The sequence below is a fragment of the Gymnoscopelus microlampas genome, assembly GCF_963454915.1.
Source record: "Gymnoscopelus microlampas genome assembly, chromosome: 12".
Lineage (NCBI taxonomy): Eukaryota > Metazoa > Chordata > Actinopteri > Myctophiformes > Myctophidae > Gymnoscopelus > Gymnoscopelus microlampas.
The window spans coordinates 14,462,039-14,604,621 of record NC_139949.1 but is presented as its reverse complement, the minus strand read 5'-3'; the positions used below and the strand labels follow the sequence as shown (position 1 = coordinate 14,604,621).

Genomic DNA, 142,583 nt, shown 5'->3' with positions numbered 1-142,583 from the left:
GGGGGGGGAAAGAGGAAGAGAGAGAGCCCTATTTCACCCACGAAACTTCCGGTTCAGGGCTTTGTCGCTATGGGTACATACACACATGAGCGACAACTTGACGCCCGGAAGTCGGAAGTCCCGTCCACTCCCATGTTATAGGAAAAACCGGACCGGAACTTCCGGTTTTTAACTTAACATGAGAGTGGACGGGGCTAGCGTAGCGTTTGCCGTCAGCATACGCTCATGTGTGTATGTACCCTATGGGTGCATCCACACATGTACGTCAAGTTGACGCTAGGGTTGCAAGCCTGTGTTCCGGTTCCGGACATTTTTGGCCGTTACTCAATGAAAACCGGAACCCGGATATGCTTTTCAGACGGACGTCGGGACGGAACTTACGTTTTTTAACTTAACATGGGAGTGGATGGGACTTGTGTGGATGCACCCTATTCGGCTCCTCATACTGGCCCGATGAAGTGAACGGAGCTGACGCAACTCTCCTTATATGGCTCTGGGTAGGCCTACAGTAGATTGTGATCTCCCTGTTGGGAACCCTATTGTAGCTGTATGCACGCACAGAGTCACAGATACTGTACAAGTGAACACCATGGTGTTTCCAAAGTTCAACACAGAACAGCAAATAAAATTCACCCAAAATAAAATAATTTTACTCCGCTGCGCCCTTTACAGTACTTGTCAATAGAAAAATTCCATTGACCGGATCTGTAGAGAGCGCAGCGGAGTAACTAAATAATGTTTTCCTTCTGGTAAAATATCTATCATTTTTGCCAAAAAGTTTATTTTAGACGTGAGGTGGGGGGCTCAGAGTTTTCCCAATTAGTAGAGTTGGCTTTCAACTCCATAAAACAGTCTTTGTTTTGGTGAGTAGCGAAAGTTTTTTTTTTTACTGCAGACGAGAGGTTGTGCAGCCTGTGGTGCGGGCGCAAAGGCTCGAAAGTCCCATAGCCTTAAGGAGAACTCCTTCAAGCCTATGGACCAGAGCTAAGTTAATTCCTGTTTTATTCCGATATTTTGTCCCTATTTAATCTGGTTTAATCTTTGAACTAGATAAAACTAAAATGTACGTACGCACACGCACACACACACACACACACACACACACACACACACACACACACACACACACACACACACACACACACACACACACACACACACACACACACACACACACACACACACAATGATGATAATCTGTTATAGCAAAGAACTAACGACAGTTAGGAACCCCAAATCTAGATTTGAGAACCAATTAAAACTTTGTAGCACAGAAAACCACAGTAATCAAGTCTCCAGGGCTGAAGCTGTGGATCAGGATTTTTTTTCAACGGTCAGCGGTTTAACCCACCACCACTCTCAGTCTGTGAGAAGGCTTTATCCTCTGTCTACATTTCACATGTCACTTTCTCTTTCTTTTTGCAGTCAAATGTTGTCTACAGAAGAACAGGCAAGATGGAAATCGATATATCTGATAACAAATCACAAAGGTACTGTACATGGACCCCCAAAAGCATCCGTGTGAAAGTGTGCTTTTGGCCCGAGATAAAATTCAGCAGGAACAAAATGGTACACAGCGATAGAATAAATTGTAAAGCTGTGAAAAAATAATGAGAGACAATCCCCATGCTCCCATCCACATGCACACCACACACACATCAAGAAGAAATGAGGTTCGGAGTCTAACTTTTCCTGAATGAGGACTAGGACATCTAGTTATTTCCCTCCTTTAGATGCTTCCACTGCCAACCCCAATTAAAGTCCTTATCTCTCTCTCTCTCTCTCTCTCTCTTTCTCTCTCTCTCTGTCTCTGTTTCTCCTTCTCGCTGTCCCGATTAAAATTCCCTGTTTTTGTGCCCCCCTCCAGTCCTCCCTCAGTCAGAGCCTGGAATGTAATTCTCTATTTTATGCGCTCAGCTCTCTTGCTCCCCATTGTTCAGATTTTCTGGATCTGGCCACAGCAGGGATGACTAACAACCAGTGGCACCTGCAGAAAATATTTAGTCAAATAGATACGGCGTATACAGAGGTGCCAACATTGAAAAATTGAAAACCATATTCCAACCAGTGAAAAAAACAATAGTGTCTTAATGTATCATATTTTATTCATCTGATCTTCGGAATAACACATTCTGTAGCCAGGGCCTTTGTTTCTGTTTCTAGTTTTTAGAGTTTTAGAATTTTATTGTGTGGGTAGACTTACCACCATGCAGCTCAGTGGCCTTGTCGTTAGAGTGTCCGCCCTGAGATTGGATAGGAGATAGCTTGGCACACAAGGGTTGAATTGGGAGTAAGTTCCTGCGACATACTAGCATCGTGTCCAGGGGGTGTACTTGTACATCATGGCTGGGGGATGTACATGTACTTGTACACCAAGCTGCCTCACGCTGCAGAAACAGGAGATGGACTCCTGCCCTGTGGGCCACATACATGGCTCTGCAAGACTTACTTACTGAGCTATGTGGTTGTAAAGCAATGCTTTATGCTCAATAGAAACCACAAGTCCGTACTGTATGTAATCAATCTAGTTTTAAGAAAGAATTAAGTGTCATTCGTGCCAGTTTCTGTAATCACGTGACTATAGATCGTTTGACCTTGCCAAAATTGTCACTTAGAAATATCTTTAAAACCCCAGTCTTAAGACTGGTGTTTTAAAGATATTAAGACTGCACATTTCTACAAATACAGTAGAGTTAACAATGTCTATAAATTATGTCTTAATCATTGATTAATCATCTTATTCATCATTCAATCATCATGTCAATTCTTACACTGAGCCCAAAAGAATAGCCTTTTTTACTCCAACTCACAGTGCTGACTTAAAGGAGAACATGTAAGAAAGAAAGAAAAGAAAAAACGGTGTGCAAACAGTGCTAATACAACAGACAGGGATGCAATACAATACACATTACAGTACAATTATAGAAGATGGGTCAAGTGGAGATAAGTGTGGTGATTACAATAGTGTATTATGGTGGTTAGGTCTTCACGCACACAGGGCAAATCTTAAGATTTTATTTTAGTATGCAAACAAAAAGTGACAAAAAAGTCAGAGATGCAACAAACCATGTATTTATTTAAAACGAGAGTAAACATACCTAATATGTAAAAAATAATAATAATCCAAAACAAAAGATGTAGTACATCCAGGGAAAAAATAACAAAAGATGGGGAAGCTACTTGGCCAAAATTGCAATAGCGATAGTCTTAAATAGAATCTAAACTATACTTTACCAAAAGAAATCCACCCAAAAGTAAAATAACTAAACTCAACATACCAGGGTGTGCTGAGCAAAAGCAATTAGTGGGGGGGAAAAAGGATAAACACAGGGGAAGAAAATGAATCCTCTCTGCTGTATGTGTCTCGCTCTAGCAGTGCTCCCCTGAAGTCACACTGTGTTACTATTCAAATAATAACCTGTAAGTAAACCAGTTGCTTTCTCTTTATCCAGGTTATTTGTCTAGACCTTACTCTCACACGGTTTGTTTACCAGGTATATCGGCTCCATAGTGGTTTCTCAGAGAGCCTTTGCTGGTGAATTGTAATATCTGATATCAAATAGGAGTGAGTGTCAGGGGTTTTTAGAAGGGCCAATGTGCAAGACAGAGGCGACAATAAGGGGATGAACCAAGTAATTACTTCTCCAATTCCAAGACACAGGAAAAAACACAGGCACGGGTACAGGCTGGATAGAAAAGTAGAAATGACAAGAACAAACCATTGTTTAACGTAATTTGACCATACTATGAATCTATGAGACTGAACGATGACCATCACTAGTCTTTAATCATGAATGATGGCATCATTCATGATTAAGATCGTACAGTAGCTGACCACGACATCGAGTCATTGATTATTATCACACATGGCCTACCTGCATTCTACCTACATTCTTTTCCAGATCAATGACTGCAGTAGTGGAATAAGCAACTTGAGCTGTCTATGCATGAGTGGTGCTCTACGAATAACATTATTATTGTTATAATTAGACTGCCAACATTACAAGTCGTCGCCTTGCTAAACTAATGGCCTAAGTCATCTTTTTCAGGAAAAATAAAAAACTGATCCAAAACAATTATATTTTTATATCACAATGATATGATATTTCTTAATAATTTCACCCAAAATGTTATATAAATAACAAATTATGACTATTTAAATAGAAATAACACTGTCTGTCAGTTATGTAACATAAGAGATTTAAATAGGTTTAAATAGGATTAAATCTGACTTAGGTCAAAAATAAAATAAAATAAAAAATCAAAATGGCCTAAATCAGTAAATAATTTGGCTTAAGTCACAAAACCACGTGACTTAGGCCAAAAATGTATTTTGTCCTAAGTCACACTAGGGATTTAGGCCATTATACTAAAAGGGGAGTGAACAGCATGATCCTTTTCAATTAGGAGATCGGCGATTTTACCAGAGGTGGCCAGTGTCATGAGGACTGACTTAGGCAAAAAATATAATTTTCCTCAAAAAATGACTTAGGCCATTAGTTTAGCAGGGTGACGAAGTGATAGTTGCGAGGCGTGCAAATGCCCACCGTAATTGACTCTCTCTGCAGTTGATCCTGGTTCTTGATCTCAGTCAGCTCAGCAAGAGCCTGGTGGACGAACAGAAGGCTCCTGTTCGTCCACCAGGCTCTTGCTGTTCTTCAGTCTGGGCTCTGTGGTCCTAAGGCATAGGACCACAGCGTCATAAGCCTAACCTGGGGGGGGGGGGGGGTGCCAAAGATGGTGAGGCCATGTCTGTTTGGAGGTAGGCCTATGCAGGTCCACATTTTTATATTGCACAAAATTTTAACTTACTTCCATCCGCTCAATGTGATGTCAGTCCTGTCATATAGAAAACATTTGTATTCTTTTTTCAAAACATGTTGAGCATGTAGAGCGACTATTTTTTTTTTTTTTTGCGCTCTTTTTCTCTCTAAGCACCTTAGCATCTATAAGTATATCATGCACAGTATACATACATTGCTGCTATGCTCAGGCACCTTAGTTTGTCTCTTATCTCAGGTACTTTGTAAATATGTAGATAACTTGTTTTTGGCCTTCTATTGTTCTCTGTTGATCTCCTTCCCACCTAACCCCCTACCCCTCTTCTTTTTCTCTCTCCCCACTCTTCTTTCTACGGAATTTAACGTTGCGATGGGAGTGTTGTACAAAAACGAAATTCACCCACTTTTTTACCTTGTAAACCTGTGATGTGACAATAAACCTGATTCTGATTCTGATTCTGATTCTGATTCTATTTTCAGCATACAAGAAGTATAGGTATGTGTGCGTGCGTGCACTTTTGTCAGATGTAAGAGGGTGGGACAACAGAGAAAAAAGGTTGTGAAGCACTGTCTAAGCTCCACGGCACCATCTGCTTCACCGCCATGTCCCTGAAAGCTCTTGACTTGCCCCAACGGCAGTGCCTATGTGCGTCGCTCTGCTTCACACTCCGGCCTCCAGGTCTCGAGGCTCCTCCACGCCAGAACTTAAATTCTGAGAATGGCCTCCCTCAGTCTGTCTTGCCATGCTGTCCCGTCCACCCTCCTCCAGAGCCTGTGAACCGGACATAGTAAGGCACATTTGGTTTCTCTCAGAGCTAATGATCCCTTTTACAGACAAACACAATGCAGTCTAATCTCACCGATTTCTAATGGGTTTCTAAATGGGTTACAAAAATCGTGAAAAGAAAAAAAAAAGCACTAATGTTGTAAATTGAAAATATACAATGATATCTAGGAAAATATGAATGTATCAATTATTGATTAACCAGTGAAATTATTTATTTAGCAGTGGGGATGAAATCCTTTGCAAAGCACTGTATGCATACTTTATTACTTTGTCATGAAAATTCCTGATAAAAAACCTCACAACACGTCGCAGCATAAAATAGTCATTAAGGTCTGACCCTAAAAATGCCCCAGTTTACATGTCACCAATTTAGTATCGTCTCAGCCCGCTTGGAACTTGGAAGCGACAGGCACTAAAAGTAGCTGTTAGTATCTGGTACTAATGGAAAGGCAAAAAAGGAAGAGCAATGGTGTGGTGAGCTGGGTGACAATGGAAAGGCAACATTAGATTTCTTAATCAGGAAACAAGACCAGGAAATCTTGAACATGGTAAATTGTCTCAAGCCTCCGGTTATTTATCTGGTTTGGATCTACGTCACAATTGTTTGGACTGATGAAACACAGCGTCAAAAACTGTACAGTGAAGTTACCCACCATGTTTTTATTAATCTGTTTGTCCATTAAGGGTGATTTATACTTAGTTAAATCAGGCATTACTGAAAGCAAATGGGGTTTGTGTGTGTGTGTGTGTGTGTGTGTGTGTGTGTGTGTGTGTGTGTGTGTGTGTGTGTGTGTGTGTGTGTGTGTGTGTGTGTGTGTGTGTGTGTGTGTGTGTGTGTGTGTGTGTGTGTGTGTGTGTTCTAACTCTGAGGCGTTGGCTGTCTCGGAGGACTTTATATCTGACCCGAGTATTTCTGTCAGAGCATCTATGACTGTGTGTGGAACAGAACACCAACTCCCACTGATTAATGCCCGAGGTCGCCTCTTATGAGCACAACCCAACAGCAAAGGCAGCGGCAACACTGGACCGAGCTAAGACTGCAAGGGAAGGCTGCATGTCTCCCTGCTGCGGACCATTCCGTCTCTCACTCTGTGTTCAAAAATGTATGCATTGTGAGGTTGCAGGTTTTACCATCTAAACTTAACCTCTCCATCTGGTTTCCAGGCAACCACGCTCCTCATTGTATACATCATGGTCATGAACAAATAGCTGAAACCATATCCCACATCCTAAATGGGTGCCATGTATACAGGGGACTCTACATAAGCAGGCATGACAGAATAGTGGATCTGATATCAAAAGATATCTCTTCTATTTTCAGGTCCTCCATTATGCTGTATAAGCATTCTACTGTGAAGCCGAGCATGTTTAGCCTGTGTAATGATGATTCTGTGTTCTCTAACATTTCAGCTAACACCCCTGATGTCATTGTTGTTAATGAAAACCATAGAGAGGTGTTCATTCTCGAGGTCGGCTGTACTTTTGATTACAGCTTAGAGGAAGCCTTCCTAACCAAAGTGCTAAAATATCATCAGCTAGAACAGACCATCTCTCAACTAGGCTACAGATGTAAACTTTTGTTTTTAGCGGCGCTGGCGCCGCTCTATACATAGTATAGAGCGGTCCTGCTCTATACCTGGCTTTTCCGTCAACGTTCTGATTGGTCAGGTCTGTCAACGTTCTGATTGGTCAGGCCCGCCAAGGTTCTGATTGGTCAGGTCCGTCAACGTTCTGATTGGTCAGGCCCGTCGAGGTTCTGATTGGTCAGGTCTGTCAACGTTCTGATTGGTCAGGCCCGTCAAGGTTCTGATTGGTCAGGCCCGTCAAGGTTCTGATTGGTCAGGCCCGTCAAGGTTCTGATTGGTCTGATTGGTTTAGATATTAATATTGAAACACATATCTATGACAAAATGTATCAAAGGCGCCGCTACCTTCACACATGTGATTTTTTATCTTTGGAAGCCTAGGGCACGTGCACAAGTTGGTTGTGAGGGGTCTTCAAATAGCCGGCCTCTCCAAAAGGAGGGCTAAACAATTAGCAAGGTACTGCTCAATATCAGCTATTATAGGAAGCCGCTCAATTTGGAGGAGGCGTTGTTTCCTTTAGCCATGATTGTTGTCCGTTGTGTTCGACAAGTATGCCATCTTTTGTTTTGTATGTAACAATGCTCTGCCTTACATGCACTTTGTAACTGTCTGTTTCCCCATTATCTGCACTGGCAGTGTTTATGTCCTTTGTACATCTTGTACTTCTGTTTATGTGGACATAAATAAATATTTCAAATGTGTGTGTGTGTGTGTGTGTGTGTGTGTGTGTGTGTGTGTGTGTGTGTGTGTGTGTGTGTGTGTGTGTGTGTGTGTGTGTGTGCGTGCGTGCGTGCGTGCCTGCGTGCGTGCCTGCGTGCGTGCCTGCGTGCGTGCCTGCGTGTGTGTGTAAAGTATATTTTGATGACAACACATTTATACTTTTTCTCAAGTACCATTTTGAATGCAGGTTTCTTCAGAGTATTTCCACATAGAGAGGCCTTTATTGATCCTGAGGGAAATTCTGTTTCTGAGCTCTGCGGTAAGGATGAAACAAACATACAGATGAGGGTAAAGAACAAATAAAGAGTAAGTAGTAACAGTAGCAAAATAGTAATATAAAATACAGTATAAAGATTACATCCGACCTGGCCCTCTGCACCGTCTGGTCAGGAGTCCATGATTGATTAATGAATTGAATACTTTTTTAGGAGTTTGCAAAAAAAAAGCACAGCAAAGTAGGCCTACAGTTCAATACAAGGTCTGCTAAGAGGATTTTAAACCCAAGAAAGCACTATGGCTTGTGTCGACTGGGTCCTGTGTACTCAATTCATCGAAAACATTTAATGACAGACAGATATACAATACTATGCAAAAACATCATATAACCAAGTAGGAATCAAAACAAAACCATAGTGTAGAGACCACCGAATAAATGAGAAAAAAATATAGATGCTCCGGGCACTCAGGAGCGAAATGGAGGAAAAGTCTTTATTAATATAAGGCGACTGCCAACATGTTTCGACCTCGAAAGGTCTTAATCAGGGCGAGATATCTCCTGTGTGCACCTGGTTGTTCTGTTTTCTCTAGGTGGAAATAAATGTGTGCATTCTACCCTTCACTCCCCAATCTATTATGCAATCTATAGTAGCACCATTGAAATAGGCAAGTAGATATGAATGAGTATCAACAGAGAAATGGATCCAGATGATGATACATAATCAAGATGAATGTACCATAATCAAAAGGATAATGCAAAAAAAGCGCACAGCTTGTTTCCATTGCGGTCCTTAGTCATAATCAGTCACCAGTAATGGCATTGGCTAGATAATGGCTAGATGAAAGCACCTGTTGGCCATATACAATATAAACTGGGTGATCGAGTACAGCCTGCGCAGGTGTTGCCACGCCTGCATGTTCATAATCCTCAACTCGCCACAGCTCACTACAGACAGATTAGATTCTGGCAGAGAGGAGAGAAGGGAAGCTGAGAGAGAGCGAGAGAGAAAGAAAGAGAGAGAGAGAGAGAGATGGTTGCTGTAATTTCTTCAAACCATTGATTGTCACTTTCTTTTTTACCGCTTAAGTCAAGAGGAATATTTCTTGCCTTTATTTTACCAGAAGGTCCCATTGAGATCAGATTTCTCTTTTCCAATAGAGACCTGACAAGGAAAGATGAAGATAAAACTGTTGATACTAATCATAACAGTGTTTCAGTTAGTGATATTATCTTGTTTATGGCTGCATTCCAGACACATTAATATTCAGATGATGTGGCTCAACAAAACCCAGAAAGCAAACACAACTGAAGTACTAAAGGCTCTGGCATCCTGTCCTGAGACCTCTCCTCGCCTGGTGGGTCCATTTCATGTGGTGTTCAATTGGAACAGGACCATGGAGGCTGTGAGAGCAGAATTGAACTCTTCTCTGCTGGAGGGAGGACGATACAAACCACCAGACTGCATTTCGCCTCATAAGGTTTGTAGATTAATGGACGGATGAAAGGAGGTTATTGGCTTGTTCTCTGTGAAATCAATGCTGTAACAAACCTAATTACAGTTTTCCCCTCAATTGATTTGACACATTTTCTCCAAAGAAAGGTTATGCTCTCAGAGCAATTAACAGACATGTAATTTAGCTAAACAGCTAAATTAAGTCTTTTGGGATTACAAACCAAATATTGACATCAAAACTACAGACACGACAACTGCTGATTACATAATCCATTGAGCCACACATGTGTTGAAGTGCTTTTCTTTACTGAAAGGACTGCTTTGATCGAACTGAGGAAATGATGAAGACGTTGTGATTAAACCTGCAGATAAAAGTGGGGGAGGTGTCCGGGATACAGACAAATGTAGGCTGAATAAGAAAATATTGTATAATACAAATGTTTACAAAAAGCTTAACACTCACCCTACTTTTTTATTCCAATGGAAGGTGTTTGTTTACTTAGGATGATAGACAAAAAGGTTGGATTAAAGCTAAAACAATGTATTGTATTGTCAGCACCCTATTCGTCCTGTACTGTATACAGTACATTACAAGTACAAAATGATTGTCTGATCTTCCAGGCTGCCCAACAGTAGCGCATTATTAGCTCCTTTTTTTTAGAGTTTATGGACTTTTAGAGCAATGTCCTGCAGGGGTGAGCCGTCTAGAAGAGGGTGTGTGTGTGTGTGTGTGTGTGTGTGTGTGTGTGTGTGTGTGTGTGTGTGTGTGTGTGTGTGTGTGTGTGTGTGTGTGAGATGGGCAGTATTTGAAATACATGTATTTGAAATATGTATTTGAAATACTTTTTTGTATTTTGTAATTTGTATTTGGCCGGGATGGAAAAAATGAAATGTAATTTGTATCAAAATACTTTCAAATATTTTTCAAATAGTATTTTCTGTATTTGAAATACATAAAATACTTTATTTTATTTTATGGGCAGTATTTGAAATAGATGTATTTGAAATACGTATTTGAAATACTTTTTTGTATTTTGTAATTTGTATTTGGCTGGGATGGAAAAAATGAAATACTTTCAAATGTAGTATTTTGTATTTTCAAAATACAAAAATACGTATTTTGTATTTTCAAAATACATTTCTCTGACCTGTATTTATATTTTGTATTTTGATACTTTGTTTGACCCAGTATTTGTATTTTGTATCAAAATACATTTCTCTGATCTGTATTTATATTTTGTATTTTGATACTTTGTTTGACCCAGTATTTGTATTTTGTATCAAAATACTTTTCAATGTATTTTCGCCCATCTCTGTGTGTGTGTGTGTGTGTGTGTGTGTGTGTGTGTGTGTGTGTGTGTGTGTGCGTGCGTGCGTGCGTGCGTGCGTGCGTGCGTGCGTGCGTGCGTGCGTGCGTGCGTGCGTGCGTGCGTGCGTGCGTGACTGTCTGTCTGTCTGTCCAGGGACAATCTTGGAAACCACTGGACCAATCAACACCAAATGTTTTATGCATGGTGCCAGTAGGCAGTAACTCCCTGAATATGTTTCACATATTGTGAACTATTTTACTTTTGAAACTTTGGGCAGCGTGCACAAGACATTTAGTAGTAGTTTGCGAGTAGCCTACCATAATGTAACATTAAAGATGGTTGAGATTTATATTTTTTCCAGGTGGCAATCATCATTCCATTCCGCAATCGACATCAGCACCTGATACAGTGGCTTCACTACCTCCATCCCATTCTACAGCGGCAACAGCTGGACTATGGAGTCTATGTCATTAACCAGGACGGTGAGGGGACATTCAATAGGGCCAAATTGATGAATGTAGGGTTTATCAGGGCAATGAAGGAGTACAGTTATACCTGCTTTGTCTTCTCTGATGTGGACTTAATCCCTATGAATGACCGTAACATCTATAGCTGCTTTGGTAACCCCAGACACTTGTCTGTGGCCATTGACAAATTTGAGTTCAAGTTGCCCTCCCAAACCAACTTTGGAGGGGTTGTGTCCATGTCAAAAGAGCAGTACTTGATCATCAATGGCTTCCCAAATGACTACTGGGGCTGGGGCGGTGAGGATGATGATCTCTACGAGAGAACCGTCATCAAATTCAAAAGTATCTCTCGGCCTAACATGGTGACTGGGAGGTTCAAAATGATCAAGCATAAAGGAGACTTGCATAATGAGCCTAATGCCAAAAGATTTGACAAGCTCTCTAGAACATCATTGACCATGGAAGAAGATGGGATCAGCTCCCTCACATACACCATCAACGAGGTTGAGAAGGATACGCTCTACACATTTATCACTGTGGATGTTGGCAGTCCAAATTAGGAAATGAAAACTGGACTTTTTTCTGTTCTTTTTGATAGATGATAATGATAATATATTTTTCTGTTTTATACTTTGTGGTATATTACTTACTTACTTCTATCTTATACTTTGTCATGCGTGAAAATAGCACGAAAATAGCCAATCTTCAAGCTCACAATGTGTCGCATCCCCGACCCCTACAGGGAAGCCAGGTTGAAAGTTTTTAACTTGCCAATATTTACCATCCGTAATCATGTTATTACAGACTAGTTTCTAGGTGTAACCTAGAAAGGGACACTCAGTGGAAAGCAAATCTATCTCTGCCAGGATGCACGCCCCTACCTTCCTCCATTGTTGTCTGTCATTTATTGTCATTGCATGTGTACGAACATTCACAGCCTTTGTACTATGATAAAGGATGCTGATCGTTAATGCCTTATGAGTCAATAATGTTTGTATATTTTGCCACGACACCGGCTCTGCTGGGAAAATGCACAATACAAACTTTGTCTCATTTCCTATCTCACTCCTGACCTGAGATAGTGTGTACACATGCATACACTACACATATACGTACAGTAGGTACTGTATGACAGGGGTCTTCAACGTTTTTCAGCCCAAAGACCCCCTAGCTGACAGATGAAGCAGGGACCCCCACTACATATTGTATAAAATTGTGTTGCAGATTAAACTTTGTCATAGATTTCATATATAATAGCCGATCTACAAGCTCACAGCGCGACAGGTTGTGAGCATGTAGATCTGACTCTTTTGACTCTTTTATGATCCCTGATTGTCAGTTACTTGAATAATTGTTCCCCTTTACTCCCACCACCTGGCCCCACCCTATCCTCTCATTTCATATATGCATACATTTCTCATCTCATCTATGCATAAAGCTGACGTGAATATTAACAGGATTGATTTGCTTAGTAGTAGTAGGGTCCCGCCTAACCTCGCCTGATAGAGTTCTGTAGTGTCTGCATGTGCCAGGTCAAGTTAGGGATCTGGACTTTTGAGCCATTCATTAAAATATCACAAGCTTTGGTTCCTTTTAAAATACTGTTATTTGTTTGACAAATGTATTCTTATCCATAAATGAGGATGACAATTATCCATAAATGAGGAAGACGCAACGCCCAGTTTCATCTCAAAACAGATCAAAGACCCCACTGTTAAAATAAAGACATTACACAGTGTTCTACTGAACTTGTACACACAAAATTACCTTTGTGTTACAACAGCATTGATTAGGCAGATAGTGCATTTCTGATGATTTCAAATCACACCTGAAGTATTACGATGGAATAAATTAGGGTTATTGGACAAAGAAAAAGGGAGTAAAGAACCATGCACTTTTTTAAACATAAATTCTTGAAGAGATCCTGCTCTGTATTAATGTTGAGTATTCTCTGTATTTGTCAGGCGACTTACTGCAGGAGAGATAGTGTTTGCATGGCTATAATTATGCTCACTGAAGCCATGAATGCCATGACTAGCCTGAATTATACTTCATCATACAAGAGTATCTGGCCACACAATCTCTCTTTTGTACAGCAGGTCTCATCAATCACAGAACCAGACCATGATGGAGTTAGAATGACAGCCAAAATTGAATTATTGACCCCAATTACTTGTCATTAGTCAGCTCTTGATTAGTTCAATCACATGTCTAGGTCACTGCAAAGTAACTGAATACTTTACCATAGTCTCGGAAACTTTCAACTGTAATACGAAAACTTTGCCTCAATCTCTTCCCTTTGTCAAAGATATGATCAATAACCCACCTTTTGATTAATTCAATTGAACCTTTTGACAGGTAAACACAGCTGAAGGTAGTAACGTTAATTGTGGGTGTGTTTCATCTACAGTAGGTATAGGTGTCTGTGTTAACTGTACAGAAGCTGTCCATACTGACACACAGTAACACCTAAATGGTTAAGTCTTGTAATGTTTTAGAAGCTCTATCAGAGTAAATGAACGTTTTGGACAGTTCCAATAAAAGGAAAAGTAATGGTTCATTTAAATCTTATGTATGTGACCTGACAGTTTAATCACACTGCACGTAACCATGCCTTCAACTGAAATAAAGCAGCAATGCACACATGAGCTAGTTTGATAAGGTTAAAAAGCCACTCTTAATTTCATGGGGTGCCCAAACAATGTTATGGTAAGCTGGAGGCAATATGAAGTATAGCTATCGTGTGTGACTATTGAGTAGTAGAATCTACCAGATCTCATCACTTCCAATATTAACCCTGAGAAGGCCATGAGGGTGGGTAAAAAAAAGAGACTAATAGACGTTTTGATACTATAAATAAAACGCTACTCTGATCGTCTAATTTTTTGGAAAATCCGGTTTGCAACCATTGCTCCGGCAAATGACAAACAGCTGGTACACCTTCCCACATTCACAAACTCCAGAGATTTTTATAAGGCACAGGAGCACAAATGACATCAAATTCAATGTCAGTAACATGAAACCTATTGATAAAAAAACAAAACAAAAACAAATCTACATTTAAGGCACATCATCAGTCTACAAAACAAAACAAAACATAAAACACTTGAAATGGCATAAGCTGGGCCTTGGAGTAAGATACTGCATCTCTGTCATGCATTATGACACGATGAAGCACAAGAAATGGTGGAGGAACACGCTTGTCTCTCAGTAAAGGTAGTCCTGTGTAGGCTACCAAGCATTCGCAAAGACAAGTTAATTTAAACAAAAGATACAAAATAACAATGGAATACTGAATTTTACACATTTATATGACCTCTAGGGTTTCTGCACATCTGTTTGAATGGATGATTTAAATTTTTTGAGGGTTTTGTTTTGACAAGTGACAATCTTTTTTGTTCTATGGATATGTGACTTAAAAATACGTTGTGCAGATCTGCAATACATTTAACCACTTAAGCCCTATATACTTTGCAGAAACCGTGTCTAGGGCTGATTGTGACAGATATAAGACATGCCGTCTGTACCTGAGAGAGTGGATGCATCTCCCAAGGCTCCAGTCAGAAGTCAATCGTATTCAACTCATGACTCAATATCCCTTAAAACTACAAAAACACTGGCATAAAATTCAAAATTCATTCACACGCCCATTTTCAGCACTAGGTCCTGAAGTAGTGTTAGATGCCTGGCACAAATACATTGTGTTCATAACACATAATAAAAAATAAAGTCTTGAGGAGAAAACCTGTAGTGTAGCAGGAAGTGCAACCTAGTGTGATAGCCTTTTGTGAACAACCTAACTTGATGGTCGTTTGAGGCATGGTGTCATTAAGGATGGATGAGAAGTCTTTCCACAGCACGCCATAAACATGTGTATTGGTGTGTATCATGTGTTTCGTTTCGCCAGGTAAACAATTAAAGTCTCAAGCATATGTGGATGCCTGTCTTGATAGCAAAAAGCAATAAGTCACAACAGCCAGAGTCTCTCTTGTCTCTCCGTTTCACTCTGTGGGGTGGGGGCTGGCTCAAACTTCTTCAAAGAAGGCCATCTGAGACATGTACGCAGAGTTCCGCTGTAAACAAAACAGAAGACGGTATCAGTGGATTAGCTATTTGAATGAGGAAAACACAGTGGAAAGAGCTGCAGGGGTGAGGTGTTGCAGGTCCTGGTTGGAGACAGAATGGAAGATCACTGGTCCGAGAAATCCCAGCACAGATAAACGACAGGGATGAAAGCATAGGTGAGCACAAAACCAACAGAGATAACAAAGGCATTGCAGTCTGTACTTTTCATTATTATAAAAAGAGAAAAAAGCAAAAATGTTTTTGCTATCCTATTTATTTTTTCATCAAAGCCTTGGAATTATTTTCTTTGCAAGTCTGCAGTCCACACCATTTGGGAGTTAGGCAGTACTTTGAAAACTCTTTTGTTCATCATCATTATTATGTTGCACAAGAATTCGAAAATCAGCGCAAAAAATACAAAATGATTGTTTATATTCAATATTTCTTTACCACACTATACTATTTGAGAACCCAATAACTACTGCGCAGTATTAAATATAATAGCAATAAAAAAAATCATTACAAACCATACTGTAGGCCTATATGATAACATCATAAGGTTCCTCATCGGTCCTTAGCTAAAAGTCAGCACCACTAGTATGGCTCTTTCCATGGTGTATATCAATAATTTATGTAAAATCCTAAAAGAGTAGGCCTAAATTATAGAAGTACACCAACAGGTACAGTAGGAGCCAATATTTCCACTTAAACACAGAGTAAAAGGACTGTGTGGACAAGGTGAAAGCTCCTGCTGAATTTGGGGCTCAACACATTTTTTCAAAAGAACGTAGCCCCCCGAAACTCTAGTAACTTATAAAACCGTGAACAGTCTCCAGACATGAGTGTGGGGTGTGCTTACATTGCTGTGAGGCGCATAGAGGGGCTCAGGGACGTATCCCCGGGCCTCTCCACGGAGACTGTAGAGCGAGGCCTGCTGCTGCTGCTGTTCCTCCAACTTCAGAGACTCTATCTCTGTTTTCAGCTCCTTCAACTGGTCCTGCAGATGTTTACTCTTCTCCATGTACTCCAGCCTAGGACAGCCAAGGGAAGGGAGGGAGGGAGGGAAGGAAGGAAGCAATGATGGAAAGAAGGATGGGAGGAAGAAAGGTAGGAAGGAACGTAGGAAGGTAAAATAAAGAAAGAAAATGAGAGCAAGTGCAGCAACAGGGGAGGAATGTCATTTTAAGGTGAAAGCGAAAAGAGAGAAACATTTGTATTAAAGCAATGAGAGATTTGGAAAAGAACATGAGAGTAAAAGGAGAGACGTAAGAAAGGAGATATAAATGCGTGACGACAATGTGATAAAGAAGGAAAGACAGAGTGACCACAAAGAGGATATGGTCTGGTCTAACCTCTCTCTCTCTATCTCCATGGACAGTCTCTTCATGTCAGAGTCCTTGAAGTCCATGCGCATGGACGCAGACTCATAGGCAAAGTCTCCCGCATCGGGGGGAGGAGGGGGTGCTGAGGAGTAGGCCGCTATGAGCTGAAACGCAGCCAAAGTAGAAGATAAGTCACACATAAGTGGGTTACATCACACCAGCTCTGGTCTCCAAACTGTACCTAGAGCAGTGGTTCTCAAAGTGGGGTCCTGGGACCACCATGGTTCCTTGAGGGTGGTTCTAAATGCACCCTTAGAGAGTATACAAATGGAAGCAAATGGACCCGTATAAAGCACTGACCTAGAGTTAGATCTAACTATGGTGAAGGTGTATTTAGTATGATCCTTGGAGGGGCAGACAAGAGAAAAGGGGGATGGGAGTCCTAAACGTTCTATCATTTGCATTGTGGATAGGTGGGGTTTATATGTTTTTTATGTGGGTGGGTGGTGGCTACACTTTGTACAATATTAGATTTTTTTTTTATTTGAAGCGTATCTATTTATTCATCTGGTATGAAATGTGCTGTACAAATAAGAGTAGCTTTAAAATACTCCACCACACTGTTTGACTTATAACAGCTAAAAAGAAGTGCCGTCAGAATCATGCCACACAATGATGCTAGTCTGATCACACAAAAGTGTGTCTACAACTTCTACTACAGTGCAATATTTGGTTATCTTGAAATGGAGCATCTAGCAGTCAGGCGTACCGGATACGTGGTCTTGGTGATCTCCAGTAGCTTCTGTTTGGCTCTACGCTCTGCATCCTTGGCCTCGGTAAGGTCCTGCTTCAGGTGGTCTGCCTCCTTGGTCCTGGAGCCATAAAGAGAGAACACAGCCATTTAACGGTTAACTACGTACATTCACAAATATGTTGTATTTGAATTGATGGTATCGATGGTTTGTTTACACAATGCCAACACAATTTTTAGAGAAGTCATCTGTTGTATATGCAAAGTATGGCCACTCGCTACAACCAGGGCTTCACAACCCATTGCCTGATGGCCCTAGCCACACGACTCCATCTGTGGAAACATCAACCCGCCAGGCAGGGAGAAACATTCTCTCCCTGCCTGTCACCCCCCCTATGCCCAGGCAAAGAGCTTGGCAGCGCGGACACAGCTGGCTACCACTGGACTAGTCACACACCAGACACCACTTGAAATGGACACAAACAAATTGCTGTATGGAGGTAACAAATCTAAAAGTTTTTAACTACTGTAGCATTTGTAAATAAACAGCTAAACAACATGATCTATCACAGTATTTTGGGAGCAGGGACCGGTCTTGGTACTTCTGCCTGCATCTCTGAGGGCAGCTGGGAGCAGACAGGCATGGGGGAGAAATTGAGAAAAGAAAAGCACTGTGCCACTATCATAGCTTATTTGTAAACAAAAACAAGCTATTCATCTTAGCCAATAAATAGGCTATGCAGTTGCTCAATATTTATTAATGCTATGACTTATTTTGGGCCATACATGTCAAGAATACAAGGTCATTATACATGGTCCCCTACCATACTTCCCAATACGTATCTTCTGTTTTCACCCACAGCTGATTACACCTCGCTATTTAAAGACCCGCTACCACAAAAATCTTGTTTTTTCTTTGGTTAATGTCCTTTTGAAGTCTAACCTTGAAAAGCGTTAGGGTTCTAATGATTAACCACACTATTGTAATGTGATGATTTAAACAACACCAAGGGATGTGGGGAATTTTAAATGATGAGACAGCATGTACAAGATCTCCTGTCTCTCTCCATCATGAATCTTTTGCCTACCTTCCATCTGTAAGGTAGGCAAAAGACTTTCATAACATGAGATGCAGCTCAAAGTGCTTCACATTCAATCACTGTGCAAACAGATCTATTTGTTCTCTGGATCTGAGCCCACCTCCTCTCCGACTGCTCCACCAGCTTGACAGCCAGCTGCTCTGCCTCCCTCATCTTCTGCTCCATCAGCCTCTTCTCCTCCTTGGTTTTCATGGCGGTGACCTCCAGCCTCTGTCTTTCCTGTTCGGCATCGGCTGCTTTGTGGGCCAGCAGCTTGGCCTCCTCCTCTGCAATCTGGGCCTTCTCCGCCAGGAGGTCAGCCGTCTCCTCCGACCGCAGCTGGAGAGGAGATATCGGGACATTTAAATCCCTAATTCCACACTATAGTTTCTCTCTGAGATGGATAAAGTTATATCTTTATATTATCTTGACATACATTGCCTAATAAGAACCAACTGCGGGAGCTAACCTTTGTGAATGTCAATGCAAGATAAGGAGTTAGATTTCACATCAGCAAAAAACACACCCACAAATGTCAGTAAATGACATATAATCTACACGACGTATAGTGTGCCAGCCAAACTCCTGGCATTTTTGCTCTTTCATTAAGGCTATTTGGTTTTATAGGGGCAGTATATCTATCTTCTACTGTCTATATCTATAAATCCCCACATCTGTCTGTCTCTCTAGTCAGTCTGTGTCTCTCTCAATTGGCTTTGCTGACTGGTTGAAATACATGCAATATCACTTTTTGACCATATATGGAGATGCATCATACATGACTGCCGTCATAGACTGGCCTCCAAGTATGAGCTGGCAACGGATGCACTAGTAATTATATATTCTTTTTTTAAAAGATGTTTATTTATTTATTTTTGGGGGGCTTTTTATGCATTTATTTAGAGAGGGATAGGGAAAGTAGGCTGACAGGAAATGGGGGGGTGGCACGCAGGAAAGATCGTTGGGAACGGGAGTCGAACCCACGACACGCTGTCAGGCTAGCATTGCAGCCTAGGGTGCCTGGACCGCCACGCTACCGCCCAGGCCTAGTAATTATATATTCTATAAGAGCAGACACAAGTTTATTTAAGAGTATTGAGTCAAACATGTTGGAATTACCGGTAAACACAGACAAAACTAGACATACTATATTGTAATTTACTGTTTTTGCTTAATGTTCAGGACCATTATAAGAGTAGCCCTTGGGCTGAAAGAAAACACGTGCACATGCAGCAACTTGATGTTTTGCAGGTTGAATAGGAACTTGTGATTACTAGTCTACACTACTGGTTCTCAACATGAGGTCCGGGGACCCCCAGGGGTCCTTAAGGAGGTTCAAGGGGGTCCCTTGGCTTGAGCGAAATGTTTGATAGTTAGGACGAGTCAAATGGACCCTTGCGGCTTGCGGGTCTGTAACTCTGGTGTACAAATTGAACCAAATGGACCCATCTTATGGGTCCATCATATCAAATGGGGGTCTGTGGTCTAATAATGTCAAACAGAGGGTCCTTGAACTTCTGATCGAGAATCACTGCTCTAACAGGGGTGTAAATAATACATAGAATAAACATTTACTTTTGGTGTGTGTCCAGTCTGTCCACAGTCACCTCATGGTCAGACCCTAATGCTTTTTCTCATTTTTGTTTGGAAATAGTTAATAATCAGCGGCCGCAAAACAAAAGGTGACTTAATTTGTATGACAGCGTCTGTTCGCTACACGGTGTGGAAGGGGAAATCGTCGTCCTCACCAGCGCCTCGTTGGCCAGTCGCGCCTCGTCCTGCAACTGGAACAGCCTTCTCTCCATCTCCTCCTTGGCTCGTTCTGCTTCCTCCCTCATCTGCTTCTCCCTCGCCAGGATCTGGCGCTCCACCTAGAGGGGGCATTAACACACTCATCAACCACGGTATTTACCTATGTACACTCTCAAAAGAATGGACTCCCAAAAAAGAATGGAGAGCTCCCAAAACTTGGTCCAGAACTGAATTAAACGGCATTAACCCTGACGTCCCTATTTTTGGGCATGACATTTTAGGCAAGGTTATTCTAAGATTTAAAAATTGTTCTAAAACAAATTCATAGCAGATCTACAAGCTCAACGCATCGCGAAACGTTCCCTTATTCTGGTCAATAAGGGAACAAGTGATCTTAAAATGGATAATGATGATTGCTTTGTATATAACTAGAGGGTCGGGGCGCTGCGCGCCCCTCCCCCCTATCCGCTGCGCGGTGCTTTGTGTTTGTTGGTCTCTATAATATATAAAGCCATAATAGGAGATGTTCCCAATGGAGCTATGCCCAAATATGGAGTGTGTTGTCTGACCTCACTTGGGTCTCGTTGGGCGGTGGTCGGCGATGACGCTAAGGAACAACATGGCCGACTGTAATGTTGTGAGTTTGTGTTGGCCGCAATTAATTATGCTGCGAGGGGGCAGATGTGTGCTGAGCAGTATGAAGTGGCCTACAGACTGCGCGTAGTAATTCTGCACGTTGTGGCGTGTCTTGTTAGTGACATTGATATGTTGTTTTTGTGTTTAGTCCCACACAGTGGCAGGGTTTTTTTGGGGGTTTTGGGTTTAGAAATGTATTATAGGTAGGGGTGTGCCGATACACTAATTTCACGAAACGATACGATACGATATTTGGCTCACAACTTCGATACGATTTCGATACGATACGCACTTTTTTTATTATGAAAATATATGGAGGAGAAAAAAAGAAAATGCAAACAAATAATTCTGTTTTTGCATTATTCAGACATGCAAACTTGTAGCTTTTCAGCTACAATAGCCGTTTTGAATCCAAATAGTATGACACCTGACCAGAAAAAAAAACATGTTGTCACTCTTTTCACTTCGGGGCCGTTTGCATGCCTGATTATTATGATTGTTAAAAAAAAAAAAAAAAAAAAATTTTTTTTTTTCCAAAAACGATATTTTTTTTTCCCAAAACGATACATATCGTCGCGAAAACGTATCGCGATATATCGCGGGACGATATATCGGCACACCCCTAATTATAGGATAGACAGATTATACAATCACATTTTTAAGATTTTCTTTTTTCGTTTGAGAGAGGGTGTTAGTACAGACGATATTGTTTGTTGCCTTTTATAAATGTGTGCCTGTAAGGGCCCTTAGTGATTAAGGTCCATAGAAATAAAGTTGAGTAGAGATGGAAAGACATCTTTCTAGTAAGAATCGACCATGGGACATTGCTATTAACTGTATGTGATTTATGTTGATCCATTCATCTACCAGTGCTTGTTATTTAACCATGGCATTTTACCTTGGGACAAAATGGAAGATAAGAGCGAAAATGTTTATGTTTTGAAAAAGCTGACCTTTTTACGGGCTTTCTCCTCCTTGGCCTGAGCCTTCATCTGCTGCACCTCAATAGAGTCCACCTTCCTCCTCCTCATGAACAGGTCATGGTTGCCGATGCACAGCTGCAGAATCTAGTAGACATGAATGCAGTGAGTGCATTGTGGGATCAATTCGTTTTATGTAGCCGCATCAAGCTCAATGGTTATGCTGGATGCGTAACCTGGTAAGGACTTACCAGTTTGTTGACCCGCAGTTGGGATGAGTAGAATTTGAAGACATCTTTCTTCTTGTCCAGAGGTTTTATTGTGAACTGCAAGAGAATAATTCTGTTAAGCTCTTTTGCACTGCTGACACATTGATTACTGTCATCATGGCCATTGACAATCAAAGTATTCTACTATAAATCCTGGACCTGGCCTCGGAGCTATACACACAAAACAAGACTGGGGTGGGCCGGATTCGAACCTGGGTCCTTGCGCTCAACTGAGTGGACTGACAATGGTTTATTTTTAAGATAAGATAAACCATTATTGATATTGATCCCTGGGTGGACATTTTAACAGAGATCACACCATTACCAATGTATGACTTTCAGCAGCCATGTGTTCAGTCAAAGTGACCTTCCAGCCAGCCACTGAAAGTGCCTACTTTCATTCTAAATGGCTCAGAATAAGAGTGTCTATGTATGGAGATGCAACCACTGTGCGTTTCAACATTCATTACCTATAGCCTGGCCTGCACTTACCTCCTTCTCGCTGTAAGAGATATTGCGAATGCCGCTCCACGGAAATGACTTGTTGGGGCTGAGTTTGTTGTTGGGGCTGTAGATGTGGAGACCCTGGGCATCCACTCCCAGTAATAGGTCTGTATCCCTCTTGTTTTGCTGGTCAACATTATTGGGAACAAACAAAGAATGACCATCAGAAGCGTAACCACTTTAACCCTGGTGTCCCCATTTTGGGCATGTCATTATTGGCAAAAGTAGATTGTCCATTTTCTAAATAATTTGGGAAAATGTTGAACATTTTTGAAAATAGGGCTTAAGTGGTTAACTGATCGTGCCACTTCTTCAGTTCACTCACAGTGATGGCAAAGTAGCTGACCCCATACATCTCCAGGTCCTGGGCAATCTTCAGGTAATCCATCTCTGCCTCATCCCTGAATTGGGGGGGAGGGGCAGTGATCAAGGACATATTGCACACACTCAGCCACTCACAACACCAATCAGACATAACTTCAGCCAAAAAGAGAGTATAATATTCACTGAGTTCAAACCACTGAGGCTAGGATTGTTATGCCTTATGTTATCAGTTTACTCGTCCACTTAAACCCTAGCATTTCGGTGAAGAGATTTGGTGTAGAGAGAAAAAAAGACCCCTGGAGGACCTCGGCCAACAAAGTATATAGGGTTAAGAGCCATACTGTACTGTCTGCACCTGTCTTACCTGGCGATGCCTCTGTGTTCAGCATACCATGCTGTGATCTTCTCCTCCCACATGTCGGCTGTCATTTGATACTGCATCAGAACCTGAGGTGCAAAGCAGAAGAACAGAATGTAACAGAAGACACATGCACAACCAAGCAAATGCACAAATTAGTGTTGTACAGAGGACCAGCTATCTGATTTGGTAAAATGGCAGTTATTTTAGTGATTATGTGTATCTTTGTGTGTCTGTGTGTGTCTGCGTGTGCGTGTGCGTGTGTGTGTGTGTGTGTGTGTGTATATACTCCACAGATGGAGTTTATATAAATGTTTTTTTATTATGATATCAATGTAAAGTGATTGGTATCCGACAGCACAAATGTATTTTTAATACAGTCACAGAAATTATTGAAAAACATAGTTGTTCATACTTACGCTTTTTGGTAGAAGCTCATCTTGAGCCAAAAAGCCTCGCTTGTGGAAGTTTGGGTCATAGTCCCCATACTATGTGAGCATGGCAGTGAACGAGGGATAGTGAATGAGAATTGAGAGCAAAACATCATCAAACTTCTAAGTTCAATACATGCATAAAATATCATGAGGCACCAGTAAGACAGTAATGCATTATTGATATGCTGTACTGAAAGTGCGGCAAAAGTCTGAATAAAGCTGAAATTGCTTTGGAACTTTGTTACCTTCGCTTGAACAGCATACGATGCAAGCAGAACAGAGGCTTCGGGTGAACAGAATATCTCTTCATCTAATATCTGCTTCTTCACCTAAAAAGAGTTTAAAAGACACATGTCACATGAACAGGTGTTCTACTAATCATGGTATGGTACCATATGATATTCAGGCTGGTGGTGGGCTACCCAAGCTAAATCACCTGAAGGAAAAAGAGGTGCTGAGTTATTTCCTGGACCAATTCCTCTTCGACTTTCTCTGGGAAGAACTTTGCGAGGAAATGAAATGTTATGGGTGAGTCCTTTGGAACCTCTTGATCCAACACCTTAATGACCAAATAGAAGAAAACAACATCAGACAAGAGCATATTGATTTTCTTTTCAATTCATTCCCTGTGGGCAGTTTCTCTTCACAGACCATGCTCTAATATGGAGGTCAGAGCACTGCAGTCAGCCATTGGGCAGCATGGGGCTTGTTATGCTGGGTGCACAACAGAGGATTTTCAAATCTGAACCTTTTTTTAAAATGTGGGGAACAAATTCACCTTATTTATCACTCATTTCTATTCACTTCACAGACGGAGAACAAAAGGCTCAGTTTTGTTCTAAAACTACGATTGCGATTGCTGTGGTTAATTTATTTTTATTTGAACTTGACATGTCAGAAGCAAGGGATTAATCTTAACATGAATGATCATTATGAAAGATTGTGCAATCATCTGACATGTTTTAATGGATTAGAATCCCAGTGAAATAATGAACAAGAGGAAGTTACCTGACATTATTTCCATATTTAAATGTGGTTTTGACAAGGTGAATGACAGACAAGTACCAGAAGCTTTCCGGTGAACTCACTCTCATTGGCTATTGCAAGCTTCTCTTCAATATGCCATCATTGTTCCTGTCACATTACAGGATTTCAATTCGTAATATCATATGCAACGGAAATGTTCGCACATCCACTTCGTTCAGATGCAGGTGCGTTGGACAGTGAAATTGAAGGTCCAGACTCCAGAGGGACCGAACCGTCTGTCAATTTGAATAAAAACTGATGCTGTTGAGCAAGAGCAGTGTGTGGGAGTTTCTGTTCACAAAACACTTTTTTTCATGATTGCTTCAATTTGAAATATGTTTGATATTTACAATAATCACACTGATGAAGGCTGGATAGCCGAAACTTCTGTCATCTTCTCAATTTGAGGCATATGGAACATAGAAAATTGTTATCTTAAGATAATGGCTGTGCAGCCCTCACACTACAGGAAAATGTGGGCATACAAGAATTATGGATTCAACACAATGCTTAAGTGCACTTCAGCAGGGCAGAAACAGGACATGAATCCAAGTCCTTCTGTTAGAGGGCTGCCTCTCTACTGGCTACTACCCTGCCGCCTGTGCAGCCAAATGTTTTGGAAGACAAAATGTCTCAGTGCAGTGAATCAATGCCCATTTCCAATACATCATACATTTACCTGTGCTAACAATGGAAATGGCATTCCGGTGAAGTCTGCCATAATAGCTGTAATATCTTTCATGGAAAAAAGGTAATTCATTCCATCTGTTTCACTCACCCGTTTCTCCTGCTTCAGCCAAGCATAAGTGTCCTTTACTGTGTATCTGAGGCCAAAGAACCAGGTCTCCCTCAAACCAACTGTGCGACACACTAGGTCAAACAAATCTTTCCCTTTCCATTTCACCTGATAGGAATGGAGAATGAGCACAAGTGAGTTGGTGAGGTCATGTTTTTTTTGCTAGAAGCTGGTACCATCCAGTCCTCCACCGTTCTTAACAGTAGCCAAAAATCTCATGTAAAACCTTCTCAACAACACACAAAGATGACTTTAATGCATCTGGAAATAGGATATCTATATAGCTGCAATAAAGATAAAAATCTAAGAATATTGTAATATAGTGATATGGCATAAGCGTTGTCCTTTGTGATGTAATTTTCTGAACTCGCTTAGCTGTTCTATTATTTGCCTTTACCCACTTCAGTGTTTTCCCTACCACTGCCTTGACGCCCTCCCCCCAAAAGTCACGTCCTGCCAATTAGAAGTTACTTAGAGGCACTTAGAGCAGGTCTAAACCATACTCTTTCATTAATGTATGTGCTTTCAGAAAATTGCATTACCAGCAAGCGTTTTATTCTGTTTCATTTGGGAATCAAATTGAATCTTCCCAAGACTGTGAAAAGCAAAAATCCACATTCTGTAATTCCAGAAATAACTACATACAGCCCAGTAGTGTTATTATGGGGACAATATCATTTTGAGATGTAGGCAATAGTCATGTAGGCTATGCTTACTTGGAGAGTTCGTAGCATAGTTTGTAGAAGTGAGATGGTCAAATTATATTTCACAAAGCAGAATTAGCAAGTTAACCAGGCAGGCAATTATGAAAAAGGTTATGTATCCTGTCAATACTGACAGAAACACCCCTTCACACGCAACCCATCTGCATCCAGTCAACCCAGGTAACCCCCCCAAGCAGTAAACCTGGGGGGAAACCCGCTGCAGTTAAAATACAGTGTAGGCATCTTCACAATAGCATCACAATATCTATATTGGAGGTATTTGGTCAAACATATTGTGATATTGTATTCTAGTTTGTCAATTTTGTCTAGCCCGCCATATCCCTGACCAGTAGTTACAGTACAATAGCATGCACAAAGTGTAGCCTACCTCACAGCTGAATTCCATTTCAGCATCCATGGTGATCACTTTGACTTTGAAAGTCTTTGGCTGTTTCTTCTTTAATCCTAATATAGACATGTTGAATGAATCTGTGAAAGAAATAAAGAAACCTGAACATTTGAAAAACTAAATTTCATAACAACATTGTCCTGTTGCTATGATGGACATGGTCAGCCCTCTGTAAATCACACTGTTTCACTGTATTTAGATTTGGACATGAGCAGCACTCACCAATGGTATCTGAGATGTTACAGTTGATGTGTGTTAGCTGAGAATGTTATTGTTGATGTGTGTTAGCTGAGAATGTTATTGTTGATGTGTGTTAGCTGAGAATGTTATTGTTGATGTGTGTTAGCTGAGAATGTTATTGTTGATGTGTGTTAGCTGAGAATGTTATTGTTGATGTGTGTTAGCTGAGAATGTTATTGTTGATGTGTTAGCTGGGGTGTGATTGTGGATGTGATGTTAGCTGAGATTACATTATAGTTGATGTGATGTTAGCTGGGATTTTATTGTTGATATGATGTTACCTATAGGATGTTATAGTTGAAGTGATGTTAGCTGGGATTTTATTGTTGATATGAGTTTACCTAGGATGTTATAGTTGAAGTGATGTTAGCTGGGATGTTGTAATTGATGTGTTGTTGTCTGACACTGAGAGTCTGTCTGTGTCAGAGGAGCCTCTGTCTGTGAGCAGCTTGTGTTTGACTTGTTCCTATACATATACATATCAAAAGCAACAACAACCTCCACAATAATATTACCTTCCAGAGTCACCAACGGGGAAGACCAGGCCTCCTCGTCCCTGTGAGTCAATGAGCCGGGCTGGGGCTGTTTTCTTATATTGTTGGGACACCAATGCTAAGCTAGCTAACGTTAACTACCCAATTATGCCACGAAGACAGACCAAAACCAGTTGTAGGAAGAGCGAAACTTTGGACAAATCTCCATGGTTTACGTATCGGATCCAAATAGTGTTTCCCCCCGTCTTTGTAGTTATATGTTTGTCCCTAGAAACCCTGAAGAATCGATAGCTAGTAGTATTGATAGCGTTAGTTAGCCTAGCTGGGTAGCTGAGCCTTCAGGACTTTCCAGAAGCTTTTGTTTTGACTCTACAGGTGGGAAGATGAACAGCAGTAGCCATTGATCACACGGTCGTCTGTCTCACCACCGTCATGGATGAACTTCAACCTGGTGTTTGTACTTTCTCCATTTACGGCCCGCCCCGTACATCTACATAATCGTTCAGAATTAAAATATAAAGTGCTTGCCCCATGGCTACGGCTGTTGCAATTATGTACGGGTCCTCAGACGTACCCGTATCTTCCGTATTGTTCAATAAAAAGCATTTTAACCCGATCGGTGGACATTTTCTCCGTTTTTTCGCCATATGCTTTCAACTACGCGACCCTATCGGTTGGTAGGTGTATTGCACTCTGATGCAGTATAACTATGTGAAAATGGCCACTGATCGGATTCAAATGTTTTTTATTGAACAATACGGAAGATACGGGTACTTCTGAGTACCCGTACATAATTGCAACATCTGTGGCCATGGGGCAAGAACTTTATATTGGAAATCTGAACGTTTATGTAGATGTGCGGGCCGTAAATAGAGAAAGTGCAAACACCAGGTTGAAGTTCATCCGATATGACAGTCATGTTTCATGGCTAGAACAGCAGCACACTTTTATTCTTTATTTTTGTTCATCTACTCATGTGATGTGATGTTATTGTTTGGATTGTTATTTATGGACATTTCTGTTTTAAATAAGTACTTATGGGGGGTAAAATGTCCATGGAAATTAAACCATTGAAAACATTTAACAGGACAGATGAAACTATACGCGGTGCGCATGTCACGGAATCCAACACAACAGTGTTACCAGGTTTTGCGAGAGAAACAAGCAACCAAGTCTATGAAAACAAGTCCAAAAGAAGCGCCCTTCGCCCTTAAAACACTTTGGCTGTTAAGCAAGCTCACAACGCGTCGCGATGAGAAGCATTTTAACAACACAAATCTTATGTTGACTTCCTTGACATGAAAATGTTTAACAACCACTGGTTTAAACAACATTAGTACACGTGTACAGGTCAGGACCCCACTGGAAACAATAGTGCTTTCTTGGATTTAAAATCCTAAACAGACCTTGTATTGAACTGTACTTACTGTCTTTACAAACTGTTAATAACGTTTCAATCAAACAAACGCTCAATCAATCAAATAAGCAACTACACTTTAGAAACAAGTCCGCTTATTATAAGTTACTTTGGGCTTGTTTTTCTGTAAAAAATGTCGCTTGAAAATATTAGTTGTGGGTTGCGTTTTTTTGGGCTCGTTTCTAAAGTGTAGTTGCTTATTTGGGGTTTGTTTCCTAAATCAGTGGTTCTCAAACTTTTTTTCATATCAAGAACCCCCGAATTAATATGTATTTGTCCACGGACCCCATCTGAAAAAGATGTGTGCCAGGGACCCCTGTACCAGATTTGTGTTGTGTCCCTTTTTTCACAAATATTCGATGCATACAGCAGGTTTAAAGTGCTCATGTGACTTATTTTGGGCTTGTTTTGATAGACCTAGTTGCTTATATCTCTGGCAAAATCTGGCAACACTGGCAGTGAACTAAAACTACTTGTTTGCCTTGAACTTGCTTCCTACACTTTCAATGATTGCCAGATGGGAGAGTATTGAACGAGGTTCGTAACAACCCATATTTCATTTTCCATGGATGGGGGTTATCTTTGGAAGTGGTGGATGGATGATGATGACAGGCAGGACTGAATGATATAAATCCTGCACAGCATTTCTCTTGGGGAGGTCACACTCACATATGTGTGCAGTTTACAGTACACTTTACCTCACATGGCATGTACTGTACACTGCAGTATAAGGTGATAAGTATAAGAACTGCTGAAAATACAGGTAGCCTACATTCATTATTCTGTATCTGAGATGTAGCCTACTGTATATATACGTTTATTATATATCATGAACATATTTGTCCTGTAAACTAATTCTTATTATGAAACTTAAGATGTCGGTATAATACTGATACCTACATCCAACACTTTAGATTGATTATGTAATGACAAACATCACATTTGACCTCTAGCATGTCACCTCAGTGGATTTCCATGGCTGGGGAATGATGACTGAATGCCCAGGGAAATTATCATAGAGGAATTCAAAGAGGAGGCTATTTTCATCTTTTGATGTTTGTTTCAATGACTTTGTTAAAAGCTATGTGAAAAAAAGCACATTAGATCAACAATCCAAGGCATATGCTACAATGTATTATCAGATATAAGCATTGTGGAATATTTGAACCATATCTCCCCTATTAAGTATTGTGTTTTGGATCACTGATTTTAGTATAAAGTTACCAAGTTTGTTTTGCGAAGACATTCAAATGCTATTCTCCCATTATGTTTCTGTAGATCTGTTAGCCTTTCATTCTTTGCCACCTTAGAAACATTTTGATCAATTGTTTGGAAGGGCACCCTGGGCCTTCTTCACCTGTTATTCAAAGTTGAGTGTTTGTTTACAGTAGAACAGTAAAAATAGGGGGTTGAAAGAACCCGTTTGGCCAGATCATTGTTCTTTCTGAGTTCATTATCATATCAATTATCCTAGTTCCTTTCTTGAGAAGTTGCCAGTCTGTCAATGAAGTTCATCGAACCAAAGTCTACAATCACTAACGTATACAATTCTTGGATTCATTCAAAAGCTAACAACATGTTGAGTAAGATGATTTACAAAGTTTCATGTGGAAATATGGTTTAATGTTTATCCCTGTTAAGGTAATTCTCTGTAAATGCAAATTGGTTCAACCACTGACTGAGAGTGCTGAGTTTTGGGTTGTCCAGCCTCCAGCTTGGTTGAATATGAGTGGTCAAATGAGAACTAGGGGAGGAGTTGAAAAGTTAGGGATGATCTCTTGACTGAAGAGTATAAAAAGTATCTTCAACTCTGGCTCAAGACTCTCTTCCAAGGCAGGTCTGCAACGTTATCACTGATAATCTACGACAGCATCATATAACAAACAACAATAAATTATATAATGTGTAGGTCATATAAAGTGTCAATTATTCATTGAAAAGAGTGGGAACACTGTGTTAGATAATCAATACAGTAACTCACTGCTACTTTTATGTCATTATACAGGTGGATTTTAAAATGTCAGATGACGGTAGAACATTTGAGATCGTAAAGGATGTGATTTTGTCCGCTCACAAGAACACGGGGACAGAAGATAAGATGGCCTTCTACAACAGTTGGGCCCAGAACTATGATCAGGTAATGCAGTAGGAATGTTGCTGATAAGAAATATCACAGCATTTAATAGCTTCACTGTTGGACGTTGGACAGACGCAGAGCTGATAAAAACAGACATGCCAACTAGATGTATTGTAGAATGTGCTATCCCCCTCTGTAGACATATCAGTGTAACTACTACCCACATTATTCGTGTATTGTTTCAGGGTACCAAATACGGGGATATATATTTAATCAGCCACGTTAACTTGCTAAACATTTTTTATATATAATATATTAAAGATTTAAGAAGCCAGGCTTAATAATTATAAACATTATTTGTATAGCACCTTTCATGACATCACATGCAGCCCAAAGTGCTTGACATAAAAAAGGTGATCAACAAAAGAAAAATAAGACAATATTAAACAAGATTAAAAACAATAAGATAAAAGATAATAAGATCAAAAACATGATCAATGGATTGATCATGATTAAAAAGAGGCAATACAATCTGGCTTAAGCATAATGTAAACTTTGTCATATCTTTTGCTTGCCAGAGTATAAATTGAGCATTACTCATTCATCTGCACCATCAGCTTCATTCATGACCTCCGTACACGATGCTGCATAGTGATGTTTTGGCGTTTTTTCCATGTACAGTATATTAAACACTTGTGCTATGTTGTGACTGCTCTGTACAGGACGTTGGTCTCCTGGAATATCGGGCACCGAATCTAGCAGCCAACAACATCTCTTCCCATTTCCATGGTGACCGCGAGGCAGCAGTGGTATTGGATGTGGCCTGTGGTACTGGGCTGGTGGCCATTCAGGTACAGACACAAGACACAGAGAGAAATGATTTGAATGAGAAGTAGTCACCACATTCATAGCATTGATGCAGGGAATATTTCTATAATGTAGAAATACACAAAATATCTTTGCCTGGGGACTGAGAATGGAATACCATTATATTTATGACAGTGGGAAAAACAGCAGGGACCCAACACTGACTCACTTAATATGCATTACATTAAATCCAAAATGATTCTATGCTTATTTTTGTTGACATATCTGGTTGTTTTTGTACTGCATTATTATGCTGCCACATCAGTATTACTGTGATGAGGCTGTAGGTGGGCGCCCACCTCATCAGATTCATATCTGCTTAGGCTTTATCTTGATTTAAATCAGTGTTTTCATTATTATTGTTCTGGCATTTCTCAGATTTCAAATACAAAACTGCATTAACATCTAATGATAATGGTGTTGCCTTTAGTTGTTGGGGTATTTGCTACAGTACATTTGCACATTTATCTTCTGAATTTACCCATCCTAACTATTAGTACTGGAATAGTGGCTGCCATTAACAAAGCAAGTGTCTTGCTCAGGGACTCTTCGATACATAGACGGGCGGACGTGGGGCAAACCGGTGACCTTACAATTCCCAGACAGCCTATCTACCCACTCAGCTACGGCTGTCCCTAATCCTCTATTTAGGAGGTTTTACTTGCACATAACTTGTTGTGTCTCTGTTGTCCAGATGAAAAGCCATGGGTTCAGAAATTTTGTGGGCGTTGATGGCAGCAGGTCTATGCTGGGGAAAGCCAAACACACTGGCCTTTACCAGGACCTCAAAGAATGCATGCTGGGAACAGAGCCACTACCTATCCAGTGGGGTAATTCAGTGCTATACTGCTGATATTTAACTGATCATTGTGCTGATATACTGTATATCAATGTTCTCTCTCTCTCTCTCTCTCTCTCTCTCTCTCTCTCTCTCTCTCTCTCTCTCTCTCTCTCTCTCTCTCTCTCTCTCTCTCTCTCTCTCTCTCTTTCTCTTTCTCTTTCTCTTCTCTCTCTCACTGTCTCACTGTTTGTCCACCTACTGTCCATGTTACTTCCTCCTGCAGGTTCATTTGATGTGGTTGTGATTGTTGGAGCACTGAGTTTTGGCCAAGTTCCCGTTAGTGCGGTCAGAGATCTTTGTAGGGCAGTCAAACCAGGTGAGCTCTACTTCTCTTTTCACTGACTTATGTTTATGTTCCTCCCTAGCCAATACCGAAAAGAAACAAATAAACAAACAGACAGACCCATTAAAATAGGTGCACAGCGGCTCAACTAATAACCTAAATCGCCAGGCAGTGTAAACCTAAAAACAAAAAAGTGTAAAAATAGCGTCAGTGCACTCAGCGCAGTGGCACCTGTCCCCCACTAGGTGGCTATGTTTGCATGACGACCAGGGCTAACCAGGACAATGTGGAGTACAAAGCTGCATTGGAGCGTGAGCTGAGGCTGATGGAAGAAGAGGGGCTGTGGAGTGCAGTGGAGGTCACAGAGGAACAGGAGTGGGAGAGGGCAGTGTCAGAGCACGAGGAGGGATACATACCTGGTCATGTCTACCTCTACAAAACCTCACTTCTGTAGCTGCAAGAAGATTCCATGAACACTCTGATGTTATTTTGTCTGTTTGTATTTTAATTAAAGAATTCAAGCCATTTTACAACAACTCATGAATAATTATCTGTCAGGCTTCATGTGCAGCATGTGCTAAATAATTTCGATAAAAACTCACAAACACAAATAAAACATAAATTAAAAAGGTACTTTACATATAGGAACAAAGGGGTTCCACCGTGCCTCGAGCCAAATTTAGGCTGGTCCGGTGCATCTCAGGAGCGGGACTGGTATGTGTAGAAGAAGGAAGGCACTAGAGGCAAAAAAAATGTCAACGTTTTGATGTCAATACAGCTTCATCAGGTCATGACCTGACCTGATGAAACGTCGACCTAGTCATGTTATTTGCCTGCACCATGTAAAAAAAAAGAAGAGGCTTTCATATAAACCATATGGTTTGCTTAAGCTAAGAGTTAATTCATAAACAGTATGTACTGTAGCTGCAAGGATCTTGTCTTGGTTGTTTGGTTTATAGGCAATACATACATAGAACACATACAGTTCATAGGTGTGTTTAGGCTTGATATATTTGCACACAAAATAACTATTGGCATAATTGTACAGCTTGAGAAATATGTGAAGAGGAGTATGGGAGTATCATAACATGAAAGTTAAAATTAAACCCTTTGAGGGTTGAACATATTGACAAAAAGTCCTCAAATGTTATTATAAAAGGAACCACATAGATTTGGATATATAAATTGAGTAGAGATGCTCAGAGTGGCTGTTGAGAAAGCTTGTTACTGTAGTCTACAGCCTAGTAAGCCTATTGAGTTTATGATATTAAGTGTTTAGTAAACATGTCTCTCAAAGTGTCGCTCTGAGACAATGGGATATGGGAAATGCCAGATGTTTTTTAATTATAGTTTAGAATGCAGTTAATAACAAGTTTCCCAATGTTAATTATTGTCTTATTTATTAATTTATTTCGAGAATTGTTGAAATTGTGTTGCAATGAAAACAAATCTGTTAAACTTGTAAACCACATTTTATATGAAAACTATCTGATAGATTCATCCACATAACACTATAAAGTGTTTGTTCAGTGACAGGAGAGAGTACCCATTTATCATCTTCATTTTGATAGTGATCTAGTTCCAATTTTGTCTGCTAATTTATTTGTGTCATCACTTCCAATTTCTGTATCCTGACTGAGTTCTCTATCCTGATTGGATAAAATTGGTATCCCAACCTGAAAATGCATTTTCTGTTTAATAAAGAGCTGGAGAGACATGGAGACTCCTGTTACTGAACAAACACTCTATAGCAATGAGTAGTATCAGAATATAGAGCTATTTAACACTTATTTTAGCCAAAGAAAATGACCAAAACCAAACACATGTATGTTTCCTTTTCCACCATGGATTAAACAAACCTTTTTAAGTTTATTATATTAAGAGTTTCACAGGGATAATTCTGTACAAATATACATAGTGTATGAGGAAATTATACACAGTATAAAGGGAATAAAAGGTATTCCGGATATTTCACATTCCAGGCCTTTATATACAGAAGAGATGACAGTGGTCTGTCTACAGTATGGAAGAAGGGCTGCAGGGGGCGCTGGTTCCTGGGTGTTTGAACCACAGTCTTTGGTTTGAACCTGTGTTTAGAGCTGAGTAGATCAGAGTACTGTTTCTTATTTACCTATAGTTTGAACAGAGCAGAGCTGTTTTTTATTTATCACTGATTTAACTGCTTCCAGAAGTCCAGATGGAGGTGAATGGAGGGAGGTCATGTGGTGAGTGGGATGGATTCATCAACTTCCTCCCCTCAGTTGTATAACATTTACCTCACACATTTCTTTAGTATGTGTAAATGTCTCAATGGCATGTCTCTACTCCAAATATATTAAACATAGTGTCCAACATATGCATCATGCTGTGTGAGTAGTTAGGTAACTAAAGGAGACACGTTTTGAATGAATAAGCAATATCAGAAACTATCAAATTGAAGCTTGACCTGGACTCAAGTGCTATACAATGTGTGCATTACATGACAATATTTGGATAGAAAGTGCTTGGAACAAGCAACGCCATTTTTGTTTCCTCTGTGCATCATTCACTGAAACTAAATTTGAATCCCTGACAAACACATCACTTTGTCCTCTAGCGTGGTAAACCTATGTCACCGCAGTCTCTGTCAAACCTGTTTGTCCTGTGGATTTCCATGGCTAGGGAATGGAGACTGAATGCCCAGGGAAATGATTATAGAGCAATTTAAAGAGGAGGCTATTTTCAATCACCATGTTAAAAGCTATGTGGGAAAAGCACATTAGATTGCTTAAGTGAGAAAGGTCATGCTTCTCCTTTAAAAGAAGTATAGAAGTTAAAGTTTATAGCCTCAGCATTTTTTCAGTAGCAGGGGTCTCCCCGTCTCTCCAGCTCTTTAGTCAACAGAAAATAAATTACATTTTCATGTGGGTCAACCATTTCATTTCATTTTCGCGTTTCCTGTATATCCTGTATGAGCTCTCTCTCCTGATTGGATGAAATTAGTATCCCAACCTGAAATTTTATTTTCTGTTTATTAAAGAGCTGGAGATATGGGGAGAGACCCATGTTACCAAACAAACTATAGCAATGAAATATGGAGCTATATAACACTTAAGAATATCATAACCCCCTTTAAACACCGGTATGTATTTTTAGTACTTCATGGAATTCTAAAATGCTTCTACATGAAATGAAAAAGCATGTTGGTTTGATTCAAATCTTTTTACTAAAAAAGGTACAGGGAAAAAAAAGTACAAAATGCTTTTGCAACAGCACTGGTCACAATGTGTTAAATACAAATATTCAGAGGTATTTTAAGGTTTACATCATTTCTTTATAGGTAGAATTCATAACCTTTTGCCGATGAACCCCTTTCAGTTCCCATGTTAGTATTAACAACTTTAAAACTTTTTTAGGCAAAACATTTTACAAATGACAAAAAGTTTCAAAAATAGCTAAAGTAGCGGATCTACAGTTCTGTAGATCTGCTAATTTAGGCATGCACACAATGTACAACAAAGTATAAAATAGGACTAAAATAGGGTTTAAAAAAGGGATGTGTGTCAATATAATATCCCTAGCTTGTTGACACTTTTGTTTAGGCGTTATGGAATGACACGCCAGTGCAATATATCCTTCATTTTCAAAACACAAAAAGCAACTTATGAACAATCAAACGCATAACTCCAAATAGTACATTCTAAATGATGTCCATATATTCATTCACAGGGGGGTGTGTGTGTGTGTCTGTGTCTGTGTCTGTGTGTGTGTGTGTGTGTGTGTGTGTGTGTGTGTGTGTGTGTGTGTGTGTGTGTGTGTGTGTGTGTGTGTGTGTGTGTGTGTGTGCGCGTGTGCGTGTGCGTGTGCTCGTGCGTGTGCTCGCGCGTGCGTGCGTACATGTTCATATATATGTCCTGGCTGGGTTTGAAGAAGAGTCCTCCTCATTACCCTCAGACTCCACTAAGCTCTCCTGTGATTGGAGTCGTTTAAGCTGAGACTTGGTAGATGGTGCATGGCTTTGATCCGATTTAGTCGAGCTGGGTCTCTTCATCTGTGACTTTGTGGATGGTGCCATGCTGCCAGAATACTCTGACCCCGACCTCACGTCCGGTTCGCCCTCTGAGGGAGCCATCACGTACAGTGGCTCTTTTGGCTTCGCCGACAGTCCGTCGTAGCTCTGTGACCTCGGCAACGCTCGCCCGCTGGGCTGAGACCTCATTGACGGCGGGCCGGTGTGCCGAGAGCCCGTCTGCCCAGAGCCGTTGGAGGAACGCACCACCAGGTAGCGCACAGAGGGGCTCTTGTCTGCATTATGGCTGTGGAAGGACCGTGCCGAACTGATGAACAAACCCCCGCCGAGGATGAGCAGGATGGACGCGCCCCAGCCGATGTACAGGCACGCACCAATCTCCCGGCGCTGGGCATCGATGGCGGCGCTGTAGAAGTTGCGCACCACTGACCCAGCCGTCCAGGATGTGGGGATCAAACACAGCACCCCTGTGGTGATCAGCACCGCCCCCGCCGCCAAAGCAACGCGGCCTTTACTTCCTCCTCCTTCCTCGTCCAGAAAGCGAGTGCACTTCCCCCCGACGAAGGCCAGTAGAAGCCCCATGCCGCCCATGACGATGCTGAAGACCATGAGAGCCCTGGCAGCCTGCAGGTCGGAGGTCAGCGCCAGGAGGGAGTCGTACGGCTTGCACTGGATCTGGCCCGTGCTCTGGACCACGCAGCTCATCCAGATGCCCTCCCACATGGTCTGCGAGGTGACGATGGTGCTGCCCACGAAGGCCGTGACCCGCCACATGGGCATGATGCAGCTGATGATGACCCCCACCCAGCCTAGTAGACAGAGGGCGCTGCCCAGCATCTGCATCCCCATAGAGACCATGCCGACGAGGAGGAGAGACACACGGCTGCCCCTCTAGCAGTCCACACAGTTCAATAGCTCTTCTCACCGTTCTGCCCCAGCACGGTCCCGGTTCAAGCCTCCTGGCCTCTGTGATCGGTGCACTGCTCAGTCTTCTCCTGCAGGGTGCCTGACAAGTCACTGCTTTCTCTCTCGCATTCTATCTGTTGCTGTTACTTACACAAGCTTATGCTCTGCATTTCCTCTCACTAAAGCAGGTGTTGTCATGAATGGCAGGCCGGGCGAGCTACTTCCTCAGCCTGTCCGGCTAATCCACTTCTATGTCCAGCCTCCAGTAGTTCCTAGTAGTGCCTGACTCCACGTGTATCTGGCTGCCAGATCTGCCACAGCACCTCTGTTTTCCAGCCACACTTCTCTCCTACTGTATCTCTGTCCCTCCCCCTTTCAACCCCTCACTGCCTGCTTCTTTATTCGTCTATGTCCCCTCTGTTATTTCTCTCTCTTCTCTCTCATTCCCTTCCCCCTTTCTGTTGCTACTGCACAGCGTGCCCTGTTGTGACACCTGAAGAGTATCCACCTGTGTGCAGGTAAGGTGAAGACCACACCTACTCTCTGGGGACAGAGAGGAGGAGGCGGTTTAAGACAGAGGGAGGGGGAGGGAGCGAGGCAGGTAGCTGTTAAAACCAAACCATGACATCATATTGTCAGCATCATTGTTGTCTCTTTAGTTTAGAACAGTAAGTGTTAAAGTGTTAAAGTAACTTAAAACACAACAAGCACTGGGTAGCAGTTCATAGACTCGTTAATAAAATAAAACCCCTTTTCATTTCAGAGCACAATTAACATTGACCATATTTGCACAGAGGGCTTCCTATAACTGAGTATGATATAGAACAAAATGGCCACCATGAGAATACGGTCAATTGCTTTTGTCACTTCATCTCATAATGATATTTGATTGACAATAAGAATAAAACATTAGGATAGCGTATTGATGGCATGTAATTCAAAAGGCAAGATTAAACACAACTAGGCAACTCTTGTCCAGTTTAATAAAAATAATTATAATGTAAAAAATTAAAGCAACATACAAGGAGTAAGCGAATAAACAGTACAGCAACATAGTGTTTTATTGAGCTTCTCTCAATTAAAGGAGTGAACTGAAATATTTTCTCTTGGTGTGCAGCCTACCTTACTGTAGGGTTGGTGATGGCTGATATAAGCAGTCACACTAGACCTGAATCAAACTAATTAGACTCTGAGCTGGGTCTGACTACACACCTGTTGTGCACACAGTAAATCAATGGTTCTCAAAGTGGGGTCTGGGTACCCCCAGGGGTCCTCAAAAGGGTTCCAGGGGGTCCCCAACAAAATGAGTTATAGCGTCAAAATCTGTTGAACCACTTTAACCCATTTTTGTAATTCTGGCTATTTGAAAATAGCCTGTCTACAAGCTCACAATGTGTTGTGATGTGATGCATTGTGAGCTTGTAGATCGGCAAACTTTTTATATTGTTTGAAAAAACTTATGGGGTCCCTGGAGAGAGGCACAAAATCTTTTCAAATGCAGGTCCGCGGCCAAATACAATTCGGGGGTCCATGACATGGAAATGTTTTTCGAACCAACGGGATAAATCATCCATCCCCACACACTCAAGAGAGCAAGAGAGAGCCTCAGTCTTGACAGGATGTTTAATCTGACTTTGGGATTATGCTGATATGCATGGCAAGCAGATGAATGTTGTTATCTTCAAGCACAGAAATAAAAGTGGATTTGAAGGAAACCCATTGTCTGTCCTGTCCTATTGAGCCAGCCATGCTTACTCATATATTTCACAGCATATTATTAACACATTTCTGTCTAGAAATGCAAATTTATTTTGTTTAATATATAGGCATGAATTAAAACTTAAACAAACACAAAAGAATAATATTGATACTCTGTAGGGAGAGGAGACATAGTGCATTGTAACATGATCTCCTGGGAGGTAAGCCGTGGTTAGAAATAGGATATTGTTGAAAAAAAACATCCCATCTAATCTCCCTCCCACACATACACACTCAACATCCCTCTAAACATCCCAGGGAGAGAGAGAGAGAGAGAGAGAGAGAGAGAGTGTGTGTGTGTGTGTGTGTGTGTGTGTGTGTGTGTGTGTGTGTGTGTGTGTGCGTGCGTGCGTGCGTGCGCGCGTGCGTGTACAACATTTAAACAAGTTCACTACCATAACCAACTGCACTTACATGTCAAATACATAAACACAGCAACTTGATCTGATTAGAAACATTTTTATTGTTTACACTGTAAACTGCCTCTGCTGGGCACTGACAACAGAGTAACCAGTTTGAGTTCAATTGTCGCTCCACCTCTGTTTAACCAACAAACGTTCAGTAAGGGAGTAGGTACTGTGTCTATATTCATTTAGTTTCCATCACAAACCTTTTTTTAATGTTCTGAAAATTATGAATGCATCTTCATCAATTTAGCCTGATTAAGGGAAGGAATAGTCTCCTTAACCACATGAAGATTTGGTATGTAGAGGGAAAAAAACAAATATAAAAATGCACAAAACCCCTCACTCTATTTCTTAAGTATTATTTATTCAGCATCATTTCTGTTGAGGAAAGCGACATTGTTACAGGACTTGTAACGCAACATGTTTACAAAGATTATTTTGTGTTCAAAATACTTGCAAGACCAGAAGAGCAGCCTGATGCCTTGCCTGCAGCATTATTCTCCACAGTAGTTTACAAAACCCTGTGAAAACACCTCTGTTGTGTTGAGTTTGGAAATGAGACCAGACCTTTGGTCTTATAAAAAAATATATTATACGTTTTGCATTTGATTTAGTTTAGTTTAAGCCAAGTCATACTGAGGAGGGGAAAACTGCAGTAAAGATGCTGATAGAAATGACATTAAAAATTCTGGGAATAGCACAGATGATGATGCTCGCAAAGAAGCAGGCCAAGCCCAGCAGATGTGTGCCTCTTGACACCATGCCCCAGCTCTGTAGGTCCTTCCAAAAAGAGAGAGAGAGAGAGAGAGAGGGGCAAGAAGCAAGTAGAGGGGTGGAATCTGCTGCTATCCAGCCTTATCAAAGGTTTTGTTGTGAGAGAACACAGAGGAGGGTTGTTGCTATCTGCTTTCTCCTGACCCAATTACTTGGGTGGAAGATTGTACACCAACGCTGGCTACATGATGCCACACATGCACATGTGAAATTGCGCATCCCTGTGAGCATTTACACTTTTTTCATAGAGCTCAAACCACTTAATATTGACAGTAGACAAGATTAAACCTAGTGGTAGATTCCATCTTAAATATAAGCCCCTCTGCTCTGCACTGTCAGGTGTCCTAGAGATCACCCTATGAATGACTGGTAAAGGTACATCACTCCATCAGCTGGTGCACCATTATAGGGTTTCTTTTTACACGACCACAAGGGTTCTGATCTCAGTTTGTTCATGGGTGCAGGACTACTCAGCCCAGTACTACTTCTCTGCTACCAGCTGGAAAGCGGTACCATAGCAACAAGTCCATGACCGTTTCTAAGTCCAAAAGTTAGACTGTTAAACTCCCAGAGCACTTTATTCTGATTATTCTCCCCCCCAGCACACACACCTAAACACTTTAACCCATTAAGACCTGCAGGCCAATTCTAAATAAAACATTTCAAACACTACGAAACTTTCAAAAATAGCAGATGTACAAGCTCGCAGCGCGGCACAAAGTGACACGCTGTGAGCTCGTATATCTGCTATTTTTTAATAGCCACCGTAAAAATGTGAAATTCTTTCCCGGTTTTATTGGGTTAATGACTCTGTCAGCCACTAGCGCCCCCCCCCCCCCCCCACCCATACCTGCAGTGATTTGCATAAAATGTACAAAACATAATTTGAATAGATGACGGCAGGAGCAGAGCATAGGCTTTTTTGGCTCTGTGAAATACAGCAGGCATGTTGCATGCTCCATTTCCATTATCACTGACAAAAAAGCATCCTCTTTCTCCACAATAATGTTTATGAGTAGTTGATGAGTCGATGTGTAGATACATTTGCATAGATAGATGTATCTTTATTCAATCTATATCAGTAATAATACAACGTGAATCATAAAATTCATAAAAATCATACATGTACTCAAGTTCTGTACCTACAATCTACAATTTTGAGGTACTTTACTGGAGTTTTTCCAATTTTCAATACTTCTCAGAGGCAATACTCCACTACATCTCAGAGGCAAATATTGTAGATTTAGATTAGTATTACAGAACATACATTAACCACTTCAGGCCTATATACATTTTGGCCATTTGAAAATAGCCGATCTACAAGCTCACAATGCGTATAAAAAATGTTTTTATACATTTTATAGTACATTTGAAAACTTGTGAAATGGGACATTCTGTACATTTTAAAACCAATACTTTTGTACTTTTACTCAAGTACATTTTGAAATCCGGACTTTTACTTGTAACAGAGCATTTCTACATTGCAGTATTGAAAATAGTACTTTTTCCACCACTGCTCTCTGCTTTATTCACATAGCACAGAGGAGAGAGACACATATAGAGGGGTAATGAGATGGAACTGACCTGTGGCATTAGACCCCCAAGCCAGACCCTATTCCAGGAAGTCATAGTCGTGTGGTCATCCACCAAAGCTTAACCCAGTCAGACTGATACCAATCATTAACAAAGTGTGCCAGGCATATTACTTCCGTCCATAACTGGCATATTATAGTAATTTTGTCCAGGTGGGCCTACTGCAAAAGTCCTGCTGGGACTATCACGCACAATCGACCCTCTCGTGTTGTTCAGGCCATAATATGGCCCAGAGTTATGGTCATGCACCTGCTCCACCCTTCTATTGGCTGGATCAGGCGGTCCCCTGGTCGATGCTTGACCATGAGAACTCCTCTTATTGAAAACATCTGACCTCATGGTGCCTGTGGTGTAGGTGGGTGGATGGCTGAGTTGGGGGATGTCGGTGGAGGAGTAGCTGTATGGCGTGTAGGCTTGGTAGGACTCGCTGGCGGGGGGCCGCTTGCCCCCGCAGACGAGGCAGAGTAGGGCCCCTCCGAGAAGGAGCAGAACGGAGGCGACCCAGCCCACGTAGATGGAGCTGCCCACCTCCCTTCTCAGGGACTGCACCACCAGCGGGTCATTGAAGAAGTAGCTGGTGAAGCCTGCAGACCAGCTGACTGACACCAGGCACATGATACCCGACAGCACGCACAGGACCCCACCCAGCAGAGACGCCTGTAGAGCAAACGGTACATTGAAGAGAACAGTGGTAGTAAAAGTACTCAAATGTTTTACTTATCAATACTTACTTCAATAAGTATCAATACTGCAATGTAGAAGTACTCTGTTACAAGTAAAAGTCAGAAATTCAGAATTTACTTGAGTAAACGTACAAAAGTATTGGTATCAAAATGTACTTAAAGTACCAAAGTAGAAAAAACTCATTATGCAGAATGTCCCATTTCACAAGTTTTCAAATGTATAAAATGTTTAAAAATCTTTTGAAAATAGCAGATCTACAAGCTCAAAATTGTACTTAAGTACAGTACTTGAGTAAATGTACTTTACTTTACACCACTGTAAGAGAATAACTAGACTTGTAGGCCTATGCCAGGCACTCTCTCTGTGTGTGAAAAGTTAATTCCAAAATGCCTGTATCCTGTTTGAATTTGAAATAAAAAGTTACTCTCCAAAAGTTAACTGATACCTCTAAAATATAGAGCACGCAGTATGCAAATGGTATCGCTTTGTTAACCACAGGATTAAGTTACCAAGGATTCTTTAGAAAGTGACACTTTGTAACCACTTTAACCCTAGCGTGAGTGGCCTTTCTATCCATGGCTAAGCTACGGACACCTCAAACAGAGCTCACATTTGCATCTTATCCATAAACATTTGTGTGAACTCACACAAAGAACACAGTGTGTCAAGAATAAATTACTACTCCACTCGCACCTTCTTCTTGGAGGATAAAGCAGTCTGAGATTGGTCGGGTGGCGCTCCGCTGCAGTTTGCCACCCCTCCTCCCAGGAGGGCGATAATGAAGCCCAGGATGCCAAGGATAATGGACAGGAGCGTGAGGGCACGTCCGGCCGTGATGTCAGAGGTCAGCGATGGCTGCCTCTTGCACTGCATCTGACCAGTGGCCTGGACCACACAGTGCAACCACAGACCATCCCACACCTGAAAATAGGGGTATCAAATCCATTTAATGTAAATATTATGTATGTATGTATTTTTCAGGAGAGGGTATACAGAGACACGAACCATGGGAGGAGAGAAGAGAGAAGAGAGAATTGCAAGATGAACCGGAACCTATCTCCTGTTTTCGTGGCATTACGCAACTTGAATGCTAACAGGATGTATGATTAGGTCTACTTTTTAATGAAGAATGTAAAGCAGGAAGGCTTTGGATCCCATTTCCAGTCTTTTGTTAAATCCTACTGAGCTCCAAATGAAGAAGGACAGCATAGATACAGTATATGTTAAATTACTGATCTCTGTTCAGTGTAAAATCGCACTCATAAAGCTCTCATCTTACAGAAGAATCGACAATAAACATGCAAAGGGAAAATTAAATAAACTACACATGCACTTTATGCTTAAAACACAATGTGTTCATTTATTTCGATTTTCTTTACTGAGGCTTTGCTTATTTTACACACAAATGTATTAAAAAAAACATTTTAGTTTAAAAATGAAAGAAAACACTTTATATACTGTGCTAATTCCATAACAATTATCAGCCTACTGTATATCTAACTCACACTTTTGTTGTCAAAATGGATAATAAACAAGGCTTCACAGTGACATTGACTAAAGTGTGATATATTCTCCACATCCTAATGGGAGATTAAATGCACAGCATTTGAAGTGAAATCATTGATTGATGCATCTGCATTATTTCAACTCACCGATTGGGCGGTCACAATATTTGCTCCCACATTAGATGTCTCACGCCACATGGGCAGACCACATGCTACACACACCAGCAAAACCCCAAAGATGCACAGCGCCAGCCCCCCGATCTGCCTGCCCTGGCCTTCCATAGGGAACGTCTGTAATCCAGAATGTCAGTCCAGTCCCATAAAAACAATTCTCTATATGGCTCCAAGAAGAAAAAAACATATATACTTCTTTCCAAATCCTTTTTGGTCACACTCTTAAAACCTTTCTCTTCAAGAGGAGAGCAAGCTACAGCATCAGTGTGTTAAACGTCTTCGGAAGATGCATTGATCAACTGATGAGCATTTTGTCAAGGCAGGTACTATTTGTGCGCTCTGTAAATTTACACAGGGTAATTCAGACCTCCTCTGGCCTAGATCCAAATCTAGTTATTCTGGCTGTCAGGTAGGCTACACTGAGCTGGTTTATGCTGATTGTTAAACTCCACAAAACATACAGTATAGTAGTAAGAGCCCTTTTCTGTGCATGCATTTTGTGCGTTGTCTCCACTGAAGGGAAGTTAATCTTGCGGTACTTTTACTTTATTTGGGTATTTCCAATTTTCAATACCCTACTCTTCTACTCCACGCCATCTCAGAGGCAAATATTGTACTTTTACTCCACTACCACTACAATTATTTGAACACTTTAGTTACTAGTTACTTTGTAGATTTAGATTATTATTACAAAACATACATTAACCACTTCAGCCCTATTTAAACTCTGTCTATTTGAAAATAGCCGATCTACAATTTCACAACGCGGCGCAACGCGGCATGTTGTGAGCTTGTAGATATGCTATTTAAAAAATATATAAATACATTTTAGAAATTATGTTAACTTGTGAAACGGGACATTCTGCATAATGAGCACTTTAGTTTTGGTACTTTAAGCACATTTTGATGCCAATACTGTTTTACTTTTACTCAAGTACATTTTGTTTACTGGACTTTTACTTATAGTTGTAACAGAGTATCTCTACATTGCAGTATTGAGACTTTTACTTAAGTACAAAATGGTAGTACTTTTTCCACCACTGATAATTTGGTCATGGCTTTGTGTGAAATCCACTCAAAATAATGTGATGTCTCCCATTTATAATGGTGGAGCAATACGTTTCCAACTAATAGTGAAGGGACAGAAAATGCCATTGTGAATCTACAAGTTCATTTTATTAGTTTCTTTTTTAAGATACTATTAACAATTAGTATATTAAAAATATCTCATTAATAAAATATATCATTTACACTTCATTACTTCAGTCTTCACTGCAGCAAATAACCCTATACAATGAATTCCCATTGTGTGCGATTCTTTATTCTAGTAAAAAAAAAATATTCTAGTAAAAAAAATAAAACTGAAAATAGCATCAAAGGCAAGCATATATTGTAATATACTGTACATAAAACGTCATACAGTTTAGTTCTCTAGTGCAATGCATTATATTGAAATCAATGAACAGGATCTTTTAAAAAGAAAGACATTTTTGAATTCAAAGCCGAGCGCTGGCAGCTCATATGAGAGAAATATAATATAGCATTTTAACTGTCCCACGTCTTCTTCTATGCCTCAGCATCTGTAGGCAGCACTCAGTATCCCTCCTCCGATGATCAGCAGGGCTCCCGACGCCCAACCCACGTAGATGGACGCCCCCAGCTCGCCCCGCCTCTCCTGAGTGGCCATGGGGTTGTAGAAGCCGGTGATGGTGCCGTGTGCTGACCAGCAGACAGGAATCAGACACAAGACGCCCGCCAGTATGAACACCACGCCTCCTGCGATGCCAACATTGTTCTTCGCCAGCCCGTCGTCACGAAGGAAGTTTGTGCAGTGCGCCCCGACCACGGTCAGCCCGATGGCCACCACACTGGCCGCAATAGAGACACAGACGAGGGCCCTGGCAGCCTGCAGGTCCTGGGGTAAGGCCAGCAGAGAGTCATAGGCCTTGCATTGCGAGTGGCCAGTGCTCTGAATCACACAGTTCATCCATATGCCTTGCCAGAATACCTGGCTAGTGATTATGTTTGCCCCTATGAAGGCTGTTACCTTCCACGCAGGTAGGCCGCAGATCACGATGGTGCCCAGGAAGCCCAGGAGTGCTAGACACAAACCAAGTATTTGCCTGCCCATATTTCCTCAACACAAAAGTAGAATGTTGTTTTTTTAAAGTCCAACACTTGGGTCAAAAGATAGCCGTGTGAAAATCCTCGCCTGATCTGTGGCACAACATTTCCTCCCAATAACTACAGGTACATGAAGTCCAAAGGATCCTGGTCAAAGTGAAAACAATTACATGCAGTCTGTAACTGGGTGGTTCAGCGTAGCAGGCATGACAATGAGAACAGGGAGGGGATTGAGGTTGTTGATCATGTTTCCTGCTGGTCCTGATTCCTACAAAGTAGACAGAAAGTGGGAGGGGACACGGTAACCAAGGAGATTTTGTATGAGGAGCCACTTTGTTAAACTAAAACTGTCAGGCAGTGCCAAGTGCTCATTCCTTCACTGGAAGTTAAATGCTAAGGCCAACCAGAAGTGGACAGTAACGGAGTATTACTAAATACATTTTGAGTATCTGTATTTTCGTATACTTGACTTACTGTGCTACATTTCAAAGACATACTTTTGACTCCACTACATTTGTAGGAAGGGTAAAACTACTTGAAGGGCAAGACCACTTGTAGAGGTTTGGGTTGTGTAGTTGCCATGATGTAACGCCAAAGGTGGACAAGAAATAAAAAAAAAAATTCTCCGTTGATTAGAAATACGCTCCTTTTAGTACATTAGGTTGATTCAGACAATATCAAACCCAGCACCGTTTGTTTTTTTAATAAAATGGCTAACTTCCTGCTGATTTTAGCATTTAAAGATCCGGATTTGCGCATCCAGTCCGGGTTTTAAAAAACAGGAAGTTTTTATAAAAAAAAAACACTGGGTTTGGTGATGTTCTATTGTCCGACTCAGCTTTGTGCGCTAAAAGAGTGACTTTAAGAGCCGTTACATTGTACTGAGGAGCATATTTTGAATTCTCAATGTCTAATCAATGGAGCAATTTTAGATTTCTTGTCCACCTTTGGAGTTACATCATGGCAAGGTAAATACACAACCCAAACTTCTGCCAAAGTAGTCTTGCTCTTTAAGCCCCATTTCAAGTAGTGAAAATTAGCCAGTCTACAACACATGAGCTTGTAGATCGGCCCTTTTGACCAGTTTGTTTAATTTGTCAAATCTTGGAAAATTCCAATAAATCAATGCATTGACATAACCCATTAAGACAGGGAAAGGCTATACGTTGTTATACCTTCCAAAATCGGGAAAGCATCCGTGTCATTTTAGATGTTGCCTAGTATAAAACAGGAATCCTTTCAAATTCTTTGAATTAAGTTCTGAAAACGTTAAGATTTAGAACAAGTTTAAAAATCGGCCTCAGGCCTAAAAGGGTTAAGAAAATGTACATTACGCAAAGAACTACAGTACTTCTAATATACAAATTTAAGAGCAACTTTGTAAAGTAATTTGACCAGGCGTGTCAATACTTTCTGCCAACCAGGAACCAAGTAAAAAGAAAATCCCTTCTACAAACCCTGAAGCCAACACTAGATTGTATGCTCACACCAGGGAAAAGATTATACCTGTGACCCAATAACAGTCATTGTCACATGGACACCATGATTCACAAAGGAGAAGGAAACAAGATAAAAGTTGACATTTTATTCCATAAAGCAGACTTTAAAAACAGGCATTTAAAAACAGGCAAGTCATTTCAAGACAGCTTAAAATTAATTTGAGAAGAAAAGTCAAGTGTCATTTTGGCTGAGCCACTCTTGTCTTCAGTTTTCCAGACAGTCAAAAAAGTAGATGCTAGACATAGGCTCCCCCACTAGCTGCTGAGCGTGGGGCAGAATATTTAACAGCATAGCCTCTCTCCTCCTTGCTCTTTGAGCACTGGCAACACAGGAGCCCACCACCCATCAAGAGGAGACCTGCACATCCCCAGCCGATGAAGAGGGCAGCACCCAGCTCTCTGCGCTGTGCATTTACCATGACAGGGTTGTAGAAGTCCCTGATGACCGTGTTGGCAGACCACGAGACGGGGATCAGGACCAGGACACCGGCGATGAGGAAGAACACCCCAGCAGCGATGGCTATCTTGCTCTTGGCTCCCTCATCCTCAACGCAGTTGGTGCACTTTCCCCCAGAGATGGACAGCAGGAGACCCATCATTGCCACCAGGATGGAGATGACAACCAGAGCCCTGGCTGCTTGGAGATCCCGAGGCAGGGCCAGCATGGAGTCGTAGACCTTACACTGCATCTGGCCAGTGCTCTGCTTGACACAGGTCATCCACAGGCCCTCCCAGTAAGTCTGTGCGGTCACTATGTTGCTCCCGATGAAAGCGGACACCTTCCACATGGGCAGAGCACAGACAATGATATCACCGAGGAGCCCGATGATTGCCAGGAGCATACCGCACAACTGAAGACCACCAGATGCCATATTGTTAAGTCAACAGGAACAAAAGGCCACCAAAACGACTGTAAAACTGGTGACACTAACTAAAGTCAAGGACACATTGATTCAACAAGCTGCTTCCCTGTAGCCTTTATACCAACTTGCTGAAACTGTGGCTGATCCTGATTGGATGTTTCAAATTGATTAATTGACAGCACCTGTGTGAGTTAACAGCCCAGTTCCAGCTTGCACACACTGTTCTTGGGGGAGGGGTACCCTATAGTAAAGGAATTGATGTGGTCCTCCTTAGTTTGAAAATATGTTTAAGAAATTATAATAATTAGTGTCATACGATAACGGTTACATGATGAGGGTTATGTGTGGTTGTCTGGAAAACAATATGCAGCGTCAACATAGGTTCCTCTCCCTCTGGGAAGGGTTACATTTGTTAATGGTGCAACTAAATTATGTCAAGTGGCTGAAGTTCACCTCACAGATTAATTTATTTAACACCTTACTTTAACCACTTAAACCCTAAACTTGGTTGACCGGAGTTCCTCAGGGCTCTAGTGTCTTTTCTGTTTTCACTCTACATTAAATAATCTTAGCTGAAAGTAGCTGATCTACAAGCTCACAATGCATCGACTGTGAGCTTGTAGATCAGCTACTTTCAGCAATGGTTTTCCCCAGGATGCAGATGCTGGGGTTTAAGTCGTTAATTTGCTTTCTGTAACTTTCATAATCCTATCCCAGATTCGAACACGCATGTCCCCTAGTGATGTGCCGTCCTGCACAAGCACTGTCATTTTTACCACTGAGCTAATAGAGGCTGCCTGCATTTTGACCTTCAGGTAGTACCAATTGTCAACCAGTCAAATCAAACCAGACAAAAGAGCTCTGTATCCATAGAAGAGCAGGGAGACCAAATACAACCAGTGGTGGAAAGTAACAAAGTACATATACTCAAGTACTGTACTTAAGTACAATTTGTTGGTATTTTTTACTTTACTGGGGTATTTACTTTACTGGAGTATTTCCCATTTTCAATACTTTTACTGCTACTGCTACTGCCACGAAAATATAAAACAAAATATATTTTTTCAAAGGATTTTGTGAAATGTGAAATGGGACATTGTGCATAATGTACTTAATGTAATGAGTACTTATACTTTTAGTATATACTTAATAAGTATATTTTGATGCTAATACTTTTGTACTTTTACTCAAGTAAATTTTGAATACTGGTACTTTTACTTAAAACAAAGTATTTCTACATTGTGTTATTGCTACTTTTACTAATGTGAGTACCCCCCCCCCCATTGTATAAATAGCATTGTATTAATTGTACTTTACCATACAGACAGACAAAATAAGATTGTATTCAGAGACACAAACAACAAGAAATTCTTGAACACAAACAATAGTAGATGCACAAACTTGGTCAAACTCAATGACAAGTATTTCAGGATACAGATCACGGGTACAGGAAGCATCGCCTCCTCCATATATGGCGCCAATTATCACAGACATTGAACAGAATGTTCCTGTCCAATGCCTTAGCTTTTGGCTTGGGCATTCCTGCAATCTGCAGGCCTCTCACAACTGATTTATGGACATTACCGAGGCTTCCAAATATGAACACAAGCAGTTTACAAGTTGTATAACAGTTTAGCTTTAAGTCACTTAAAGTGTAAGACGTTTTCAAGTAACTTTCAACAGTGCTGGCAGGGCATGCAGAGGTAATGAAGACCGATTTGTAACACCTGTGACCGTCACGTCCGTCAGCCAGTCACTGATCCCTCACACAGGCTTCTGGGGAAAAATAAGATCTTGCTTTATAATATTCCTGTTCATTGTGTAGGCTGTTTGCCCTGATAAAGGTCTGCTGACTGAAAGCTTAGCCCTTTTGTAGAATCTGTTTTTGTTAAAAACTTTTTTTGACTCATTGTCAAAGTTCAAAACCTCTTTTAAGCGAATGAAACAGATGAAACAGAGTTATGATGTTTGAGGGCCTCCCCAAACTGCTCATGTGAAGGGGAGGACCATCTGTGATCTCAAGGGCAAATTGATGGATGTGCAGTCAGAGTAGCAGAGCCAAAGCCCACCCAGAGGACGGAGGGGGCCAGGGGGAATCTGTGTTTATAAGATCCCCACGTTGTGAGACGGTGGGTTTCAGAAGAGCACAGAGGGAGAGGAGAAAAGGCAAACGACAATATGGCATCTTTAGGACTTCAGATTCTGGGAGTCGGGCTGGCAGTGCTGGGATGGGTGGGGAACATCACCATCTGCATTCTACCCATGTGGAAAGTGTCGGCATTCATTGGCAACAACATTGTGGTTGCTCAGACCATCTGGGAAGGACTTTGGATGACATGTGTGGTGCAGAGTACAGGCCAGATGCAGTGTAAGGTCTACGACTCTCTGCTGGCGTTACCTCCGGATCTCCAAGCCGCCCGCGCCATGGTAGTCATCGCCATCCTGTTCTCGCTGTTCGGCCTTCTCCTTTCAGTGGTCGGAGGGAAATGCACCACGTGCGTCGACGACCGATCGGCGAAAGCCAGAGTGGCCATTTCTGCGGGTGTTTTCTTTCTCCTGAGTGGAGCACTGTGTCTGGTTACGGTGTGTCTGCCCGCTAATACTATCATAAAAGACTTCTACAACCCCATGGTTAATGACGCACAGAGAAGGGAGCTGGGCGCCTGCTTGTACATCGGATGGGGCGCGTCTGGACTGCTGCTGGTTGGTGGTGCTCTGCTCTGCTGTCAATGCCCATCAAGGGGGGACCGTTACAATGGAGCAAAATACTCCGCGCCAAAATCCACCACACCTGGGAAGGAATTTGTTTGAGTTGTGTTTTAGTGATTTGCTGTGATCAACAAAGACTTTCTCTCTTTCTGTTTTTAAGAAATTATCTCTGACAATAATTTGTTTATTGAACTGTGTTTGAGTCTGTGTATGAGTGAATAACTTTGTTGACTAACAGTGTATGTAGCCTTTTGTTGTTTATAGACAACATGGTTGAGGTTTGTCATAGGATGCAGGATTATAAATTCAGCTTTGACTTGTCTATTTGACATTCTGTTACAATTTTGATGGTCTGTATTTAGCCTATGTTTTTTGTTAATTGTACCACAAAAGCACTTAAGAAAATGTAAGCGGTCTAAGTTGTGCATAGTGCGTACGGTATTGTATGATTTTATGTTCTATTTTTCACGGGAAATAAATAAACAGTATTTTTGACAGAAGGCCTGTTTTATTCAGTAGGCCTGCTCTCTCGTTACAATAATTGAAGAGCCAAGAAGCAAGATGACTCATCATACTTAAAAGTGAGAAAGAAGCTTAATTTATATTCACATTAACTTATCTCACATTAACGTATCTTGTCGGGAAGCGACACGCCATACAGAGCATAAATCAGGCTTAACCTATTCATTTGCTTGTCAGACTGGTCTCAAAAGGATGTCTATGGACACAAAAAGACACCACAATTGGAGGCTTACATCAACCTGACAGACTTGGCAGATGTGCGAGCACAGGGCAGTTTGAGGCTTTGGACATGTAAAACCGTTCCTCGGCAACATGTATCCATGCCCGCACATCATACCATTGTCTCTGGCTGTGGCATCTGTCTCGCTGAAGAAAGCAACTGTAAAATGAATGTCTTTACACGGGGGCTGTTGATTACACCATGGCAAACATCCCAACCTCAGTTGGCCTGAGAAATTCTCATGGGACTCAAGTTACTCCCCTGAATTCCAGAATGCCTTATCATGAGTGTCAGAGAGGAGTGATGTGCATTAAAGGAATACAGCTTACGTTATATGTTTTCACTTTTATTACAACATACAAACTCATTAAGTCAAATAACAGAATCATACTGTATTTTACTGCATAAAAGATAATATGTATTAGAGCAAAGTGAATAATAAAGTCATAGTATATCATGGTGGATATGAACAAAATATGTAAACAAGTATAGTTTCCAATCATGCCTTAGCAAAATGAGGACAATTTGTTCTGTTTAGTCCAAGGTTGACAGTTGGCTTTTCACATAAGCTAATATTTCTGTCACAGTGTATTTAATCAAACAACTATGTTGTAAAATGCTTAAAATATAGCAATTAATGAATTAAAAAAACATACTATCTTAGACCATGGATTTGGAAAAGAAACATTTAACAATGGAAAAGTTGTCTGTACACACATGTGTCCTAGCAGCTTGGAAATTGTAGATGTATGAAACGGTTTTAGTTTCACCTTTGTTCACCAGTGGCCATTTTCTGACAATTCTGACTCAAAATATCAACCATTTTATTATGAACTTAACTTATTTCACAAGGCTTTTCAACTCTGGGAGCCAGTCTATGAAGGGAGAATATTTAGGACTAAGTAAGAATACTTATAGTTATCTTCACATTGAACTGTGGAGTGTAGGCCTACTGACAACCAGTGTCAATAATCGAATATAAGATGAGCAGAAGAACAAATGCTTTTTATGTTAAGTAAATATTCAGCTTTACTGTATTGTTTTAAATTGCAAATGTGGCAATAAAGCTTGTCAAGTATTCAAGGTAATGTGATAATGTGATTAATTCAAATTCTGAAAATGGCGTATGATCAACGTTGTTCAGCAATAGATTACAACCACTTAAGCCCTATATACTTTGTCATACAACGAATAGAGAAAGTACAGTAGCAGATCTTCAAACCACACGTTGTGAGGTTGTAGATCTTCTATTTCCGATTTTATTTTATTTTATTAAAATGTTGTAAATAATGACATGCTCAAAATAGGGACACCAGGGTTGAAGTGGTTAAACCAAACCCCTTGAATCTTAAAACATGATTAAAACAGCTTCATGTATACTGCTGCTCGTCAGCAGCCCTGGTGGTCAACACTCACACATAGTCCATAGCTGAAGATACCGTCCTGACCGGGGCAAACTTAGCAGCGACGTAGGGCCTGTTATCTTTGGGGGGACAGTTGTTGCAGAGCATTCCTCCTCCGAGCAGCAGCAGCCCAGAGGACCCCCAGCCGATATACAGCGCAGCCCCGAGCTCCCTCCTCTGAGCCGCGACCACCAGGGGGTTATAGAAGTCCCTGATGACAGCGTGGGCCGACCATGACACAGGGATCATGATGAGAAGGGCGGCTATGATGAAGATCACCCCGGACACAATGCAGGCTTTGGCCTTGGCCGACTCGTCCTCCATGCAGTTGGTGCACTTCCCTCCGACCACGGCCATCAGGACTCCGAACACCCCCACGATCACGGCGATGATAACCATGGCCCTGGCGGCCTGCAGGTCCTGTGGCAAGGCCAGCATGGAGTCGTAGACCTTGCACTGCATCTGACCGGTACTCTGGACCACGCAGTTCATCCACAGGCCCTCCCAGATGACTTGGGCCGTGACGATGTTGGCTCCGACGAAGGCAGTGACCCTCCACATGGGCATGGCGCAGGTGATGATGGTGCCCAGCCAGCCGATGAAAGCCATGAGCACGCCCATGATCTGGAGGCCCTGAGAAACCATGGTTGACCCGCGGTTGCTGCTGCGTCTGTCGCTTGAACGTCGCTGCCGCTAGAAGGAGAGGAAAGAATTGGTCCTGCACACACGTCGAGCTCTTAAGAGATTTGAATTAGTCAAATTCACCTCTGACAGGTCGAAGCTGGCAGTTTGTGCTCAGTTACGGAAGTCAGCGCGTCTCCTATTCCACCTTTTGGACCTTACAGAGGGAGTGTTTGCTTAGCAGTGATACTCAAAGTTCTGATGCTGTGGAGATCTGGCTGTAAGAGGATAAGAGGATAACAGAATCCTGCTATAGTTCAAACTTTTCAGGGTGGAGTTTCTATGCTGCCGAACAAAAGGGGAAAGCTGACACTGGATATCCCGAGGCCAGTCTATACCCCTTGTCCTCATTGTTCACACACATTTAAGCCTTGGTACCACAAGCTATACTCTCAGTCCTGGGAACAATATGCCCAGCACCTGTCTCCTCCACCTGTGTGTGTGTGTGTGTGTGTGTGTGTGTGTGTGTGTGTGTGTGTGTGTGTGTGTGTGTGTGTGTGTGTGTGTGTGTGTGTGTGTGTGTGTGTGTGTGTGTGTGTGTGTGTGTGTGTGTGTGTGTGTGTGTGTGTGTGTGTGTGTGTGTGTGTGTGTGTGTGTGTGTGATTCATTTGCTTTAAATTCCTTCAATACATATAAAATATATATTCCATTTATTTTAGATGTTTTTCATTTTCCTTTTGTTTATTTGTAGAGGTAAAAATGTCTAAAAGCAGCAAGTCAAATGCACATTCAACTTCTAACACAATACCCAAAACAGTTTAAAAACTGTTTTACAGTTTACGATTCAATTAAACCTTATCCTGGTTGTTGTGATAGAACTCATTTCAGCGACTTTTAAAAAACAGTGCCACAAAAGTACAGCAGATGGCGCCGCAACGCACTCTGTTTTGCTCTCAAGGAAGCGCACCTGTCCATTTCACAGGTGTTACACAGTAAATTCCTGAGTGTTTATTTAATTCTGAGAGCGTAAAAATGGGCCCATGGCCCTCAGATTTAAAGGAACACTCATAACTCATAATTTACAGTGCACAAACCAAGCAAAAATAAATTCAAAGGATATAAAATCAAGGACAATCAAATCCAAAAGAACAAGTTGAATTGCCATTTCTTTCTTTTGCTTTAACATAATAATGTCTGGCTCACCGCATAACTAAGTAAAGTGTCGAAGAAAAGCAATGTGAACATTGCCTGGAATTGAAATATTTGCTCTCTAAACAAATGAAATGAGATCGGTCTCCCAGTCTCAGTTTGAACAAGGGCATGTTTCAAACCACCAGTGATGCTGCTTTGCTCTGCCACACCTATACCTGCTCTACTGGAAAAACACACAATAGATACCTTTCATATGATCTCAAAAGCTGTTTGACTCGAAATGTCTACCGTTGCCGTTTGTCCACAGGGTAACATGTGCATGATGCTATGATATAGTACATTATGCACTGTAAACATTTTAAAACTAAATAATTGTTGAAATATATAAAATGGAAATAGTTACACAAATGTGTGAAAAGAGTGAACTTTTTTTTTAAAGCAGTGAAAAAAAGTTTAATTTTCAGTGTGTAACAAAAGAGATGATATCTCATTTTTAAACAAAATATTTATTTATAGACATGCTGACACTTAATTGAACATATGATGAATTAAAACAGCCTAAACAGACATAGTAAAAAGTAAATATAGTCCAAAATGAATGTGAAAAAGTTGGCAAAAAATGCTGGAGAATATTAGTAAAAAAAAAAAAAAAAAACATAACACAGCTTATACTGCTTAAACATAGAAATCCAATTCCTTCTTTGGGTGTGGTTCATTTCTTGGCCCTTCTGTCTTCATAACCCCCTCCCATGAGCAGTAAAATTAGGAATACTTTGCGCAACAGCATCGAGACATCCTGAGATATCAGGATGTTACACATATCATGTTATCATACACTCAAACCCAGCAGTCTGTCCCAATAAATGGTGCTGTATCTCAGCCATGTAAAAAGATACATCTTTTTACTCCCCGATTCGTTCTCCAGTCTTAGACATAGTCTTTACCAGATGCAGGTGCTGAGACATCAGACCTGGCCTGCTTGTACCGGACTGCAGGGGAGTCGTCGTCTTTAGGGCAGTTGGCGCAGAGCAGGCCCCCGCCGATCAACATGAGTGCAGCTGCCCCCCAGCCAATGTAGAGGGCGGCGCCCAGCTCTCTCTTCTGAGCACCGACCGTGAAAGCGCTGTAGAAGTTTCGGACGATGGTGGAAGCTGTCCAGCACACAGGGATCAGGACAAGGATGCCGGCCACGATGAACATGACGCCAGATGCTACGCCCACCTTGGACTTGGCCCTCTCCTCCTCGACGCAGTTGGTGCACTTCCCCCCGGCCACGGCGAGCAGGATGGCGAAGATGCCCACGATGATGGAGACGATGGTGAGGGCGCGGGCGGCCTGCAGATCAGAGTCGAGGGCCAGCAGAGAGTCGTAGACCTTGCACTGCATCTGGCCCGTGCTCTGGACCACACAGTTCATCCAGATGCCCTCCCAGGTGGTCTGCGCGGTGACGATGTTGGTGCCTATGAAGGCCGAGACCTTCCACATGGGGATGGCGCACACGACAATGGCCCCAATCCAGCCCAACATCCCCAGGGCTGTCCCAACCATTTGCAATCCAGCGGACACCATCGTGGTAAATCTGTTGTTGCTGTTTTTTCTGGCGTTTTCCTTGGTTTGTTTTAAAAACTGGTTCTTCCCAGTTTTAGGCTACCTGTCAAGCTTGACCTGAGATGGTCTCCGTATGCTGTGCCGAATCTCGGATGTTTGTTGTTGTCCTCTCGGAGTGACGTGAGACAGACGTTTCTTTGTCTCCTTCTGTGTAACAATGGGAGGTAGAGGTTGTATGTCACAGTCAGCCAGCAGAATGGTGGAGAGCTCAGAGGAGAACAGGTACATAATGATCTTATCTGCAGGTGGGGAGGAGCCATGGAGTAAAGTACCTAACCATCACCAGCAACCTACTCTTCAGATCCCACCTCTCTCTCTCTCTCTCTCTCTCTCTCTCTCTTTCTCTCTCAGACACACACGTCACACACACACACACACACACACACACACACACACACACACACACACACACACACACACACACACACACACACACACACACACACACACACTGCACACATAATTATGCCAAAATAATTGTTCTCATTTATTTCCGAGCCACAGTTGCTCTCCACCTGCTTCAAAACAGAGGCTCGCCTAGTTTGTTTTGTTTTAGTCTGGTCATGCCACACTAGTTTTGTTTTCCCCTAGTCATCAATCTGGTTTTAGCAAGAACAAAGCGAACTGGCATGCTCAACACAAAAGTCTTCATAGTATGATGGGTGCCAACCTAAAAGACACATACTGTAAAAGCATTTAGTATTTAACACTTTTAATAACACACATCAGCAGAAGGAAACATCCCTGGAAATTCCTCAGCGTTTCTGAGATGTGAACTTACTAGGTTCTGTTGAATGGATGTTTAACGTGTTAATCAGTCAATTATTAATCATTATCATCCATAGTTTAACTAATATAGAGTGCACTTGACCGTGACACACACACACACACACACACACACACACACACACACACACACACACACACACACACACACACACACACACACACACACACACACACACACACACACACACACACACACACACTCAGTTACATTGTTTCCCTCCCCCAACCCCATTGTCATTTTTGTCATTGTTTAACAATTGGAGGTGTGTTTCCTAGTTTGTGACATACAGTAAGACAGTGTTGAACAATAAAACACAACAAATGTACAGTATAATGTATTCATCAATGTATGTGTGTATGAGTCAAGGTTATTATAGTTAAAGGTAGGGAAGAGAGCACTGAATTTGCGTTTTCTGTTTAATAAAGAGCTGAGAGACATGGGAGACTCCTTTTACTGAACAAACAGTCTATACTCTATAGCAATGAGTACTATCAGAATATAGAGCTATTAACACTTATTTTAACCAAAGTAAATCACTTACCCTACCTTTAACTAGAACTAATGAAACAACTGAAACTGGAATTTAAACACTTCAGTTAACAGAATGTGTGTGCTTCAAAAATCTTCACGAATAGCAAAAAAATGCAGATCTACAAGCTCACAATGTGTCACTTTGTGACCCGATGTTAGTTTGTAGATCTGCTAGTTTACTATTTTTTCCTGACCTTGTTGAATCTCGCCCTTGACTAAACCATATAGAATATTTTAAACTAAAACTAACACTAAAACGAATACAAACTCAAACTCCAAAACTAAAACCTGAAATTGAAAACAGAAAGTCAAGAAGAAATAAAAAATAAAAAACGAATACAAAATTCAAAACTATAACCTTGGTATCAGCATGATTCATGTCGTTGAGGATGCAACAACATGAATCATGGTCAGGTGGATAGACAATGTCTGTTGTCTATCCACAAACATCAACCACCCCCGCCGCCTCTCCAGTTTCAGCTCAGGTTGTGGGGTAGGGCAAAATAGACATGACTCACTCATTCACATGCAAATGCCTTCCACCGAAAACCTATGAGTGACCAAATATGGTCATACGTTTAATGATGTCATGCTGTGACAGTGTCGCCAACTATGGATGAAATGTTGATTTACACTGCCCTCTATTATGTAAGAAAATGCTATTGGGAATTTACTAATAGTCCTTTTCATTTGGCGAAACGTGATGGTATTTTTCAGTGAGTGATACCAGGCAACAACAAAGCCCAGAGAGGGACACTATACAGCAGGCAGGGTTGGAGGTACAGTGTGTTGACCTCATATACAGATTAACTCAGACAATGGTGAGGAATTCAGAGTTAAGGGCTAAAACACAACACACACACACACACACACACACACACACACACACACACACACACACACACACACACACACACACACACACACACACACACACACACACACACACACACACACACACACACACACACACACTAAAGAGGAAAAAAATAACAGTGCTGTAATTTATTCTTTGCCCCCGATTGCCAGTGAATTTCTTCTAGGCTACCTCAGCCTACCCTAAAGCAGCTACAGTAGCATCCACTCATTGGTTTCAATGAGACAGGGACATTTTCTGAGAGTGTTAGAATTATATTCAAACATTGTAAATAGTAAAGTGTTTGATCAAATTCCTGTCACTAATTACATGTGGTTTGTATGTGAGCATGCCCAGTATTCATCATCATCACGCTGGTAATGCTAGTAATGATTAGGCTAGTATAATGATTATGGACATTTAAACTTTGATCGGTGTGAAGCAACACTTTTGTAAGTAGTGCTTACTTGTGTGGTCCCAATAATCTATGGCTTTATGGGCATGAGTGAGAAACACCGACGGGCACAACACCAGAGGGAGCTCCACTGATCTCATTCCCCCCAGATTTGGTTATGCCACCAAAATGTGGAATGCCCTACCACCAGCCATCAAAAAGTGCAACTCCCTCTCTTTCAAAACCGCCATAAAAGAGCACCTGTCTGCAATTTGCTACTGGACCTAGACAAGTCTTCTAGCTTGCCAAAAGAAAAGCTGTAAATATACTTTTACTGCTCCTAGTATTGACGATTTCTTGTATAGTATTGTGTGTCTTTATGTCTTGATGAATTTAATACATAATAGGACCACAATGGAAACAAGGCCTCAGGGCTTTTTGTGTTATCCTTTTAGCATTATTGTATAAATTCTCTTTTGGCTCACAGAAGTTCAGAAAGGGATCTCTGATAATGACATGAAAGAAAAGGACCCGCACACTGTCTGGAACTTGCAAAAGAATGTTGCTCTTGGCTCACAGAAGTTAAATAAACATGTTTTATCCTTGTGAGAATTCAAAAATTGCTACAGTAAAAAGGCTTCTGTTTTCCAAGAATTGATACTGATACAAGAGTACAAGATGGTTTAAAACAGAATAAGGAAGCGCTGCCTGCGTTCAGTCACAGTGGCTTTTGCAAACAGGTGCTCTTCAGTGGAACAGGTAGGTAGGCCTACAAAGAAGCAAAGGAACCCAAAGTTCTGCTTATTTGGTGAGGCAGACTGTAGGGGAAAAGGTACTGAGGCACTCCGTCTTCAGGTGAAGAATTGAGCAAGACAAGGTCAGCTGTTGCCTTGCTTAATAAATCTATATTGTTGTGGTATTGTACCCAAGGTATAGTACCCACTACGCAGTCTTATCAGTCTTCCATTGATTGATTGATTGATTGATTGAATACTTTTGTCAAAAATCTAAACAGCACGGAGGTACAGTAAAACATTTGGGCTAAAAGGATAAGACAAAAAAATATATGTTTCCATTGAGGTCCTATGTATTAAATGTATCAACAGAGCATAGAATATTAACACATTGATGCATGTCGTCAACAAATACAAATAGCTATATTTACGGAGGAGAAAAATAATTTATATCTTCACTTGTAATTTTCTGACAGATGCTTTTCAGGACAGTTTTGAAAGAAGCCATGATTCACATCCTTTAATGCAGTTGACCTTTTCAAGTCAAGGTACCTACCCCAAATGTATATGCATTTGGTTGCAAACCTCCATCTGAAAAGAATTTGTGCCAGGGACCCCCAGAAGAGAAGATTTATGTTAAAAATAATGCAAAATTATTAAAAATGTTATCTTTCTAATATTTTCAAAAGTGGAAAATGCACAAGCTCGCAACCGGCAGAAAACGCCACACTGTGAGCTTATACATCTGCTTTTTTATATGCCAATATTATAAATGGATAAAGTAGTTAAAATGGTTGTGATGCTATGTTAACTACTTTAGCTTAGCTGTGGACCCCCTCAAACCCCCCCAAGGACCCCTGGGGGTCCCCGGACCCCACTTTGAGAACCACTGCTTTAATGGATGATATCAGGGCATTCCACATTATGGTGGCAGAGTAGTATGAATATGGCATGAATATTTTCCCATATTTGTGCTAAATTTGGAGGCAACAAGATTGTAGTTCTCCCTCTGGTGTTGTGACTGTATTGTGTGTTTTTATTTTAAACAGAACGGATGTTGTGGAGCTGTCTATCTGCTGTTAAGATTCTACATTATTGTACAACTTCAGTTCAAATGATTGCAGCAATTACAGATTGGGCCTTTTAAGGACTTTAGATGTACGTAATATAATATATATTTTCTAATAGATGTATTTATGTGTGTGCACCATATCTATGTTAATATCATGTCCATATTATCCACACAGGGGTATTGGTGGTACTGTATGTATACTGTCTCCACTATTTAAACCAAACCTACCAAACCACAATAAAAAAAAACATAAAAATGCTCCAAAATGAAGCTCTTTAAAAACAGGCTGTGCTAAGTAGGTGAAGTGGTACTAGGTAAAGGGTATAGAAATTATTTGGAAAGTTTTCATTATCACAGCTCCAAAAGGAATGTTAGCTATCAGAGAACACAATGCCAAATGTCAAAACAAAACACAGTCATGAACCAGGATACCTCCCAAGGACCAAGGACCCCTTGGTGCATGTTTCCTAGAAACAGTTTCCCAGGCAAGATATCCTGTGCATACGTGTGTGTGTGTGTGTGTGTGTGTGTGTGTGTGTGTGTGTGTGTGTGTGTGTGTGTGTGTGTGTGTGTGTGTGTGTGTGTGTGTGCGTGTGTGTGTGTGTGTGTGTGTGTGTGTGTGTGTGTACGTGTGTGTGTGTGTGTGTGTGTGTGTGTGTGTGTGTGTGTGTGTGTGTGTGTGTGTGTGTGTGTGTGTGTGTGTGTGTGGGCGTGCGTGCATGTGTGCGTGTGTGTGTGCGCGCACAATACAGTTAAAAAACTGTCGGGTCTCTGCTCGTAAAGTGTCTTAAGACAACTTGTTGTGACTTCACACTTTAATAACATTGAATTGAATTGAATTGAAGTGGTTAAGAATCATTTCTTTTGTAATTTTATTAGCAATTTATACAAATATTTCAAAAATATTTAGAAAGGAATGTGGTATTTTTTTAAATGCTTTCCACGATGTAGTGGAGAGTTTGTGAGGGAAACCAATTCAGTTTCCATCCTGTATGGCAGGCATTACTAAGCCTAGCGTGTGAAAAGGCCCTTCACATTTGAACGATATGTCACAGAAGAGAAAGGCACCATAGAAGAGAGTTATAAAAGTTATAAAGAGTCTAACCTAATGATTATCTTGTGTAGGCAACCTAACCTAACCTAATTAACTGTTCGATTGAATCAATTATCTGCCCAATCCTAGTTAAGCCTGTGTGTGTTCCCAGTCTGTAGACAGACAGAAGACTGACTGTGAGTGCAGAACACACTGTTCTGGTTGTTGTCCTGGAAAGCTCATCCGGAGGCTTTGATATAGCCAGTATAATGGGAGCTGAGAGTTCAGACAAATAGGGGTCAGTGTAAGTAAAAGCAAGGATGATATATAGCATATCTGACAGCTCTGTGTTTCACAAAGCTTAACCTCCTGCACTCCCACACACCCAGACATGAAAGAAACATCATCAACTCTTTCATGCCCGACCATCTCTGCAGTTCTCTAATATGCCCTAAGGGAGGCAGCAGAGTTTCCTTTTAAAATGCTTGCTTGTGTGTGTGTGTGTGTGTGTGTGTGTGTGTGTGTGTGTGTGCGTGCGTGCGTGCGTGCGTGCGTGCGTGCGTGCGTGCGTGCGTGCGTGCGTGCGTGCGTGCGTGCGTGCGTGCGTGCGTGCGTGCGTGTGTGTGTGTGCCAATGTCATAGAAGGCCACCTCAAATCCTAGCCAACCCATCCCACCTCTTGCACCTGGAGTTCCACCTTCTGCCCGCTGGATGGAGGTCCAGAACTCAAAGCTCATTCATTCCTAAAACAATTCCTTTCATCAACCATCAACTGTAATAGTCCACCTTTTATTGTTGAACATTGTATATTCTACTGCAGTTATGTATTTATCGCACTTTGTAAATTAGATTTTTGCTTTTACAGTTCTTCTTGTCTATAATGTTTTATTTCTGCACCAGAATCGCCCTCCAAGGACAATAAAGATGTATTGATCTGAATTTAACTGAACCTTTTTTTACAGTCCACACTGACCTCTCAAGCACAAGTTCATCTGGATGCCGGTCATTGCAGCATTACAACACACAACTTACGTAGCGTAGTGCATTTGGTTCTTTCAAGGAAGTCTTTGCACAAAGGGAAACAGATAGTGTGGTTGTTCTGACATTGTTTGATCTGTCAGTGTTCAAAGACCTTTGCGAAACGCTCTTTTAATGTGTCCATAAATCTCTTGGGAGCTGCCAAAATCCAAGGGCCCCTGAAAAGGCCTATTACATAATAGCCAAGCATGTGAGGAATCTATTTACAACATGGACAGTGCCAGGACCCTGTGACCTACTAAAGGTTGCTCCTAGTAACCACTGGGTATTACTTGAAACGAGCACCCAATGACAAACTTGGTGTGTGACTGGCTGGGAGAGACCATGACAAATGTAGTTTAACGGAAGATGGGCGGGGTTTAAGACTGGTTCACTGGTGTCTGCAGGTCAGGTTTTCACACACACACACACACACACACACACACACACACACACACACACACACACACACACACACACACACACACACACACACACACACACACACACACACACACACACACACACACACACACACACACACACACACACACACACACACACACACGCACGTTTTTTTGAAGGGCATAAAGTCAAACTGAAGGGGCACAGCAGAAATTGCCATCATGGCCTCCATGAAATGTGTGCCTTGAAAGCTATATTCAATTATATATCTATCTAGTGTGCAATCCAGTATGCCATCTGCTTCAAAAGTTATTTGCTTCAAAGCCAGCTAGGGTTGAAATTTCACAATGGATAAGGAGACATCCACGCACTGCAGATGTGATAGTTATATTGTATTAACATACTCCATACCTGTTATTAGGATTTCCTTTGGACTGGAATTATAAGCACATTTAAATAATTGTAAAATTGGTACAAAATTACTATTAAATATATATTAATTTGGGGCGATTATTCAACTTTTTTTTTTTGTTAGCTGAAATGTATAGTTTCACATTGGAAATTACAAATATACTGTAGGCCTATCACTCTCCAACTTCTTGAAAGGTTGCCAAACTTAGGATGTAATTTTCTGATGGTCAGCAGTGAGGCAGCACCCAGTCACTGCACGTAGTTGGCATCGGCATGGCATTTAATCAGTTGTTATACAGGCATGAGGAGTTCAGCCAATATCCAAACACAACATGTTTTCAATTAAAGAAATGATGATAGATGCTATAAATTGGGTGACAAATCTGAAAACACTGACTCAACATGACTGCCCTTGTGTTATTAGAGGATTTTGTCAAACATGTGTTTCTTTTTTGCCACTGTTCCCCTGCATGGTAAAGAGTTTTGAGATTCATTTTTTGCTCATGAGTCATGATGATGAAGAGTGATGAAGAGTGATCCGGGCAGGTAGATATATGCATTTTCCATTTAAACCAAAGAGCAAGCTCACATAAAAGAGGACTTTGTGCGTGCATTTACATTCACTGGGGTTATACTGTAGGTGCAACTGATTTTCTTTTGTTTGGTTCAATATGAATAAACACTCTTACTCATGTGGCACAATATCTACATGGAAGTCTGTAACTGGTCCTTATCCAAATGCTAAGGTCCTTGTAATCCTGGCATGTGTTCACATATTTAGGATAATTTGAGATTCAGTTGTGTGAGATACAACTGCTTAAAGTTACTGTATGCGTTTTGTTATCCTAAGTATTTTCTATGAATCAGGCGTAAGTTTATTAAGGGAAATGATCTAAGCATAAATCAAACATTTCTTTATGAGTGAGGCCCCAGAACTAGATTGTTTGGAATAAAAAAAGAAAAATAATTGACAGTCGGAAGGTTATCTTAAAAGCTATTCATGTATGGAATCAAACTGCAACGTCACAGAGATGTTGATACATCGATAAGTGGTATTGATAGTGATTGGTAGTGATGTAGGAGCAAGTACTATAATACAATATCTGGTTCAAGTGAACAATTGTCTTACCATATGTTACCACACAAACTGTTTCTCATTCAAAGACTGTGGAACCTTTGTGTACCTTTGGCTACAATGATTAGGCACATACACTAAGAGAGTGGCTGAAATCCCAGGGGATGTTTTTAGAGTGACACCATTGCTTACCTATTAGGCAAGACAGAATTGTTTTTTCATTTTGATATACAGTATATTGTTTGTTTCTAGCTGGAACTAAAATGTGTTGATAGGAAACCCTACTTTAAAAACCTTGGGTGGACTTTTTCACAATCTGCTATAGCATATGATGGCCATGAAACCTACATTTTCCAGTGTCACTATGCACCTAGAATGATAGGTTGTTCAGTCACCTGCCATCTCTCCCCCTGCTAGCACAAAGGCAAACAAGAAGAGAGTAGAGATAATCCTTCTGCCAACTGAAACTTGTTAATCAAACGCTGTGAGAGAGCCAGTTCAGGTGAACATTCACAGTAAAATCCTCAGTGTTCATTTACATTTGTACACTCTCAAAGGTTAAATGAACATTGAGGATTTTACTGTGTTCAGTTCAGTTGATACAACTCACTCGTAATCTACACTTCCTAGTTGTCCTGACTGACACGAAGAGGGCAGTGCTGGTGATATACTGTAGCATTGGACAGTACGGGCATGACTGTTTACAGTTATTGAATGAGTTTTCTTTATCTTAATTTGATCATTTTAATTTATTGTCATGGCACATGATGGAAATTGTTGCATTAGATTAGAATGAATAAAACATGTTATTAGTGTAGAGCTAAAAGGTAAAAGAGATTAAACATAAAATACACATACTTGTCAAATTAGTAGTAATAAAAAGTAAAAAGAAGCAAAAAAGTTAAATACCAGGGATATGGGTCAAACAATGTAGAACAAATAAAAATACGTCAAATATAAGAACTAAGAACAGATTTAAGAGAATAAGTTGATTCTGCTCACATTGAAGTCAAGGTTATGTGTCAAAAATGGCACATACTACAATTCAAAATGTCTAAATATTTCTAAATCCATCGTTTTTTAATTTTTAATACTAATGAAGCACAGCTACTTAGCTAGTAAAGTGATGAGACAGAGAGGAGGTGGAGAAACAGGCCATGTGGTGCAACAACAACAACTTGTCCTTAAATGTGGACACAACGAAGGAGATGGTCATTAGAGGCCCTAGTGTGCACACCCCACTTACCATCAACGGTGCTGCTGTGGAAATAGTTCAAAGCCTACCCGGGGCTACATATTGCTGATGACCATCAAGTGGTCCACTGACACCTCAGCTTCAGCTCTCACCAAGAAAGCCCTTATACTTCCTGCAGAGAGCCAGAGACTGAAAAAAGGGAATTCCCCTTCCTCTATTATGACATAATTCTATAGAGGAACCATTGAGAGCAGCCTGACGTACTGCATCACTGTCTGTTATGGGAACTGTACAAATGCCGACCGCAAGACCCTACAGAGGATAGTGAGTGGAGACGAATAAAGTACAATTTACGAACACCCCTCCCAGGTCCTTCCTAACCCTAATCCTAACCACGCCAAACCCATCCCAGCTTAACTATCTTTCAACTAATGCCAAACAACATGTTTCTGGTTTCACAATGCATCATGGTATTGTTTGTCCCGCAAACTATTCCATTCTTAGTACTATCATCTGCAAAGTGATTTCTTCCTTTGCTCAGAGAAACAACCTGTTGCTCAGAAGCACTCCAATTCAAATATTCTTTGTTATTGGACTGCACCAGCCACAGATTTAATTATATTGGCCATCTGATATGGATTGTGCTATTGGCTTGAGTGTTTACTTCCCCAAAGTCAAATTAATGTAAATGTATCACTATTTATTACGTGTTATCTTATCGCGGTTACATTTTCAGCAGGTTAGCCGTAGGGCAGATGTGTTAGAGTCTAGACTAATATTGAAGTTTGATAAGGTGTGCACAGTACACAAGATTAAAAGTCTTTGTTTACATTTGATAGTGGCAGCAACATTGTTGCAGTCACAATCAGGACAAAATTTAGAAGATTCACACGCACGCACGCATGTACGTACATGGGTAACCGGAACGCTTGCCCCAAAACACACTTGACCCCATTTCTTTCGTGGACCACTCGCCCCCAGCGGTTCTTGTATTCTTGTATTCGTTTTACTGTGGTTTACATTAGGAATAAGTTTAAGGTTAGGCATAGTTTTACTGTGGTTTTACCGGATTTGACCCACACGACCGTGCACGAGTTTTAATTCGTCCCACATTTATTGAGACAGTCTTTTGCCAAGATAAGAAGAGGACCGTTAGTATTCAATAACCATTCTCTCTATAATCTTTCTTTTTCATTTGGCCAGTTTGCCATTAACCAGAAATTATGATTTTATACATTACATATACTCTGGTATATGTCTAGTAGTTGTGTAACCACATCTTACTGACCTGACGACAGAATGGCTGGAATTACTGCTCAGCATTGTTCATGGCTTTGAACAAATCAAATAGTTGTTTATGAGGTCAGGTGCATGTTTGTTTGTTGATGTTAACACTAGGTAAGGTAAGGTAGACCTTTATTAATACTGCAGTTTCAGCTTCAACCAGCTGATGGCTGGTACAGAGTCAACTATATTAACTGTATACATTTTGAGCATTAAATTACCGCTTTCCCTCCAGACAAAAACACACACACACACACACACACACACACACACACACACACACACACACACACACACACACACACACACACGCACACACGCATGCACACACACAGACACACACTCGCAAGCACGCGCGCACGCACGCACACACGCAAGCACGCGCGCAAGCACGCACACACAAGCATATACACGCACACACACACACACACACACACACACACACACACACACACACACACACACACACACACACACACACACACACACACACACACACACACACACACACACACACACACACACACACACACACTGTACACTTCCATTCATTTATCTTCAGTAGACTTGACTACTGAGTGTCTTTACAAGTGTTGATCAGACAGGGTGACTAACCCTAACCCTAACCTCACACTAACCTAATGGTCGGAATAATGGGATGTCGGAATTATGAGCGAACCCCTAAGACAGCTGGAGTTGATTCAGAATGCTGCTGCTCGAGTCCTTACTAAGACCAAGATCACTCCAGTTCTTCTCATATGGCTCTGTGTCTGTCAAATCATTTATTTCATAACTCTACTGTAGGTTTATGAATGGCCAAAATACATTTCTAATCTGCCACAACAATCCAAACCTCTCGGGTCATCTGGGACAGGTCTACTTTCTGAAACCAAAATCAAATTGTGGAGAATTCAGTTTGTATTCACCACCACCGCAAACATGGAGAAAAATGGAGACCTGCTAAAGCACCCAGTTCTTTTTTCTTTCTTTTTTTGACTTTTCCGTCAGTCACTGCCTTTTACTGAGTTTTTTTTCATTCATTTCTTGCGCTGCACTGTAACTTCATTCTCATATTTAAATTGATTTTATTTCATTTATGATTTTAGTCTTGTTTATTCTCTTTTAACACTTTAATAACAGCTTTGCATACAAATATCCTTGTATAATATGTTTCTTTTGCAATTTGTCTTACAGTAATGCTCTTAATGTTTTTTGTAAAGCAATTTGAATTGCCTTGTTGTTGAAATGTGTGTATGAATAAACTTCCTTACCTAAAGTGTAGAGAAGTGGCTGTCTCTCTTATTGCGCCATCTGGTTACCTATCAACCACATTAAAAGAGCTGCCTTGGCCACTCATTACCAGCAATAAAGTATACGTGCACGCCTGCACGGTGCTACTATGGGCAAAGGGTCAAGGGTCATAAAACATACTTTATTGGGAAAAACACACACACATTAGTCCACACACACACCCCAGGTGGTAAACACAGCCTAGAAGACGCTTGATTGGCTTGGTTTGGTGAGCCACGTCATTGGGTGTGCCTGACCCACTGGGTAATAAACGATACAAAGATAAACCTAAGCCATTCTATACTGGACATCTATCAACTGCAGAAGCACCAACACACTAGAGAGACAGAGAGAGTGCGTGTCCAGAGAAAGAGCATGCTGTGACAAATCATTTCTTGGATGTAGCAACAGGAGGAGAGATTGGAGACAAAGAAAGCTTGTGGATAAGGTTGAGAGGGTCAGGCTACCGAGACGGGAGCGACTCTACTATTGTACAGTTGTACTTCATACAAAGGCTACTGTACAGTTTATAAAAAGAAACACTCAAGTTATCAGTAAAAGAGAGGAGGTGCAAAGGAAAACAGGACAACAGCTTGAAAGAGACATTCAGTGAGGACAGAAGCCTTCAAACAGGAGTTTCTCTACAGAGGAGCTAAACGCCTGTTTTGGGGGCGCGCAATGGCATCGTTCGGACTTGAACTGGTCGGTGTGTGTCTTTCGGTACTGGGCTGGGTGCTGAGCGTGGTCAGCTGCGCCCTGCCCATGTGGAGGGTCTCCGCTTTCATCGGGGCCAACATCGTCACGGCTCAGGTGTACTGGGAGGGCCTGTGGATGAGTTGCGTGGTGCAGAGCACAGGCCAGATGCAGTGCAAGGTCTACGACTCCATGCTGGCCTTGCCCCAGGATCTGCAGGCTGCCAGGGCTCTCTCAGTGGTGGCCATCTTGGTGGGGGTGGTGGCCCTCCTCATCTCCGTGGTGGGCGCCAAGTGCACAAACTGCATTGAGCAGGAAGGGGTTAAAGCCAGGGTGATGGCCTCCTCCGGCGGGGCGTTCATCGCGGCCGCCTTGGCCCAGCTGGTTCCCGTTTCCTGGTCGGCACACACCATCGTCATCGAGTTCTACAGCCCAGTAGTCCCCTCCGGACAGAAGATGGAGATCGGCGCCGCGCTCTACCTGGGATGGGCCGCGGCATTCCTGCTTCTGGTCGGGGGGTCCATTCTTTGCTGTAGCTGTCCTCCCCAGGAGGAGAAACCCACCAGGTACTCTATGCCCGTCCAGAGCCACATGGCGTACTCTGCCGCTCCATTAAGGTCAACAGCACCGAGCTCCTACAACAGGAGAGACTATGTGTGAGGACAAGGGAAATGGAAGCGGCATTTGAGGAAGGATATAGAAAATGTCCTTCCTCTTGCATGCATTCACCTGAATATGGTTGGATTCCGGGGAGATTGTAGTATGTAGAAACAATGATTTAACTGCTCATTATCCTGGTTTCTGTACCCAACTAGAGGAGGGTAAAAGAAAGAGAAGGAGGTGTCCTTTATGTCTGTTTGATCAGAATGCATATACCAGTAATATGAATATGACGGTAGGGTACTTCACGTGAACAAATACCATATGAACATGACTGCATCACATTTTGAAAGAGAGGCGTTAAAAAGATCGCATTCTGCTGAGGAAAGGACTAAATCACTTTTACTATTATTTCCTTGTCCTTGGGGCTGAAGAAAAAAACTTTTTTCACACTGTTTACAGTTTACTTTGGTCTACAGTCACAGTGATGTAAGTAATAATACAAATGGGTATATGTCAGCAAAAAAATATTCATCCATGAGATTTGTGTAGGCCAAAGTAAAAGTTCATATATTTATTGTGTTTTGTAATTATGGGTAACTTTATTTTATGTTCTGCTGTAGTATATCAAACAAAACATTTTCATAGATTTTATGCTATTGTCTTGCCACTGTTAGAAGCAATTAGAAGTCACTGTAGTCATTGTCAAAGCCCAATTAACATTGTATCTTTCAGTTTAACCATAAGTAACGCTTTCATGCGACAGATAAAATATACTGTATACTGTGCTGTAGGAAAGGCACAGCATTATATAGCATCGTTCAGAGCTATAATGGCCCATCATAGAAAGGTCAAAAGTGGTAGGCCTACTGTTTGTACAATATGAAATGTGAGAGCAAAGTTAAACATTCTTTTATATTATGATAAAGTAGTGCTGTAAAACCCAAGTCAATATGTACATGTTTGGGTGTCCTGTCCAGTCTGAGAGTTAAATTAACACTGAAGTTTTCTCTGTTCAGGCATACAGTACTGTTTTTGTTGTTGTATTAACAGTGTATCTATGTCGATCTTGTATTTTCAGTGCAAAGGTTTAATGAGACATGTAACCTGAAAAATGTGTTTACAGATTATCTGAACATGTACAGTATAATAAAGATTTGTGAAGTGTACAGTAACTCACCCAATGTATGGACTAATGTATAGTCCTTGGGATAAGGATGATTGAAAGGGCCATAAAATTGTTGGACATGAATGCTTGGTATAATAGAAGATAGAACTGTACTGAGAGCACACATAATTAATAGGTTTCAGTTTCACCCTGGGTGAGAAGGTGAGATATTTCAGGTAAATACAGCCATTGCAACATAAGTAGTTAAAGACCTAGTTTAAGGAAGAAACCGAAGGGTGATGAAATATGTTTTACAATTCCTGTATGGTTAATGCAAAAAGCATTAACTGAAGGCATGGGCACATACTACAAGGAGTGTATCCCCATTCATAAGGACTTCCTAAAGGATGACGAATTTAAAGGGACTACACCATGCATTTAAAAAAATATATTTAATATTTATCATATTCAATATATCATATTGTTTATGTCCCTCAAACGTTTTTCAAAAGGTTTGAGCCTAAATCGAGCCTCAGATATACTCGTTCCAACTAACTTCTCTCTGGCTTATAAAGCACTTTCACCTGCAATACCACATTGTCCTGATTTGGCACGTGGCCCTATTGAGACAGTTTGTATGCATGTTATCTCCTGGTTCTGTGTGGAAAAGGTATGTTTTTTTTTGCTTTGTAGGTGCTTTGTACGTTGTCATGGAATAATAGAATCTGATATTTAGACGCATACTGTACAGTAACACAACAAAGAGAGGAAGTACAGGGAAAGTACCAGGCTCATTTCAATCGAAACTTCCACTGCTCTGCACCCATAGTTCAATGACTGAGCTATTCAGCTGGTGGCCGAGATACTCACAGCTTCCCTTTTGAATAATCAAATTGTTCCCTTGTGTTTGGGCAGGTGTGCTGTGGCAAAGGGCTCAACAGGAAAACCTGTTCATTCTGCACTGTGAGTCTCACCGGACATGACTCCACCAGGTTGCTGTTGACAAAACGATCAGTTTCAAACAAGACAGAGTCTAATTACGGCTTGGCCTCCCTCTGTTCAATCTTTAGCTATCTATAGTACTTTACTATGTGTGTGCAGTTTGTGAATGAAGCTGCACAAGTCACAATATGGTGTTCAGTGGTGAAGCCGCACTGATCAGGAAGACTCAATGGTCCCCATATTGACAAACTGCCTGTTTGTGGGCATGTCGACTAGTGTGGTGATCATCCACGTCTCCTTTGGTCAAATGGAAATTGCAATCTTTCTACATACTTTTTCACTTTCACTTCACCAGGCATTTCCTGGTTGTTCAAACAGTTCATACTGTGCTTGTTTATTCCTAGAGGGGATTCTGTTTAATGATGTCCTAGGGCTAGGCTATGTAGTGGTATGAGCTGGAATTGGTCTATGTTTTAGGGGACAGACATACATACAAACCCTGTTCTATTGTAAATGTTGTATTATACCAACAGGTACCGTTATACATGCATATCATTAATGTTAACCTCAAGTTAAAACTCTTAACCTAATTGAGACCCCTGAAATAAGATCAAGCCAAACACAAGTCAAATTTATGTTTCTCGGTAGTCTGTTCTTGGTGAGACATTTGGACCTCATAAAATATATAGGCTACTGTAGTTCAACCATGGATGACACCTGACAGTTAACAAGATTGGAGAAGTGTCTTCATCTTGTCAACACAGTGTCTTTGAGGGGTACAGCTATTTTACAGGTGTCATATAGATAAGATAAGATCAAATAAACCTTTATGTAAACATTTATATTGGGTTGTTATAGACCCACTAGTTCAATCTATGCCAACCAGTGGGCAAGGAGCCAAAAAATAACCACAAGGTGAGATATGGACAAAAACATTTTTCAAATGTTGAGGACACAGTGCTTAATTTTTGCAATGTACAATTATAGGCTGTTTATACTTCTTATAAACAGCCTATACTTGTTGTTATGTTTATGGTCATAGTGTCACAAGGTGAACTGAGATTAGAATGAGATTACATAGAACTGATTAAGTGAAATGTATACCATATGCCTCCACGTTGCCTTAGGCATACATCAACTACTGTTGTCCACCCAAGTCCTATGTTTGTTTGTGTGTGTGTGTGTGTGTGTGTGTGTGTGTGTGTGTGTGTGTGTGTGTGTGTGTGTGTGTGTGTGTGTGTGTGTGTGTGTGTGTGTGTGTGTGTGTGTGTGTGTGTGTGTGTGTGTGTGTGTGTGCACACGCGTGTGCGTGCCTGATTTGGAATAACTGTATTGCATAATACAGTTGTTGAATCCCTGTCTACTCTTGTTTTTATAAATGATGAATGTTTGTGTATATTCCTTGTTAACCCTGAAGCACATTTTCAAGGATAAAAAGGCGCTTACTAAAGACATTTTGTTTTGATTTATTTTAGTTCTGGGTTAGGGTTCCTTTGGTTTTACTGCAATTCAAATTAATACACTGCAGTTTACTGTAGTTCTTTACAGATGATTCACAATGCTTTTTTAGTTTTTTTTTTTACCAAGCCTGCTCATCATTAGCGGACACAGATGCATACAGAGGGTGAATATACTGCACTGCTTTGGGGTAATTGGATTACTTTTATTTCCTCCTGATTGTGCAGTCATGAAGATGAAGCTTACATCTCCCTTGGATGGATGTTTTGGTCTCCGTAATTGTATAACCGATACTGAGATGATCACGTTGTCTGTGTACTAAGGGTGTCTGAGGGCTAGTCCATTATGTATTCTTTCCTCTCATATTTGCTCTGGGTGCAGTTATACCGGTTTCTACGGCTTCCTTACACAGACTTTTGGCTGCTGCACAGCCCACCACTGCTGGTACCAGGAAGTAATGGCCAGCCAGTAGCAGAGGACCATTCTTCTCACTGCCTGAGGGCTTGTGTGTAATGTAACATACATTACGTGTGTGTGTGTGTGTGTGTGTGTGTGTGTGTGTGTGTGTGTGTGTGTGTGTGTGTGTGTGTGTGTGTGTGTGTGTGTGTGTGTGTGTGTGTGTGTGTGTGTGTGTGTGTGTGTGTGTGTGTGTGTTTCCATGCTTACTCACAACAAGGTTTCTAAGCAGCATCGGCCGAATATGTGAGAAAACACAACAAAGTGAACCACAATGGTCATCTATTGTCCACTATGGTCAACTCTCCATTTCACCTGAGGGTAGTTTGAAGAGAGGGGGTTAACAATTCTCTAATTGACTTGGTGTTTGTCTTCAAACCAACAACTGCCTTATCTTGTTTGTAAGGTCCAATCATTTCTGTACCACTCCTAAAAGTCTGTTTGTATCTGCGTTGAGGAATACTGTGTACAAACAAATACTCTTCTGATACACAGATACCGCAATTTCACCTGTAGATTATGAACAACCATATAAGAGAAAAATGATCCCACATTAAATCAAGCCAAACCAAGGTACCAAGGCATACATAAGTATATATGTATAAGAACAATCGGGAGTCATCTTACTGGTCATTACCCTTCCCCCTCACTACTCTCCTCTCCCGCCCAATTCCTTTGACCCCCCCCTCCCCCTTGGGCAGCCTCCTGAACGTGTGCAGGTGCATGTTGTTTTTGCTAAGAGCCCTTGCACATCCTGCCCGTGACATCAGCACCAGGGGACTCCTCCCCTGCTCACCTAACTCCCCAGAGGTATAAAGGACTTGTGTTTCCGTGGCAGCATCTTTCTATACATCACCTAGCGCTGTCTCAGTTCATCTCACAGTGCTAGAGAGGGCACAGCACACGACAAAGGAGGCCGAAAAGGAGAAGCAGAAAAACCTAGCCTTTATTGGCATTTCCTGAGGTGAAGAAGATTTGCCAATTCTAAAAACCGACATACATCTTCATCTTACCAAGGAGACGCCACCGGAGAAGCCAGATGTCTATGGGCATGGAGATCGTGGGCATTGCCCTTGGAGTCATTGGCTTCATCATCTCCATCATTGTGACTGCAATGCCGATGTGGAAGGTGACCGCCTTCATAGGAGCCAACATCATCACCGCGCAGACCATCTGGGAGGGTTTGTGGATGAACTGCGTCGTCCAGAGCACTGGCCAGATGCAGTGTAAGGTGTATGACTCCCTGCTGGCCTTGCCCCAGGACCTGCAGGCTGCCAGGGCCATGACCATCATCTCCATCATCCTCGGAGTGCTGGGAACCATGATCTCCATCGTCGGAGCCAAGTGCACCAACTGCATCGAGGAGGAGGCGGCCAAGGCTAAAGTGATGATCATCGCTGGGATCTTCTTCATCCTCGCCGGACTCCTGGTCCTCATCCCCGTCTCCTGGTCAGCCAGCACCATCATCAGGGACTTCTACAACCCCATCCTGACCAACCCCCAGCGGCGAGAGCTGGGGGCCTCCCTCTACATCGGCTGGGCCGCCGCGGCCCTGCTCTTGATCGGCGGAGCCATGCTGTGCTCTTCCTGCCCCCCCAGGGAGGAGAAGAGGTACAAGCCCCCACGTATGGCCTACTCTGCCCCGCGCAGCACCAGCGGCGGTGGTGGGGGTTATGACAGGAAGGACTATGTCTGAAAAAGAAGCTCAGAATTATCTGACAGCATCATTTCAGGAAGAGAATGTGACCAATAAGGATCTTTATGTCTTGCACATTATTTGTTGATCAGGGTTGTTGTTGTAACAAAGAAATAATGGAGGGGAATCCTCTGAGAAGACTCCGCAATGAAGGTGTTTTGTAATGTTACATTTACTGCTACGCTTTTCTTTACATTGCTTTTACACTGTTGAAAAGTATCATACACAGTAAAATCCTGTGTTAATTTGAGTGATAAAAGCAGCATGTCCGAGAGCGTACAAATGTTACCAACATTTACATTTGTACGCTCTCTGAGTTACACATGGATAACTGAGAATTTTATTGTGTATATTTTCATGCAGCTGATTTAGATCCGGTATGTCTTAGAAGTTTTTGTTTCGTTTGTTTTGTCACAAAACAGATATTATAGCCATTCAAACATATCATCCCCATCATTTTGTTTACCCGACATGTACGAAATGCTACGCTTTGTGTTTGAAATGTATATTTTATATAGTACTGTACAGTCAAACATGCACTCATTAAGACTTGATTATCAGGTACCTTCCTTTGTGTGCAGAGAGCTGCTGTTTGCTCTCAGCTTGGTGGTGTTGCGTTTCACTGAAACTGCCTGTTAAAATGCGATGCATTGACAGTGAGAGCCAGCTCTCATTTTACATGGATTTGGTTAGGCAATTCTATTGTGTGTGTGCCTGTGTGTCTGTGTTTTGCATGTATTTGGTTAAGAGAGTTTCTGCTGAGACTGAAACTTTAGATGGATCCATGATATGGCCTCAGGACACACATCACATCATGATGTGCACCTTCACTGTTCTCTGACGTACTGTATAGCAGGAAGTAGGATTAATCCGTGTGTGTGTGTGTGTGTGTGTGTGTGTGTGTGTGTGTGTGTCTGTGTGTGTGTGTGTGTGTGTGTGTGTGTGTGTGTGTGTGTGTGTGTGTGTGTGTGTGTGTGTGTGTGTGTGTGTGCGCGTGTGGATGAGTGCGTGCGTCTCCGGTGTATCGTAACATGAATTGTTTAAGTGCGCCTTGTAATTTTTATGCTTTTGTATCATTATTGTGATAGGCTCGCACTGAAGTGGGGGCAGTGGTGTGAATAATATACTGGAAATCTTTGTTAAAATTTTGACTTTTAAACTTTAGAGTGTATGGAGTCTAGTTATCTGTTTGTCAAACATAAAGCCAAAGTAGTTTTAGTGAAGGGTGTGCGTGTGTGTGTGTGTGTGTGTGTGTGTGTGTGTGTGTGTGTGTGTGTGTGTGTGTGTGTGTGTGTGTGTGTGTGTGTGTGTGTGTGTGTGTGTGTGTGTGTGTGTGCGCGCGCGTGCGCACCAATTTTACCTTGATGTTAAATTGTTTGTATTTAAAGAGCTAGATATTCACATATACATTTTGTATTTGTTCCCATTTTAACTGTGCTGTTGTTGAGTTCAATAAAAGTCATTACCTTGTGTACATCTGCCCTATTATGACTATGTGTGTAAGTTATTTTATTCACAACACTACTAATGTTCAGGAAACATCATGAAACACTTGCTACTAAGACAAACATCCGTATCAATCATTTTCAATCATGCTACACATCATTATAAATGGTGTTTATTATCCTTTATGCAAAGCACTTTACAATATCTCTGCTGTCCGGCAGAAACCAGCTAACTCCAAAATGTTCATTTTTCAGGAGCTTTGTTTGTCATTGATAAGAACAGCTGAATGGACCTCCAAGCTCACAATGAGGTTGGAGGTCAAAAGGGGGTGGAGCCTGGAGTCAGCAAAACCGTGAGGATCCAATGGAGTTAGCTTGTTTTTACCAACACACAGACGTAGAGGGTGTTCAATGGCCCTAATTTATGGGGGGAAAAAGCAAAAACGGAAAAATGAAGTTAGCTGGTTTCTGTCGGACCCAGGTGGAGCCAGGGATCAAACTGGGAACCTTCCGTTTCCTAGCGGCCACTGTACCTCCTGAGCACTACCACCCAGGGTGGCTATCCTAACCTGTCGAGGTGGTTAATAACATTTTTAAAAAATAAATAAAGTTATAGTAGGTAGGTGAGCAAAAATCTGGAACATTACCTGGCTTTGGCTTATTGCAAACAATTAAAATGCTAATTTGATTTGAGCCATTTTCAGAGTCAAACTGTGGTTAATGTCTCTATAGGGCAATGTTTGCCAGGGAACAGACATGGCTCATAAGTTTTAAAGCTGCTTGTTAAACCATTGGCAGCTGGCAGTAAAGATACAGCCAGACGAGTACCAAGGACAGAATGTGGGAGAAGACTGTCAAGTGTGCATGTTACCACCATGCACCATCCAATAACCAGTGGCTCAACTACTGTACTTAAGTAAAATGTTGATGTTATTTGACAGCTAGTTACCAGTTACTTTGCAGATTTAGATTATTAATACCAAACATACTGTACATTAACCACTTAATTGTATACTTTGGAGTGACACATTTTTCAAAATGGGAGTACTAACTTTGGTACTGTAAGTACGAGCTTGAGGACAATAAAAATAGGGTGACAGAAAAGAACAGGGTGGCGGTTGATGGACACGGCCACCCTGGCCACGACAATGGAGAAGTGGCACCATGTTCTATTTGGTTCTTCAAACTTTTAATGCAGGCTTTTTATTTGTAACAGAGAATTTTTATATTATATTTATTATTACTTTTATTTAAGTAAAAAACAGAGAGATTGACATGGCTTCACATTAAGACGCATGCACATTCATAGATGCATAACCGGGGGCATGATGAATAAATTATATGAAAATTGGCGGTGAAATTATATAGTTGATGCCTGATTCATAAAGGCCTCGCATAGGCTCACAACGCATCGCATCATGACACGTTTGTGAGCTTGTACATCTACTATTTGTACTGCGTAACAAGCAGTAGCCTACATATACACAAAGAAACAATCACCAGTTCATGCCTAATGCGTTGCAAGACATTAGGGGGAAGTAGTTCTTGTTCCGAACATCAGTATTGCTTAGAATTGTCTCTGCCAGGCCGAATAGCCTTTGGCTAAACGGCCGAAGGCCGGAGACTATGTTTTCCCTCCTGTCCGTCCTTCCGTGTGTGTGTCCATCTGTCCGTCTGTCCATGTATGTGTCTGTGAACAGCTAATCTCTGTCACCGTTGGACCGATCGGCGTGAAACTTTGCACGCACACTCCCAGTAGACCATGAAAGAATCTCTGCACCACATTTTTTCAAATCGGCCTCATGTTGGCACTATAACAGCCAGGCCCCTTCATGTTTTGGCCTACAACTCTTGAACCGGGGATTGTATAATCTAAAACGTTTTTTTACCTTGGATCATGACGCAAATCCCCATACAGTATTTTGTCCAAAAACAAAACAAAAAAAATCGATACAAATCAGAATCAGAATAATCAGAATCAACTTTATTGTCACATCACAACTTTACAGGTGTAAAACAGTGGGTGAAATTCGTTTCTGTGCAAGCTCCATCGTTTTCGATTGTTTTCAGAAAGAAGAAGAAAAGAAAGAAGGGGAGTACAAGGGAAGGAAAAAAAGGACAAGAAAAAGACACAACAAGGTATCTATAGATTTACACATATCCATCCAAATATTACGTACATGAGGTTTTGAAATAGCATAGCATCTGGTATTTACTGTTCATGACATTAGTGCCAGAAGAGTATTGTGTATTGTACGTGAGATTAAGGTGCAGAGTATCGACAAGTGTCAAGTTCAACCACATAGTCCACAAAAGGTTGCTTTACTGGTATAATCCAAAGGTAGGTCCATGAGGAAAGCAAAAGTCCAAGGCCAAACTGATGACAGACGGTGGTAATGCCTTGTTCAACAGTTGGACCGGAGCAAACAGGGACGTGGCCATCTCCCTCTCGTAGAGCGCCCAGTAGTCATGTGATCAAGGTGTATCAGTCAGATTTCTCACATACCATTCCAAGTGTCTATAACTGCCTTCCAAAGTTTGCAGGCCCTGCAACCCGGCCTGGCGGAGACCTTCTAGTTAGAAACTTCCCTAAGTAGTTTCCCTAAGTAACTTCCCTTCTTGCTGTCAGTCAAATTAACAAAAGCAACATAAGTCTTCATTCTCCAGAGGGTCATTATTGCCCACTTGAAACTTACCCCAGTGACCCTATTCTGGGGCAAACTTTAGGCAAAAACAGTAGATAGTGTTTTTAGGGTATAAGGGTATAATAGATTTTGATGCGCAGACCTAGTATAGAACCCTGTGGGACCCCGGTCAAGTACTGCTCATAGTAGATAGGGTTCAAGTGGTTAAGTATTTCATCTAAATATTATTTGCTATAACATTTCTTTATAATGGCCACTTCCCAATGTTTATAAAGAAATAAATCTTCAAATATCCAATGAACAGAATGCATTTTTATGTTAAACATATCATTTAAAATTCAAGAACTATAGCTTATCATGCTGGCATGTTAACCCTTGATCTTAATTACATCCCAAGGTGACGAAAAACACACCTGGTCAGTAACATCATAGTAATCTCATTGTAAACCAGTCAGGGGTCACTTCAAGGGGTATCCTGCATTTTACAGCCTAATAATCTCTAGGAAATAGATAGAAAGGTACTTTATCTAGAGAAAAAGTAAAAGAAAAGTTACTCAAAATGCACTCACTCACAGAACTATGAGGTATTAGCAACCCATTGCCCACCCATTGACAGGTGTGTAAACACACACACACACACACACACACACACACACACACACACACACACACACACACACACACACACACACACACACACACACACACACACACACACACACACACACACACACACACACACACACACACACACACACACACACAATTTGCCTCCACCTCTGTAATCTGCGATCTGAAAGGGTTGTACCTTGAATGGAATTTGACTAATTCAACTGGCTTTGCAAAGCGTACCAATAATTGACATTCAGCATTTTAGACCAAATAAAACTACATATTGGAAATAGAAAAAGGCTTTAATTAAAATGATTTAATATACGTTTTAAAAACATTAAAATAGTTTTTTATTTATATGGCTTATTATTCGTTTTAATTTATAGTTTTTTAGGGGCAGACAGGAGGAGTGATGTAAATTAATGTCCACGCATTTAATGTTTTTCTTTACATCACCACCATTAACACACTGTTATGACAACACTAGTAACCAGGGGTAGAGAGGGGAGTTAGCGATGAGAGTTCAACAATTTGCTTAGGGGCATAGCGAATAAACGGCTGGTAGGCAATAACATTACATCCTGTGAACAAATGACATATCTACAAGCTCACAACTCATCGGAATGCAACATTTTGGAAGATTGTAGATCAGCTATTTTTGGCAAAGAGATTTGGTGTTGAGGGAATAAAGGAGCGTACCTTATATAGAGCCCTGGGGGTGGTTAATGTACATTTTTATTTATAACATCACCACTGAAACAAGATTATGAGGAATGTAGTTCACTGTCTTTTCTGTAAGCCGTATTGATTTAATTGTACGACGAACAGCGAAAATAGCCAATCTACAAGCTCACAACGAGGCACATGTCATGACACATGCTCACGACATGTCGTCATCATTTAGACAGGACCAGACAGGTCTCATATTTAGGTTGTATTTTGGTGGGGGATTGCTTTGAGGGTGATTTTGAAGGTCAATCAAAGCACAATTCCTGGGCAGGATATCATTATCCCTGTTTGTCAACAGAAGTGCACTGAGGTCTCTAGCCGGTGCCATCATTCAGTGTCACTTTGACTATGCGTGCACTTCATGATACACTGATATCTCCAAGTCACTGAAAACTAAATTGCAGACCTCCCAAAAGCAGCTTGTAATGTTACTACTCAAGAGTAGAGAGTTTCTCATCTTTCATGGCATGTGTTTGGTTTTCAAGATCCTAAATGGCTTAGTTCCCAAATACATGCTTATGCTCATGAGGGATGCTCATGGGTACTTAATCAGGGGGAGTTATTTTGATCTTGTTCCCCCCAGGTTCAAGACGCTTAAGGGTAAGAATGCATTTTATTACGCATGCAGCCACTACTCAGTGGAATGCTCTGTCAACAGATCTGAAATCCCTGACTTCCCTTCCAAAGTTTAAAACTGATCTTAAATCATGGCTTCATTTAAATACTAACTAGACTTAGAAAAACTCATCCCCTGGCTGGACTGCCCCTTGACTGCAGATGGCCCACTATCTCGGGGTTATAGAGTCCAAAGGGAAGCACACACATCCCAACAAACAAGGACGAATGACATACAATAGATGTCATTTTGACTGGAGAGCTAGGACATGGCTTCTGTGTTCATGATCTGAGAAGGATCCTGGAGGAAAGACACAGAAGTAGTGCTGTCAAAATTAGCGCATTATTGACACATTAACGCATGAGCGAATTAACCGCGAGGTGTGAATGAGCTGCACGCAAAGTTGTGTGTCCTCTCTCTCTCTCTCTCTCTCTCTCTCTCTCTCTAGTTACTAGTTACTCTAGTTACTAGTTACTAGTTACTTTTCAGATATAAATGATGATATTATGAAACATACATACTTTAGCCCTATTTTATACATAGGCTATTTGAAAATAGCCGATCTACAAGCTCACAACGCGTCGAATCGCGACGCGTTGTGAGCTTGTAGATCTGCTATTTTCAATTTTTTTTATACTTTTGCTTTTGGTTCTTTAAGCACATTCTGATACCAATACTTTTGTACTTTTACCCAAGTACATTTTTAATTCCAAACTTTTACTTGTAACAGAGTAGCCTACTTCTGCATTGGAGTAGTGATACTTTTACTTAAGTAAAACGTTTGAGTACTTTTTCCACATATAACTCTCGGTTAGACACCGTTGTACTGGAGAAGTATAACTCTCGGTTAGACACCGTTGTATTGGAGAAGTATAACTCTCGGTTAGACACCGTTGTACTGGAGAAGTATAACTCGCGGTTAGACACCGTTGTACTGGAGAAGTATAACTCTCGGTTAGACACCGTTGTACTGGAGAAGTATAACTCTCGGTTAGACACCGTTGTACTGGAGAAGTATAACTCTCGGTTAGACACCGTTGTACTGGAGAAGTATAACTCTCGGTTAGACACCGTTGTACTGGAGAAGTATAACTCTCGGTTAGACACCGTTGTACTGGAGAAGTTGTGTGGGGACACTGACACGTTGAGACACGTTGTAGCAGCATAACCTCGCATCACCAGTCTTTCCACCTCGGAGGAAAGCCTGGTCTGCGTTCCAGAAGACAACATATGATCCGGTCTAGACCACGCCTACTGAAAAAAAAAAAGAAAAAAGAATCCTCTTTCCGGTTCTGCCTATCCGGTTTTGCGGTTTAAATGGAATAGAATTTCCCCGTGGGATAATACCGACGCTAAATAGTCTCCGGATAGTGCACGCACATTTACATTTAAAAAATAAGCTAAACAATGCCGTATCAAGGATTTTATTAGCACGGACCTATTTTGGGGTGAGACGTCTTTCCGGTTCTGCCTATCCGGCCACTTTTTCTTTTTTTCCGACCGGATCATATACCCGAAAATGGAATGCTGCCCAGGCTAGTAGCAGCAGCAGCAGCAGCACAACCCCCCCCCCCCCACACACACACACCCACACACACACAATTTTCAGACCAGAGAGGGGGCGTCTCCCTGCATGAATCCAAGTTGCAGCAACCAATCGGCGCGTTCCAGACCCTTTTTTAGCAAATCCGCCCCCTTTTTCCCATAAACAGAGAGTTCCTTACCAAACCCAGCCCCTTTTTCACCTAAGCCGCCGCCTCTCAATAAATAGATTCAGAGGTTAACTCCCCCTTTTCGCCAGATGGCTGACATCTGCGTATAGGACTGGAGCTACTCTCCAGTCAAAAAGGACAGGTGCTGAACAATTCATACACTGGAGAAGGAAGGGAAGTATGCACGTTTCTTAGCTTACCGTAGGTCTTCAACAGACCCTGTTGAAGACCTACTGTAAGTGTCGAAACGCGTCGGTCAGCTGTTGCCTTGCTCATCTGCCAAATAAATTATTATATATTTGTTCACCTGAAGACGGAGTGCCTCAGTATTTTTTCCCTATAGTCTGCCTCACCACAAGCAGAACTTTGGTTTCCTTTGCTTCTATTCCTATACCTGTTCCACTGAAGAGCACCTGTTTTGATCCACTGTGATTGAACCCAGCGCTTCCTTTTTTTGTTGTATACGGTGTTATATGTCTCAAAATGGACCACAATGGAAACAAGCTTCTGCTTTTTTGTATCTAATCCACAGATACAGCTTTTAATTGCTTGCCAATAAAGTATTACATTCCATGACACGTGTCATGTTGTGAGCTTGTAGATCTGCTATTTTCCCTATTTTTGAAAATTGTGGAAATTTAGATTTTTGTTTCATTGATTTATTTTTATTTTAAAAAGAAAAATGACATTTTGAATGCCAAAATAGGGACACCTGGGCAATGGTTAACCCTCCAGGCCTTTTACAAACAGGAGTTCTGACTGGAACAGAGAGAGGATGAGAAAGAGAGAGCGAGACAGAGAGAGCGAGACAGAGAGAGAGAGAGAGAGAGAAAGAGAGAGAGAGAGAGAGAAAGATAGAGAGCATGGCATGACAAAAAATATGTACGACCGAACTGAACAGAATGTGGGGCCATTGTTCTCTTAAGCCCGTAAATGTCAGTGACTTGGTATTTGAATAATAACTTCCTTTTTCATGTTTCCACCAGTAGCAGATTCCTCACAAACATGCTGATGTGCAGACAGCAAAGTCCAACAGAAAACCGATAGGGACACTAATCTAATAATCCCGGGTTATCACTGATTTTTTAACCCTTGTCGTAATGCAGATAGCTCTATCTGATGCCAGTCCATATAGAGAGCTGCATAGCTGTGTACACTGTACAGGGTTCGATTTGCCAAAAAAAAAAAAGGAAAGCACTAAAAACAAATGGGGGGACATTTGGTTAACCACTTAGCCCTATATAGGCTAATTATTTGTGCAACAATTAGCAAAAATAGCTGATCTACAAGCTCACAATACATTGTGAGCATGTAGATCAGAATCAGGAATGAAATATATCACAACCGACAATGAAAAAGAATGACTGGGGAGGGGATACCAAATGCAGAGGCATGGATTTTCCCGGCAGCAAACGGTAACCGGAGACTCTAAAACCCACTCGACCGCATTTGTTTCCTTGACTGCTCGCCCCCAGCGGTTCTTGTATTCGTGTATTTGTTTGAGGTTAAGGTTAGGGATAAGTTTAAGTTTATGCATAGTTTTACTGAAGTTAAATTCAGGAATACGGTTAGGTTTAGGCATAGTTTTACTGAGGTTAAGATTAGGAATACCTGGTGACGATCGTTCTGAGGTCACCGGATTTGACCCGGGGCGAGCGTGCTTTGGGGCGAGCGTTCTTGTATTCCAGCAAACGCAACCCTGACTGTGTAGAGTACATCTGTCACATAGAGAACTGTTTCTCAACGTCGGGGAGACACTCTCGGAGTTACAGACCCGTGGCGTGAAGGGTTCCATTTGGACTGCTGGGGGTCCCCGGACCTGACGTTGAGAACCAGTGGCATGGGTAGCTCACAATCTGCTGCAATTGAAGGACAGACAACACCGTCTTTGAGCACCTGTGGTCAATGACACGTGGGAGGTCAAGGAGGTTCAGACAATGAACTCACATATTGGCCTAATAAAGCAATCAGCCCGTTTTATCTCCACAAACATAAGCAAAGATTGTAGTAAGGCTTTTGCTTGTGTGAAGGCTTTTGTACACAACATTTAATTTCACTTCTTGAACTAGTTTTTTGGTTTCATATTTGTAAATAGATCAACTAAAATCTACATTTAAAATGTTAGCCCGTTTAAAACAAATAATGTTAAATTCTTTCCACCTTATAATAATTATAATAAAAAATAGCTTGAACTTATATCGCCTTTCATGAACCCAAGGACGCTTTACATCAAAACAATGAACAACCAAATAAGCAACCAAACGAAACAACTATTGCCATAAGCCTGAGAAAATAGCTGTCTTTTCAAGGCAGCCTTGAAAGAGTCCAGTGTAGGAGTATGGCGAATCCCCATTGGGAGAGAGTTCCACAGGGTGGGGGCTGCCACACTGGCTCTGTCCCCAAAGGTTTGCTTGCTTGTTTGGGAAGAGAGGAGGTCCAAGTCTGTGGACCGCAGGTTCCCTGACAGAGTAGAGTACGTTTACGGAGGAGGCCTGAGAGGTACTGACTGTGGAGCCAGGGCTTACCTATGAAAGGCAAGTTAAGTTTATTTGTATAGCCCATTTTATACACAAAGGCAAATCAAAATGCTTTACATAAGGTATAAAAAGGCATTTAAAGAGAAGGAACACAACGAATAAAATGAATACTGTAGGGTGGGTGATATCTGATTTAAGTAGTCACACCTGGCCTGAATCAAACTTATTAGACTCAGAGCTAAATGTGATTACACACCTGAGCTAATCGATGCAACCTTACAACCATCATACTAGTGAGACGTAGAAAGACGAGAGTGTCTTGTTGTTTCCTTGTGGCTAGCATCAAGCGTAAACCTTTTTTTTTTTTTTTGCGAAATATCTAGACTGTTTCGAATGTTTCCAGTTGCAGTTTGCTTTATGCACAAAATCCAAAATGTGCATAAAAACTGAAAACATACACACAAAAAAAGCCCTGGGTTGGAATCCATTGCCTCTGTGCTATCTATATAAAGCACACATGACACATCCCTCTTGAAAAACAAATCATAAATGTGTCTCTGGCTCTGGAGATACAGAGTAGACAACATCAGCAGCAGCAGGAGCTGTGCCAGGATGCTGCTGTTATGCTCTCATCTGCTCGTGATTTATCTCCCTGGAAACGTGAACATTCCTTTTTCCTTTCCCACATTGCATCTCTGATAACTCCACAGCAAAACAGTTCTTATCATGGATACCTTACACCCCCACCCCTAAGTGTTGAGCTATGATTTTATGACTCAATGAGTCATCAAGCTATTTTTTATCTGTAAACAAAGATAATTGCTCTGACTTGTGAAAGACTACGAAAAGCGATTTAATTAGCTGGAAACGTTTTGGAATGGTACTTTAGGCTGGAGGACAGAAAAAGTTCATTTCTGCCAGTTTCTGTCTGGTGTCATATCAGGATAATGAAAAGAATATTCTGCCTGAGGGAGAATGTATCTGGATTGGACTGGTTACTTTAAAGTATTGAAAAAGGTTGAAAAGGCAATTCACCTTTAGTGTTTTTTCTTTTTCCTGCATTTTGACTGACAGGTGGAGAAGGACAAAAGCAGTATTCATTCATATTGTTCACAGACAGTAAATTTAAGCCATCCAATTATCACTGGGCATTTAAAACTGTGGAAAAGTCTGAATTATTTGTATAACAATGAAAATGAAGTGTCAGCCTGTCAATAGTCATACAGCAAGACATTTAAATGGTATTCTAAGGCTAAAGAATAATCTCACTTGATTCATCACTGGCTCTCTTTGGTTATTTTGTGGACCAAAGAGAGACCCACCAACACTTGGTGGGTCTGGATGTTGGGATGATTGTGACGTTTAAATCCACTTCCTTTGTAAACAGACGACTCTCAGTGAGACACTAATACATGAGCATTATGGTCATCGAATGTGAGATTTTGATTACAATAGATCGAAATGCACATGTAACTATAATCAGTGAAACACAAGCCAGCTGGGCAGACTGTGAAGCTTCCACCATCTGTGCTGCAATAACAAACCCTTTCCCTTTTTATACATGCCACAGAGCATGATAGGATGTTAATTGCTTGTATCATGACATGTAAAGCCTGTAGGGTAGTATCTGCATTCATTATATTTCTACACTCATTTGCTTTAATTTGTCCCCCCTTGGTAATATGGGTCCCATATGTTGCAAAATACATTCTAGGTAATGGATGCCATAAAACAACCCTTAGATGGTTTTAAAACATTTCCAACAGCCTTTAAAACTGAAAAACAAAGCCCGGTCAAAGGTTTATAGATGTGACATATTAGTTGACATAGTAAGCCTCTGTAGAGATTTCCACAGTGGAAAAAAAGCAGAAGTTATTGCCAGACAGGTATAGAAACCTGAATCATGTGACTGATACCATGACAAGTCAATATGCATCGAAGAAGTTAAACACAATACATTCCACACACCGTAATTCTCCTATCACACTTTTGCTCACTATTTATGTATAGACCCTCAAAGTCTTTTATTGATTGTATATTGAATTTCTTATTGATTTTTTTTATTTAAGTACAGTAGTACAAGTTCTAAAATAAAACAGCGAATGGATGAGTCACAAAATAATTGTGGTCCATTAAACAGTCAACGCTCAAACAACTGGACAAACAACAGTGTAACTAAGGATACAAAATAAAAAATATCAAAATATACAGTTTTTAAAACAGTTCATGATAATAACATAGAAAGGAGGTGGGGGGCCAGGGATATAGCATAGCTTACTGAAGGAGTGAGATGTTTTCAACCCTGGGGGCAGGCCAGCAGGGTCTGTCATTGAAGTTCTTCAGTCAAGGTATCCAACTGAACTGCCACAAATAAATCATGAATCATGTGGTGTTATATGCAGACATTTGACCTGTAACTTGTACTCACACAATTCAAAGGAGTTATTGCCATACTGACAGCTCATTTAGAACGAAAAGAAAACAAGCATCAGATTGTAAATGCATGTAATAAAACCACTTGTGACTGTCACAGATTTTTATCAGTGGTGGCATTTGCCGTAGTTTAGTGTGCCATTAAGTTCACTGTGCCATCCTTGTAGGGTTTCCTTGGCATACACATACTGTACATTATGCTTGTTTCATGGTTTAACTCAGTGTTTTTCAACATATACGGCGAACCTGCTTCAATTTATGTGGGGCTTTTCTAAATACTCAGTCGCTTTACAAAACAAACAAAAATAGCTTTATTTAGAAAATAACAAAAAAAAATAAGAACCAACCCAATTATGTGCACTCACTCTTTGAACCTCTAATACAGTTGGCACTGTGCTTGGCTTCCCCATGGGCCTCTGTGTCATGCCATCGCTATGGTGACAGTATGTGTAGGGCTTCATCCCAGCAGACATGTCTCCCATGGTAATGAACATTTAGAGAGAGAGAGAGAGAGAGAGAGAGAGAGAGAGAGAGAGAGAGAGAGAGAGAGAGAGAGAGAGAGAGAGAGAGAGAGAGAGAGAGAGAGAGAGAGGGGTGGGAAGGGGGGTTGAGAAGATACAATAAACAAAGAAACAAACAAAGAGGAGGGAGAAGCATAGTTTCCAATTCCATGTGAGGTAGTTGTATATGTCACTCAGCACTGCAGGAGGACAGATATAACCAAACAATGAGCATAAATCAAATGCATGGACCATTCATGAGTGAAGGGAGAGATTTAGAAGAGAACAGGCTCAGTGACTACAGACACACAGTTAAGCCTATAGTTTACATTTTGTTGTAAGTGTGTGTCAAGCAACATAAATTAGGCTTTATACTGCACTGTTGTACAAACTTGTGTTGGACAGCATTTGATTTATTGTCATTTAATGGCTGCATGTGTAAGTCAATATTACTGTAATACCTTTAAGATATACCTCCAAGACAAGCTGTCTCTGCTATGTGTGGCTCAGACACATATATACTGTACATACTGTAGGTTCAGTGTTCCTCACACACTGGGTCCATCCAAGAATGGACACATTCTTGGGTTTTAATAAAAAAACAAACAAAGACATTTCAGAATAAAACTGTTTCCATAAATGCAAAAGAAATACTGAAAATGGCAAGATCTACAATTTATATTTTGGTTCTCAGCTGAAAATGTTTGGGAACCACTGGTCGACGTGTTACTCACTCTAAATCCCCATTGGGATGTACAAAGTAAAAGTCCCAAATGTAACGTACAAAGGCATAGATTTTATATTTATAACTACAGTAGGCTATGCTTAAATACCAGATTGGAAACGAGCAATCTGTTGAGTAGCATGAATCACCTAATGTACAGAGCTTTTCTGCTGTGGTATTCTGAACTCATTGGGCTATGATACAGAAAGAACACAAGAGGGAGCCAGCGGCCAATTAATACATAATTCACAGTCTTCATTGACCCTTTGTAGTAAAGGGATGCTCAAACATGCACACGCACACGCACACGCACACGCACACGCACACGCACACGCACACGCACACGCACACGCACACACACACGCACTACTCAGGTTCACTATGTTAAAAAAATATAGTTTTGTTCAAAGTTTTTGGAGATACATTTTTGTCTCCGCCAGACCGAAAGGCATGGCGAGAGAGTATGTTTTGCCCCCTGTCCGTCCGTCCGTGTGTCCGTCCGCCCGTCCGTCCGTCCGTGTGTGTGTGTGTCCGTCCTTCTGTCTGCGACCAGCTAATCTCCGCCACCGTTGACCCGGTCGCTGTGAAACTGCGCACACACTGGATGCCACAGCAGAACCTCTGCCCCACATTTTTCAGATCAGCCTGTCATAGCGCCACCATGAGGCCGACTTTTGCTAAACACATTTTTAGCGGCGCTAGCCGCTCTATACCTTTAGGTATAGAGCGGATATTAGCCCTCTATACCTGGCTTTTGCGTCAACGTTCTGATTGGTCAGGCTCGCCAAGGTTCTGATTGGTCAGGTCCGTCAACGTTCCGATTGGTCAGGCCCGTCAACGTTCCGATTGGTCAGGCCCGTCAAGGTTCTGATTGGTCAGGCCCGTCAAGGTTCTGATTGGTCAGGCCCGTCAAGGTTCTGATTGGTCAGGCCCGTCAAGGTTCTGATTTGTCAGGCAAGGGGACTATTCATGACATCACTATGATGTCAAGGTTTATTTTTAGCGGCGCTAGCCGCTCTATACCTTTAGGTATAGAGCGGATCCTGCTCTATACCTGACTTTGTCCGTGTTCACCATCAACGTTCTGATTGGTCAGACCCGTCAACGTTCTGATTGGTCAGACCCGTCAACGTTCTGATTGGTCAGACCCGTCAACGTTCTGATTGGTCAGACCCGTCAACGTTCTGATTGGTCAGACCCGTCAACGTTCTGATTGGTCAGACCCGTCAATGATCTGATTGGTCAGACCCGTCAACAAAGTGATTGGTCAAGCTTCACGTGACACATGGCTATAAACACATTATAAACACATATCGATGACAAAATGTATCAAAGGCGCCGCTACCTTCACACAGGGTGTGATTTTGGATTACTCCTACAGATTTTGTCCAAAAAACACGCAAATCGGTACACAGTATCTCCATAGCCATGTGATCAACACAGATCTGTCTGATTTTCCATATTCCATCCTGATTGGCTTCCAAAGTCTGCAGGATTGGTTAATTTCGAACAAAATGCCTCAAATCATGAACGCAGCATGCGATTTTCGTGAAATTTTCCACCTAGATTCCCACTTGGCCAAGGAAGAAATGCCACTTGAAAACGTTCAAATCAGCCTCATGGTGGCGCTATAACAGACCGATTCATGTTTTAGCTATATCTGCACCGATCTGCGTGAAACTTTGCACGCACACTCCCTAGAGGCCACCAGGAGGCTGAGTTTTGTAAAACACATGTTTTGCTCTTACTGCTTCAGATTCTGTCCAAAAAGCAAATCGGTACACAGTATCTCTATAGTCATGTGATCAAGATGGATGTGTCCGATATTTCATATCCATCTTACTTGGCTAACATTGGCTTCCAAAGTTTGCAGGATAGGTAAATTCCTGAAATCGTGAACGTAGTGTGCGATTTTCGTGAAATTTTGCACGCACATTCCCACTAGGCCGAGGAAGAAATGCCACTCTTTTCACATTGGCCTGTTATAGTGCCACCAGCAGGTCTAATTTGGCAAACCACATTTTTGGATCAAAATGCCTCAAATCATGAATGCAGTATCCGATTGCCGTGCAAGGCCTAAGAAGAAATGGCACCCTTTTCACATTGGCCTATTATAGCGCCACCAGGAGGCCACAATAATCTACCTGACCTGGCGGAGACTTGTGCTCCGAGGAGCACTTTTTCTAGTATTCTCATCTATTTCTTCATTTCTTCATCCTGTTTGCCACTGAGTGACCAGTCCTGTCGACAGAACATGCATTTTCAGTGCTCTGAAATGTACGTATATTCTGTTTAATAAAGAGTTGGAGAGACTGTGACCGAACAAACGCTCTGAAGCAATGATTACTATCAGAATATGGCCTACTTTAACCTTTTAACAAAAAAAGTTATAATTACCAAAGAATATCACTTACCCTACCTTTAAGGACTACAGTTGTCAGACTTGAATAATGGAAAGCTCTGACAGTGGATTCTGGTATTACTATTTATACAGTAACTATAGGTGTATGGAAAGTCAAAAAGGGTCATAATTCTGGTTGTTCGGCCGTAGCCCTCGTTTCCCTTGGCGGCCCTCTCTGCTTTCCAGGTTACTTGGGACTTCTGTTTTTGTGCTGTGGCATCTGGCTGTGCTGTAGGAGGATATTGGGAACAAGAGATGCCAAGTTGCTGCCAATGCATGGGAAAATGGGTTCTGGTTACAGGTGAGAATGCACACACACACACACACACACACACACACACACACACACACACACACACACACGGATGAAAATGGTATCCCAACCTGAAAATGTATTTTCGGTTTACTAAAGAGTCTATACTCTATAGCAATGATTACTATGAGCTATTTAACACTTATTAGCAAAAATATGTATTTTTACGTATAGTTAGATTAGAATCTAACTATATTTACTATGGTAAATATATTATTTTTAAATATGATCTGTGCCCTTTCCAACAGAACCAACTATCTCAGCAATGTGACTACAACCTTGCCTCTCGTACACCAAGGTCATCTCCTCATTACGTTCCTAGAATTGATAACACAGTACAGTACATAGTCCAGGGGGCAACACTGATATTTTCACAAATTGGTACCACCTAAGGTGACTGTAAAATGTTTATATTTTTGTATTCCTACATGTCTGTTCAGTAGCTTAATGACAGTTATCACTCTCTAAACAAATCTACCCCCATATGAAACCGTGATGTGTGTGAATCATTTACATGACTTATAGACATTACTTTTTGGAAACCAATGGTCTTATAAACAGTTGACCATAAGGTCATTTTACCAGTAGAATCCATTTCTGCTGAGTAAAGGTTGGTATTGTGCATAATAGTTAGATAATTTGCATAATTGAACACATTTGTGATCAATTATGCACGTACGTTTTACACTTTCAAAAAGTGTAAAACGTACGTGGGAAAGATTTGTGGAGATATGTCTGTGACGTACTACTATTCATCGTTAATATACTCTGACTCCTCTAGAAGATTTTCTTACGTGGAATTGAGACATTCCTCAATTTGACACAGTCCGAAGACAGTACTTGTCCATATCTTCTACCAGAGCAGCAGAGCGTCTTGTAGGCAGTGGAGCAGTTGCAATGAATGACCTTCAAAAATGAATGCTTCTGGAGCAGCATTCATTATTGACATATAATAAGTGGGACACATCATCCTGCAGGTTGCGCCCCTAGTTCATGGCATCCATACCCTCTTTTTCCCCATGCAAACCATGTATATGATAGAACAGTGAAGTTTGGTGGCAGATTCAGTTGAGGGTAGACGTTCAGGCGTTAGTGATGAAGCTGAGACAACCTCCTTGCTGAAGGTGTTAGATTGCGTTGTTGTGAGGGAATCTGTGCACTTTCCAACAAACAGGACAGCCATTATTTGGCACCCAATGTCATCAATCAACTCTGTGATCTGATTTGGGGCAGTGAATGAGTTGGCACAAGGGGAAAGGGATTTGGGAAGACCTGGTTAATTCCGCAGGGAAAATTCAGATTTCAGCTTCATCCAGCCGATGGCTGCTGGGACTGGTTCTGCCGGGGAGCAGTTAGGTGTGAAGTGTCTTGCTCATGGACACCTCGACATAGCTGGGGCCAGGAATCAAACCAAATCAAAGTCCTGCCCCACGCAGGATTTAACTATTTCCATAGACAATGCCCTGGTGACTTTGGTTCCAACAGCCAAGAACCTTGGTGTTGTCCTGGACAGTCAGTTCTCATTCAAGAGCCACATCACAGCGGTCACTCAATCTTGTAGGTTCACACTCATTCACAAACATTCAAAGGATTAGACCCTTCCTCACCCAGGAGTCAGCCCAGCTGCTTATCCAGGCATCAGTCATATCAAGACTATTGTAACTCTCTCCTTACTGGCCTCCCGGCATGTGCACTTAAGCCTCTCCAAATGATCCAGAATGCAGCAGCACACTTGGTCTTCAACCAGCCAAATGTTTTCACATGTAACCCCCCTTCCCGCTCCCTCCATTGGCTCTCTACTGCCAGTACAAAACACTGACGTTGGCCTACAAAGCAACCAAAGGTATGGCACCCCTGTGTCTTCAAAGCCTGATCCAACCCTACAACCCCTCCCGCTCTCTCAGATCAGCTAACACAGGGAAGCTGTCAGAACCTTCGCTAAAACATCCATGACAACGCTCCACACGTCCCAGACTCTTCTCCCTTCTGGCTCCCAAGTAAGTTTGTTTAGAGAGTGATAACTGTATTAAGCTACTGAATTGGAAGATGTATCATACCAAAATATAAACTAGAGGAATACAAAAATAGAAACATTTTACGGACACCTTAGGTGGTACCAAAATCTGTCTTGGCCCCTGGACTAAATGCTTCTTTTCTAGAATACTATCTCTCAGTTAGCCCATATTTTAATGACACAGGTTGCCTGTATCAAGTGTTATAACAGGGTCACATGTAATTCACTTCAAATACTGTGTAGGCCATAAAGAGCTCAATTAACTTGTTGTGTCCCATTTCATTTCTTAATGGTCAGTTGGTCACCTCTAGTTAATTATAGCTTAAAGGTACAGTAAGTGATTTTCTTTTGTTAAATTAAGCGTTTAATAGCTCTATATACTGATAGAAATCATTGCTATAGTGTTTGTTCAGACAGGTCTTAAGTGAACAGAAAATGCATTTTCAGGTCAGGATACCAGTTTATTTACATGCCCAAACAAAGTAGTAATAGCAAGCAACTATTAGCACACCATTCAGGTGAGAGAAGAAAGCTTAGATGATAATTGGTCATTGTAGTCAAGCTTTCATATTGAAATTGCAAGAGAGAGAGAGAGAGAGCAATGTGCACGGAAATATGTTTTTGAGGCAGGTCGCCAGTCACCACGGACCCTCAGCGAATGCTTGGCGGACCGCGTCCGCAAACCCCAGATTGGGGTTCATTGAGCTAAGCTATTTGTGCTATTTGACTCGTTCTATACTGTGAGCTCAGTTACACACACACACACACACACACACACACACACACACACACACACACACACACACACACACACACACACACACACACACACAGCAAGATACTTTTCAACCTGTTCATAAACAGTTTTTTCCATAACTTTCGAGATGGAACTAAGAATAGGAATAGGGCGGTAGTTGCTGGGGTCTAATTTTCTTCCTTTTTTGTACAGAGGGGTTACTCTCGCTGTTTTGAAATCATGGAGGATGAGTCCCTGTTTGATGGAGAGGTTTATTATGTGGGTAGCCTCGATCTCCAGGCTTTTATTGTTTAGTTTACTATGTGGGTGATGATTGGAGGGATTAATGCAGAGACAGACCTGAACTCCATTAACCTAAACCTTAAACCTAAACCCCTGACCCCAAACCTTACACTCAAAAAGCCTGAAAAAGTTCCACCCAAAACTGCAGTCTCCAGCTCTGCATGAACCCACACATGCAGATATTTTGTGTTACTCTGGCGCCTCCTAGCGTGTGTATTACATTAGCGCGATCCGCCCCCACCAATTATTTGTCAATGAAAGTTGTTCACAAGCGCATGAAGCACAGGAAAGTACCTCTACTTTCTGGATTGGCTCCAAAAAGAGCAAGCGCACTAGCGTTTCAGACGATAGAAGCATGCGCAGTAGCGTTTTAAATGCTGAAGTATTGCAATCTCAGATTTGACCACCAGGCGACGGCAGCTTCACTGTTCTGCCGCGGTTCTGGGGGGCTTGTAAATTGGAACGTATGCGTCAGCATGTTACGTCATCACGCACTATCAGCTGTGTGAAGGCAGGCGCAACCACAGAGCTCCTTCCTTTCCTAATTCATTTCCAGTACTCTCACTGATTGACTGCTGTAAATGGGTCGGATTTAAATCCATATGCTCGTTTTCAACCTCCGATAATCGTGCTAAACTTCTGGCCATGAGTGTTTTCCATCGCATCATTCAGAGAGGACTGTTGAGCGGGCGGACGGCCGCATGTTTTGTAACGGCAGCGCATCGGGACATGTGCGGCTCATCATCCAGGTAGCGTTGTGTGTCCTCTAGGAGCTTCATGCTCTCTCTGCTAATGCACTAGCGTCCTCCCGGCTCGCAGATCTCTAAGTCAATGATCCACGGATGATTCATTATGGTTTAAATCCAGGGACGCTTTGGAGATCTATAACGAATCACTGTATTGTGTCCGCGTTTTTTTTTTTCGCTGGGACTGGGGCGTCCAGGTCCATGTGAACCGTTACCTTTTAAACGCCGTTCAAATGACTTTCAGCTCCCTGCTATTGTAGTTAGCAAAGAACCACCACAGCCTCCATCTAGTTGGACTGTCTTACATCTGTACACGGTTACTTTTAGTTCGTCAATTTAACTCTTGAGTTGTACAAAGGTAATCAATGCACCATTACGGGTCCATTTGGTTACATTTTGTTCAACTTTGTTACAAATGGACATTCTCAAAAATAAATCAGTGTAGGGCCTACTAGACGATCTGAGAAAATAGTTGCACATCTATGTATCTGGTGATTATTGACCTGTTTTGCCAGTGAGTGGTGATGTGTAAACCACATCAGTAGAACACATCATATTAAATGCAATTATTTGTGGTAGCAGGGGACCCAAAAGGAGAAATAGCACAGGCAGATTCTTTAGTTGGTAGTTTGTATATTTGCACATTTGTGGATCAATAGATGGTGAGTTAGTGACAGGATGGTAGACATATTTCCTAACTTAGTCACATAAGGAGGCCATCCCATGCCACCCTGCCACGCCTTGGAGGTCTGTGGCAATCATCCCTACTGTTAGTTTCCTGTATTGAAATGTCTCCCTTTTCTCAATGATGACCTTTTGAACCACAAACCTCTCTCAGATGAGAAGATAACTCATGAAGTGTATCTTTTTCAGCCCGGTCAACCTGACCTACGATGTCTTCGATGGCGATGGGAAAGGAGACAGCACCCCACTTGTCTTTCTCCATGGCCTATTTGGCAGCAAGTCTAACTTCCATTCAATCGCCAAGTCCCTGGTGCAGCGCACAGGCAGGAAGGTAATGCAGGGGGGGAAAATGCAAGACTTTCACTTTAAACCTGCATTAGCAACATGTGTAATTATTAGCTTTCCTTTCCTCAAGACCAAGGGCAGTAGGCTCCAAAAACTAAAGCTACTTCCCCCAGGCACTCAGGTTTATTAACAAGACCAAGGGCAGTAGTTGCCAAAAAAAAAAACGAGTCACCCCGGTGACTCAGGACTTTGGTTTGCAAACGATTGACTCCATATTCCTTTTGCCTGTCTGCACACTACACCCACACATAGAGGCAACTACGCACACTCAATCACACATAGAACCCCTCACGCACCTACTATAATAATGATAATGAAATAAAAATGTTAGTATTAAATACTACATCTGATATGGGTGCGTTCGGAAATGCGCACCGGGAGCGCACTCGCCTATTAGTTTGCATTGGCCAGTGCGCTCAGTGCTATATTTCCGAACGCACCCCATGTACTCATGAGATGTAACAAAAATGTTGAATCTTGAATGAATCTGAAGTTCTTAGAGTGAGACATACATTGCTCTCTGTCACAGATATGCAAGACTGATAGAATACGCACATCACTTGTCTGGTGCTGGGTTATCACAGAAGAATAGAACCCTCACACGCCCGATACATTTTTATCACATTTCGAGCATGGGCTCTTTGTCAGGTCAGAGTTTGTTTGGTTTGGTTTGGTTTCTTTGGGGGGGGGGGGGGGGTTTGGAGCATGTGAGTGTGTGGCTTCTATTCTTCTTACAGATACAGTATGCAATGCGCCATCAGTGTGCAATGAATATTGTACACTGCCACAAGTGCACAATATAATAGTCTCTGACTCAGTGCCTGGACACTGAGAAAGTGACAGGAAGTTCCTGTGCTATTAGATTATGTCTTAGCTAGAAAGAAATTGCCAATATTTTCTCGTTTAAATCTGCCGTCTGCAGCTTGTGCGTGTTTCAGATAGTAATGTGCAGCAGTTACTGTGCAGGCCAGGGTAGTTGTCCCCTTTGGCCAAATGGACCTAAATGATCTTTATAAATCTTTCACCTCTATGAATAAAACTGCTTCACAAGAACATTGTGAATGTGTAATGAGGAGATTCACTGAAATGTAGTGTAGTTGATAATCCATGTGTGTAAAAACAAATCTTTAAACAACATTGTTCTTGTGAATAAGTTTATAAGTTATGTATTTATAAAAATAGCTACTTCAATTTGCCTGTGAGGCATTGCAAGGTCAGTTTGCACTAAGCTTGTCTCCATATGGACATAGTGATAGATTTATAAATACTTCTTCTTCATCTTGTGTATAAAACTACTTCACAAGAACAATGTTGTTGTTTTTTTTAACAATTTAGGAGGAGATCTCTGGTGGTTAGATCACCAACCTTTGAGGTGTGCATCGGCCTCCTTCACAAAAGTATTTTTTTAAACAAAGTTACTACAGTAATTGTTTAAGTTGACATTTCGTATTTTTCATCACGACAAAGTGATTGGCTCTCGGGACACGACTTTCAGTACCGAACATAATCTACTGATCTCTATGAAGATAATCTACCCGCAAAAAAACTTCGAAAAAGTTTTCGAATATCTGAAGCTTGAGAAAAGGTCATCAGGTCAGCCCTACAAATTGGACATTTTACCATTACGCATATCTGCTGGTATGTGTCCCTATAAATGGTGTTAACTGACCATCACTTGGGCTGCTAGCAAGTGATTAACAGATGTACCCCCCCGTGTTCCCCCTTTCCCCCCATCCCAAGTGTTCTAACTGTCCTTTGTCCAGTTAGGTGCTGACCGTAGACGCCCGTAACCACGGCAACAGCACACACAGCCCCGTGCTGACCTACGAGGCGATGACCAACGACTTGAAACACCTGCTGGCCCAGCTGCACATCGACAAGTGCGTCCTGATTGGCCACAGCATGGGAGGCAAAGTAGCCATGACGACGGCCCTCACACAGGTAGACGAGGCTGAAATGTCACCATGAATTTATCATGATGCCAGCAGTGTCATGGGCAGAGGTCGCCTAAACTTTGTCACTGCTTTGCTTTTGTTCTCGCCTCGCCCTCACTCACCTTGTTTCCTTTTGTCCCTTCCTATCCCGACTCTCACCCCATTCCACCTCCATCCTCAGCCGAGTCTGGTGGAGAGATTGGTGGTGGTAGACATCAGTCCGGCTCAGACCACCTCCCGCACAAACTTCCACTACTACATCAGAGCCATGCAAAACATGAAGATCTCCAGTGACATCCCTCGCTCCACCGCCAGACGAATGGCCGAGGACCAGTTACGCTCGCTGGTCAAGGTCAGGATTCTTCTTGTCCTCTTTGGTTTTATTTTAGCTTTCAGTAAATATAGATCTGAAATGGGTAAAAGTAGGTGTGTGTGCCCGTCCTCCATGATACAGTGTTTTGTTCGCATGAGAAAAATTAATATAATTCAAATATGAATAGAATTTATAATCTTGGAATGTTGAAATTGCCATTCAAATGTTGTTTTTATTTTTTCCTCTAGAAATGTACTGAGTAATAATCTAATGAAGACTCATTTCCTGACCTACCGATGTGTATACAAATGCTTTCATCACGTCATGCATGATCAACAATAAAGTTTGAGGGCATGAACTGCACACAGCAAGTTATTAGGAATTTCATCGCTGCTACCCAATGCGTCTGGGTTGTGCACGCTTGGCCGCGAGCCTGTGTGTATGTGTGCGTGCCGTGTGTGTCTGGTCACGCTGAGACTGTCTACGACAGACCACATTGGTTCAGCGCAGCAGGCAAGACTCCTCCCTTTCACCATATAAACTTCACTTGAAAGTTAAGTTAAGAAATTTTCATAATTATGGCAACAGTAAAAGTTGTGTAAAGTTGTAAAGCACAACCGCTTACAAAGCGACGCAAACCAGCAGGAGTTTCTATATCACCTGCCATGTTATGAAAATGATCAGTGCCAATGTGTGAACTCTACTCGGAGGTTCCAACACACAAAAGCTTAAAACCAGTGAAATGTAGAGGTATTTCCACTCGCCAAACACCAAACATCCAGTTTCAGGACGAACTGCAGAGCCAACGTCGATGGCCACTGGCCAGGTTACTCGACGAGGTGCATCTTTTCCTCAGACACGCTGTAAGAAGTTGTAGCCTAATATTACTCTCCTCTTATCAAAAACCTGGAAAATTAACCTAAATTAAAGCCATAACCCTTAACTAATATGGTTGGTTTCACTATTTAGTTCTGCCCGTTATTATAGCATTTGTATGTGTGCATGCGGGTGTTTATTATTGTATACCGGTAACCATACAATATATAATTATATGACTTTTGTGAGCACCATGGTAAGGAGAGGTATCTCCTCTCACTCAGGTGCAGAACAGCATCATCAACTGATTGTCGCCTGTAGTCTGTGCTAGGCTTGTTCAACATTTATATTCCTATACTCACGATGTTTCACTCACAAAGCGCGAGGACAAAATCATGTCCTCGCGGCCAAACTAAATGGAAACATATTTGCACTATTAATGAGCATTTTTTATAACATAATCGGCGATTACGTAATTAGACTTCGTAGGAATCTCATAATCGTCCTGTGGCGATTATATTGTTAATATCAAACGAGCCTACGTAATTAGACTTCGTAGGAATCTCATAATCGTCCTGTGGCGATTATATTGTTAATATCAAACGAGCCTAGTCTGTCTTTGGATTCATTTTTAAACACAAGACATCACCCGATCTGATCTCCCAAGTCCCAACATGGTCACAGTTGTGTCAGGACAAGACCGATTGGTCTGTTCGTGTAGAGGCCTTTAGGTGTTGTAAAGGGATGATGATACTTTATTGTCAAACTGATCCAAAATATGTCTTGCATCATCACCAGCACTGTATGCAGAAGCAATACACAAATGAATACACACATTTAACATAACATTTCATAATATTACAATCTCATACAATCACATGACATTACAATCACATTAGAGGATGAGGTCCTTCAACGTACATTTAGTCTGCGTTTAAGCTCCAAATTCAATCTGACTTAGGCTCGACTGATGCACAAAGGAGTGCTTCTGCTGCTTCAATCTAACTTTTTCAGAAATGTTGGAACATTGTATCTCCTATTGCAGTGGTTTTCAACCCTTTTCATACCAAGGTCCATTATGTATTCGGCATTTGAGCCACGGACGTTTGATGAGATTTAGATTCTCAGACCCAAGACTTTTGTCCACAATTGATGTTGGTACCAATAGGAGAGATAACAGGCAAGCGTTGATCAAAATAACAATTATTTAGTTAAGTATTGCAGATGTTTAACAATAATTTAACGCTTGAGAGCGTAAAATGAAACCAAATGGACCCGTGTTAATTTTACACTCGAGAGTTAAAGGTCTATAAGGGTCCATTTGGTTACCAACTCTCCATCATTTAGCCGGGGACCACCTGAAACCCCCTCACTGGTGGTCCCCGGACCACTGGTTGAGAACCACTGTCCTGTTGGATGGTAAAGAAAATCATATTCACTTTTCAGGACATGATAGGAGTCTCACTCCATGGTTTTAGGAGTACAGAAGGATTTGATACAATCACGAGTTTGATCATAACGTCACCGTTTCCTTCCTCAGGAGCACTCGGTGCGTCAGTTCCTGTTGACCAACCTGGTGGTGCATAATGGTCACTACACCTGGAGAGTCAACCTGCAAGCCATCTCGGAGCACCTTGATGACATCATGAGCTTCCCCAGCGTGGACACGACCTACGATGGTCCCACGCTCTTCCTGGGCGGAGCCAGCTCGGCGTACATCAGGTACTGTACTATGGACACCACAAGTTGGTGTTAACCTAATCAATCCGGGAACGCGTCTGTGTCATTTTAGATGTCTTTGGCTATTCAAAAATAGCATATATACAAGCTCATGTGCCACGCTACGAGCTTGTAGATCTGCTATTTTTTTTAAATCAGGAAACTTTGTGCAAATCTTTAAATATATTCATATATTTGAAGCGGACATTTGTCAAATCTTTGTTTCTGGGGGTCCCTGGAACAAAATATTTTAAGATGGGGGTCCGTGGCCAAATACATGTGATTTTGGGGGTCCTTCGCATGTAAAAGTTTGAGAACCACTGAAATAGCAACAATAGTTTTTCAGAAAACTGTTAGGATTTTGAAGACATGTGTAAAATCGGCCTCAGGTCTAAATGGATTAAGGAAAATGTTCCTCAGTTTATCAGACCGCGTTGTCTGGTGAGTTATCCTAAAATAAGAAACATGATACAGTTCAACTTTACTCTGTTTGCTCAATTTCCTCAGTGGAATTTGTGTTGTTATAGCAGCTTGTAACATTATGTAGATAGAGTTGCTTGCAATAAAGCGGAGAATCTAGAATAGAACTCTCTAGAAATGCTTTAACCACTTAAACCCTGTACTTAGTTGACTGTATTCCTAAGGGCTCTATACTATGCTGCCCTGCCAAGCCAAAGTGCAGTAACTACGTTTTTGTTCACACCGACTTATTTGTGTATCCCAAAGGTCAAATTAGCCTTTGTGATTTTGGGGGATAAACAATAACCTCAAGAACAGATGTACAATTAGTGTAATATCACTTATATGCCGATATCTCATTTGGCTGACCAGTTGGATCACTTTTAAACCCATTTTTCAGTGTTTTTTGTTTTCGTAGTTACTGCTCTTTAGCTTGGCAGGGTTTTCGCTCTACACTAAATATCTTTGCCGAAAATAGCTGATCTACAAGTTCACAACACATCACAACGAATTGCGTTGTGGGCTCCAGGATAGCCCCATGATTGGGATGCTAGGGTTCAAGCTTAACCATGTGGACCCTAGTCTCTCTTTTTTTTTTGTATGTCATAATAGGCCAACATTCGGCAGAAATAGGTGAACATTCTGCAAAAATAAGCATTTTTTAAAATACCACATCTACGCGCTCACATGTCGCGTTGCGACTCATTGTGAGCTTGTAGATTGGCTATTTTCACCATTTGTCGTACAATTTTGTCGTGTGTGTGTATATTTACCGGTATATATGGTTTGAGTTATCTCTAGATTCAGAGCTCTGCGACTTCAAAGGGGTAAAAAAGGAAGAATCCCCTTCTTTTTTTTTCCCGATGGGTTCCCAGATTGGAGTTTAAGTGGTTAAGTATAAACTTACAAAACGACATGCACCGAAACTCAGATCAGGGCTTAAACTCAAAGCAAGTGAATATTAGAGTGAATTTGCGATGCTTAAGCTCAGATAAATGTGCCCTCTATTGTTGTCCAACGGTGATTCTGTGCCTCTGATGCTACAACTCTCACTGCCGTTTCCTCCTCTGTCTTGCTCTGCATGTTGCCGTCTGCTGCAGCTCGGACGACTACCCAGAAATCCAGCGTTTGTTCCCTTACGCCGACATCCAGTACATCCCAGACGCCAGCCATTGGATCCATGCAGACAAACCCTTAGACTTCATCAGCTCCATCATATCCTTTCTGCATTCCTAGTAGTCATCACCCCCACACCCTCAACCCACCCCCTGCTGAACTCCCTTGGAATCAAGTTGCAGAGCTCGCGTTGTGGACGTGGGTGGCAGTCACACCCACTCAAGCAGCTTCGACAATGATGAGGTGGAGCTCGTTGACAGTGCTAATACTCGCTAATCCTGGACCAAACGTACCCTGTCCAAGCGGTCAGAACTGACCCTTTTAATGTTCTCAAGGGTAGTAAGTAGCCGTAGATGTTTAGGACGTTTCTTATTATTTCCACTTAGACATGTAGTATTGGAAGTTCATTCAGTTTGTAGAGTTATACATGGTTAAATAATGTAGGTTTGCCATTTGAGTAGGTAAGTGATTAGATCCTATAAAAGAAAATATTTTTGTTTTAACATGAGGGGAGATTGTATTGGACCACTTACTAATCCAAAGAACCTCTCGCTTGCACAATACTATTTCCTATGTCAAACAGTTTTGTCATCTTTGTAGAAAAGTGGCCAAGTATATTGAAGGAGTGTGTTACTGTGGAACTTACCAAGACATTATATATACAGTATATAAAACAAAACTGCAGTGAACTGTAAGAAAAACAAGTAGAGAAACGAAGCTTTACGAACAGGAAACAGGAATGTGGAATGTTAAGCAAAAATTCTTCTTTTTCCTAGACACCTCTAGTTCTGTAGAGGCCGCAATACAAACTTTGTGAGCACAGTTGCTGCAAACCATTTTGTTTTCGTTATAGTGGCATATTTAGTATTTTGGTCTGAGATTTGACACATTTTTCCCCGCGTCTCCTCTCTGTATTTGTGCCACAGGTCAAGTTGTAGATATCTATTTCTCCATTACTCTTTCGATACTTGACGTCATGGATATATTTTTATGCTAACAACAAGAAGAGCTAACCATAACTCCTCAATGTAGTATTATCAAGCTGCCTCCTGAATCTCCCAGGTTTCAACTCTTATTCTACTTCTTCTGTTCTCTTAATACTCTACATCCGCTTCTGTCTGGCTGGTAAGCAGCCATGTCTGTATTGCTGTCTTGTCTGAGTATGTGTGGCTGTGTGAATCTACTGTGTTTTTATTGAAAAAAGAAAACTAACTTGGATACATTACTTGTACACCACTTAAATTGTGTAGGCAATGTACAGTAAGAGCAAGACTGTATGGGTATGTAACAAAAATACGCTGTAATACTTAATATTGTATAATCATCATATATGTTGGAAAATTACAGTGGAACAATGACACTGCCATATTTAAGCAGGGTGTGATGTACTGTATATAATGTATGTGCCTCTCATGTAGACTTTCCATGTTATCTTGGTTAGACTTGGTAACAGTTTACAATGGACAATATTCACACAATGGCCATTTTACTCTTGCTTAATACTAGATGGTGAGGTTTCTCACCACCTGAGTATGAAGGAAGAGCAAAATGTCTACTGTGTGGATATGGTTAAAGACAGCCAGCAGAATTGAGATTGGCAGCTGGGTTGCCAGATCTACGTGAATTGTTTCGTCGGGAATCTTTGCTAGATTTCTGCTAGATATCATTTTATGGCGTTTAATGTTGAGTTCGGTGTGTCATCAAGGTATGTGAAAGCCAGGTCTGAAAGACTTATACTTGTATATCAGATGTGAGTGATGTGTAACTTTCCCCTTGTTTTAAGTGCAGTATCCCTTTTTTGGAATGAAGCAGGAAAGCCCTCTCGCTGTATCTGTCTCAAACACTGACCCATGGTCAGTTTATTTCATTGCACAATGGCAGAGGGATGTGGGGAGGTAGCATTTGTATGAATACAGGATCTGGCTCAGTATCCGCTGCCTTGCTGTTGGTAAAGAATGTGTCAAAGGGTACCACAGAGTTGGTTTCATCAAAATTTGAATTTATTTATACCCACATCAAAATTTAATTGACGACAATAATCTGAGTGTGTAATGTACTTTACTATGAGCATGCCTTTTCTCTTTTGGCCACAGTTGTGAAATTGTTCTGTGTGTTTAAAAGCTTTCAGACATTTTTTTTGTTGAAAAATTGACAGTAAATGATTTATTCTAGATAATGGCATATAGTATATACATCATTTCTAAGTGTGTGTGTGTGAGACTCATACTTGAGTGACTTGTTTAGATATACAGTAAATTGAAAATGTCAAATCCATTACTGATACCTAATAAAATGAACGATTTAAAGTCCCTGTCCATGTCTCATGGTGTGGCTTAAATCCTAAAAAAAAAAACATCTCTGTTCTATGCATGTACGTTTTGCATGTATGTACATTTTCTCCCCCCCAAAATGTCCCTAAAGGATCTTTACAGTAACTTTTTTCCTCTATCTAGAGATAGACCTTTATCTTTGCAGATCATTTAGTTTTCCATATCCTATGTGATGTGTTTGATCTACCAGAATTTGGGTAATCCAGAGTATCCACAGAAATCCAGATGTACTGGGATGAAAACAAGCCAGAGCCATAGTTTGTTGTGAAGTTAGGTTTAGTCATAGCTTATTGTTAGGTTAAGGTTGGGGTTAGGCATAGTAAACACCAACTTGAGCATCATCCAAACTGGCAAGCCGAGTGCTCCCTTACCCCCATGTAAGCCAATCACAAGCCGCGTCCTCAGTGCCTCTCTGGAAAATAATTTACTTGTTTTGTTTCACTCAACTTCCCTGTATACTTCATTCATTTAGTGAGGCTCTGATCATTTGGTGTGTGTGTGTGTGTACATCACACCTCGTCCGAGTTGTGTGCCCTATGTCAAACCTGTTTTCATTGAGTGCTTGTCTGAAGAACATATTTTAGTTGTAAAACACTATAAGACTATATTAAGGTTGGGTCTATAATGCGTTATAACCACATTTATAATGCACTTATGAGGCATTATGACAGTTTTTATAAATGTTTAAAATTACGCATTACTTACAAGGTTTATGCTGGTCATAATGCATTATAAACTCAGTGGAGCAGCACATTATATCATAACGGTTACCTCATACATCATGTTAAATAACAGAAGTGCAAACAATGAAGGATCATTGCCATGATATCCTGACACTTCACTGAACAACCTTTTGTCATAATGCCTTTAATTCCACACAGGAACACAAAATAAAGAAGCCAGTTATTGCACAGACCATAATGCTCCTTATGAGCACGAAAACCTGGGTTCGAATCCAACTCCCGTCTTGTCTTGCACATCTCTCCTACGAGCATAGTACAATTAAGGCATTTAGCAGACACTCTTATGCTGTCTCCTCTCTGCCCTTGGTTTCCTTTCTTTCTACACTGCCATATTGACAATAAATCTAAAAATAGATCAAATTAAAACTGTATAATGCATTTACACAGCACAAGCAGCATCGTGCTAGTAGTCACAGTAAAAAAAGTCATTGTTGTTCCCCTGAACACACCATATACAATGAAGTGAAGAGGCATTGTACCAGCATATCAGTCCAGTGATACATTATGGAAAGCGTCCTCCCTGCGCCACGCTGATGGCTGTCCCACCGCATCCTGGTCGCTCTGTCGTCCCGTCTTACCTCTCTTCAGCCTGTCCCTCCAGTTACGCTGGGGGGCGGGGGAGGCGGCGGCGGCGGTCGCAGTGACACCCGGGGACGGAGCTGATTTATAAACCGAAGAAGCAGGTTTGTTGATGAAGACCTGGTTGGTGCCTGACGAGGCAGCGGGGACAGGGAAGGTGACAGGCCTCTGTATGGGAGGTTGTTTGTTGTTCCTCCTCAGCAGGCCCAGGCGGGAAGACTTCTTCTGGGCGTGCTCAGCCTCAGCCTCAGCCCGCTGCTGACTCTGGAGCTGCTGCTGGAGGATCAGTTGGACGTCCTCCTGAGATGAACCAAACGTCAGAGAACACAGGTCATCAGAGAGTGGGCAACAGAAATGTATTGCCAAGTGTGAGACTCATATTTTGTATACATATATATTTTTACTTCTGGCACTGTGACAACTCAACAGAAGGAGCAATGAACCACTTGAGCCCTATATACTTTGTGCGAAAATAGGCGATTGGGAGCGTGTAGATCTACTATTTTTGAAATTGTTTGAAAATTGCCCAAAATACGTGCATCAAACCACTTTGAACCCGGCGACCCTATTTTGGGCGTACATAGGCCTATGTACATTCAGACAGTACAATGTACATGGATAACAGACAAAGCTCATTGCTTAATATTGAGTAAGTATTGTACAATGTATACTGCTCAAAGAAATGTAGGGAACACTTTGATCCCTTAATTATTTTGAACTGTGTACATACTGCTACAAAAACTGCTCAAAAGAATTAAGGGATCAAAGTGTTCCCTTAATTATTTTGAGCAGTATATTAGTAACAATGTAGGAATAATGAGGGCCAGGCATCAGCAGGAGTAGTCATGTTAACTACTTAAACCTTATATAAACTGTAGGTAGTTGACTGGGGTCCCCCAGGGCTCTGTACTTGGCCCACTCCCTGTTTCCCTCAAGACCAAATCTCTTCACCGAAAATAACCGATCTACAAGCTCAGAACGTGTCCGTGTATATCTGCTATTTTTTGCAAAAGTATTCGCCCAAGATTAGGGACATTAGGTTTGAATTGGTTAAACGATAGTTATCATGGCTGTACTGGGCACAAACATTCTACAATTTAAATTACATACACGTATGCGCGCATGTGTGTGTGTGGGGGGTTGGATCAATGGAGGAGTTCAGTAAGCTGCAGTCTACTTCCTGTTTACACCACACGGTGCACTAGTCACTCAGATGACCTCATTGGACTGAGGCTTAACAACCATAATAGAACAGCGGAGAGTAATGACTGAAAAAAACACAGCGGGTATAAGCACATCCTGTGTGTGTGTGTGTGTGTGCGTGTGCGTGTGCGTGTGCGTGTGCGTGTGCGTGTGCGTGTGCGTGTGTGTGTGTGTGTGTGTGCGTGCGTGTGTGTGTGTATGTGTATGTGTGTTGTAAACCATGTCTAATTAATACTGGTCCCAATTAGAAAGAGCTCATTTTTCCAGAGCAGTACCCTTCCTTTAGCTGAGTGCCATATGTTAGACAATATTCCATCTGTTCCTTGCCCACCCATCTATCACACTGTCTTTTATTTGGTTGTTCATGCCTTTATGTGTCTGTTTATTTGTTTGTTTTTGTTTTGTTTTTGTTCTGGACGCAAGCCCTACCCTGATGGTTCCCTCGCTTTGTCTCTCTCAAACTAAATTCCAGTGTGTTCTTTCATTACACATTAGACTAACTAGCACCTCACAGACATGGCCTGTTTACTTTCATTACACATTAGACTAACTAGCACCTCACAGACAGACATGGCATGTTGTTCAGAGCAGGAAAGGGCACTTTTTGGGTTAAGTCGAGCGTACACTCCACTGTCCACTAGGTGATGCTATAGCATACAAAGATAATGAACTTGCTCAAGAGAGCTTTTAACCTTTCAAACCCACATGCCATTGAATGAATTCTTAACCTGATTTAACCAATATAACTAACACAGATTTGTACATTCTCAGAATTTTATTACAGAATTCAAAAGGGCAGTGGTGGCCTAAAGGTTAGAGGAGAACACTTGTTACCGGAAGGTTGCCGGTTTGATTCCCCGGACCGGCAGGAAACATCTGCAGGCTGTTGCTGAAAATGAGCACTTGTGCTCAGCTACTACCCTGGGCAAATAAAGGACTACCAAAATGTTTGTTGTTTTAACCAATCTATATCCTAGATGTTAATAAAATATAGTACATCTGTAGGCCCTAATGGTTGGAGGTGGTCTCTCTGTAAACCTTCATTGAGAAATTTAGATCCTCATGTCAGGTAGGACACTGCCTGAAGCTCATAGTGCAATATCTCCCCTGACCAAGGAGAGATGTCTTATTGTCTTATTGTCAAAGTAGAAATTTGGTCTCTCATGCAGGAGACCCAGGTTCGAATCCCGGGTTAGAACATGAATGTTATGGATTGCAGGTAACACTGAGGATTTTGCAGTGTAATGGCTGTTTCCTCTTTGTGTTGTAACTCATCCAGTGTGGGTCTTTCTTGTCTTACCTTCCAGGCTTCCAGTTCCAGAGAGAGCTCCAGACGTTTCTGCACGGCCTCCAGGAGATGGTTGTTCAAGATCATCAGCTCTGTCTTACTACGCAGGAGTTCAGCCTCCATCGCCTTCTTCCTGTAAAGCATCACAGAAAACATGACGCATCCCTCAAAATAGATCCATCTCTGCAGTAGGTCATCTGTCCTACTTCCTCTATATCTAAATGTGTGGGCGCTTAAATTGGAAGTAGGCCTATAGTGAGTAAAGGTTGTGACTCACTTCTCTATGGCCTCATCTCGGTCCCATAGCGCCTGCTGTAGAATGACACTGTCCTCTCCTCTGTGTCCTGCTCGGCCTCCAGACCTGACATCCTGAAGAAAACAAAGGACTCAGAACTGAGTATGCACGTATCTCTCTGTGAGTATGCATTTGTCTTCTGGCATGAGTGAAAACAAAAGTCTGAGCTCCTTTGTTCTCTGTCACTCCTGAACTGGCAAGGCCACATACTGTAGCCTTTCTGACTTCAAATACCAGAGTTGCTGATCAGGTTCACCTCAGGCATAAGATTTAGCCCCCCCCCCCTCTCTCTCTCTCTCTCTCTGCCTCTCCTCTCCCTCTCTTTCTCCTTATCTCTCTCTCTCTCTTTCTCTCAGTGTCCCATGTCTTATTCTGAATTTGTGGTACATAGTGTAATGTATATACAGTAATGTGGTATATGTAGCTTTATTGTTTGTTAGACTCAAGTTCACTTTCGTTATACAGGGTTACTTATTAAACAGTCACACATAAATCATTGACTGGGTATATTGTTCATTTTCTTCTACTCACCACTCCTATCCACCAAGTCACTTGACATAATTAACTGTATTTGAATTCAATATACAACCATGTCCCTTTCATATTTACAATGTATGTTCATACTTGAATACAGTTTCTCTGTGTTGACTGACCTGCTCAGTGTGGCTGATGGCCAGCTTGCGGGCTACTGCCTGCAGCTGACTAAGAGCAGTGTCCAGACTGCTGTCCTGACCAGAGGGTTCAGCTGCAGATGACTCTGGTTCTGTCAGAGGGAGCAGCAGCCGCAGAATAGACAGAACCTCCTCTGTCACCTGGAAACAGACAGTTTAGTTTAGTTTAAAACAATATTTTACTTTAACCTATATGGCCACCTTGTGTGCTTGTAGATTGGTTATTTTCAAAGATATAGCCAATTTCTTTTTCTTTTCTTTTACATTTTCACCTAAAATGATATACCCAAAATAAGGATGCCAGTGTTAAAGTTGTTCAAACTTGTCTTTGTACTAGAGCAGGGGTGTCAAACTCATTTTGGTGAAGGGGCCGAATTGGTCAAATGGTGACTTGATGTGAGCCGAAACCAGTTGCGGACACGCATGCGCGCTCACACGCATTCAGTCAGCATCTGTTGTCTCAGACACTGCCACTAACTACGTAGATCACTTTTTTAAAATATATTAAGAAGAATAGCTACTTTAATTATTGACATTAAAAACAAACAATGCAATTTGTAAGGAGCCCCAATATTCCATTTTAAGTAGAATAATTCAATTTGAAGTTAAACAATACCTGGTAATGTGTGTGGGTGGTTAGGTAATGATTACCATGTTATAAATAACAGGAATATGCCTCTAGTAACTAGAGGCATATATTCATGTTATTTGCTGTGTGTGTACGTGCATGCGTGCGTGTACTCCTGATCATCTAGTCCTACAAACATGGGGAAGAACTGGAAAGTTTGGATAATTTGCTGGTCCTTACTTTACAGTTGGGGCATAGACTAATTAATACTTTGGCTTATTGAGTTTTCACTAGAAAATCTGTATTTTTTGGCAAGCAACGTGGTTCCACAAGTGCAGAGCGAAATACGAAGTAGGCTTTTTGTTGAAGAGTTATTGGGGTTTACAGTTAGGCATGCAGTGTGCGAGGGGTGGGGTAGGAGTTGAGAATGTATGTAGCCATGCAATTAAAGTGTCATGAGAATAATAAAACGATATGTTCAGTGTTTGTATTGTACCCTCTCCCGGTGTTTGCTCCATCCAGGTCCGTCTCTGCCCTCCTGCAGTCTGTCCACCTGGGACTTCAGCTTCAGACTGCGTCTCCGAGACAGCTCCACTTCTCTGCGCACCTCCTTTAGCTGCATAGACAGATCCACAAATGCTGTATCATGACAACTGAAGATGAAATTTAATATCCTTTGGTTATAAACACCTGCAGACATGCGGAAACCCCTGCATCATCATGCCATTTTAACAAAGTGTAAATAGAAACTGCTAAAACTTGCTAATCTAGATTCCTGAGGGAAACTGATGACTTTGGCAGAGCTCATATTGACAGAATCAACACCTCGATGTACTGTACCACAGATGAGACAAAGAGCACACACAGAAACACACAAGATGACTCACTGTAAAACATTAAAAGTTATGCACAGATGAGTCAAATCATGATTCCAACAATTATTTCCAATAGCTCCTAGTTTTTGGCTCATAATCACAAATCATGTCCTGTTATCATCATGTGATAAAGCATGACTGTGTTAAAATGTTTTTCGTTTTGTTTTTTATCTCACACTAAGCTGGCTGTCCTCTGTGCTTCATAAAGAATCACGCTTTATTTTATTTCTTTTTTGTCATGCAAATTCAGACCAATTGTTGACATTTCTAAATTTGATACTCCAAATGTTACCCAGGGAGTATCTGCCACACTGTTCACAATGCAATCCATAACTCTGAGGTCACAAAGTTAATGATTACTTATGTGCAGGGAGGCTGAAACGGACAACAAACGACAATCTCTCATGAGAATCACACACGGGTCCAACAATCACACAATATACACTCTGTTGACATACTGTATCTGAGATGGGTCCCAGCGTCCTGCGCCTGCTGAGCGGTCTACCACTCCTGATCAGGTCCGGCAGGGTTCCGTCCACATAGTTCCTCCAGGACGGGTGTTCTGCCCCTGTCCCTGTCGGGGGGGTTGAACTGCCACCATCCCCATCCAAAGAGGAGCCGTCATTCTCCTGTACCACAGCCAGCCCCTGGTGATCATTCACACTGTTTGTGTCCTCTTCACTCAGAGCGGGCGTTAAACACTGGTTGATTAAGGTCAGCAGGTCATCACTGTCCCCTTCCTCGGTCAGATATGGAAAATCAACAGTCTCTTCCTGCTCGTGGCCCTGGTCCACGTCCTCTTCTGGTTCCTCTGGCTCTATGGCTGTCTGTGTGAAGAAGACCTGTGGTTGTTCTGGTTTCAGAGGCAGAACTGTAGGTCGTGGTGTCGAGTCGCTGCTCCTGAGAGAACCCAGCTGTCTGTCCTCCAGCGTGCTGAGAGAGGTGCAGAGACGCTCCATGGCTGTGAACCGTGGCCTCAGCCTCTCGTTCAGCTCACTGAAAGGAACAGAATCTCCCATTATCCGGTCCAAAAATCCAACAAAGCAGCAGGCAAAGACAGGATTGAAAAACAAACCCTCAGTGAAGCTTCTCAACTCACTGATGGCCAGAATAGAGATGAACGTAACAGAGAAGAAAGAGGAAGAAAGGAAAAGGGGAAGGAGATAAGGAGGGAGGGTGGGAGGAGAATAGAATGTCTACATACTTGTTTTTCCTGAACTTTGAGTCAGGAACGTGCGTCTTTTGCAGTGGTGTGACTTGTGATGTCATCAGAGCTTGTCTGGCTTTTCTTTCTTTCTTCTTTCTTCTCTTTTTTTCAGTGCTACCTACGACAACAAAGTAGCCTAGACACGAAGCGTCAACATTCAGGTTTCAGGGCAACGGGGCGGAGGCCCTTTTGATTCTTTGACACAATCAGTGACGAATTAATAGGCTCTGACGCAGAGTACCTTTTATAGATCACATTCCACACAACACAGAACCATTAGTAATGATTATAAGAGACACAGGGAGAAGGCCAGAAAAGATGATTTGTAATTAGTTAATTAGTTAATCTCCTGAATTTTATCATTCTGATTAAAAGATATGAGCCATAGGCTACATTGTTATTCTACCGCCTCAATACATTTGCCACTGACATAACATATTACCCATTCATTTATCTAATATTTCTTGAAGTCAAATACATGCTTTTTGTGTGTATTACAGACATGTTTACATGAACTTGTGGCTCCTCAAAAATGCATGACGTACTTTAAGATTAAGGGTATAGGATACATTACCTAATACTTAAACACAAATGCACAAGAACTAGATAAAATAAAAGATGGCAGATAAAAACACAATTTGCACACAAACAGCCCCTAATGGGTAGGCTACAGTATGTTTAAAAAAAAGTACATGCTATTTGGCATTTAAAAAGACCTGCGAGGAATGGTTTGGGCGATTTTCCTGTATGGCAAGTATGAGCATTAATTACAGCTGACTACCAGCTTAGTCACCTAGTCATGAGAACAGAAGGACAAAGCCCTTACTACATACTACACTTACATAGTAGTGGTGTGATCATCAGGTATTCATTTATCAGGTTCCTACCTGTTACAGTACTTATTTTCAGTCTTTGCAATAGGTTGTTTCATATGAATTACAAAACCACTTACCATTGCTATGAAGTCTGCTTTTGTGCATATACATGGCTAATTCTAAAAGAAAAATGTTGGCTTGTCTGGAAACCATCTCTATTTCACCTCGTCTGGCAAAAAAGTTTCTAATAACATTTTAGGAGTGAAATAGGCCATGCAGTTGCTTAATACTGATTAATTTCACATAACAACAGCTATTAAACCACTTTAAGACTACATTGTTATAAATGGAAAATGGTAGGATATGGCAAAATTGTATTCTTTTCCAACAGCCAGAAAACACTCACCATGGCCAAAGACACACACTTGTGAGTGCTACACTTGCAAAAAATGCACAAGGCCAAATCAGTTGCCGGTAGACATGTTTATTAGAAAACATGGAAGTTTCGCACCTCACACGTAAATCTACATCCCAAGTATAATGATAAAATCTTACCGTTTTCTTAAATCAAAGTAATAGGCTATATTGAACAACAAATACGATTGGTGTTTCTCGTTTTTGGCTTTGTAAAGGGCCAGGTGTGACACATTGTGACCATGACTTCACCAGCAATGTTACCAACAGTGATGATGACGTACCATACCGTTGAGATAAAAAACGACTAACCGAAAAAAAAAGAACTATTTGAGAAACATGAATGGTTAAGAGAAACATTCATTCTGTTAGATGAGGGCGGAATGAAAAATTCACATCAGTGAATTCTAGACAACCATCATTGGGAACAAATGCTGTAATTTGTTTGCCATCTAATCAGCTGTACCACACACCTCCAAATGGCAGAATTTGGCAGAGTAACTTCAACACCTCTGAACAAACCAGAAAACAGAAGCAGGATAAAAGCTTGCGATGCTTGTTATCAGCATGTTGCGATATAACAAGCAAAACTATACGTATTTTCACTTCTTCAAGTACAATACCCTTGAGCATGAAATTCGCTCCACAAAAGGTGCCTGTTTGTAGAGAGTGTGGTTCAGAGGGAAGCCTCTTGACCCACTTCACAGCTATTGGTACAAGAAAGCCTCTTGACCCACTTCACAGCTACACACAGGTACAAGAAATGCATTCCAATAAAGGTGTGGCTTACCTGTGCAATTGAAAAGGACCACAGTGGAAACAAGCCCTCAGGGCTTTTTGTGTTATCCTTTCAGCATTATTGTATAACTGTACCTCTGTACTTTTTGCAAACTGTTAATAAAGTATTCAATCAATCAATCAATTTGGACAGCTAAATTACTAAGCAGTTATCTGGCTCACTGAGTCACCCTATATACAGCATAATCGCCTACATCTTAAATGTCAATCAAATATGTTTCCTCAGTACTACTGTAGTTGGAGAATTCCTTTCCTTCCATCTTTTTTACATTGGGCTACAGTTATATCCATACATCTTGAACCATGCCTACACATCGCCAAAGATGTGCTAACTTGATTGATCTACCTTTGTGGGGACAGAGATACAGACAAAGTCTGTTATAGACGGCTAGGCCCCCGGCGCCATGCCCATCCCGTAAAAAATTAAGAAAATGTCACAAGCTCTCCACAGGAGAAATAGAGCATTTCTGTATGCTCATATATTTGTGTTACCATAAATGTTTTATCTCATGGTTATAATAGTGTATTGGTCCCAACGATTTATTTTCTGCTCCTTTCAAGATTTTCCTCAGTCTCTTCTTTGTGAGCTGGTTGCTGCTACAGTTCCATTCTCTGTTTCTTCTCCTCTCGTTTCTGTCCGGATCTGTCCGGATCAGCAGCACACCTGAAGCCCAGGTTATCAGAGGCTGAGTCAGGAGTGTTTCCCATCCTACATAACACAGAAAAAACAAATGAATGAATACATAAATAAACATCTCTGGCCACTAGGCTGCAGCAGTAGCCTACAAGGAGACAGAGCAGGCAAAAAGATAACTGTTACGTTCATCAATCGATCATCACAAAAACTAATTAGAAATGAAAATCATCTCAGTTTTATTTCATGGGGCCTTTGACACACCTGGTAGTAATCCGTGCCTTGTGATTGGCTGATCCATCCGCAGTGTCGATCCAAGAAGCACCGCGCAGTACGTACATGGGCCGTGCTCCAGGAAAGCGTGTGACTGTCCATTCCCACGCATTTCCCATCATGTCATACAATCCTAGGCAGAGAGTTGGCATTGCTATTAGAATAAGTCAGGCTGCAGGCAATCTAAGGAAAGACTTCTTTGTGTGAAGTACTAAACTTCACACAAAGCTCTAATTAGGCATAAGTCACAGTTCAAGTACAGCCCAGCTACAGAATACTACAGAATAATCGGGGAGATTTGGGGTCGGGAACGAAGATCATGAGGGGTTCAAACATGTAATCTTAAGCCTCCCGATTTGCTCACAGACAAAATGTTTGTTATTTATCTGGATGATTACATCACTACTGTCCGAGCTAGACAGCAAGAGTGGCATGTGACCGTCTACAAGGAGACAAATGTGAAGTGACCGTTCAAAACAACCTGTGGTGCATTGGAGAGCTGCAGCTAATGTGAGCTAGACTTAAGTGGCCCACTGTTTAGCCTTGAACAAGACAACCTATATTAGTGAACTTGACCAAGTCTTGCCCAAAGCTACAGTCAAAGGAACCTGTGGCTGAGCCAGCTGTGTGATTACCTTACCGTATAAACATGACAATATGGGTTCAAATTAATTAATCAGCCTGTCACTCCCTTTCAGAGATGACAGGTGACACAGGTCAGATTAAAAACCAGGATGTATCAACTAAAAGTCAATAGTGTACTTAATTTAAGTAGTTTACTTAGTTGGTACACCGTACAATCCTGTGTTGATTTATCCATTTGTAACTTTGAGTGAACAAATGTACACCATTTATTTTGTACATTCAAAGTTAAATGAACACTGCCTGGGTTTTCTGTAGATGCTGTGCAGCGTGTGTCTTGTGTAAATGCTATGAAGAGAGTAGAATTATTACCATAACTGTTCTGAGGTGGAAAAGCTGTAACAGGGGACATGCCATGGTAGCCATCTTCTGCTGTGTCTCCATTTGGAAACACGCCCTGAAAACACACACAAACAAAATAGTAAACAACTGGACAAAAACTGCCTTTTTAGTTTGTTTGATTGATTGACACTTTTTTAAATCCCCCAAGGGAGGAATTCAGGGTATCACAGCAGAATAAGAAGATGGAAAAAGTAGAAAGTGCACAGTAGACAAAAATAAGTTAAACAATACTGTACTAAGCTATACAATATGTAGATACAATAAAGACTATACACAAACACATGCACAGATTTTATATTTAGACATTTCTGTTTAATGGCATGCACACTTGGAAAACACATGGGATTACATAACTATATACATCATGCTGCATTGTATATAACAGACACATCAATTATAAAGACAATTAAGGTAAAGGATGCTTTTGTTCTCTCAGTCTCTCGCAGTTTTAAAAAATAAAACAAAACATCTAACCTGCCATAAATTGGTTCGTTCGGATTGGAACTTGTTTCCCCAAGGATACGTCCTGCCTGGTACCAAAAAGAAAGAGATGAGAGGAATGAAAACACAGAAACCACAGATCTACAAGCTCATAGCACGGCACTCAGTGCCGTGCTGTGAGCTTGTATATCTGCTATTTTTTAATAGCCAAAGTAGAAAATATGGATAAAGTGGTTACATTGTGACGCTTTAATAGCAAATTTTGCTGGGGACCCCCTGGTACCTCTCCAAAGACCCCTGGGGGTCCCCGGACCCCACTTTGAGAACCAGTGATCTAAAGAGCGTACCCTGCAGCCCCCCGCGTGCTGCCCACTCCCATTCTTCCTCGGTGGGCAGTCTCTTCTCCTTCCAGAGACAGAAGGCCTGAGCATCGTTCCAGCTCACTTGGACCACAGGGAAGTCGAGGCGGTCCCGAATACCAGAACCAGGTCCGGCTGGCTGAAAAAGGCATTACAGGTGGGCAATAGAAGCAGGAAATGGGGTTTTGAGGCAGATGTTTTAAAAGACTTGGTATCCAAACAGCACCTATCATTTTTTACCATGACAGCCACTGCAACCCACAACTTGTGTCAGGACGACCACACATTGTAAATTCTCCAAATTGCATATGCGCGCGCGCGTGTGTGTGTGTGTGTGTGTGTGTGTGTGTGTGTGTGTGTGTGTGTGTGTGTGTATATATTCGTCTTTTAGGCAGTTGCTGTGGCAAACTAACTGGTTGACATTTTCTGAATGTAAAACGGACTGCTTCTTTGGAATTTTTTTTGAAATAATGTTGCAGGCTTCCATTTCATTTATTGTGTTAATGTGTAGCCAATGAATGGAAATATAACAAGGTTGCACCCTTGGTTGTGCTACTGAAGCGGTGAAGGAAAGAGGGATAATAACAAGGTTTATCATCAATATGGAGTAGGAAACGACACTTACCTGTCTCCAAAATACCCGTTCTATAGGCAGCCACCACGGAGCAGACTGGTCGATAAAGAGGACAACATGAATCAAAGGAAAAACAAGGACCAATTATTTGTTACTTTTGTGAAGGTGTCAACTATTGCTAACTAAATAATAAGTGTGTTGTAACAAGGTGTGTACTGCAAATCGACCAATGTTCACCTCTATTCTCTCTGTAGTCTTGCCCTTCAGCTCATCGGACACAAAGTCCTCAAAGACAAAACTCCAGCCAAATGTCTCTGCCTCAGTTTTGTACTTCTTTGCCCTCACAAAGTCTCTGTAATGGACAAGACAAATACATAATTATCTGTGAATAGGGTCTATTCTTTTTTTTTTGTTATAACTCTTTATTTGGATTTTATAAGAGACAAAAAAGGGATACAGGTACAAGTCATAAATAAAATAAATAGGATCTATTCTAAACAAGCTATAAATAACCTTGCATATACTTGAGAAGTTGTTTACCTGAAATCAGAATTTGTGACAGGGTATTTGTCTATTTTGAAAGGGCCAACTTTCACTTCTCTTGCAGGGGACTCTCCATCTCTCCCATCAGCTGCATTTGTCCCCATATTCATCTTTCCTCCTGGAATGTCCACCATCTCATTATCAGCTGCTGAATGACAGGAAAGGAGGTGACACAAGCTATCAAAAAGAGCAGTCTTTGCAATAGATCTCTCACTGTGGTCAAACTTCCACTGCCGATGTTGACCAATGTGGATGTGTGTGTGAATTATAAACTGTGTGGGTTCCTCTTACCTGCCAGTGCTATGCAAAACACACCAGAGATCCACAAAATAATCTTAAGAAACATTGTTGACTAGGTAGCAAACAAGATCTAAGAGTAAACTGACATGTTGCGCTCAAACATCAAAGTGACGTTTATTTTCAACATTCAGCCAACATCCAATTTGTATGACTTTCTTCAGATACTTCTGCATCGGGCTGTGCTTCTGGGAGAATTTCTCTCTGTAGGACAATTGCAGATAGATTCCGGGGAAAGCAAATAGTCCAGAAAAGGGTTCCGCGTAGCCCTGCCCCTGATACATGACTGGCACATCATGACAGTCATGGAGGAACTTCAACCTGGTGTTTGCATTTTCTTCCTTTTTGGCCCGTACATCTACGTTAACTTTCTCAAATATAAAGTGCTTACCCCATGGCCAAGGATGTTAAAAGTATGTACGGGCCTTCAAAGGTACTGTATCTTCCGTACTGTTCAATAAAAAGCATTTTAATCCGATCGGTGGCCATTTCCCCCGTATTTTTTCCATTTATTTTCAATTACGCGACCCTATCGGTTAGGAGGTGTATTGCACTCTGATAGATTATAACTCTATAAGAAAATTGCCACCATTCGGATTAAAATTATTTTTATTGAACAATACGAAAGATACGGGTACTTTTGTGGACCCGTACATAATTGTAACATCCGTGGCCATAGGGTAAGCACTTTATATTTGAAATCCGAAGGTATATGTTGATGTACGGGCCAAAAATGGAGAAAGTGCAAACACCAGGTTGAAGTTCATCCATGACGGACGACATGGCAACACTGCAGCGCTGAAAGCGTGGTTTCTATTTACTACTCACTGCTCTGATCCGGTCTACAGCCCGCCTACCGTATCCGCTCATTTCCAAACACACATGAATGCAAAGTTTCCGTATCCGCTCTAGACCCCAGACCGGATGAACAAATTGCAATGCAAAGTGAATTGATGTCAGAGATACAAACTAGACGCAGACTAGACGCCACACAGGCACATATACGCCGTGTAGGCGGCGCTACAGAACCAGTGTTGCCATGTCCGCTTGTTATACGCGAATGTGTCTTTCCCCAAGATTAAAAAAAAAATCTACAAGCAGCAAGGCGTCGCGATGCGACGCGTTGTGTGTCAGACATATATCTGCTATTATGAAATAGCCAATGTGTATATAGGTTTAAAGTGCTCACATGTTTTTATGCTATGTTGATGAATTGAATACATAGGACCACAATGGAAACAAGTCCCCAGGACTTTTTTGTGTTATCCCTTTAGCTCAAATGTCTGACTGTACTACCTCCTCGTTACATTTCTGTCTAATAAAGTATTCAATCAATCAATGTGGCGCTTCTTTTGGGCTTGTTTTCATGGACCAGGTTGCTTATTTCCCTCTTAAAATCTGGCAACACTGTTCGGAACCACCACTACATGCTGGAGCCTTCTGGAAGCCGACACCCCTCTTCCTCCAGCACTGCAGGCCGAGCAGTGATACTCCCGTCCGGTGACACTTTCTAATCTCTCTTCGCTGGCTGTGCTGCAGACACTATGTCCGCCATAAAAGCTCTAAACCCGAAAGCGGAGGTGGCCCGGGCCCAGGCCGCCCTGGCCGTCAACATCAGCGCTGCCCGCGGACTGCAAGATGTGCTGAAGAGTAACCTGGGACCCAAAGGAACCATGAAGATGTGAGTCCTTTGTTGACCACGCGTGCTAAGCTAGCCAGCTAACGGAACCCAATGTAGCCCTGAGAACATGCTAAGCTAACTAGCTAACCGTGATGAGAACATGCTAAGCTAATTAGCTAACGGTGCCCGTGTTGGCAACGAGAACATGCTAAGCTAACTAGCTAACCGCAATGAGAGCAAGCTAAGCTAACGGTAGCGATGAGAACATGTTAAGTCACGAGAGCATGCTAAGCTAACGGCAGCTACAGACTAGAAAATAAGAGAACATGGGAAGTTTATATCGTAGTCATTGTTTCTGATATTACAATGCTGTGTTTTATATGCAGTGTTTACATAAGCGACGGTCGTGATTAACCGGCGTTCTAACGTAATGAAGCCTGTCGTGGCTAAACTGTTTCTCCAGGCGGCACATGTTGTTCTGTTCATCCGTCTGACAGGCGGCTAGCATCAGCTGCAGCCGGTTAGCGCATGACACTAGCGGATAAACTCTGATACATTAGTGAATCTATAACATGCACTTAATTATTATGGGACCTTGCCAGCGACTTAATTTTAATCAAGCTATAAATGGCGTGTAGTTTTGTTTCAAGTCGGAGGGGCTCCCCTCCGACTTAACATTGTTGAGATTTGAGTTATTAGTATGATGGCTAATAAGTATGTAATATGTGTGCGCTATCCATACATTTTCCCATTGACATTTGCTTGCAGATGCATCATGTAAAATCCTACTTGTAAAAGGTGACGTTAACTATATCATTTTCGTTACCTAATCCATCCCTTGTCTCTTGGTCCACCCTGAAGGCTTGTTTCTGGTGCAGGGGACATAAAGTTGACCAAAGATGGCAATGTCTTGTTACACGAGATGGTAAGACACCTCTTTTTGGTTTTTTTTGTTTTAAGTATTAAAGCATTTTGTCCTTATTTTACTTTCTGGGGATGTTGAATATTGAATGGGTCCATCAATAGCCAGCCACACCCCATCTTTGTGCATCTTTGATTTGGGTGTGATGACATAGGATATTTCCCATTTGTACTTGATAATATCAAATCATTATTTACGTGCACGATATGTACCTAATAGAATAGGTAAACATATTGAGTTTGATTATTTAATAATTTTCCATTGGAGCCATGGAACCATTTTGCAATCTTAAGTATTGTTAACAATGAATACCCATTCACAAACATGCTTGAGAATGCATTGATATTCATGTGTTTACTATACATTTTTACATGTTGCACAGAGAACACCCGTGGATGCTAATGTGGCTCTCCCTGGTTTATTATCTGTGCTACAACAACTCTGCTCTGTACCTCTGCATTAGGAGAGCTGTCTTCTCTCCTACATGTATTCAACAGAGCAGTACAACTTTTGAATGATTATGGTTTGGAAAATCATAATAAAATAATTTACCAAGCCCAATTTACTAATGTCGTTGTGTGCCGTAATGCTGTTTTGATCGATTTCACACTTGTAAATCGCTCTGGATAAGGGCGTCTGCTAAAAGCCTAAATTGAGAATTGTCTTGGCTTCAAAACAAGTGTTAGATTAACTCAAATTTGTATGTTCTTTTTTTTATGGGGGGGGGGGGGGGGGGGGCACAGAGAATTTTCACACATTACTGTCCATTTTCCTTCTCAGCAAATCCAGCATCCCACGGCATCGCTCATCGCTAAAGTTGCCACAGCGCAAGATGACATCACAGGAGACGGGACCACCTCAAACGTTCTCATCATTGGTGAACTCCTGAAACAGGCTGACCTCTACGTGTCAGAGGTGAGAGGGCTTCCCTCTGCTTATAGACAAATATATCATAATTCACTGTATTTAACCTGCCTCTTTCATGGATCATTTGCTTGAATTAGTTGACATTGTCATTTGTTCCCATGTTCTCTCTTTTACCTAGGCTTGTTTTTCTTGACCACAATGTTAAAAATTGAATTTAGATTGCATTTTATTTCGACAGAACCAAATAGGTTCATTGTGTTTACCTATTGTTTCAATGTACAGATAAAATTGTGTCGCAGATCAAACTTTCTCATAGATTTCATTGATGACTTCATAGATTTGTTTGACAGCACTTTCATCAGTGTTGTGTTGGATTCTTGTTAATGTGTATTTTTAGACATTTAACCACTTAAACTCTCAATTCTAGAAAACTTGACCTTTGGTAATTGGTACTGTTCTTTTTTTCCCCTCTACACCAAATCTCTGCGACGCCGCGTTGTGAGCTTGTAGTTCGGCTATTTTTGGCGAATGTACCCACCAGAATAGGGATGCTATGAAAAAAGGGGGGTCACACAAAGATTTGGTTGCTCTTTTGTAGTAACTCTGAGGACCATTTTGGATCCCGGACCCCCTGTTGAAGACCCATGGTTTAGACTAGTGGTTCCCAAACTTTTTTGCTCAAGAAAAAGAGAAATCTTACGTCTCCCCTGGACCCAACTAGTGAATAAAGCAGCTCTACAGGCTCAGAAAACATTGTGAGCTTGTAGATCTGCCATTTTTACCACTTTTTAAATGTTTATGTATTTATTGAATTTTTCTTTTTTCTTTTCCTTTAATTAAACAAAAAAAAGGGATATTTACTTGTGACCCATAAAATGTGTCCATGACCCACTATTGGGGAAATACTGGTTTAGACTGATATGTTTTTGGTTTACCTACAATATTTACCCTTTTTAATGTTTAAATACAGTATGTAGAGAGGGAAACCTAAATGTTTTTGTCTTTCATATGTTTTATATACTTTACTTATTCCAGAACTGCATTTTATATCTATCATGTCTATTATATTGGAGAATTATTGCCTATCCTTAGTAGAGGGCACATAAAGATTGTACAATGCCCGGATACTGATCCTAGCAGCTAATACAATGGTCAAAGAGACAACAGACAACACATTCTCATCTGTTGCCATGCCAACACACAGGGTGTCCACCCCAGAATCATCGCAGAGGGTTTCGAGGCTGCAAAGGAAAAAGCCCTTGCGGTCCTGGAGGAGCTGAAGGTGACCAGGGAAATGGACAGGGAGACCCTCATCCAAGTAGCACAGACATCCCTCAGAACCAAGGTCCACGCAGAGCTGGCAGACCTCCTCACTGAGGTGAGAAACACAAGGGGGGAACTGGTTGTCGGAGCACATATACAGGGATCCCGAGTATTAAGTAGTTGAGCCTTGGCCTCTGGGTTAAGGGGATGATAAATGACAGCTGGTGCAGCCTGCTGACAGAGGAGGGCCATTTTCCAACTAAGTCGATTAATACAATTTATTTAATCACAAGGTGGCTGTACATTTATTTCATCACAAGGTGGCTGTTGTATCTCCACACAGTGAGAGTTACATTAACACTGAGGATTTCAGAGTTAAATTAACAGGATTTTACTGTGTATCTTGAACATTGAATACCCATTCATAAACATGTGCTTTAGACGAATGAATTGACATTCATGTTTTTACCGTACCATACGTTTTTGCATGTTGCACAGAGAACACCCACGGATGCTAATGTGGCTCTCCCTGGCCTATTAATGTCTGTGCTACAACAACTCTGCTCTGTACCTCTGCATTAGGAGAGCTGTCTTCTCCCCTACATGTATTCAACAGAGCAGTACAACTTTTGAATAATTATGACTAATGAATTTTGAACAATCGTAATTTCTACACAGTAAAATCGTAATTATGATTTGGACAATCGTAATTCTACACAGTAAAATCGTTAGTCAGGGTCCATTTGTCTCAATTTCTTCACCAACACTTGAGGATTCTATTGGGCACCTACCTGTTGCACTATTCCTGTGCCAGTCATATTCATCTAGTTGTTTGTATTCTGTATTGTTTGTAGGCTGTTGTAGACGCTGTGCTGGCCATTGCCAAACCCAACGAGCCCATCGACCTGTTCATGGTGGAGATCATGGATATGAAGCACAAGACAGAAAGTGACACACAGTGAGTCTTATAATGAAATTACACTTTTTTTATGAACATTTTCCATTTCTTATGTTACATTTTATATTATTGCTTTCAGCACTTATGTTTATGAAACATGCTAGTATAAACATTAAGATTATTTTAATTGTACCTTTTTTGTTTTAAGTCTTAAGCACGTGCCCTTGAATGAATGAATTAATTTCTTGACACCCTCGCTCTCCCATCAGGCTGATCAGAGGTCTGGTTTTGGACCACGGTGCCAGACACCCAGACATGAAGAAGAGGGTGGAGGATGCCTACATACTGACATGTAATGTCTCCCTGGAGTACGAGAAGACAGAGGTCAACTCTGGCTTCTTTTACAAGAGCGCAGACGAGAGGGAGAAGTTGGTCGCTGCTGAGAGGAAGTTCATTGAGGACCGTGTGCAGAAAATTATCGCCCTGAAGAACGCTGTTTCTCCTGAGGGGGAGAAGTCCTTTGTCGTCATCAACCAGAAGGTAAGGCTGTAGGTGACTACTAGAGATGCCGCGATTCGATTAACAGATCGGATATCGGCCCGATATCAGCTAAAAAATGGATATCGGATCGGATCGCAGGAAAATGACCGATTAAACGCTGCGTTTAAAACTTTTCTGGCGAGGTTATGTTCTCTGAGTCTGTTTGAGTAATATATCACTTGATCAATACTTTTTTAACATTTAGTTTTAACATAAAAACAGTAATAAAAAGTAAAGATAAAAAGCGCGGAGCGTGGACCGCGGCCGTGGCCGCGCGCCACATGTTGTACGGGCTGACACATGCAAGGTGCAGCGCGTCCTTATCAAGACTCCATTAACACTCTCCGTCACTGTCATCCTCCACACAAGTATGTTTATACCTTGTGACTGTTAAGTTACCGGTATATCACCAGCCGATCAAACAATACGATTTGAAACGCAAATGACAGATTCTGGTTGAATTAACAACACTGGCTTTTGCGATGCGAGCCTCTCTCGCAGTGTAAATCAGGGGACAAGGATTCGTCAGTGACGTCACATCATCGACGAATCCTTGGTACGTTTATGCCGTTCTACTTCCGTGTCGCATAGCAGTGACATTACGATCGAATCCTTGGAATCTTGAGCCTAGCCTTTCAACGTGTGTTTACATCTATTTAGATTTTTTCCACGCTCGCGCTAATGAAACACTAAACAGGATTATCATTTCATGTCAACATTCAAGTACAACTATCAGAAGATGTAACTCAGGTAAAGTAATGCGTCACTCTGCAAGTTTAACTAAAGTTTTCCACCTGTACAAATTTCTTTTCTGATAGTCAGACGTTCACCAATAGGCTAATAATACAAACATAATGATTATTTAATCATCCTTTCCTTGTCTATATATCGCAATTTAAGGCAATGATATAACATTATATAGTGATTTGATAACATATACATAGCAGCCACCAAGCCAGTCAATGAGTTTTGGTGATGAGCGCCCCCCCCCACTCCCGAACCGAACCTTGCCGGTCCGCTAACATTTTATGAATCTTCAGCAGGTCCGTGGTAACAGAAAGGTTGGGAACCTCTGGTGTTAATCATTAACCCACAGGATTTATTATTGTCCGTCTTATTAAAAAAGACAATGCCTACATAAAAGGGAAACTTAGATGGTGTCTTTTGCAACATAATAGGCCTAGCTGTCCATAGGCTCTTTACACTGATGGGGAAGCATTTGGGATAAAAGAGAATGTGATTCAGACACGCAGCAAAATGCTTTTCTTTTCTTTTTTCTGAGTGGTGTGCGGAGCGACGGGCGCGGGGGGGAGAGGGGGGGGGTGTCAACATGAGAGGGGTTCAGACAGTATAGAGCAGTGCTTCTCAAACTTTTTCATGCCAGGGACCCCCAAATTGATATATATTTGGCCGTGGACCCCCATCTGAAAATACTTTGTGCCAGGGACCCCCAGAATAATAATAAATACATTTATTTAGATTTGCACGAATCTTCAAGATTTTTCAAAAATAGCAGATCTACAAGCTCATGAGCTTGTAGATCTGCTATTTTTGAATAGCCAAAGTATAAAAGTTATAAGATTATTGTGATGCTATATTCACACATTTTGCTGGGGACCCCCTGGAACCCCCTCAAGGACCCCTTGGGGTCCCTGGACCCCACTTTGCGAACCAATGGTATAGAGACTGTTATGTGCCTGATCGGAATTAATCGGAATCGGATCGGTTTTGATGCTGCCTGATCGGAATCGGATCGCAAAAACCTTGATCGCAGCACCTCTAGTGACTACACATGGGCAGCAGCTTACATGCTGTTTGGTTCTTCTTTATACCAAATAAAATGTGGATGTGATGTGTTAAGAGTTTAGAGCTGGGCAATATTATTAATTTCTCCAATGTTATTGATATATTTGAAAGAACAATGTTAAATTAACTTGATGATGTATAAAATATATAGATAATTGTTGAAAACGGATCAAGGGAAAATTGTTACCCATGTTATCTATCCTTTCTGTTTTTGCTTTAACCTGTGTAATTTCAAATAAATACTAATGTATAAATAAATACATAGTGAATGAAAGACAGCAGCAACCTCACACTCAACTACTGTGCAAATATCCAAGCTTTCGGACCGAGAAATGCTTTAATTTGAAGGGGTTTTGAGCCACATTGTGTGAGAAGTTCAAGTTGCACAGAGAACACCCAGGGATGTTAATGTGGCTCTTCCTGGTCTCTAAAGTCTGTGCTACAGCAACTCTGCTCTGTACCTCTGCATTAGGAGAGCTGTCTTCTCTCCTACATGTATTCAACAGAGCAGCACAAACATTATATCCCTTGTGTAATAGGAAATTATGGATATTGTTCATTTGATTCATGACTGCATCACATGATGTATCTGCTTTTTTTTATTTTTTATTACAGTATGCATTTATATTTTCTTTGTTTTAGGGTATTGACCCATACTCCTTGGATGCCATGGCGAAGGAGGGCATTGTAGCTCTGCGCAGAGCCAAGAGGAGGAACATGGAGCGGTAAGAGGGCAAACAATAACACATACATATGCTGGAATAGTTTTTTAGCACCTTTATGTAACTTATATAACCACAGCCAATCGCCAGAGTAGCGATGAACCGTTAAAAAGAAGACATCATTTGATTTATGCTCCCTTGGTGGCATTAATGTTTTCCTTGTAACTGCCCTTGACATGGGACAGCGGTCCTCTTAGGAGTTTATCTGCTGGTACAAAAGGCCAGGGTGGTTTTCTTTTACCCTGTGAAGACTATAATGAAACTGAATGCTACCGTAAAAAGTAATGCATTCTGGTGGCTCACCCAGCTAATATTCAACATCATGGGTTCCATTCTGGATCATTACCTGTGTTACACCCTCACCCCTTCTCTCTACCGTCTGTATGGTCATTATTCAGTGTCCCGCTCCAGTTGAGTGTGAACCACTTAAACCAGGAGTTCTCAAACCTCTTTTTATGCCACAACCCCATTTTATGGTGGAAATCCTTTGGCGACCCCACACTTTATTTGTAGTGGAAATTAAGAATATTTGAAAATAAAAGCATAATTGTTGGCTGTATATATGATTTTTTCATTATGAAATTAAAGCAGTGATTCCTACAGATGTGTAAGCCAAGCCTATGGATAAATGAATAAATAATATTGCAGCGCAACGCCGCATCCCCAAAACACTGCCGCGACTCGCACCCCTACCCCTCCCCGAACGCTGCGATCCAAGGCTAGTGTTGTGTGTGTGCTGTCGTTCCCATGTTGCTGGTTCCCTGTGTGGGTTGGAGTTGGATGAATCAAGGAGTCAAGTGGCTGTCTTTACGTAGGGATGGGTATTGGCAAGAACCTCACGATACGATACATATCGCGATACTTGGGTCACAATATATTGCGATACATATTGCGATATATATTGCGATATTTTGCGATTTGTATTGAGATGAATGGTGAAACTGGAAGGTGAACTAGCTATAGTACAGCGACATCTAGAGGAGCAGAATGTCACGACCGGACTTCTACAGTACCATTGGTTTCTATGCATGGGAACAGATTTCTTTTCTCAAAGTATCGCGATACTATGGCCTGGAGTAGCGATACAGTATTGGGAAATAAAATGTTGCGATATATTGCGATATCAATAATATTGCCCATCTCTATACGTCAGTCGCGACTTCCCCCCCTTCCCGTTTCTGTATGTAAAAAAAAAAGTCGCCAATGCGGGACCCCAACGAGCACCATCCATAGTTTGAGAACCGCTGACTTAAACCTTATATGCTTTTTGATTGGGTTCCCTCAGGTCTATACTTGGTGTAGATTGGCTATTCTTGCTATGTTATGAGCTTGTATATCTGCTATCTTCGCTGAATGTTTGCCCCAGAATAGGGACACTACGGTTCAAGTGGTTGATGTTCTTTATTCTTAATAAAAAGATCAGATTGTGTTGTACTTGAGACTCAACGTCATGTTTTGTTGTGTTATTGGCTTCTAGACTCACCCTGGCTTGTGGTGGTATTGCTCTAAACTCATTGGATGACATGACCCCAGAATGCTTGGGACACGCTGGGCTGGTCTACGAACACACACTGGTGAGGATTTGTCCTTTTCAGTGTCATTCAAGTTTGACTGATATATCATTTACAGGAGAAAACAATTACAATATTTTTTTCCTGATCACATAATCAGAAATCCTTTTATTAGCCATGTAGGTTTTACGGGTGTGTAGGTATTGGGGATGTGCTATCAACTGGTTTTCTTAGACAAATGGAAACAAAAATGGTAGCATGTGCATCTTTTAGATCATTGTATCTAAAACATTAATTCAAATGTGTGAAAAGTCTGTGTGATGTCGTGCAATCCAGTTGCATTCATTGTTAATGGGAGTGAACTGTCCTGGTCTATTCCACAGGGAGAGGAGAAGTACACATTCATTGAAAAGTGCGGGAACCCTCGCTCTGTGACACTGTTGGTGAAGGGACCCAACGCGCACACTCTAACACAGATCAAAGATGCCGTCAGGGACGGCCTGCGGGCAGTCAAGAATGCCATTGAAGACGGTAAGAGACCGCAGACACAGAGGCTGTACTGGCTATGGAACAAGTCTGAGTGATGTGTTGGATTATATTCATTTGTATAGGCCTATCTAAAAATGGGGTATTGTTTGTTTGCTACTACTGAATAATCATATTTGCAGTACCGCAGAATTTTGGGAGGTAATTTTCTATATAGGTAATGTTAACTAGTTCCATTAAGCAACCGGGAATTTCAGAAATTGTTTGCTCAATTTGAACGCTCTGGGATATATTTGCAACTCGTACAATGTCAGTGTGCTTTGTAGTATGACTTATGGCTGGAGCATGCAAAATGTACTTTCATCTGCTGAAAAATGGCACCATTCATTGTTGAATGACCAGGTAGTGCACGCACATCCAAGTGTCCAGGTGCAGGACAAGCAACAGTTCACATAAAATAAAATAAGCTCCGATCTATCTTATTGCGTGTCAATGTTTCGATCAAGAGATCTTCATCAGGAATTTTGCTGATGAATACCATTCATTAACATGTACTTTAGAGGAATAAATTGACATTCATGTGTTTACCATACATTTTTACATGTTGCACAGAGAACACCCGTGGATGCTAATGTGGCTCTCCCTGGTCTTATGTCTGTGCTACAACAACTCTGCTCTGTACCTCTGCATTAGGAGAGCTGTCTTCTCTCCTACATGTATTCAACAGAGCAGTACAACGTTTTTATAATCATGATTAAAAAATCCTGATCTCTTGATCGAAACCTTGACACACAATAAAACAGTGGAGCTTATTTCACCAGTGTGCAGTTAAAAATTGTTCCTGCAACCATCTCTGGACAACTGTAACTAAAGCATCTCTGCTTATCTTCGGTTCTCAAAGCATGTGCTGACCAGCTGGTGGGAGTTTTTGCGGATATTCATGCTGCTCATGTATTCAACTGGGCAGCACAAACCTGCCATTAGGGATGATGTGATCGGGAAGACTGTGATCAGAGCCAATCAAGGACATATTACGCCCAATCAAATTATTCTTCTTTGCTTGTTTTACGCCATTACCCACAACTTGTAGCAGCAAGGCAGAACTGTGTTGCTTTAGCTAAAATGTCTGCATTTATGGAGATATTTTATATTTTCAAAATTACTCTCCTCCACCTTCACTTATGAAATAAAGTCAAACTAGCATGTCAGGGTAACCAACTAGCCAGTCACATGGTAACTGATACTTTTAGCCCAACACAATTTCAGGCAGAGAAGAGAATTCTGAACATCTTTTGATTTTGAACTGGTCCATGGAGGGAATGGATGGAACAAAATGCATAATAATCCTTTAGGTTTGCACTGGAAAACATTAAATGTCTGGAAAAAACACTAAGACTAAAGGTTTAAATTACCTCTATTTTCTGTCTGGTTTATCGCTCTGTGTTCCTTGTCTCTTTCTAGGTAGTGTAGTGTCAGGAGGAGGTGCATTTGAGGTGGCAGTAGCAGAGGCTCTGGTGAAACACAAGCCTAAGGTGAAGGGCAGGGCCCAGCTCGGTGTCCAGGCTTTTGCTGATGCTCTCCTGATCATTCCTAAGGTGAGCTGCCACCATCCATTCCTGGAAGAACACAGTTTTTTCTATTTCTTTTTATGTCCCTGCTCACATGATTTTCCGGTGTTATCTGTGGTACGGTCTTCTTTTTTATAATTCAATTAAATACATATAATTTATTTTTCTTTTGTATAAAACCTAGTTTAGTTGACACAATAGTTTAGTCGAATGACGGTCGGTACAATTATTATTAAAGTAAAAGTGACTCTGTGCCACCATGCTTCAGTCTCTCTGCAGAGCAGAGTGAGTCATAGCGGTGTTGTATTTCCCTTATTGAGAGCCTAATTGAGATTAGAGCTGATATTGATTGATTGATTACTTTATTAAAAAGGTTAAAGAATGCTTAAAGAATAACAAATGGATATATATTAGATTATATAGGAAGTTTGTTCTTTATTGTGTTTCATGCTCTCATAGGCTAATCTGTTTCTCCATGTCCTCTCCCTGTTGCAGGTGCTGGCCCAGAACTCTGGCTACGACCCGATGGAGACCTTGGTCAAGCTGCAGACTGAATACAAAGAGTCAGGGCAGCTTGTGGGAGTTGACCTCAACACAGGTCAGCAGCACACTGCGTTGTCCTCACAAAACTGATGCTGTGTACACAGTAGCGACAATAAAGCTACAAAATGGTCACGAGTGGCCAGCTACATTGCTTTTGAGTCCCCATAGAAGTGTTGCTCAAGCAAGCTGTGTAAATGAAAAGGGTAGAGTTAAATAGCACAAGGAACTGGTTAACACCAAGAATTAGTTTTTCTTATTTATAGCAGGAAATGTGGGGAGAGCGAAGGAGTGGAAATGTTAAAAGAAAATGATTTCATTGGAGCGCTGAAAAAAGCTGAGCCAGCTAAACTTCGACTTGTGGCGCGTAACACAGCAACAAATGTTTTAAAGGAATAGTTCACCAAAATGATTACTTATTTTACTTATAAGCCTTGAATTCATGGACATTGTTTTGGCTGCATTCCTGAGCCAATAATTTGATGACCGGGTGTATTTCTGGTAGGAGACAGAGACTCCTTTGAGTCTCCTACCAGATACATTAGCATCTTTCCGCCGGCTCAGGAATGCGACGAAACTAAAAAATGTCCATGAATTCAGTGCTTCATGGGGTGTGTAATTGATAGAAAATAAGTCATTTTTTGGGTGAACTACTCCTTAAGTCAGATTGTAGCTCAGTGGCGTACCCACTGTAGAGGCAGGACAGGCGGTCGCCTGCCCAACTAAGATCACGCCTCCCCTAGAAAACCCCCAGATAACCTGAAAAGGTCATAGCGTGCTTAATGTCCTCAAAGTCATGCATCCAACACGCTTTGAACTGAGCAGATTGGACCTTCCGTTCCAGAGAAAATGCCCAAAACATCTTGAAAACTGCCACTTTTGCCGGTTTTGATCGCCGATTTTCGATTGAGTTGAAATTTCTTTTTGGGGGGGTAACAGTGGGGGTGCAAAAAAGAAATCTCGCCTGTTTTAAATGTAATTCCTGGGGACGCCACTGTTGTAGCTTCATTCAGGGTTTTTTTAATAGCTCTTTTTGATATTTTGTTTTACTTCATTACTGTGTTCAAAACCCTGGACTGGTAATGCTAGACTGTTTTCTTATAGTTTATCATAAACCCTAGGTTTAGGTTCAATCTTGCTTCATGTAAGGTCTTTAAATGTTACTACTATACTGTTACCTTAATCTTTTATGGCTATGATGCTAGCCTTTATTTCTGTTAAATAACTGTAATAGTCTTGTACAAGTACTACACAAATCATGTTGATTGTAATGTTTGCTCTTTCCAGGGGAGCCCATGGTGGCAGGAGATGCAGGTGTATGGGACAACTACAGTGTCAAGAAACAGCTCCTCCATTCAAGGTGAGATTATCCCCACCTTCAGGATACAGGAGAGATTGAATATCGCGTACTTTATTTCTGGCATTCTTGTGGCCACTTTCAACCTGGCTATTTTGTGTATGTCAAAGGCAAACATTTACAACATATTTCTCATGGCAACAATAGCATATTGCGTTGTGAGCTTGTAGATCTTCTATCTTCACTATTCATCATACAAATTATATAGGTCTTTAAGTGGTTAAGTTATGTAATATTGATCATAGATCTCTCTTCCTGTCCATGTATCTCTCCTCAGCACGGTAATCGCTAGCAACATCCTCCTGGTGGACGAGATCATGAGAGCCGGCATGTCGTCTCTCAAAGGTTAATTGTCAGCTGACATCGCTGCAGCCACGTCACGCCCACAGGAGATTGTTGTTTGACCTGATGGGGGACGATCAAAGCGCTCCCTGCTCGCGTCACGCTGAAGCTCTCGCACCCCCTCCCAGTCAGATGGACAGCCTTCTAAATGTTATGGCACCCATCGCAACATGTTTCAGATACCATTGTTAGTTCGCCCTGTTCATGGAATTGTCATTGTTCCTCTGAAATAATTGGGTCTATATTTATGTTTTTGTTAAGCACTGAAATTAGCAGCTGAACTTTTGTTTCTACCCATTAAAGGTTTTCTTGGCTCTTGACACGATTGTGTTTTTTTTTTTTCCAGTGTTTGTCAGCTATTGCTGACCAAAATGATGCATTTAAGGGGATCTTATCTGAAATGTTAAATAGTAAGGGTGTCCTCTATGTCTATGATGTGGCCCAAGTTCTAGAGCTGGTGGAAAATTCTATCTATTTTCTATTTGGTGAAGAATCATGTCAGCTATCAGGTGATGCACCAGGTTAACATTACTGTTAACCTTTTACATACATTATATACATTCCATCTAGCTATATCCCTCTGAAAGTGTAAAATAGACCCATAAGGGGTCCATGTTTACACTTTCAGAGATTTTGCTGTTTTTTTCAGACAGCTATGATAACCACATTAAAACGTTAATTTCAATAATCATGGTTGATTATATCATAAAGATTGCTCTGGAAATAAGTGGCAATGAGAAAATGATAACAGATATTGCAGTCATCTTTATTCAAAGAATCTGTGATCAAAATAACAGGTGTTACGCTCCACATTGTTAGTAATGTTTGACAAAATGGCATAATTTTAGATAAATCTGACAAAGTAGATGTCTACATTTTCAAATTTATTGTGGCTATATGGAATACATCACGAGTACCTCATGTGAGTTTTCACAAAATATCTGGTAGATGTACCATTTTCTGTGCTCAACACCCTCACGATGAAGTATAATCAGTCCTCTAGTAGTTAGTTGCCATTTCCTAACCATGTATGGTAGTGAAATATGAGTTAAGAAAAGCTAAACCTACAATATTTATCACAATTGTGTCAACTGTTCACAATGTTAATATATGTTCTTGGAAATAGACAAGTACTTTAAATGGACTTACTTAGGATTGGCCAAATACATCGCAGATATATGATCATTTCTGGATATTTTCTTTTTTCAGAATACAATTAAACAAAATAATGTAATTTAAATGATATTCTTGAGATAAACACTATGAGAGTGCTAGTGGGAGGAAATAACTGCATGCATTTAGTTTTCTGCTTTATTTTAAATGTCCCTATATTTTACATCATATTTGGACCTTGTACCAGTATGCGTGCAACCAGTAAGACGTGCCTCACTAGCCAACACACGAGGGGGACCCCGAAAAAATAGGTTGAGAATTGATTGCATGAAACAATCACCTGTGCATCCAGTCTCAATGTTGGTAAACACATAATTGGTCTATTAAAATGTAAACATATTCTACACAACTCAGCACACTACTTTGAAAGACAAATGCCTGCCAAAGAGTTAACAGACATGCACAACACTTTAAAGCCCTAGCCTACTCCGTTGTATAATGGTGTTCATCAAAGTATACATCAGGGTTCGCCTTCTGTAGGCAGCTGGATGGCACCAGAGGCACAGCCACATGTACGAGTGAGCTGCACAGAGCGGATGACAACTGCGCCAACTTCCTCCATGTACATGACTGACAGCCATTCCTCGGAGGTGGACTGGCAGCAGGGCATCTGGGCCTAAAAGTAGGAAGAGGGAGAGAGACAGAGGAGGCATGGGTGAAAAACGAGTATATATTAAATAATGTATGATATCATAATCATGTCACACTGTATCATCAATCATGTATAATATAAATCATACAATTTTCAATATCTGTAAGAATATTTTATCTCTACCTGTGAAGAGTTGTTGGTATTGAGAGTGTGTGATGGGCAGCCCAGGTTCTCTTCCAGCAGAGGGTTGCAGGGTGCACACTGGACCACGGTGAAGCTCTCGGGATATATCATCCAGTTGTCCCAGCCCAGATCTGTCACATACATGGATAGGACATTACATACCGGTACTTGTTAACAAGTACACACACGCACACGCACGCACGCACGCACGCACGCACGCACGCACGCACGCACGCACGCACGCACGCACGCACGCACGCACGCACGCACGCACACACACACACACACACACACACACACACACACACACACACACACACACACACACACACACACACACACACACACACACACACACACACCACTGTTTTATACCTTTAAGGGAGATCTGTGAAGACATCTGACAGCACTTGAAGCCAGTGCTATGGCCATCGCCAGGTGTCACAGTTAAGCCAGAGGCTGAAAAAACAGGTTGTACAATGTTTTATGAGTCATGTCAAGTTCATTATAATGAAACAAACGATGGTTGAATCGTGTTGGATTTGACCCACCTCTCTCATCCTGGGTTCTTTGAGTCATGGCGTTGGGTCTTGGCCACTGGTCTCTCTTCAGCCAACCAGCAGGCAGACGTGGCTCAGTCGGCAGGTGTAGAGCATCCAGGAGGTCCTTCCTTATAGACTGCAATGAGCCCTGGCACCTGCAGATGACCAATAGCATTGCATTACAATAAAAACAAATATATGTATTAAACTTCCACCCAAGGTGATGTTTCGAGCATCTATAGCTCTTCATCAGACTCAAGTTCTCTCAACAATTCTTCAACAATCTCTGGAATCAGTTTTGCAAACTCTTGGGGAGTGATTGATTGTGTTGTTAATTATTGTATGGACCGCCTTGTTACAGCCCTAGTCATCACATGTTAAATACCAGGTCACTCCAAAATCTCCCTCTGTGCCTTAAAAGGCCTCAGCAAGCACATATGAACACACAATTTGCCATAGGCTGTATAATACTTAATGACCACCACAATACAAAATATTTCATGATTCTTCAACAGCATTAAGCGATTGGTCTCAGATGCACATTTCCATGTAAATTAGATGAAGAAAGGACAAATCACTCACTCAAAAATGTTACAGACTTTTGTGTCAAAATAATTTGTCACTCACTCATACAGGTACAACCAGTGAAATGGTGTGGGCTAATAACAACAATACAATATACACGATAATAAAGGTAATACTGGCTTGTAATGAAAAAAATAAAATAGAAATAAGATAAGGTTAAAAAGTACAGGTAAGACACACACTAACCCTCTTTCTGAAATGATTGTATGATACTAACCTGTTGTTAACAACATCAGGATGTACAGTGGATGTTGCAGTTTCTCTTCCAGAAGTGTTCAGGACAAATGTCATCCCTGGTGAAGAGCCCAGAAGGACTCCCATGACAAAGACTGCGATGGACATGTTGAATCTGCACAACAACGCAACTACTTTCAATATGTGTGGTGGCGGGATGGCGACAGGTTGATGCTTCTGTCCTGGTTGGAGGAGGAGATAACAATGACTAGACAAGGATTCTGCCGTATATTGTTTATAGGAGTCTGGGAACCTGCATATTTAAGGATGCTGTAGTAGCTCTTGTTTGTAGGGGCCTGGGAACCTGCCTCTTTATCTTCCTTTGGCCTTGACATATTAAACATTGTTGTCTCGTTTACCCAGATGTGTGAAACAGAGGGGGATCTACAAGAGAGAGAGAGAGAGAGAGAGAGAGAGAGAGAGAGAGAGAGAGAGAGAGAGAGAGAGAGAGAGAAATCAAGAGCAAAGACTGGGCAAAAAATAAAGAATAAACAGGCAAAAGGGTGTTTGTGGCCATATTACAACACAGCATGCAAAACACAGGAGTTTAGTGAAATAGTTAATTTCAATTGAATTAAATAATTCAGAATGGTGTATTTGTGTTCATCAAAGGAAGAGACACTGATGTACTACAAACACTAGGACAGGGGTTCCTAAACCTTTTCATACCCCCAAATAGCCATAGCCTCTGACTGCGGGCCCCATATTATATAGGGAAATAGCTTTTTGAACATTTTAGATTTGTTTTTTAATGTTTTTCAATTACATGACCAAAATAGGGATGTCAGGTTTATTTATGTATTTATTATTTAATTGTTTTAATTTGTTTTTTTCATCTTCCTTCCTTTCCAATTGGCCCACCATCTGCACTAGGAGACACATGCTGTCCAGCGATCACGTGGTGGTTTCTGGCTCCCCATACAATTCCAAAATGCTGGCATGACATAAAAGACACTAATCAACACTGATAACTAAAGAGAATAATATTGGTCTGTAGTCTCTACTTGTTGTCATTCAAGGACAGGAGGAAGACAGGAATCTAAAACCAAGCAATGATGACCAATAAATGACCTGTCCGCCCTTACATTACTTCACACATATCTTCTCCTTCCTGGCTCCCAAGCTGTGGAATGACTTGCCTCCCACTCCCCATTTTCCACCACAGTCTGAAAACACACCTCTTTCAGCACTCCTTATTTCCTATACCCCTTCTTTTCGCCTATTTTTTGATTTTTGCGTGTTATGGTGGTTACTTGTTCATGTATGGGCTAACATAGTGGGTTTTTAACTACTGCCCAGCTGGCACGCGACGTCCGTTGACGTTGATTTTTGGTTGGATTTAGGTTGTGACGTCAGCTAACCAAAATCCAACGTTGGACCAACGTCAACTTCCAACGTTGTATCAACGTATTAATTTGACGTCAATTGACGTTGATATTTGGTTGGTTTTAGGTTGTGTTGGTAACTGACCAATAACCAACGTCTATTCAACGTAATATCCCAACGTCATGTTGACGTCGAATACTGACATGCTGTTGTCGGATTCTTGACCAAACCTCAATGTCTGCCCAACGTTATTATGACAACGTCCACACAGCGTTGCAGTCTAACATCATCAGACGTTGATATTTGGTTGGTTTTAGGTTGTGTTGGTAACTGACCAATAACCAACGTCTATTCAACGTAATATCCCAACGTCATGTTGACGTCGAATACTGACATGCTGTTGTCGGATTCTTGATCAAACCTCAGTGTCTGCCCAACGTTATTATGACAACGTCCACACAACGTTGCAGTCTAACATCATTAGACGTTGATATTTGGTTGGTTTTAGGTTGTGTTGGTAACTGACCAATAACCAACGTCTATTCAACGTAATATCCCAACGTCATGTTGACGTCGAATACTGACATGCTGTTGTCGGATTCTTGACCAAACCTCAATGTCTGCCCAACGTTTTTATGACAACGTCCACACAACGTTGCAGTCTAACATCATTAGACGTTGATATTTGGTTGGTTTTAGGTTGTGTTGGTAACTGACCAATAACCAACGTCTTTTCAACGTAATATCACAACGTCATGTTGACGTCGAATACTGACATGCTGTTGTCGGATTCTTGACCAAACCTCAATGTCTGCCCAACGTTATTATGACAACGTCCACACAACGTTGCAGTCTAACATCATCAGACGTTGATATTTGGTTGGTTTTAGGTTGTGTTGGTAACTGACCAATAACCAACGTCTATTCAACGTAATATCCCAACGTCATGTTGACGTCGAATACTGACATGCTGTTGTCGGATTCTTGACCAAACCCCAATGTCTGCCCAACGTTATTATGACAAACGTCCACACAACGTTGCAGTCTAACATCATCAGACGTTGATATTTGGTTGGTTTTAGGTTGTGTTGGTAACTGACCAATAACCAACGTCTATTCAACGTAATATCCCAACGTCATGTTGACGTCGAATACTGACATGCTGTTGTCGGATTCTTGACCAAACCTCAATGTCTGCCCAACGTTATTATGACAACGTCCACACAATGTTGCAGTCTAACATCATCAGACGTTGATATTTGGTTGCTTTTAGGTTGTGTTGGTAACTAACCAATAACCAACGTCTGTTCAACGTATTATCCCAACGTCATGTTGACGTCGAATACTGACATGCTGTTGTCGGATTCTTGACCAAACCTAAATGTCTGCCCAACGTTATTATGAGAACGTCCACACAACGTTGCAGTCTAACATCATCAGACGTTGATATTTGGTTGGTTTTAGGTTGTGTTGGTAACTAACCATTAACTAACGTTTGTTCAACGTATTATCCCAACGTCAGGTTGACGTCGAATACTGACATGCTTTTGTCAGATTTTTGACCAAACCTCAGTGTCTGCCCAACGTTATTATGACAACGTCCACACAACGTTGCAGTCTAACATCATTAGACGTTGATATTTGGTTGGTTTTAGGTTGTGTTGGTAACTGACCAATAATCAACGTCTATTCAACGTATTATGCCAACGTCGTGTTGATGTAGAATACTGACATGCTATTGTCGGGTATTGTGACCAAAACCCAATGTCTGCTAAACTTCATAATGAAAAGATCTCCTCAACATTCAAACCTCATTAGATGTAGATATTTTGCTGGGTTAATGTGGCTGTTACTTAAACAAAATCCAACATAGTCTGGCTGTAGAATATGGACAATAAGTACTGAAGGTTCTGACATAGAGTAATGATCTAGCATCTGTTTAACCTGCAATAGTCCAACCAGAGCAATTGGTAGCTGTTTCATCTGTGGTTCAACTATATTCTTCCAGATGAGCTACAGGGCCACCCCATGGCCCAGAAAGGTGTTTGTGCAGTTCTATAACCCTCAGCCTTTTCCAGATAACTGAATTTGACTTTCAGACAAATACCATCAAGTTGCTCCTGGGGCACATGCCAGCATCCCACCTATAGTGAACCTGTGGCTGTATATGAGACTGATTAGCTACAGGTTTCTTTGCCAGTGTGGATTTAGAGCCAAGGCAACATGGTTAAGGCCAGTTATACCTTTTCCCTTCCGCTTTAGCAGATGTTAGTTGTCGGTGATCAGCCAGCTGCATCTTAAAGGAATGCGACCGACAGTGAGGTAGGTAGACAGCCATGTCAACTCTTTATCGTCAATAATTTGCCCTTAGTTTGCTTCAGGAGACCTTCCTTAGTTCCAGAGGGCAAATTCAGTTTCAGCTTATGGCTGCTCAAATGTTTTATGTTGAGCGCTTGGGGTGGGTGGACTGTAGGGTCCACCCCTACAGTGTCTTGCTCAGGACACTTCGCCCCGTCCAGGGCCTTTGAGGCAAACCGGGGACCTTCTGATTATCTAACCAGTAACCTATGCTGCCCTAAATAATAAACCCATATGAAAAGAAATGCATCAATACATTACAATGCATAGACACCGGCCTACCTCAAAACCAGGGTCTTCCTTAGTTGTGACATATGGAGCAAGAGTGTGTGACTGTGACACCGTTTATCATCCACACCACTATGTATGTACTACTGGGTGGACGGAAGGGCGGACAGATGGACAGACAGACAGACAGACAGACAGACAGACAGACAGACAGACAGACAGACAGACAGACAGACACTTTTTTGTTACCCTTTCAGCCTAAATGCATGACTGTACCTCATGCTGTTTACATTTCTGACTAATAAAGTAATCAATCAATCACAAAAAGTAAAATAATTGTTTGCCCTGATATGTAGTGGAGTAAAATAATAAAGTATCAAAAGATAGAAACACACAAGTGAATTTAAAAAATACAATGCTAAGTACAGTACTTGAGTAAATGTACTGATTTTCACCATTGTTCATGTTTCATAGCTGTTGCAGTTCTTTATTTTTGCATTATATTAATTGCTAATCAAATAAATGATTGAGGGAAATATTTCACTTTTTGCATTAGGCCTACAGCATAATGCCATATGACACATACAATGTAAACTGACATTTAACATAATAACATTGGGCAGACATTGAGGTTTGGTCAAATATCCGACAACAGCATGTCAGTATTTGACGTCAACCTGACGTTGGGATAATACGTTGAACAGACGTTGGTTATTGATTAGTTACCAACACAACCTAAAACCAACCAAATATCTACGTCTAATGATGTTAGACT

The 142,583-nt window shown here is 41.4% G+C and overlaps 15 protein-coding genes across 17 annotated transcripts; 7 read left to right on the top strand and 8 right to left on the bottom strand.

Annotated features, from left to right (window-relative positions):
- Positions 1-9,363: 9,363 nt before the first annotated feature.
- LOC311057222 (beta-1,4-galactosyltransferase 1-like) lies at positions 9,364-12,096 on the top strand (the record flags this gene model as incomplete). The annotated part of the gene is made up of 2 exons (XM_084074171.1): positions 9,364-9,570; positions 11,217-12,096. The coding sequence occupies 2 exons, from the start codon at positions 9,364-9,366 to the stop codon at positions 11,880-11,882; spliced, it is 873 nt and encodes a 290-aa protein (XP_083930297.1). The 3' UTR covers positions 11,883-12,096.
- Positions 12,097-14,263: 2,167 nt separating this feature from the next.
- On the bottom strand, positions 14,264-27,781 carry nf2b (NF2, moesin-ezrin-radixin like (MERLIN) tumor suppressor b). Its single transcript, XM_084074721.1, has 17 exons — positions 27,427-27,781; positions 26,651-26,751; positions 25,541-25,666; positions 24,173-24,295; positions 23,982-24,065; positions 23,722-23,790; positions 23,309-23,391; positions 22,946-23,021; positions 22,609-22,746; positions 22,099-22,173; positions 21,881-21,994; positions 20,288-20,410; positions 18,661-18,878; positions 17,479-17,581; positions 16,740-16,873; positions 16,247-16,418; positions 14,264-15,395 (listed from the first exon to the last, which is right to left on the bottom strand). The coding sequence occupies exons 2-17, from the start codon at positions 26,738-26,740 to the stop codon at positions 15,348-15,350; spliced, it is 1,776 nt and encodes a 591-aa protein (XP_083930847.1). The 5' UTR covers positions 26,741-26,751; positions 27,427-27,781; the 3' UTR covers positions 14,264-15,347.
- mettl27 (methyltransferase like 27) lies at positions 27,331-33,381 on the top strand. 2 transcript variants are annotated; one of them, XM_084074722.1, is made up of 6 exons: positions 27,331-27,469; positions 30,828-30,959; positions 31,622-31,750; positions 32,461-32,596; positions 32,831-32,923; positions 33,136-33,381. In XM_084074722.1, exons 2-6 carry the CDS (start codon positions 30,840-30,842, stop codon positions 33,342-33,344), a joined length of 687 nt encoding a protein of 228 aa, XP_083930848.1. In that variant the 5' UTR covers positions 27,331-27,469; positions 30,828-30,839; the 3' UTR covers positions 33,345-33,381. The 2 variants fall into 2 exon arrangements, with proteins under 2 accessions (XP_083930848.1, XP_083930849.1); XM_084074723.1 differs by lacking the exon at positions 27,331-27,469 and adding an exon at positions 29,310-29,359.
- A 1,860-nt stretch (positions 33,382-35,241) lies between these two features.
- Positions 35,242-47,037, bottom strand: LOC311057221 (uncharacterized protein). The gene is made up of 3 exons (XM_084074170.1): positions 46,294-47,037; positions 42,587-42,936; positions 35,242-37,790 (listed from the first exon to the last, which is right to left on the bottom strand). Exons 1-3 carry the CDS (start codon positions 46,829-46,831, stop codon positions 36,771-36,773), a joined length of 1,908 nt encoding a protein of 635 aa, XP_083930296.1. The 5' UTR covers positions 46,832-47,037; the 3' UTR covers positions 35,242-36,770.
- On the bottom strand, positions 43,607-46,267 carry LOC311056636 (claudin-4-like). Its single transcript, XM_084073407.1, has 2 exons — positions 44,674-46,267; positions 43,607-43,942 (listed from the first exon to the last, which is right to left on the bottom strand). The coding sequence occupies exons 1-2, from the start codon at positions 44,806-44,808 to the stop codon at positions 43,700-43,702; spliced, it is 378 nt and encodes a 125-aa protein (XP_083929533.1). The 5' UTR covers positions 44,809-46,267; the 3' UTR covers positions 43,607-43,699.
- Positions 47,038-48,559: 1,522 nt separating the features above from the next.
- Positions 48,560-49,195, bottom strand: LOC311056634 (claudin-like protein ZF-A89; the record flags this gene model as incomplete). The annotated part of the gene is made up of 1 exon (XM_084073405.1): positions 48,560-49,195. The coding sequence occupies one exon, from the start codon at positions 49,193-49,195 to the stop codon at positions 48,560-48,562; it is 636 nt and encodes a 211-aa protein (XP_083929531.1).
- Positions 49,196-51,364: 2,169 nt separating this feature from the next.
- LOC311056635 (claudin-like protein ZF-A89) lies at positions 51,365-52,252 on the top strand (the record flags this gene model as incomplete). The annotated part of the gene is made up of 1 exon (XM_084073406.1): positions 51,365-52,252. The coding sequence occupies one exon, from the start codon at positions 51,365-51,367 to the stop codon at positions 51,995-51,997; it is 633 nt and encodes a 210-aa protein (XP_083929532.1). The 3' UTR covers positions 51,998-52,252.
- Positions 52,253-53,062: 810 nt separating this feature from the next.
- On the bottom strand, positions 53,063-54,950 carry LOC311056633 (claudin-4-like). The gene has a single exon (XM_084073404.1). It carries the CDS (start codon positions 54,683-54,685, stop codon positions 54,050-54,052), a length of 636 nt encoding a protein of 211 aa, XP_083929530.1. The 5' UTR covers positions 54,686-54,950; the 3' UTR covers positions 53,063-54,049.
- Positions 54,951-56,300: 1,350 nt separating this feature from the next.
- Positions 56,301-57,641, bottom strand: LOC311056632 (claudin-4-like). The gene has a single exon (XM_084073403.1). It carries the CDS (start codon positions 57,380-57,382, stop codon positions 56,741-56,743), a length of 642 nt encoding a protein of 213 aa, XP_083929529.1. The 5' UTR covers positions 57,383-57,641; the 3' UTR covers positions 56,301-56,740.
- Positions 57,642-69,826: 12,185 nt separating this feature from the next.
- LOC311056629 (claudin-4-like) lies at positions 69,827-71,875 on the top strand. Its single transcript, XM_084073400.1, has one exon. The coding sequence runs from the start codon at positions 70,187-70,189 to the stop codon at positions 70,859-70,861; it is 675 nt and encodes a 224-aa protein (XP_083929526.1). The 5' UTR covers positions 69,827-70,186; the 3' UTR covers positions 70,862-71,875.
- A 3,747-nt stretch (positions 71,876-75,622) lies between these two features.
- Positions 75,623-77,946, top strand: LOC311056631 (claudin-4-like). The gene is made up of 2 exons (XM_084073402.1): positions 75,623-76,701; positions 76,737-77,946. Exon 1 carries the CDS (start codon positions 75,805-75,807, stop codon positions 76,459-76,461), a length of 657 nt encoding a protein of 218 aa, XP_083929528.1. The 5' UTR covers positions 75,623-75,804; the 3' UTR covers positions 76,462-76,701; positions 76,737-77,946.
- Positions 77,947-96,637: 18,691 nt separating this feature from the next.
- Positions 96,638-106,568, top strand: abhd11 (abhydrolase domain containing 11). The gene is made up of 6 exons (XM_084073797.1): positions 96,638-96,870; positions 97,741-97,882; positions 99,664-99,837; positions 100,012-100,182; positions 102,500-102,681; positions 104,238-106,568. The coding sequence occupies exons 1-6, from the start codon at positions 96,767-96,769 to the stop codon at positions 104,371-104,373; spliced, it is 909 nt and encodes a 302-aa protein (XP_083929923.1). The 5' UTR covers positions 96,638-96,766; the 3' UTR covers positions 104,374-106,568.
- Positions 106,569-107,434: 866 nt separating this feature from the next.
- Positions 107,435-113,955, bottom strand: bicdl2l (bicaudal-D-related protein 2-like). The gene is made up of 6 exons (XM_084073792.1): positions 113,264-113,955; positions 112,427-112,546; positions 111,345-111,503; positions 110,674-110,765; positions 110,409-110,529; positions 107,435-108,205 (listed from the first exon to the last, which is right to left on the bottom strand). The coding sequence occupies exons 1-6, from the start codon at positions 113,822-113,824 to the stop codon at positions 107,813-107,815; spliced, it is 1,446 nt and encodes a 481-aa protein (XP_083929918.1). The 5' UTR covers positions 113,825-113,955; the 3' UTR covers positions 107,435-107,812.
- A 1,348-nt stretch (positions 113,956-115,303) lies between these two features.
- On the bottom strand, positions 115,304-120,339 carry sumf2 (sulfatase modifying factor 2). 2 transcript variants are annotated; one of them, XM_084073795.1, is made up of 9 exons: positions 120,139-120,339; positions 119,845-119,995; positions 119,542-119,656; positions 119,356-119,400; positions 118,719-118,869; positions 118,405-118,460; positions 117,901-117,985; positions 116,938-117,079; positions 115,304-116,748 (listed from the first exon to the last, which is right to left on the bottom strand). In XM_084073795.1, exons 1-9 carry the CDS (start codon positions 120,191-120,193, stop codon positions 116,637-116,639), a joined length of 912 nt encoding a protein of 303 aa, XP_083929921.1. In that variant the 5' UTR covers positions 120,194-120,339; the 3' UTR covers positions 115,304-116,636. The 2 variants fall into 2 exon arrangements, with proteins under 2 accessions (XP_083929921.1, XP_083929922.1); XM_084073796.1 differs by having other exon boundaries at positions 119,845-119,992.
- Positions 120,340-121,581: 1,242 nt separating this feature from the next.
- Positions 121,582-134,907, top strand: LOC311057098 (T-complex protein 1 subunit zeta). Its single transcript, XM_084074025.1, has 13 exons — positions 121,582-121,825; positions 122,627-122,690; positions 123,468-123,602; positions 124,759-124,932; positions 125,672-125,775; positions 125,985-126,255; positions 128,704-128,786; positions 130,261-130,357; positions 130,678-130,825; positions 132,242-132,375; positions 132,844-132,946; positions 134,176-134,248; positions 134,523-134,907. The coding sequence occupies exons 1-13, from the start codon at positions 121,689-121,691 to the stop codon at positions 134,593-134,595; spliced, it is 1,596 nt and encodes a 531-aa protein (XP_083930151.1). The 5' UTR covers positions 121,582-121,688; the 3' UTR covers positions 134,596-134,907.
- Positions 134,908-142,583: the final 7,676 nt, after the last annotated feature.

Excerpts from the sequence above, each read along its gene's own strand:
- nf2b (XM_084074721.1), bottom strand. The coding sequence starts at position 26,740 with ATGTCTATATTAGGATTAAAGAAGAAACAGCCAAAGACTTTCAAAGTC. Across the intron at positions 23,791-23,981 it reads CGTATGCTGTTCAAGCGAAG|TATGGGGACTATGACCCAAA; the intron begins GTAACAAAGTTC and ends ATGCTCACATAG. Across the intron at positions 15,396-16,246 it reads TCTATGCGCCTCACAGCAAT|CGGAACTCTGCGTACATGTC; the intron begins GTAAGCACACCC and ends TTTTGTTTACAG.
- mettl27 (XM_084074722.1), top strand. The coding sequence starts at position 30,840 with ATGTCAGATGACGGTAGAACATTTGAGATCGTAAAGGATGTGATTTTG. Across the intron at positions 31,751-32,460 it reads CTGGGCTGGTGGCCATTCAG|ATGAAAAGCCATGGGTTCAG; the intron begins GTACAGACACAA and ends TCTGTTGTCCAG. Across the intron at positions 32,924-33,135 it reads TTGTAGGGCAGTCAAACCAG|GTGGCTATGTTTGCATGACG; the intron begins GTGAGCTCTACT and ends GTCCCCCACTAG.
- LOC311056636 (XM_084073407.1), bottom strand. The coding sequence starts at position 44,808 with ATGGAAGGCCAGGGCAGGCAGATCGGGGGGCTGGCGCTGTGCATCTTT. Across the intron at positions 43,943-44,673 it reads ATATTGTGACCGCCCAATCG|GTGTGGGATGGTCTGTGGTT; the intron begins GTGAGTTGAAAT and ends CCCTATTTTCAG.
- LOC311057221 (XM_084074170.1), bottom strand. The coding sequence starts at position 46,831 with ATGGGCAGGCAAATACTTGGTTTGTGTCTAGCACTCCTGGGCTTCCTG. Across the intron at positions 42,937-46,293 it reads CATCGGAGGAGGGATACTGA|TCAGCTGGTCTGCAGGCTTC; the intron begins GTGCTGCCTACA and ends GCCTGGTGTCAG. Across the intron at positions 37,791-42,586 it reads CCAATAGAAGGGTGGAGCAG|AGGGGCAGCCGTGTGTCTCT; the intron begins GTGCATGACCAT and ends GTGGACTGCTAG.
- LOC311056633 (XM_084073404.1), bottom strand. The coding sequence starts at position 54,685 with ATGGTTTCTCAGGGCCTCCAGATCATGGGCGTGCTCATGGCTTTCATC.
- LOC311056632 (XM_084073403.1), bottom strand. The coding sequence starts at position 57,382 with ATGGTGTCCGCTGGATTGCAAATGGTTGGGACAGCCCTGGGGATGTTG.
- LOC311056629 (XM_084073400.1), top strand. The coding sequence starts at position 70,187 with ATGGCATCGTTCGGACTTGAACTGGTCGGTGTGTGTCTTTCGGTACTG.
- LOC311056631 (XM_084073402.1), top strand. The coding sequence starts at position 75,805 with ATGTCTATGGGCATGGAGATCGTGGGCATTGCCCTTGGAGTCATTGGC.
- abhd11 (XM_084073797.1), top strand. The coding sequence starts at position 96,767 with ATGAGTGTTTTCCATCGCATCATTCAGAGAGGACTGTTGAGCGGGCGG. Across the intron at positions 96,871-97,740 it reads ATGTGCGGCTCATCATCCAG|CCCGGTCAACCTGACCTACG; the intron begins GTAGCGTTGTGT and ends TATCTTTTTCAG. Across the intron at positions 99,838-100,011 it reads TGACGACGGCCCTCACACAG|CCGAGTCTGGTGGAGAGATT; the intron begins GTAGACGAGGCT and ends CTCCATCCTCAG.
- bicdl2l (XM_084073792.1), bottom strand. The coding sequence starts at position 113,824 with ATGGGAGATTCTGTTCCTTTCAGTGAGCTGAACGAGAGGCTGAGGCCA. Across the intron at positions 112,547-113,263 it reads TGGGACCCATCTCAGATACA|CTAAAGGAGGTGCGCAGAGA; the intron begins GTATGTCAACAG and ends CTGTCTATGCAG. Across the intron at positions 108,206-110,408 it reads TGGAACTGGAAGCCTGGAAG|GAGGACGTCCAACTGATCCT; the intron begins GTAAGACAAGAA and ends GGTTCATCTCAG.
- sumf2 (XM_084073795.1), bottom strand. The coding sequence starts at position 120,193 with ATGTTTCTTAAGATTATTTTGTGGATCTCTGGTGTGTTTTGCATAGCA. Across the intron at positions 119,657-119,844 it reads GTCACAAATTCTGATTTCAG|AGACTTTGTGAGGGCAAAGA; the intron begins GTAAACAACTTC and ends TGTCCATTACAG. Across the intron at positions 118,461-118,718 it reads AGCACGCGGGGGGCTGCAGG|GCAGGACGTATCCTTGGGGA; the intron begins GTACGCTCTTTA and ends TTTTGGTACCAG.
- LOC311057098 (XM_084074025.1), top strand. The coding sequence starts at position 121,689 with ATGTCCGCCATAAAAGCTCTAAACCCGAAAGCGGAGGTGGCCCGGGCC. Across the intron at positions 126,256-128,703 it reads TTGTCGTCATCAACCAGAAG|GGTATTGACCCATACTCCTT; the intron begins GTAAGGCTGTAG and ends TCTTTGTTTTAG. Across the intron at positions 134,249-134,522 it reads AAACAGCTCCTCCATTCAAG|CACGGTAATCGCTAGCAACA; the intron begins GTGAGATTATCC and ends ATCTCTCCTCAG.